Source organism: Embiotoca jacksoni, unplaced genomic scaffold (genome assembly GCF_022577435.1).
Source record: "Embiotoca jacksoni isolate LCO1_2020_lvr unplaced genomic scaffold, fEmbJac1.0.p SCAF_23, whole genome shotgun sequence".
NCBI classification, from domain to species: domain Eukaryota; kingdom Metazoa; phylum Chordata; class Actinopteri; family Embiotocidae; genus Embiotoca; species Embiotoca jacksoni.
In genome coordinates, this window is record NW_027185374.1 from 6,388,058 (window position 1) to 6,532,236 (window position 144,179).

General features: G+C 41.3%; 7 protein-coding genes across 11 annotated transcripts; 3 read left to right on the forward strand and 4 right to left on the reverse strand.

Moving 5' to 3' along the window:
• Window positions 1-17,174: 17,174 nt before the first annotated feature.
• On the forward strand, window positions 17,175-19,120 carry LOC138203547 (thyroxine 5-deiodinase-like). Its single transcript, XM_069158502.1, has one exon. The coding sequence runs from the start codon at window positions 17,609-17,611 to the stop codon at window positions 18,413-18,415; it is 807 nt and encodes a 268-aa protein (XP_069014603.1). The 5' UTR covers window positions 17,175-17,608; the 3' UTR covers window positions 18,416-19,120.
• Window positions 19,121-24,715: 5,595 nt separating this feature from the next.
• On the reverse strand, window positions 24,716-62,214 carry ppp2r5cb (protein phosphatase 2, regulatory subunit B', gamma b). Of its 3 annotated transcripts, none has more exons than XM_069158504.1 (16): window positions 62,126-62,214; window positions 61,489-61,548; window positions 58,601-58,763; window positions 46,852-47,051; window positions 43,386-43,496; window positions 43,134-43,226; window positions 42,875-43,005; window positions 42,703-42,762; window positions 42,429-42,537; window positions 42,280-42,333; window positions 41,537-41,707; window positions 41,258-41,385; window positions 41,044-41,145; window positions 40,736-40,808; window positions 40,185-40,301; window positions 24,716-26,711 (listed from the first exon to the last, which is right to left on the reverse strand). In XM_069158504.1, the coding sequence occupies exons 1-16, from the start codon at window positions 62,150-62,152 to the stop codon at window positions 26,703-26,705; spliced, it is 1,608 nt and encodes a 535-aa protein (XP_069014605.1). In that variant the 5' UTR covers window positions 62,153-62,214; the 3' UTR covers window positions 24,716-26,702. The 3 variants fall into 3 exon arrangements, with proteins under 3 accessions (XP_069014605.1, XP_069014604.1, XP_069014606.1); XM_069158503.1 differs by lacking the exon at window positions 24,716-26,711 and adding an exon at window positions 34,353-37,748; XM_069158505.1 differs by lacking the exons at window positions 24,716-26,711; window positions 58,601-58,763; window positions 61,489-61,548; window positions 62,126-62,214 and adding exons at window positions 34,353-37,748; window positions 52,281-52,486.
• Window positions 62,215-66,131: 3,917 nt separating this feature from the next.
• Window positions 66,132-72,134, reverse strand: hsp90aa1.2 (heat shock protein 90, alpha (cytosolic), class A member 1, tandem duplicate 2). Its single transcript, XM_069158506.1, has 11 exons — window positions 71,959-72,134; window positions 70,104-70,253; window positions 69,525-69,891; window positions 69,301-69,434; window positions 68,767-69,105; window positions 68,511-68,676; window positions 68,196-68,386; window positions 67,597-67,744; window positions 67,199-67,467; window positions 66,752-67,085; window positions 66,132-66,599 (listed from the first exon to the last, which is right to left on the reverse strand). Exons 2-11 carry the CDS (start codon window positions 70,251-70,253, stop codon window positions 66,487-66,489), a joined length of 2,211 nt encoding a protein of 736 aa, XP_069014607.1. The 5' UTR covers window positions 71,959-72,134; the 3' UTR covers window positions 66,132-66,486.
• Window positions 72,135-72,465: 331 nt separating this feature from the next.
• hsp90aa1.1 (heat shock protein 90, alpha (cytosolic), class A member 1, tandem duplicate 1) lies at window positions 72,466-76,950 on the reverse strand. Its single transcript, XM_069158507.1, has 11 exons — window positions 76,755-76,950; window positions 75,769-75,918; window positions 75,302-75,668; window positions 75,071-75,204; window positions 74,665-74,970; window positions 74,390-74,555; window positions 74,079-74,269; window positions 73,814-73,961; window positions 73,426-73,694; window positions 72,989-73,322; window positions 72,466-72,883 (listed from the first exon to the last, which is right to left on the reverse strand). Exons 2-11 carry the CDS (start codon window positions 75,916-75,918, stop codon window positions 72,774-72,776), a joined length of 2,175 nt encoding a protein of 724 aa, XP_069014608.1. The 5' UTR covers window positions 76,755-76,950; the 3' UTR covers window positions 72,466-72,773.
• A 1,362-nt stretch (window positions 76,951-78,312) lies between these two features.
• On the forward strand, window positions 78,313-84,890 carry wdr20b (WD repeat domain 20b). The gene is made up of 4 exons (XM_069158509.1): window positions 78,313-78,575; window positions 81,511-81,693; window positions 81,871-83,337; window positions 83,613-84,890. The coding sequence occupies exons 1-4, from the start codon at window positions 78,327-78,329 to the stop codon at window positions 83,667-83,669; spliced, it is 1,956 nt and encodes a 651-aa protein (XP_069014610.1). The 5' UTR covers window positions 78,313-78,326; the 3' UTR covers window positions 83,670-84,890.
• Window positions 84,891-87,456: 2,566 nt separating this feature from the next.
• mgat2 (alpha-1,6-mannosyl-glycoprotein 2-beta-N-acetylglucosaminyltransferase) lies at window positions 87,457-94,758 on the reverse strand. Of its 3 annotated transcripts, none has more exons than XM_069158511.1 (3): window positions 94,519-94,758; window positions 92,027-92,097; window positions 87,457-91,328 (listed from the first exon to the last, which is right to left on the reverse strand). In XM_069158511.1, exon 3 carries the CDS (start codon window positions 91,070-91,072, stop codon window positions 89,660-89,662), a length of 1,413 nt encoding a protein of 470 aa, XP_069014612.1. In that variant the 5' UTR covers window positions 91,073-91,328; window positions 92,027-92,097; window positions 94,519-94,758; the 3' UTR covers window positions 87,457-89,659. The 3 variants fall into 3 exon arrangements, with proteins under 3 accessions (XP_069014612.1, XP_069014611.1, XP_069014613.1); XM_069158510.1 differs by having other exon boundaries at window positions 92,027-92,100; XM_069158512.1 differs by lacking the exon at window positions 92,027-92,097.
• Window positions 94,759-96,401: 1,643 nt separating this feature from the next.
• rps29 (ribosomal protein S29) lies at window positions 96,402-97,280 on the forward strand. The gene is made up of 3 exons (XM_069158513.1): window positions 96,402-96,510; window positions 96,800-96,899; window positions 97,166-97,280. Exons 1-3 carry the CDS (start codon window positions 96,449-96,451, stop codon window positions 97,172-97,174), a joined length of 171 nt encoding a protein of 56 aa, XP_069014614.1. The 5' UTR covers window positions 96,402-96,448; the 3' UTR covers window positions 97,175-97,280.
• The last annotated feature ends 46,899 nt before the right edge of the window (window positions 97,281-144,179 follow it).

Here is a 144,179-nt window from a genome sequence, read left to right on the forward strand (position 1 = left end):
CTAGTGTCGTTGCTGACATTGCTCTGTTTAAGCACCGCACTGGACAATTGCTTTCAATTGCCTCATATCATTTAGTCAATGCCATTTCTAGTCATCTTCCCTCATAGCTCTAAGCTAACATAACACCAGTGTTGTGTAATGCCATGCGCTGTTGACCAAATGAATCTGTGCTCTGAAAAGTGTGCTGTGGGTCTATTTTTTTCTATGCTCACAAATAACCACGGACCAAGCATCATTCCCATTATAGTATGTGTGTGTGTGTGTAGTCCTTATGCTCCCAAGCACAGTAACACTCTCGAGGTGCATGAAATAGGTCACTGTAGTTGGCAGCATGGTTGGATCTTTCCCTCCGATAAGATCTTGGGTTTTAAGTCACGACTCTCTTTCTTCCTATCGGCAACACGGTGGGCCAATAACCTATTCTGTGACTCATGTTGTCTGGCCTGCTTTTAACCTCATTCGTGTTTTTTTTTGCCCTGTCACTCATCTTGTCTACGCTCCAGGGCTGCATCTTGTACTCTACCACTGTTCCTTAGAGATACTGCAGCCTCGTGTGACCCTGGTTCTTCTCTGCAGTTTCTCCATGCCTCGTCCCTCCCACTGCTTTACCCAAGTATCAGAGCGACTGCCTGCTGTTAGATAAAAAGGTTCTCTCCCTGTGACTCCACCTTTGGTTAACACATTTTCCTCTGCTGTGCAGCTAGGCTTTAACTCAGAGACTTTGTAAAGGAAACAAAGAGTGAGAATATTTATTTGGGGTTGTCCCTATTTCATCTTTCCTTTCGTGGATAATGTTACTGAAAAGGACACCGATCAATAAGTTATTCCATGAAACACAAATGAATGCTCTTTTTTCCTCATGGAATAGCTTAATAGCTTTGAAATGAGGCCTTCCCCTCGGCAGCCTTTTTGTGAAATGTGATAATGTGTGTTATATTATGTGTGAAAACACATGCTATCATACAGTAATATAGACCACCAGATTGATATAATGCTTTAGTGTGGCTGGGTGACCAATGTGTTTTGGAGAAAACAGCACAATGACTGGCTCCATTAACGTGAAGAAGATGATATAATCAAAGACGGTGGCCTTGCACATTTAAAAAGTGGAAAGATTGTATTGTCGCATGTATTGATGTCCTGTGCTGCAGCTTAAGTCGTTCATCTTGCATTCAGGTTAATTCTGTGCTCTGCTCTCAGAACTATGTGCTCTGCTCTCAGAACTATGTGCCTGCAGTCAAGTTATGTTTTTGCTTGCACAGATTTCCTGAACACTTTTCTTGACACTGAAGCTGCCTCTGTGCACCCTTAAAAAAAATCTGCTCTCAGATTTTTTTTTGCTCCCACTGTCATATTTCTGTATTCTTATTATGTTGCTATAACACTGCCGAAACTCCCAATTGAATAGAATGCAAAGTATTTTGTTGATATTACGACTGCCACCTTGAGAGCGGCTTTGCTTTACTTAGACCAGGTGTCTCCAACCTTTTTACTTCTGAGAAATACTTTGACAAAATGAAAGTGTCCAAGAGGTACTTATATTCAGTGACATTTATTCACATAGCTGAGCTCCGCCCAAACCAGCTGAATAAGCTTCTTTTATGTGAACAATAACACATTGTTACTCAACACACACATTTTGTTTCACAACAGCTTAAATTCCACTGCATGTGCATGTTTTCTTCATATACATTCTTTACATTTTCCATTCATGAAGTTCGCTCTTGGCGTAACCAAACTTGACAGCTGATTTATTGCTTTGCGTCACTATGGGGCGGAATGTCTGTGAATTTGATTGGATAGTAATTTAAACAGATTTACCAAGTGACTTTATGTTATCAAATTTATACACATATTGTTCGAACCTTCTGCAAGCTATACTTAGAAACGGGTTGTAAACATACAAGGTTTGACATTAAAGAATAATTCCCATAAATGTTTAAATAATAGCAACATTTGGTAAGCTTGGGCCTTGTGCACAGTGGCCTCCCGTCAATGTGCCAGAGAAGAAAAGAACAACACCTTCATGACATTGCTGATGCTCAGGAGGTCATTTCTAGTTATTGATTTTCATTTACCAGTCTACCATGATATTTGAAATATGATGCTCATTTTCGGGTTGCTTTTTTATATACAGGGACTCTACTAAAATAGCTTTGGATGACTCACAGTTTAAAAAAAAAATCTCCTTACTAACATAATGTCTCATTTTAGTTGAAAATGGGAACTTCTCTAATCCATCTGTAAATGTTTGAGGCCAAATCCGGTTCTGATATGAGAGTGGACAACTCTAACATCTGCAGCGACAAAGATAACAGTAGGAAGCCTCTGCTTGTAAATATCATGCTCAACACCTGTATTTTGTGTGACATAATGGTGGATTTAGTATTTAAGGGCGTATATAATTTGTTTTCTGTGCACGCCTTTAATATGGGCAAGTGTAGGAAATGGTTATGGTCGCAAGTATGAGGGTATTCTGCTGTCGCCAAACGATATGTGTTGGTATCTCCCGGCACCGCTGGTCTTAACTTTATGCTGTGCCTGGAGCAGATGACCATATATGGAAATCTGTGATGAGGTGATGTCAGCATGACGCAAACCAAGTGTTGAGCACTGAGCTCTTTTTTCAAAGGAATTACTTTTCCAAATGTTTGAAACTGGGGCCACGTTTCAAATGAAGATCTGACATGGTACCAAATATGTAACAAAATATATGGAAAAGAAAATCATGTTCCCTTTAATAAACTGAGGAATAAAACATCATACCATACATTTAGATTAAAATCCACAAGGTTATTTAGATCAGAAACAACTTTGAAGGCTACAAATACATTGTTAACAATCTCTCTCTCTCTCTAAGGGGTTGGAGCTCGCTGCTGTTTCATCCTCAGAAAGATGAATTTTAAACTCTATTACATAAGGTAGAGTGGAGAGGCATATCACCATAGTAACAGCAGTATAAACACCCTCCGGCTCGGCGTTGTGGTAACTGCATCTGTTTAGCATTCAGCCATCCTCCTCTCATTTCATAAAGGTGCTGAACCTCCAAAGATGCAGCAGTTTGTCAGGGATGCCCCACGAGGGTCACAAACACAGGATGATCATAAGAGACGCAGGCTAAAGTTCAGTCACAGATTTTATGATGAAAGGAATTGAAATCAAACCGAGAGGATGACACTGTTGTACGTAATTAAGTACCTTAAGCCACTCTCTCTGCTTCATCACAATGTGTGCCAATGTAGGTACAGTATGTTCCTTGAAGCACAATTCAGCAAACTGCTGAATAAATAAAGCAAAGAGGACTGTTTGAAGAAATTAAATATATATTTTTGCACTGCTGAAATCAATTCCAACTTCAAAAAGAAAAGAAACCCCAGGGAATGGGGAAAAAAACATGCCTTTAAAAATAGAAAACCATAGTGGACTCCTGTGTTTCACAGACCAGAAAATGAATACAAGAGGAGTGGGCTTCGAGTAATGAAAAAAGAGAGACAACACTACAACAGATTACCTCACAAATCCTAACTTTGCATCAAATGTAACGTCACTGTAAACCTTTTAGGAATCATCATAAGATGTTAATAAAAACGGTTTGGGAAAGTGTGTTCATATGGCCAGTTTGTAATTTTACACAGCTGAATTAATATATTGAAACATACGTAGAAAAAAAACAAAAGTTTACACTAAAGCCAGTCGACAGCACCGTCACCATGCTGGGAGGTGTTACAGAGGAGATGACGCGAGAGCAAAACAGGAAGTGGAGAGCCTTCTGAAAATAATAAATTTATGTCCATGAGGGATATTTGCTCTATTCATACGGGATACATGCGGTTCATTGTAATCTTCTAAAAAAAAAATGTGCATTAACAATTATATAATGTATAGAAGTACAAAGTGTGTTGTTTGCCACTGATGACGAGTTATCTGGACTGATGCTTACAGATTCTGTTTATGTACACAGAGTAACCTATTGTGAATCAGTTTAGTTTTGTTGTTGTTGTTGTTGTGTAGTACGATATTGAGTGGATGACATCCTGCCATATGTGCATTAAAACTAGCAATAACAGGGTATGGTGAGTATACTGAGATGTGTAAATGTGTCGCACAGTTTCATTTGACGTTGGTGTGCCACATGTGTCACATATAGGCTAATGTTGGGATTGATTGTAAGTGGTTTTGTTTGTTTTCTGTTGTTTTGTGTCAGTAGAAGAGTAATCACTTGTTTATGCACTCGTTTACACATTGTTTATGCACTTGCTTATTCATTGCCTTATGCATTTGCCTATACAGTAGTTTATTCACTTGTTCATGCAATAGCTCATGTATTTGTTTATGCACTTGTTTAGGGACAGAATTAATGCATTAACCTTATGCATCACATACAGAATTCGGTAGATGCTACTGTATGCTCAGCACCGTGTTTATGAAGGAGGTTGGTGCACTCTTTTGTTTTACTGGCTTGGATGTATTCAGGCACTTTTAGTTTAGTAATCCAAATCAATTTAACACTTCCGTCATAGATTGAGAGCAATCAAGTAATGAAGAGCTCTGATTTTTAGCTTTGTGTCCTGTGTTATTTAAAAATGCACCACGCCACAAATATATCAACATCTTAAAATAATTTTATTTTACACTCCACTAACCTTTTTATGTTCCCACAAATATGCCACTTTTGATTTCACTGCACATAGTGTATGAACAAGTAAAAACTTGACATCGTTGTGTCTTGAATGTACAGTGCAGTATATTCATTAACCTGAAATATTAGTATTCACAAGATTTAATGTCCAATACATTTGTATGTAAACGTCAGAACAAACTGAACATGATGACCTTTTTAGAGTCAACAGCTCTTCACCCAAACACTAAGCAGCAGATCAAGATTAAATGAACTGAACATGACCCCATTTGAGGGCAGTATTTTGAGGGCAGTATTATGCAAGATATAGATTTTCCAGAGTTCCTGAAGAGACAAATCAATCTAAAAAAAAACATAAACAAAACTACACCTCTAAAGTACTGTACTTTGACACTTAACAGAAGGTAGCCTACAATATGTAACCCAGGGCCGACAATCTAATTAAGCCCAGGCTTCAAAAGTCTGTAAATGGAAGATAAAACAATCATAGTTGCTTAAAGTAAGACCTTGTGTGATTTATTGGCTTTTTTTGTATTGTAAAGAACAAAATGTAACCCGCCAGAATTTCCTTAGACTGCCCAGCCTAAAGATTCTCCTCTACTGGGCTGCAGCACAGCAAGTATTTCCATGCTTCTTACTGTTGGCTGTGAAGGGCTCCCTCTCCTAGATTTTGATAGAGCAATAGTTTTAAAAATTTTACATCTGGCTTTTCTGTCATCTAGTCAACCAATTTTTTTTTTATGTTATGGTTTTGTTGGCAAATGTCTAGATTGTTTTTTCTCCTGGCATGTTTGTCTTCATTAGCAGCTACAGGGAAAAAAAGGACAGCTTTACTGAAGTGATTGTTGTCGAGTGGGAAGAGGATGAAATCCCTCAACTGGAAACTGGAAAATATTACATTTTGATAAATGGCAACTAAAATTTACTACAAACAAAGTCCATGGCATTCCATGACTTGGCCCAAAAACCTTTACATGACTTTTTAGAAGCCCCTGATATTCCAGAAATTCCATGACCAGTGGAAAACCTGCTACATGAAACCTGCTATGCGAAACCTGCTATGTGAAACCTGCTATATGAAACCTGCTATAGGTTCCCATATGTGAAGCATTCTAAACGAGTTACGAAATCAGGCGTGTATACAGAAATATTAACCTCTCACAGAGGCTCTGTCACTCCATGTCTAAAGCTGGTGTCATGTTGCATTCTTCCACTGAGACAAATGACTCCACATGTCCACACCTGTTCCACAGTTTCGCCATTTGACTCACTGTTGTCTTAAAGAGGGCTGGTGATTTTCTATTTATTTTGTTATCACACAAATCCTGTTTAAAGATCAAAACCAATAGTGCATTAGACAGTTTAATACTTTCAACATTCCCAACCTGTCTATGACTCTCAGCCCTGATCACATTTGTTCTTACTGATCATTTCAATCTTTATTAAATAACACTACAGTATTTTTTTGTAAATATTACTAAAAGAGAATCAGTGTGAGTTTTTTTCATCAACAGATTTTCGTGCTCTGCTGAGTGTTTGCAGCGACAGGATGGTACATGTGGGACTGACTGCAAATAACTACAAATAAACAGCCGTGCATGTTCACTGTGATTCAACAACAATGTGTTCTCTGAGACAATAATGAAAGTCTCTTGCACAGAGAAATAAAGCATCAGACTTTGGTGCCACAAACAATACATGTGTCTGAGCAATTCACTGTTGGTTTACGTTTTGTTTTTCCTCACTGGCAGTAACTGTAATGATACTTTTATCCCTTTTCACACTTTAACTTTATCTTTTGTCCTTAGTCATTCTCTCTTGCAGGGCTTCCATTATCATTTCCTGACACAGGTGGGAGGCAAGCATTAGCTTGGTCAAAGCCATCTCCATAATCAGTTCATCCTCTTTGGTGCTTTCTGTAAAGTCCCTTATAATTTTATCATTTTGATTTTATAGAACAACATCACTTAAGATAACTATTGTATTGAATTGGTCATAATCTCCTGGTAGGCTCTTTTAAATTGGTGGAAACCCCCTCGTTTTGGTGGCTTGATATTTAAGAGTATTTAAGATGGTGTTATTTGGGGGAAAGTCCCAAAGTGGTCTGGTTGTTTCCAGCCTAAAACAAGACCTAGACAAGTCTTAATAACAACAGTCTGTGAAAAAAGGTGGTGAGTCTGATTAGAGCGGTATACATTTCAGTTTAAAAATACATTTTATAACCAATATAGATGTTTAACAGCAATTGCAATTGTATCTTCAATTCTTTTTTTTTTTTTTTGGTGAAGGCACAATGTCGTTATTTAATGCCTTTAGTAAAAACTTTATATTCAGATAAGTGGGAGTGCAAAATGATTTATGTTATTTGGACTCATACAAGATGCGTGTATGTAGAACCCATGTGTCCACTCGCCCATGTGTGCTTTTGGTACTTCAACAAATATCACTACAGCCTGGTTGTGAGTCACTCGAGTGTCCAGTCTGCCCCTAAACCCATGGGCGACATCACTGTTAATTGCTGCTTGCTTCAGTCTCATACACTTTATATAAATGTAAATGTAGGTCTTAAAAATGAAGCCAATACCACCAGTACCAAAAGATACTGCAATACCACCGAGGGCCGCTAGGGGCTGGCTCCAAAGAGCCTCCAGCTCCTTAGACTTCCTTCTACTTCTCTCATGAAATAAGAATTCAGTTTTCCACAAGTTACTGTGTTGTTAGCTGAAGTCACTCCTTATTAGTTTTCTGGTGGTCCATCTGAAACTAATCCCATCATTAAATAGAAATTCGGGCTCAAAAAGCTGTGTTTTTAGGGGGGGGGGGGGGGGGGGTCGTGCCTATTTGATTGACAGGCCTGTGGTGCAGTCAGGTTTTTGCCCGGTGGGCGGGACGTAATGTCTTCACTTCAGATCCACGGCTCACTCTTCCGCTGCTCAACCAAATCGAGTCACTTCTGGCTCCAAACTAGCAAGATGGCGACAGCCGAGAAATCCAATTTGAGGCTTTGTAATGGCGGTTGACAAACCGATGGCAGACATCACTGTTGGTTACCACTTGGTCGCTACAGTGACTCACTATTGGCTGCAAAGGTGCAGGGGGGTATAACAAGTCATAGGACGGGCCAGGGCTTGCTGGTTAGCATGCTAATGTCTGTGTATAAGATAGATAGATAGATAGATCGATCGGTCGGTAGGTAGGTCGGTCGGTCGGATCGATCCATGGATGGATGGATGGATGGATGGATGGATGGATAGGTAGGTAGGTAGGTAGGTAGGTAGGTAGGTAGGTAGGTCGGTCGGTCGGTCGGTCGGTAGGTCGGTCGGTAGGATCGATCGATCCATGGATGGATGGATGGATGGATGGATGGATGGATGGATGGATGGATGGATGGATGGATGGATGGATGGATGGATGGATGGATAGATAGATAGATAGATAGATAGATAGATAGATAGATAGATAGATAGATAGATAGATAGATAGATAGATAGATAGATAGATAGATAGATAGATAGATAGATAGATAGATAGATAGATAGATTGATAGATAGATACTTTATTAATCCCTAAGGGGAAATTGTTTCACTACAGCAGCATTTATAGATACAGGAAAGAAATAAAATAACAGTAAAAGTATAAGTCGTAATACCATACATGTTTTTGATGCAATTTTAAATTGATTATTTCTGCTCATTGAATGTTTTAAACTCCAAATCCTACATATTGCACTTTTATATAATAGAGAAAAGAGGCACTTTTGAAACTGCTTCTGTTGTTGTGAACCTGAAAGCACAGAAACATTCCTGTGTGATAGACACAGTTGAGCAACTCAGCTCAAGTCTGTGTCAGTCTGAGAACCATCAGCTACATAAACCAGATAACAGGTCATGTGAGGTGAAAACAGCTCAAAAGGGAACCGGAAAGTAGCCACTGAATTATGTAAAACTTTGCTCAGCTCAAGTTCTTCAAATTCATATCAGCTCTTAAAGTGCAAAGGTTTTTGAGAGCACTATATGTTTATTGTGCCTAATTGACAGGTTGGGGTTTTCATGGTCTAATGCAGACATTGTAACTTACACCTGACAGATAACACTGCATACAGGTTTAGCTGGTTGGGCCTGTGCAAATACTTGTTCAGACATTGTAAGAGGTAGTGGTTCAAATTGAGAAAAGGAATGAAAAGTATAGATCAAAAACTACTTTTCAGAACATGTTCTTTTATCACAAATTGAGAGAAATACGCAGCCCAGGCAGATTCCCATCACATAAAGTCAGTAAATGTTGAAAGTTAAAGATTGTGTCAAAGTAAAGTCAGTGACACACTGTTGACACTCGGTCCTTTGCAGGAGTCTGGACTCACTGGGGACAGTAGTGAAGAGATGAATATGGAGCAAGGTACCGGCTACCACCTCTCCACGACATGCTGGCAGGTCAGAGGGCCAGTGGCAGCAATCAGCTCATCTCGCTCCACTGCAGGAGTGAAAGGTTTAGAAGATCTTTTTGTACCCACGGCCATCAGGCTTTACAACACCTCTGCCTGGGGCAGTGGCTCATGACCTGAACTGTTGCTCATCCCAGTGCTCCTCTATCTCTTTGTTGGACTGCGCATTAGTTGTTTCAGGGCTTCCAGGACTTTAAGGAAGTCTGTTTACATTGTACTTAGTGCAATAATAATCATTGTCATGTTCATCTAATTATCTATTTACTCATAGGTTGATTTTAGTAATCCCTCTTCTATCTAGTTATCTATCTATCTATCTAGCTACTTACCTACCTACCTACCCACCCACCAACCGACCGACCGATCGACTGACCTACCTACTTACCTACTTACCTGCCTACCTGTCTGAAAGCCAAAGCATGTTATATGGAATAAACAGTATGGTTGTAAAATCTAAACATCTAAATATCTAAAGACAAAAAAAAAAACACAGTTCCAACTTTGATATGGAATTCATAAAAAAAAAGGTTATTCTGCATATTCTGATAAAGTTACTAAAAGACATTATTTTATACAAACAGTACAATATTGCGAAAAACATTTCGCTCTGATTTCAAAATCAATCCTAAAAAGTCAGGAGAATCGAGAACATCTACAGTTCCTTTCATTTTCATATTTTTTTTACATTTTTTAAAAATATTTCTCTGGTAAATGTGTTGAATGTTTTTTCCAGGATTTTCAAGTATTTCCTGCTTTAATGTGAAACTGCACAGTGGCAGGCCTGTTTTTACTCTATCAAAGAAACTGTAAAAGTGAAATTAATTTTAATGCCAAGATGATGACACATTAATTTCACAGGCAGCAGAGAAATATAAGCTGCATTAGTTTCCCATTCTAGATATCCCCTGTTGGATAAATCCGGAACCTGAAGCTGGCAAACATCTTCACATATGAATTATATTATGCTCGTAACCCTCCAGTGAGTTCCTGAGGTAGTAAAAGTAATATGGACACGGCTATAAATCTGGCCACTTTACAATAAGGGGGGAAAAAAAATAAAGACAATACATATTTTTTCATTTCTAATAATGTGCAATTGACATTTTCTTCTTTTGAACCTATTATGTCAAAATAACCATACATTTATAATTGTTTGCACATTCTCAAAGGAATAGTTTGACATATTAGGAAATACATTTGTTCACCTTCCTGCCAATAGTTAGATAATACCACTTTCATGTCCATCTGAAGGTACAACCAGCAGCCACAAAGACCAGAGACACGGGGAAAAACAGCTAGTCTACCTCAGTCCAAAGGTATCACAACACACCTATCACATAGAAATCGGATTATCAGATTATCTGCGCGGTAATCCACTCACAAACAACAAATTCACAGGATGATAAAACTCCATGAAATAGTCTGGCACAGCCTACACCTCTGTGTTCACATGATATAAATTAAATGAGTAAGCTTTGGAGGTGCTGGTAGGCATATTTTGTTACTTTTGGACAGAGCAAGGCGAGCTGTTTGTCCCTGTCTCCAGTCTGCAAGTCAAGCTCAGCTAACCAGCAGCTGGTTACTGCTTAGCACACAGACACGAGAGTGCTACAAAGCTCTTAACAACAAAGTGGATAGATTTATTTTCTGAAATGTCCAACTATGCCTTAAAAATTATGTGCTTACTTTTTTTGGTGTAAAAAAATGTGCATAAACAAGTGGGCCATGGTAAATCTGTACTGTGAACCTAGTTTCAAGAGATTTACTTCACATGTTTGCCTTTATTAGACAGAGAGAGAATGAATGTAAAAAATGTCCCAAAACTCCAGGATGTCAACAATTAAAGCAGCGCCGTACTGTGTTTCTGCAGTTTATGTTGCGGGAGCCTGTGCTGAAGGCACACTCTATACACTATGCCAAAGATGTGAGCCTTCATGACACATGGGGGTTTGCTTTTTGATGAAACCTGTTGGTTGTCCAGCGTAAACATGTAAATTCTGTCATGGGAATTATTTTCTCTGTCATAGTTTTTATTCTCTAAGTGGGTCAAATAAATGCTCAATTCCAGGAAAAACTTACACCAAGAAATCATCTGCTATTGTGCCCTAATGACAAGCAATCCCTGAAAAACACAAAATACTGTCTTGGGAAATGGAGTGGAAATGAACAAAACATGAGTGAAATTCCTGTCCAAATCAAAATCACATTCGTAGCCTTGCTGGAAATCTTTTGACAATAATAAATCTGCGCTTTGACATTTGAAAAATTGTTTTTCATTTTCACAACAGTGTCATATCAAACTATAGCTGATGCACTTTGTTCCAGCCTTATCTGTTAAATGTTGGTGCCATTTCTGGCAAAACAGGCATGTTGCCTCTCATTTCAGAGCACACTGATAAACCTTAGCGAGGCATGCTGTATAAAACAGACCTATCTTCACAGGGCCGACTCTTTATCAACAGATTAGTCATTTTTCAGGGGGAAAATGTCCACAATGTGTGATACGATACAGAAGAAAAAAAACAGTCTCTCCAAAGATGTGCAGGAGGTTTATCAAAGGACACTGTGGACAAAGGACGCTGGTGATCCAAGGTGATGTATCAGTGTGCATCGAAGGCTCCATGCAGCCACAGTGGCCTAGACGGATTAGCCTGAGAGGGACTGCATGATGGTTGCTTAGTAACTACAAACCTACTCAAATGCTTGACGAACATAAGGGACACGGCTGCATTTTGACCATGAATAGTGAAAAGTGCTGTTTATTGCAACCTCACCTCACCTTGAACTACAAACAACACAACATGTGACACACACATGCTTATATGTCATAGCAATCACCTGACAGACATAAAACTTGCGTTGCAGAAAATTAGTGTACGCGTGTGCATCTTGCCTGAGACGTGTGTGTTCAATGACTCCCCAGCGGCCAGTGTACTAATAGTGGTTTCAGCTGGATCGCTGCCACTCTTAGTGCTTTGCTGCAGGCTCTGTCCGGGCTGTTTTTCCTATTCTGGGATGTCCTTGTATGACCCGTGTTCCCATGCCAAGATCCAGGCTGTGTATAATGAAAGTAGGGTTCCAGCAATTTATTTCAGAAAAAGAAAAAATAACAGAATCAGGGCTGAGGCCATCAGTGTTTCATCAAGTCAGTGGTTGAGAATGTGAAAAGTAGCAGTAGCTGTGGGATTGTGGTGGCAGACTACGAGGTATGAAAATAAAGATATTTTCACAACAGAAGGAGCTCTTTGTTGGTGTTTTTAGCACACAAAAAAAAGAGAATATATTTCCCTTTTTTACTAGTAAATAGCGAGTAAATATATGAAATGTAGCAGTGATCAGAAAAAAAAAACCATGAGCTACAAACAAATGCTGTCTTTTTATCTTTGTTTTTCTAGCATTATATATGGTTTATAAGACATGGTAAGAAAAAGTATTTTGATTTAAAAGTAAAAGACAATTTGAACCTTCATTCCACACACCGGTAAAAAAAATCTCCTCGATAAACTGATAGCTGGCTGACTCAATGGAGCTTCCCAGTAGGTGGAGGTGGTTTGTATGAAGGTGGAGGAAGAAGCACGTCACAGTGGCAGCGTAATCTAGGAAGTGAAAATAAATTAGTGTCCAATTCATCCTGTTGCATTTGGAATCATGTGCTTAGGGCATCCAGCGGTCAGAGTGTGTGCATTGTTTGTGTGTGTGAGGACAAGGCCCGTGATGTGAGCGACCCATGACTGTGTATTTGTATGTTGACAATCTTTGCCAAAGTTAATGAGCTTTAGGCAACTTGGTATTTTAGTGATGGCCTCCTGGGCCGACTGAGACACACGAGGCTAAACCCGAGCTGATATTAGAAGTCCTAATTATTCTAAGAAAATCAGATTCAGCCCAAGAAACCAACGCTGGCCAGGGGTTCACTGCAGGCCAACACACATGCTTTTTTTTTCTCCCTTCAGCCTGGGTGTAAACAACCGAAAGACGCCAATGGTCTAATCCAGATCACAGCAGCAATTTAACAGAGGGGCGTGGAGAAACCAAATTCACAGGAACTCCTGATTATAGAGCTTTGGCTGTTTAAAGCCTCTGTTATACAGACTGAGATCAGACACTCCTTGTACTTGATAGATGACGTTTCAAACCTTTATGGTAAACACCTTGTTTGGCAGCATTTTAAAAACGCCTTTAATACAAATTGCATCAGAAGTATGATATAACATCTGGCAAAAAACTGTTCTTGGAAAACGATGGCCTTGTCTTTTTCAGCTTTTTGCAAGTTCTTGTTTACAATCCACCTTGCATAATTTTGTAGAGAGCGTGCCCTTCAGTCTATTCAGCGGGGACGGCTCTTTATAAGACTGACACTCAGCTGAACAGCAATTAATTCATTGCCTATTCTCTCAAAAGCGTTGAAACTAATCAAGCTCTTTTTCATACGGCCGTCACACGCAAAGCTTCTGCACACACAATTGCTTCATCTTGTAAATCCAGGTTGTGTTAAGATCTGAAACGGAGTTTGAATGTCAAAGTGGACATTTGTAAGACAACAGTTAGCACAGCAGCAGCTGAGTCAGTTCCACTTCAATGGAAAATCTTCTGTGTTTTCTCTCATTGTGTAGATGGTCTTTTTAAATGGAAATTGTGAAAAAACTGGTCAGATGTTCAGGATATATATATATATATTATTTATTTTTATTTTTTTGCAAGCTCCAGCTAAGACGTCAGAAGTGTTTTTCCTCAATTCTGTCATAGGACAACCGTTAAACCACGTCAGCAGTGACTAATTCATGACATAGTGAAGTCACAACCTCATGTATTTCATTCACCAGAGTGCCCTCTTCTGAATGACATCAATTTACTGGATTACATTAATATTGTCTTATAGGTAAATCCAGTGGGGTGGTAAGATTCTTATTATGGTAAGCTATAAACTGATTTTATGTTCCAACATGTCACTTATTCTGTTAATTCTTATTCATCTACTAATATTTTTTTTTTAAATAATCAAACTCAAAAAACAAGTTTTTATGTATAATGAAACTTGGCCAAGATGTTGCGTAATGATATGCAAGCGTACAATTGTTTTTACAGGACGCTTTGGGTGGAAAAAGAACTTTGTCTCGGCTTTGAGTAAATGGTACCAGTTGATGACCCTGCATGGTGGATGGCGCCTGGCAATCCTTTCTACTGCTTTGTTGACAAAACAAACCCACCCCGCACTTGCAGATGTTCACATAAAAAAAAAAAAGTGTCAGACGTCAGATGTGCGGCTGATGCACATCTGGTTTGGTTACAGCCGTTTCTCACCATGTTGTCTGCTGTGCTCTTTAGAGTTCTGAAAAACACCATCGGAGGCCTCCAGTGCAACAGCTGCTAAACATTTCCAGGTGTCTCCTGTCAGTCTGAGCACCCTGGCTGTGATCGCAGGTGGAATCCACAGAGGAATCCATATTCAAGGAACATTTCAGCAACTTGAGTTGCTTATCTTGGGTTTGTTCATTGGCTTAATCAGTTAAGATTACAATGACCTTAATAACTGAGATGACAGTGACATCATAGCGTGATCTGTTTATCTGCAACAGTTTACAGTAAGTGTAATGTGAAAGCAGAACCTAGATATATCAAAATGAAAGTGAATCTGACTAAAAAAAATGTTTTTGTTAGTAAGTTAGGGTTAGGGTTAGTCAGGGTTATTGAGCTGTAGTCTCAAGAGGTGGATTTGCTTCAAGCAGAAGATAACAAGAGAATCTGCTATCCTGAATTCAGCTCATTCAAGAGCAGAGAAGAGCCTTGACCAAAATAAGCAACCTCAGGGTCCAGTGAGGGATGAAGAGGCTAAACATGGCGAGGCAGATGACTGCAGTGGTCGAGTCTGACCGTGACTTGGTGCAATTCTTTTCACTGCACTGTAGGCCAGCACCAGAGTATCGAACTAAGTGCAAGCGGCAACAGGTGAAGGAGAAGGGTGGTGTGGAGAAACTGGCAGCATTATTTTGGGTGAGCTGTAGAGCCCGAGATCGAGCAGTTGCAGCAGAGGAAGGAGATGACAAGTGTCTTGATGACCATCTAGGCAGCCTCTCTGCTGAGGATAGGGGCAAATCTTCCTCATGTTGTGGAGGGAAATGTAGACAGAAGAGGGTTTCTGTTCGAATGTTTGCTCAGGATGACAACGTCATCCAGTGTTAACCATGATGATGGATGGGGAGGTCTTGGTGAGGAACACAAGCTCAATCTTGTCCAGGAAGTCGAGCTGAGATGTGTGAGATGGATGCATGTCAGATGGACGGCGATGACAAGAAAAGCTGGGCGTCATCAGCGTAGCAGTAGGAAAAGCTGGGAGAAGAGAAGGGCCAAGTATGGAGTCTTGTGTAACCACCGCCTTCTATAAGAAGGGTACAAGGTGTGTTAGTACAGTACATTACACCTACTGCTTGAAGTTTGATGTGAGGAAAGTTTATTTAACACATAAAAAAGACACACATCTGTCATATGAAATAAAAACTCATGTTCTGGGGAGCCTTAATGTGGTGCACACTTGAAGAAATAAACTAACAATTTTTATAAAATAACTTAATTTGATGAGGTGTGTAAACAATTTAATTTAATATAACTAATATAACTATTTTACTGTCCAAAGGGGGAAAAAAAGAGAAAAAATGAGTTGAAATAGTTTCTTCTGTATTCTCCAACTACAGAACAAAAGCCAACAGAGCTGTCTTGCTTTGCAATGAATTACATAAACAGTAAAAATTCAAAGTTAAATGTTATTTAGGCTCACTGACATTTTTTGAAACAGGAGACTAGTTTTATTTGTTGTTAAAAAATTATATTCTTACATAACTTAGCCTCTTGTAATTGTATTTTATGCCAAATAATATTTCTTGCAGTTAGTTTCTGTGGTGCTTTATAGGGCGCAGATATTTGTTGTGCATAGGAGGACTACAGCACTTCATTCAGCAACTCTTACTGCCTCCTCTCGTCTCTCCCCCTTCTGCTTCTTCCAAGCCACTTTCTTCACTTTTATAAATCATCTCTACTCCTACTCCTGCTCTGTCTCTTCATTTTACTCTGCGAAAGAAACTTACAGAAATACTTACTATAGTCAGCATCACAGGGTGAACAGCGTCACCGCCGTTATTCTCTTTATGCCTTTGATGAAAGCATTTCTCGACTGTGAAAATAGTACTCGTTAAAAATTGAAATGGCTATCGTAACAAGACTGTTTCGGTGGACTTCAAATCATGTTATATTTCTGTGTGCCTGTTAGAGGAGTTGGAGGACACAAAGGACACAGGGAGACAAAGAAAGACATAAGAGGGAACCTGTATGACAACTTAAGAGATATGCACAAAGAGGGGACAGAGGTGGGGCTGGGAAACATGGTCAGACACATGCTGGTATTGATATCACCAAAAAGGATCCAAGCAGTGACGCACTGTACTGACAATGCCTGAGCCTGTGGAAATTTTCCACCTCGGTGGAGAATGTTGTCTGGGTTGGATGAACTTTGACATAAAAATGCAACAATTCAATATTCCATTTCAACTTTATTTACCAGAAAAATCCCACTAAGAAAAAGTGTCAAAGAGAAAACAATATAATGAAGTTATTATAGGATAACGACATAATTTAAAATTAAAAAAAACTCTTTAATACAATTCAGTATGCATTAAAACCTACATATGTTGGACAGCAGTACGAGTCTAATCATTTTTGTCTGGATTTTCTCAAAGGGATGGCAATAATTATAAAGAAAAGAATTAAAACTCAAACGTTTTAATATTCCATTATAAAAATGGTCATAAAAAAAAAAACTTGGACTCCAATATGCTGAACATCTTTCAGTTTTGAAACTGGTGGTGGCAGGTTTATACCGCCTTCTGCGCTGTGCTCTTCTGGAGGTGTTCAGGGGGCCCTGGAGCTGATCGGCAAATGACTCATCCTGCCTGCACAGTCTTGTGTGAGTCCAGCGCCGTCTAGTGGCCGCAGAGGCTCCGACTCTCATCACGAGGAGATCTGAGCCCACAGGCAGAATGAACTGAAGTCAAATGTTCTCCCGACTTTCAGGACCAACCGTGTGCGTACAGCCGACTCAAACTACTGCCGGTCTCTCGCAACCATGCGCAAAAACAGACGCGAACTGTCATGTTTTCTGTTGGCTCCGCAAAGGGACTGAAGACGCCGGCATTCAGGCTTATCTGGGCACCCCCTCATCTCCCCTCCCTCATCTTCCTCTTCCTCTTCCTCTTCCTCTCTCTCTCTCTCTCTCTCTCTCTCTCTCTCTCTCTCTGGATCTTTGAAGCCGAGAGTTGACGGGAGGTAATCCCCACCATGTGAGTGGGCGGTGCGGGGCGGTTCGGGTACCGGAGGCGTGTTGTTGTTATTTTTTTTTTTTTCCTCATTATTCAAATGCAGCTGTACCTATAAAAAAGAGTGCCTGCGTGCGTCAGATAGTTCCCTCCAATGGGTAAAGGTGACTAAAGACTAGTTGTCTCTTTCGCCGGCACAGTCTCGTCCTCGCGGCAGGTGAAGAGATGATGCACGACTCCTGTGGAGTCCAAATGGCGAGGGCGCTGAACCATGCAGCCCTGTGCCTGATGCTGCTGCCCCGCTTCCTCCTGGCCGCCGTCATGCTGTGGCTCCTGGATTTCTTGTGCATTAGGAAAAGAGTGCTGCTGAAAATGGGAGAGACGCAGGACAGTCCGGACGACCCGCCGGTGTGCGTCTCCGACTCTAACAAGATGTTCACCTTGGAGTCCCTGAGGGCCGTGTGGTATGGTCAGAAATTGGACTTTCTCAAATCTGCGCACCTGGGGCACGCGGCGCCCAACACCGAGGTGGTGCTGGTCCAGGAGCGGAGGCAGGTGCGAATCCTGGACTGTGTGAAAGGGAAGAGACCGCTCATTCTTAACTTTGGCAGCTGCTCCTGACCGCCATTCATGACGCGCCTGGCGGCGTTTCAGCGCGTCGTGAGTCAGTACGCAGACATTGCGGACTTTTTAGTTGTATATATCGAGGAGGCGCATCCTTTGGACGGCTGGGTGAGCTCGGACGCACCGTATCAGATCCCCAGGCACCGCTGCTTGGAGGACAGACTGAGCGCCGCTCAGCTGATGCTCACTGAGGTGCCCCTGAGCAACTTGGTGGTGGATAATATGGACAACACGTCCAACGCCGCGTACGGAGCCTACTTTGAGAGACTTTACATCGTGAGGGACGAGAGAGTGGTGTACCAGGGGGGCAGGGGACCAGAGGGATACCGGATTTCCGAGCTTAGAAACTGGCTGGAGCAATACAAGAGCGATCTGATGAATTCCCAAACAGCGGTGCTCCATGTGTAGTTGACGATGCTCTGCCTGCTGCTCTGCCCATTCTGCTTAAGTGTCCAACCCACAGTGCAAAATATTCAAATGCTGCTATCAAATGTTCACACATGGCACATGATATTGATTTTCTAAAGCATTCAGAACTCTTCGACAAATAGCCTAAAGTCATGTTGAAACCTACTGTGCTCGTCTTGACTTTAATTGATTGCTCATCGATTTGATTTCTCTTTTTTTTTTTTTTTTTGTATGGAAAAGTCTTGAATCAGATGAAACTGGATTCAATTGGTAATCACTCTATTTTTCTACAATACCGGTGTGCGAGTGAGTTTGAGTGAGAGAGCGAGTGTGCGTTCAGGCTAATATCTCACTCCGGTGTCTTCGTGAAGTTCGGTTTTTAAAAGGCGCATCCAGAGAACCGACACTGATGTTTCTGACACCGGCAGAGGGTCTGTATTAGCGGGATGCCTTCCTCGATGATCGATTGCCAAACGATTTAATGTTGAAACAATGTAATTGAACAAATGTTTTTTAATAAATGTCAGATCACACGTCAGAAGGTTTACTCTTCACTGTGTAAAAAAAAAAAAAAAAAAAAAAAAATAATAATAATAAATCACACTTAAAGTTCTTCTTTTGGTAATTTTGTGCAGTTTGTTTTTATGCTTGTTTGTGTTTGCCCCGAAGTCTGATGACGTCATACCTGCTTCTTCGGCATTTTTTTTGTGGCGGGGAGGAGGGGGGGTGGAGGAGGGGGTCATGATTCACAGCTGGATATGATTCTTCATATTGCCCTTATTTAGTAGCTTTTTTTTTTTTTTTTTTTTTTTTTTTTTTTTTTTACAGCTAATAATGTAATCTACAGCATAAGGGAACTTTTTGTGTGTGAGGGGGAAAAGGAGGAAATTTGAGTCAAGTCAGTCAGCTCAGAAGATGAGGGATGTTCCATCACAAAAGATAACGTGTGAAATGTATGTGATGATCAAGCAGAAGGCAAAGGCCAGAACATTTCAGCTATTCACATTTGGGAGGAAACCTATGTGAGAGTTTTAATTATTCTCTTTATTGCATTTAAATATTTCCCTTTTTTTTTTTTTTATTTTTTTTTTGGCAGCTGATTTGAGGATTTGAGTCAATCCATTGCAGATCCTTCCCTAGCCATATTTCGGAGTTGATTGACTTGTTTGACTTTGCTGTGTCACAGAGGAGATTAGATCTGGCTGACCAAACACTCCTGTGCCATGCAACATCCGAGGGACAGGTAATGTAATCAGACTACGGGTGCAAACACAGATGACACAGAGTTTTATCAGATCACGGTAGTACTTGCGTCAGACAGCATGGTCTTCCAGGGGATCTTATTTCCATATAGGACCAAGTGATGCTGTGACAGATAAGGACCTTTTTTTTTTTTCCAGTAAATACAAAAATCTTTAGCATGTGCATTAAGATATTTCCTGTATCCTTCAAAATCAGAGCATACTGGATGCAGGTCATTTCAATCTCTGTCAGAGTAATAATCTTATTCGAGTTCATTTTCAATCACTGTGCTGACAAACTATTGATGTCCCTTATTGTGATAAATACATGGAAGACTTAACAGCTCCTAAGATGAGGTCTGTCTAAGAGGAGGACAGTTTCTCTTGCGATAGGTTATCTAAGCAATGGTGCTCTGACTGTATTTCAACAGCAACTCATGAGTCACAAAATGTGACTGAAATGTTGTCTTCTCTCTGCATTTAGTTGGCTCCACTCTGTATTTAAGAAATATCATCCCGCCTTTGGCAAGTTGAACCGCCAACCACTGTAATGTCTTTTTGTGGCTTAACACTGTGAGAAATCATCACACTTTTGCCTATTAGTTTAAAAAAAAAAAAAAGTCACCTAAGTAGCCGTGTCTAATGTGCACTGCAATTTACAATGGCAATGTCCCTCTCTGTTGGCAAATATGTGTAAACATCACATTGCTTCAAATTAAGTGTAAAGTCATAATTGTTTTTGCTTAAATATTATTCAGGTTTTAAAATTACAGCACATTTGTATATCTCCCTTGAGGCAAAACAGTTTTATAGATATGAAACAAAATCAATCTTGACATTGTATTTGATGCAGCCTACAGGGCTAATTATATGTCACTAAAAACAGCAACTAAAACAGACCTTTTTTTCCCAGTCAAATAAAATAAAAGTCAAAGTTTAAAAATAAAAACAACAGACATTTTCTCATCTTACACCGAACTTAAAAGAGCAACAGGCATTAAAAATGGACAGTATGAGGTTATCTGTCAGTAATATTGTAATTTCTTTGTTTAGTGTAATTGTTTCTGTGGCACATTTTCTACATTTGTCAGACAAACAGACACCAAACAGAAGGAGTCAAAATCTTGCTGTGTATACATTTACTGTGTTATGAAATGTGATTTGATTTAAACCAATCAATTTCTTTGTTGTCTTGGCCGCCACATAAAAGATTTTGTAATCTCTGTGAAGCATTTCCCAATTAAATAAAGTTATTAACTGTTAAATAATGAACAAAACAGTCTCAACTCCTTATGCTGGGAAATTCCAAGGGTGGAAAAATGCCAGAGATAAGATCTGATGGTCATGCAGCTGTTCACTTGTTCAGTAAGACTGAGACTGTAGTATATTTTGATGCAAAATCCTATCGAATCATCTACCACATTTGTTGGTGTATTTTTTTTTTCTAAAATTGTCCACTTAAGGCCGCATTAATCAAGAGTTTTACATAAACAATGGATCAAATGGCGTTGTGTAAGGAAATTGAATTAAAACCCACCAAAGTTTCCTCAGCTGTATTATGCGTTTTTGTGTCTTTCAGTTCAGTGTTTTGGTTTTCTGGCCTGCAAATTTAACATCTTGGTTCAGTTTCACCCATCAATACTTCCTTAAAGTTGTGCAACCTTCATCACCCTAGTAACAGTAAACTGTCTTGAAGGAAGGAGGCGAACATCGGTCTTCCGCCCGACTCACGTCCACCCATCAAGGTAATACTCCCATTACGTAGACATCAACTGAAATACGTCACTTCTCTGAGACAACAGGGGCCGTATTCATAAAAATGCCTAGTATTAGAAGTTGCTCCTTGTGATGAAAATCTAAGAAGATTCCTAGAATTATGATGTTTTCTAAGAATTTCCCCTTAAAGTAGATGAAAGTAAAGTAGATTCTTGTAAAGATGAAAGTTGTACACAAAGCATGTCAGCCCTGAAGAGAGCTCTTAATATGAAAACGTTTAGGAGCAGAGAGGAGGACTTTTAAGGTTCTATGATTCTAAGATTAAGATTCTGAAAATGTTTGTGAATACAGCCCCAGATTGTCATTATTTATACGACCACTAGAGGCCGCTTAGCTTTAAGACATAACTTTGGGTCGTAATAAACTGCTCGCACAAAAGAGCTATGGGGTCGTTTTTTTGGAGGACGACAGTTTCCTTTAGTCAGCATAGTTTTTCAGCCACATTAGATTTCTGAAAAAATCCTGTAAAAAAAAATTAGCAACCAGCTGGTGAAATTATCAGGTGACAGAAACAATACTCCAGTTCAGTTGTAAAGTTGCTCCATGTTGATGGGCAACCATTTACTAACACTTTAACCTAATCAAATCAAGAAGGTGATCATCTGTCAATGTGTTGATAGCCTGTTTTGCTGCCAAGTGGCCAAAAAATACAAGTAATAATACAGCTATAATAAAGCAATACAGCTTCAAATCATCAACAACATTAATGTCATCCATCCAAAAAACAAAAACCGTTATCCATTAAAATGTATTTTTTTCATCCGCATATTCAATTACGTTTAACATTTAACGTAGACTTGTTGTCATGTATTTTTAGTCATTGCTTTCTATGGTTAGCTCTGGAGATTAAATATGTGCATGTTTATTATTTTTTTCCACCTGGCTCCACCTCCTACTGAGAGACCACAAGAGGCAAACCTTTGGGCTATAAGAGGTCAATTTTTGGTGCCAAAAAAACCAGCACCCCCTTCTGCTCTGCCTTAAGCACTGACTTATTATGCTGAAATACTCCCTGCTGGTAAATTAATGAAATAAAATTATCATTATTCAGACAAGGTAATGTCTGGCAGGACATCAAATGCCCTGTTGAAATGATATCGCTTCATCCAGCCAATCCCATGACTTCCCATTTAGTTGCGTGCTGTTGAAGTCATATGATGTAGAAAACAAGGTTTGCAACCATGGGACAGTGTAGCCATGTGGAAAGATATTCTATGACACACTTTAGACCTGACCTCAGCAGCCCTTTGGATAACTTTCATTACTTTAGCTTTTGGTTTGGTAGAAGAATAAAAGCAGGAATTTGACTGTTCATCAGGGACAGGTTCACCTTAATCTAAAAGTTCAATAAATATCAGTGGCGGCTTCGATAGCTTTAAGACTGATGCAGGACAACACACCTGAACTCAATAAGACAGAAAAATTGAAGTCTGAGGTTTGCGAAGCAGAGATATTAGTTACAAAGAGTGAAGTGTCATATGTTCTATAGAACTGTACAGACAATATAACTTGGGGAAAGAACATATACGAATAATAAACAGAATGGACTAGACGATAACCCAAGGGGGATTTACAGTCATATTCATATACTATGCACAGCACAGAATAAGCAATAATAATAAGATTAAAAGAATCACAGGAGCGGCGAGGAGTCATTTCCTGTGGGGAGGTGACCAGAGATGACATGATGCTGGTATTTCACTTTCATATGTTCCTATTATTGAAAAGTTGACACTGACACGAGCAGTTCTCCCCAAAAACACAGCCGTATAGGTGGTCTGTGCAAGCAGCTTAATACGACCTGGATTTGCAGTTATTGCGACCTCTAGTGGATGCAGTACTTATGACAGGCGCAAAGCAGGAAGTCAGGTGTAAAGAGTCAGATGTTGGATGGATAAAACACAGGAAGTGCACGCAGGAGACTGCCGTTCATGTCCTTTGTGAAAACAAAAGTCAACGTTGACTTATTTTAACTGAGGTACGTACGTTAACTTGCGCATCTTTATTCAATGTAACTTTTGAGATGTAACTCAACATATTTAATGTCATTCATGGAACAAAAACACTTATTTCAATGCAAACAATGATCTTCTCCTCAACCTGACCAAACTGCGACCATTTCACATGTTGTTGCCATGTCGACAAAGCTTCGCTACTGTCACTGGTACTCTCCAACAGTCAAATATGTCTAATTGGCAAATGACCGAATTTTGTTTAAGTATGTGGCAAGCGGCAACCAGCAGTGACGTCGCCCATTGGTTTGTGAATGGTTGTTGTGAAGCCTGGAGTTTGTAACGTGGTCGGTGCCATCTTGCTTGTTCGGAGCGTTTGGAGCCGGGAGTGACCATATTTGGGCGAGCTGCAGGGGAGAGGGGGTCCGACTCGATCTGATTGGAAACCTGCCGATACCACGTCCCGCCCAGCGATAGCTGTAACCTGACAGTTCATGATATTTAAGCCTGTCGTGAAATTATACTCATACAGTATGTCCAACTTAAAGAGGTCTTGGATACTGATATCACGCCTTCTCTGTTGACTAAAGAGACATCCTTATAAGTGCCATTTTAATAGATGATGCTGATGTTTTTAACAAATTAAATTTAATGTGCCTTTCTATCTACTACTGTTATGCAAATACTTTCGGTGAATCACATTGAAAAGATGGATAATGACGGTGTCATTAAGCCTTTGCAGAAGAAGGGATGATGTAGTTAAAGGAGTGCCAGCCAAATTTCAAATGATGGAAAACCATGTGGAAGAGTCAGTGTTTACCCCACTGGTCAACATACAAATTAAAACCAGTGGATAAAAATTATTTCAAATCAATTTTGCACTAGCAAGACAACCAACTCAACAAATGAGGATGGAGGATTTTAACCCAAACCCCAACTCTTTAAAGAGGGATCTCTTTGCCACCAGTACAGTGAACGATAGACACCACTTCTCTTTCAATGCTGTACATATGATGAGTAAAGATATATATAAAAAAAAAAAGGCAACCTGTCCTTAGACTAAAAATTGAATTTATGTAAGATTATGCAAATGTAGGATGAAGTTATATAATTCGGGCTAAATATGAAATACTGACATAAAAAAATTTAAGGAAATAGCACACGGAAACTTCCATAAACAAGACAAAATGTACAAAGGTTCAGCTGTAACCTTTTACAGTTAATAATAATAATAATAATGATGATGATGATGATGATGATGATAATAATAATATTAATAAAATACATCTCTTAGCAAAGACTAGGACCAGAAGGAATCTAGCCCATCATTTTTTTTATTTTACCTTCATTGTTGATTTCTTTAAATCTGATTTATTTACTTTGCTCAGTATTCCCAGGAGGAGTAAAGTCTCTGATTGGTGACTAATGACATTTCAAGATATTTACAGAGATTTTTTTTTCATAGGTGCTTCTGGAATGCACAAATTCACATTGACTCAGAAATGTGATGTACAATTTAATATTGAAACTAATAATTTAGTTAGGCTTGTATGGAGGATTAACAACTCAAAGCGCAAGAATACAATATTTCCAAATGCTTCTTGAAGCAAAGCTCAGCAACTTTTAAAAAACATCGCTGCTCCATAAAGCAGAGGGTGCATCAATCAGAGAGGAGGCTGCTTTGGAGAAATGGTTAAAAATAATTTGAGTAAGAACAATAGGCAGGAAATCGTAGGAGGCCAATGATGCAGACGATAATTTAGGGATGGAAACTAGATGAATCATTCAGTTAAATTTTTTTTTTTTCTTATGGAAAAAAATGTCAGTCTGGCAGCCAGTCACTCTGCATATCACCTCAGCGTGGCATCTGTATCCTGGTTGCCATGGGAATGTGGTTGCTATGAGATCAATTTATCTAGGGATCTGGCAGTTGCAGATGTCACTGGGTGCTGCTCTCAATAACAAAGCCTTGGTCATATTACAGTTAAGGCTCACAGTCATTTCTTATTCTTACACTGCGACCGACTGAAAAGACTTTAATAAGTGCAGAAAACATCAGTCAAGTAGTCAAGACAATTTTGTGTACTTTGCTGTTGCCGAGAGGCTTCAGCTCTCTTTCAATCGATCTAAAAGAGATATCAAGATGCACTCTCGAGTTGTCGGCGTATCAGATGAACATCCGAAGATGCTCCAGCCTCACTCTTCTCTCCCACCCTGTTCCGCTTCACAGCCTCCTGCACGGCACATGTGTGTCTGCACCGCCGACGTTCAGAATACCACCCACTCGCCCTCCAGTCGTTAATATGCCTGAGTGGCGCGTGAGAATCGATTCATCGCCCAGCTGTCATCTGTGTTTATCACAAGCTATTAAGAGGAGTGAATCCTCACAGGGATAGTAGCTATGGCAGTGGCTCAGGCTGAGCACATCAGGTGCAGGTGTGTCCCATTAGTGCTGACGAGCCTCTTAACGCGGTCCACCTGTTGTCAGTGAGCAGCAGCTGAGCTCCATTACAGTGGAAAAAGGTGGGAAAAAAGCACTGACGGAGTGCAGCCTAATTTACTGATGCAAAAACTATACTTGTTTTTTTTTGTTTTCTTTTTTTTTTCTTTGATAGACAACTATGCAACCGCCATCTGAAATAACCGTTGGCAAACGTAATAATAGTCATAACTAAACTTAAATTGCCATTATTATAACGACCAGTTATAGTGCTCGACTATTGTGGGTAAAATGTGGGTCAAACACTGTTTTATGACTTTCACGTGTTACAATTTTAAAACCAGTATGCGATATGAATCAATTGTTTTGTTTGGTTTTTGTAAAGTGTTGTCTTGCAGTGTTAATCTGAATTCTTGTCAGAATGTTGGCCAGCAAGCGTTTACGAACAAATAACTTGCACAACAATTTGCTCAACCTTGGCCACGCTACCTGGAATTGTCTTCACATTACAATGCAGCGGTTTCTTTTCATACGCTCGGGAAATTAGGAAAATATTGTTTTATTTGTGCCACGTGACCAGTTGATCCATCTCATTTCTGTAGTTTGGTTCGTCACGTTTGCAGATGAGACACACTGTTTGTCAGAGCAGCAGACTGAGCATGCATCATGGTGGTGCTAAAACTGCAGAGTGAGATCTTGGCCCTGGTAAATATGCGTTCACTTGTGTCTTCTGATTAAGCTTGCAACTGCACAACGTCTTCATTTTGCTTCACACCGGGTCCGAACGTTCCTCTCGACTCTTAACAGTAGTACTTTGTGTTTTTGCGCCGCTGTTCCTCTGGGTAGCAGTTTAGTTAAGTTTTTTTAATTTATTTTGATCAGGGACCCTGTAAAAAATACAAAAAAAAAAGATGCTTTATTCCAGGTTGTGGTGACAGGAAATAATAAAACACAGAAAATAAACTGCTATATTTGCTATAAATGGACCAACAGTGTGCAGGCGTACAGACACACACACACACACTCGCGCAACTAGGAATAAACACAAAACAGACAACTTGCTCACTTTCTAACAGATACTGTCAATGGCTAGATTTAACCCAGTCATCGACACCAAGTGTACAAAGAGCAAGTAAAAGCACAGAAGCCAAAAGTGAGAGACTAAAATCACAAATTGTTCAAAAACTACAGTAAATGTAAACAGTAAAAGACAATGCTACTTCTTTACTAACACGACAGAGATAGCACCACATTTTTTTAAGTTTATCAGCCACGCACGAGTGTAAATGGTGTGGGCCACCGGACACTTAAGCCTCATCTTAAAGTCAGATATATTTATCATATTGTGTAAAGTAAGTTAGCCATGTTGCTGTACCCTTTCCGGAAAAGTTTGGCCGGAGATTACCGAACAGCCGATGACCATTTCACTGACAGCATCTCAGAATATTTGTCTCTTCTGTTGTGGAGGTTTGGTGGTTTTTTTTCTCACAAATATAATAAATATTTTCAGTTTTATAGGCTTTACTCCCTGGAGGTATGGGGTTAACACATTCGATTGAAATATTCTTGAGCCAGATTCTCGTACAAGAGTTGTGTTTTTGTCTTACTCTTAATATGGCTTTTGGTTCAGTGATTACAGATTACAGGCTTTCTGGCTGGTACAAAAAAAAAAAAAACTCAATCGTAGAAGCCATTTGGGATTATTTATTCTCAACTGTTGAATGATATCTGTTTACAGATGTTGAAACGGATGACCTATTTACGTAGACAGTGTATAATGAAAGGCTGAGATTGTCTTTGTTTTTATGTTGACATCGGACGTAATCATATCACATAATAACAAAATGGTTCAGCAGGGCCAGTGTGTGGAAAGACTGAAGTGGAACTGACAGTGTCAAAGAGTGAGGTTTAATCTGATCAATGGATGTACTGTTACTGTTACTGTGCATGCAAACATGCAAACATGCGCACTGTCTATTTACTAAATACCAATCATGTATTCCTCTTCCAGTGTTTCACTTGATTTAGGAATTTAAACAACATCAACAGAATCGTCCAAAATCTTTTTTTTTTTTTTTTTTTTAGACCGTAGCACGTAAACAGATTTTATCACCAACTAAATTTACAAGAGTTCGTACTCTTCTCGATTTGTGTTTCAGTCATTTTTCCTCTGGGAGCTCATTGAAAATTGATTTATCTTGCCCGTTTAACAGTGCTCCCATTGAACTAACCATGTTACTCAAAGGAACACAAACACACATAATCTCACCTGCTGCCCACAGTACATTCACCATGTGAGAAATATCTACATACAGCCCGGTATCACACCAAAGTATGCGATACACCCATCAGTCCACTAGAGGTTACCGTGTCGGTGTCACGTTTTGCCTCGCCTATGCGTGAAAAGGACACGCACAATACGACAAGGGTCAAAGAAAGAGGTCATGTGATGGAGTAGAAAGAGTCAAGCCCAGTGAAGTCGGTAGATCGGTTTCTTATAGGTTCCTTATATAATGCAACATATTTAACTCATGTAGTTAATGCACGTTTAGTAACTTATATGACAGGATGTTTAAGGTCAGCAGCAGACTCTGAACAAACAGTAACAAGTGCGTAAGGAAAAAGACAACCGAACTTTGTTCGGCCATGATCTCAAGATTATCTGAATCCAGCAGGGTTTTTTTTTTCCATGTTGTGTTTACTTGGTGAAAAATCTATATGTTTTGCAGAGTATGTTTAGGTGCGAGTCAGTGATTATTGAGCTTTAATCTGCTGCCTGGTGGACAACCTTCTTATTCCTACAGGTACACACACAAACAGCATGGCAATCTGTGAACAATGCCATTGCAACTGCTTGCTTATGCAAACTCAATAGTAAACAGCAAGTGTATCCTGAGTCTTGCGAGGTCACTACAAAAAAAAAATGATCTGTTTATGAAATTTCTCTTCAGATCTCAGAGGCACTTTGAAATCTTGACCACAAATATCCCAAAATGGATTGTTGCACGACCGCCGGCCTGCACGGCCTCGCGTAACTCCTGCAGCTCTTCACACAAGATTCCCAGGGTTGCCTAAGGGAACATGTTCTCAGAAGTGCTTTCCAAGTCTACACAACATGTGCAGACAGTGCTCGCAAACAACCGTGACCTATGAATTAACTGGAGAACTAAGAAAACTGGTGCAAGCAGCAACTAGGACAGGACGCTTATCCTTCTTCCTGAGGGTCGACATCCAGCAGCTTATCCTCCCTCCTCCGCCACACACAGCAAAAATCAATAAAGACAGATTTTTCTGTGTTTGTGTGGGACACTCCAGAGACTGTGGCTCCCCTAAATCAGCTTGACCTCACTTGGCGGCCAGCACCTGGAGACACGTGCTCTATTAGCAGAGTAAAAGATCAAAAGTAGCTGCACCACTTTCATGGAAAGGATCACGAGTTCAGGATTATATTCAGTGTAATCATATTACAGTTTGTGTGCTTGTTCATATTTATGAGTAGTTTCTATTTACAAGAAACTGTAACAAATTGAGCTGATAGCATTTCTTTGAAAGTCTGTTTTTACATGCATCTCAAGTTAATAAAAAGTCCTTGAGATGAGCTTACAATTGTCTCCATGTGCTCCCTAAGTGCAACTATAAAGGGTGAAGGGTGAGGTGAAATCCCCATGTTGTACAAATTATTGTAATCCGTGTGCTCGAGTTTATGAAAAACAGGCTAAGAGACAATTGACCCGTGGCACGTACCTCTTTCCACACAAGAAATGCAGAACACCCACAGCACACAAATGAAACCTTGCACATGCTGAGAAAAAAAAAATAAAAAAATCATTCACCAGTGCCGTCTAGATAAAGTCTCTTATCTGAACATCTCCTTCTGCAAAAGGTTGCCTTCTTCACTTTCTGCATATCCATCTATCGCTCAGCCAAGTGGAGAGAAAAAAAAAAAAAAAAAAAGAGAGCAAAAGGGTGTGAAAGACCTCTGTGTGTGTGTGTGTGTGTGTGTGTGTGTGTGTGTGTGTGTGTGTGTGTGCGTGTGTGTGTGTGTGTGTCGTCTGTTCACCTCCCTCCCTCCATATATCTCCCCGTGTCCTTTCTATTTGCGAATACAACGCTGTGGCTCGCAGTGTTTTTCTGCCCCTCGCATCCCTCAGGTATGATATATCTGACCTTGTGTGACGAGAGCACCGAGGCTCCAGACAGTCAGGTGAGGCTGCACTGTTCTGGTTCATCCGCCCCACATATAGCCAGACGGTTACCTGCGTCGAGCCTTTATGTATCTGCGCTGGCTTCAGCAGACAATGGGGTTGTCCCCAGGTGCCCCAGATACTGCAAGATAATAAAGGTTGTTTTTTTGTGTGTGTGTGTGTGTGTGTGTGTGTGTGTGTGTGTGTGTGTAATCTAGACAGTCACAGAGGAAGACCGTCCTGCTGCTGTGCCCAGACTGACAGGCAGCAGGATTACTGCCGGAGAGGTTACCACATTTTTTTTTTTTTTTTTATCTCCTGAAGTGCGCACACACGTGCACGCACATGCACGTGGAGCATGCAAACAAAACAAAACAAACAAACAAAACAAACAAAAATCACGTTTTTTTTTCTTTGCTTCCACAGCTTTAAATGTTGAATATTTCTAATCAGACAGAAGTGGGGCTGGTTGACAAATGGTTTTCTTATTTATCTGAGACCAGATCTTCAGGCCTCGTGAGCATCGGGATCCTGGTTGGATGTGGACCTGAATGGGATTCTGGATTTGGGAGTTTTATCCAACTGGCTCTTCTATTTAACCCTTTAAACTCATTTTCAGGGTAATTTCACTTTTAAGCTCATATTTTGGTCATTGTTGGGGTTAACCATTCATACTATATCTTTTTTTTGTTTTGTTTTTTTAAGGGTAGTCTAGGCTATCCAAATTTTTCATCATTTAATTTGATAATACATATTTTTTTATATTAGCCTGTATATCAAGGGAACAAAATGATTCTGGTTTATGAAACTGTTGTGTTTTTACATGTATCTCACCAGAAACTATTGTCAGTGGATATATCGTTTTGTAGTTGTGCCGAGGAGACGGTCTAGAATCTGTATATGTGCTGTATGCTGTGAGTAAATATGTGTAATATGTGGTTAGTGCATATCAAAACAATTATGTCCTCACATTTGTGTGATTTATTTATAAGTATTTTCAATGTCGACTGGGCAACTGAATATTTTATCTTTTTATCCATTGATTGATTTTTTTTTTTTTCTTTTTCTTGTCTTGTTTTGTCCAGCCATCAGTCAAAAATCAAGATTTTATTTGCCATAACTGATTTCTAAGAAAACCAGGACAAATTCATATTTAACAAAGACGCAATTTGTTTAAGATAAAAAAATTAATTATAATAATAATTTTTTTTAAAAGAATTATAAGGTGAAAACTGTTTTACTCAAGTTAGCAACTGTCTTTCCTTTGAATGAAAGAAGGACTAGTTGGTTCGTTGTTGCTCGGGTCATTCAAGAATTCAGATTCTGGGGACTTGATTTTTACTGACTGAGGTGAAAAGTGTTTCTGTGTGCTGAGTCATGGTTTCTTTATGGGATGTCAAATAATGAATGGACTTCAGCCCGTGAGCGACTCTGAAGAGGTTTTAGTCTTACATGATACGGGCGAGGAATACTTCTGAAGTTTGATGTTTCGCCGCTGCAGAGACAAGAAGACCTATTTCACCAAACTTTGTGTTGTCCTGTCCCCTCGAAGGAAGTTATTAGCCTTGTTAAAGCCGGATGAAACTAAAGGGAAGACGGCTCTATGTGTGCGTGTGTGTGCGTGTGTGTGTGTGTGTGTGTGTGTGTGTGTGTGTGTGTGTGTGTGTGTGTGTGTGTGTAAGGCAGGATGCCGGTCTGCTGCTGGGCCTGATCCCAAGTCCTCGGCTTTGATGCTGAGGACTTTGAAGTCAAGGTGTCAAGCATCAAAGAATCTAGGACTGGGCTGCACCCCAACCCTCCGTCCTCGGGGGAGGAGGGAGGTGTGGGTGTGGTGGGGGGGGGGGGGGGGGCAAGACGACGACTGTTGAAGAGCAAGGTGCCATTCGCCGCTTAGCTCAAGTGGCTTCAGGTGTTACAGGAACGATGAAGACGTGGATACAGGACCGTAGCGCTAAGTTGGATCTCAGACCCCCCCCCCCCCGTGTGGTGTGATGAGTCACTTTCTGGCTCCTCACAAACACCGCGCACACACACACACGCACGCACGCACACGCACGCACGCAGGTACACACAGACGCACCCACACCAGACTTCCGACTACAGTAATGCAGCGCTGTAAAGCTTTTCCCAAAATCTGATTGGATGCAGTCACAATGGGGGTCGATGCTTCAAAACTTTTGAGGACTGTTTCCATGGCGATAGGTGCTGACATCTCCTGTCGTGACGAGATGTTTTTTTTTGTGGTTGCAAGGACTTGGGGGAGGGAGGGAGGGAGGGAGGGGGAGAGAGATTACGCAGCAAGATTTGAGCGCTGACAGTCAATGGAGGCTCGTCAGAACATCCTGATCAAAAACAGAAAAGAGAAAAGGGAACACACCATATTTCAAGTGAAGAACTACGAGACGACGACGGCTGCAGGCGAAAACAGTGAACTCATGTGACCTCATCCGAGAGGAGAGGGAGCGATACACAGAGGCTTTTAACCACCCACCAAAAAAAAAAAAAAAAAAAACAGACGTATTTTGATTTTTTTAATGACGCATCCAGCCCAGAGGAATATTTCCTCTTAGATAATTGGCGTACAATGTGTTGATAATGACGCAAATTCTTTTTTTTTTTTTGTGACAGACAATTTGCATCCTCATTAGGGGAGGCATTTCGAAACAAGGGCTACGCTGCCACAGTATTACATATCACAAAGTTTGTTTGCAGTAAATTACAAAAGGATTTTTGATCCTGGGGAAAAAAAAAAAAAAAAAAGGCTTCTGTCGAGCGCAGTGGAAGCGTGAATCCATCAAATTAAATACACGGTAATGAATGTATTTGCAGGATTAAAAGCCCAAATCCATGAAGGAGTCTTTTTCTCACCGTGTCGTCAGTGTTCTCGAGGCGGAAAATGCGCGAGTCTATTGGTTTCATAAATGCGCACGGGTTCATTTGGGTTCAGCTCGGAGTCCCAGCAGGGGTGCCAGACACAAGAGGGTGAGTGGGTGCCAAACCAACGCTGTTGTCTTCAAATGAATAGAGGAACTTAAGCGACCTCAGATGAGCCAATTTAGAGAGCGTTCGGGCAATTATGAATGGCTGATGGCAGCACCTAGCAACATCTATAAAAAATAATAGTAATAATCAAAAAAAAAAAGAAGTAAGCAGTGTCCTTCAAACGGTAACTGCAACGCCTCTGATGATAAGCAGAACATGATGACAGTTTTGTCCGGAGCGCATGAACTCATTGATGAAATACAGAATTTTAAAAGAAATGAGTTCAACCATTCAGAAAAAAAAATATGCAACAAGGCTTATTCTTAATATTGGATGTAATATAGTTCTATGGTCAAACAATGAAGACTGGATTTTAGGCTTGTTCGTTTAATCTCACGTAGTTAATGGACACATTTATATCGCCTAATAGGAAAGGACATTTCATTTGGAAAGTCAGCTTTGTTGCAAATTAAAAGCTGAAAATACCAAAGGTAATAAGACAATACTCTACACTCAAACAATAATATCTTGAATGAACGCAGTTTTAATCATGCCATAAATTTTCATCCAACTAAATCAAGTATTTTTTTTTAGTCTGTCTTGTTTATGTTAAATTAATAAATGACACACATTTACAAAACATGATACATTAATATTATGCCAACACATTCCTATTTAGCAAGCCAAACTTGCGGCTATTGATTTGTGTGTGTGTGTGTGTGTGTGTGTGTGTGTGTGTGTGTGTGTGTGCGTGCGTGCGTGTGCGCGCGCAGTGTTTGTCTTCAGACATCCAAGTTGTAGATGTTGTTCCAACAGCATTTGAATGCTGAGAGAAAGAACACTGTGGAAAATGCATGAAGATCCATGACGTGTAGATTTAATCTGTTCAGCACTGCGGTATGGTAAAGTGTCGTTAAATGATTAGAATAGGCTTTTTAAAAGGAGATGAATGTCGGGCTTTCAAAAGGAGTTTCCAAATTTAAATGCATCCTAGTTTTGTCCAGCAGATGGCAGCAAAAGACCGTTTTCATTTCAATTTGTAAACTTGGATCAGGATGTTTGGTCTCTTAGTTTTTCATGTTTTTTTAGTGGTTCATTAAAAATGAGTGGGATGTTTAAAACCAAGTATGAAAATATTTGTGAGTGCTTTGACAGAGTTTTAAGGGACTAATGTTACTTGCTGTATATTCATTCTGCTATATTCTTCTTTAAAGTGCAGATTTTTTTAACTTCTTGAGAAACAATTGAATTTAACAAATTCTGAAGATTTGGGTCACGTAATCTGAGCTCATGATTTTGTTTAAGGCTTGATTTGGGCTTTGATATGTATGATTTCCAACTTGAAAGTTTCCATTTCCAAAATGACAGTTTAAGACATTTAATTGGATTAAAAATAAATAACAAAAACAGGCTTTTAAACAGGGATTTCTAGACTCAAACTTACAAATAAACACTAAAGACACAGACTTGAGTTTAATTTGAAATCCACAAAAGAAAATTTTACTTCCATTCATCTTTTATCTACACCCACTTTATCCTAGAGGCTCATGGGGTGGTCCAACTCCACAGAGGAAGGTCCCAAAGCCAGAAACTTCTTCACTGTCGAACGAACAGCAAAAAGACTCTGGGTTTGAACAAATTTGACATAGAACTGATTATCTTTTCAAACACATAACCAACAGAGCATCGTTGTCCGTTTTAGCTTGTTGCCAAGACAGAGTGAATGTGACCAATAATGACTCGCAGAACAGTTTCTTTTTTTTTTTTTTTTTAGGATGAAAATATAAAACTCACATGTTCTCTTTATTTGCTGTATATAGATAAGATGTACACCACTGGAAATTTGGATAAAAGCACACATAAAAAGCTTATTTTTGTAGGATAAACACATGTTTGGAGGTGAAAAAACAAAAACGGGAAAAGATGTCCGATTACAAAGATAAAAAACTATCCGGCTTTCTAAATGTAAATAGTTACACGTGTTGAACTCTGTTCCACAAACCGACTGTCGCTAATAACCTCTGTATTCTGTACACGGGGTACTTTGTACAAAATATGAACTCTACCATTTAATAATAGATATAACATAAAAGTACATTATATGTACAATATTAGATGAAGCCATTTAGTATGACACGTATACTAAAGGACACTTGCAATAAAAAGATCTCTTAAAAGAAGAAGAAAACAAAGCTTATTTAAAATGAAGAGAGCTCCGGAGAAGCCAGCATGAAAATCATTTTGGAGAAGAACAGCAGTCACCGGTGGGACGCCAACACTGGGCTCTGGCAGCACGACGTGACGACAACAGGTGGAAGATTATTTGTAGGGGTGGAGTCCCTTTCCTTACATCAAATCCACTGGAGAAGTCAGGGGGCAGAGAGGGGTGGTGGGGTTTTGGTAAAAAAGAAAAAAAAAAAAAAAGCCTTTGCTGACTGTTGTTCTTCAAGTACAAGACGGAGAGAATTATTTATATTTTGCACATTCAGTTGAAACACTGACGAGAAGTTCTGCAGGCAAAGGAAGAAGAAAACCGCAACAAAAAAGGAGGTCGCAAGCATCCAGAAGCAGATCAAAACAGATGTCCGAAGAACAAGAGGTCCGGGGGAGATTTGTTATTTATTTATTTATTTGTTTTACTGATGGGGAGGGGGGTGTGTGCAGGTCTGAGCAGAAAGGGGTCGGAGAATGGTACAAAATCAAAAAAGGGGAACGGGAGAGCGGAAAAGTTACAATGGGAGGCAAACGTCCTCTCCTGCGGAGGCTAGCTCTTCACGACAGGCATCGCTGAGGGAGGGGACCCCACACACCCACAAGACAGCATCGCGGATTTCAATTCTTTACTCGTTTTGCGTTTTCAGTTGTGTTTCTGTTTTTCTTTCAAGTTTTATCAGGAAGTGCTTCACTGTGGGGGGGGGGAGCGGGGGCGACTACGCTGCCTCTGCTCTCTACGCTTTGAACTACAAAAATCAACTTGCGTAGCTTCAACAAGGCATGCGGTGGAGTCCGAGCGGCTGCAGGTGTTCCGAGTACGGACTTGAAGAACGATGTCGCAATATTTCTTTTGATTGAATGATCTGCCATTTTAGCTCACGCTCCTACCCGATTCTCAGCTGAGCAAATATCTACCCCCCCCCCCCCTCGACGACAAAAGGCACTGTGAAAAGGAAGGCTTGTGTTTGACCTCTTCAAACCAGACGTAACCTTCTCTACGAAGCAATCTAATTTCCGTCTCATAAATAAAAGGATCTTGCTCGAGAAGAGTAGAAAAATGGATCCCCATCAGCACAGCTTCAGCCCCCGTTTGACTTCTCTCGACACAGTCGTACTGTGGAAACCCCCCAGACGAGCAACTGCATCTCTCCAAACCTCTCATAAGCCTCACGTGAATGACAGTGACTTGTACTGAATGCCAGTAACCATGTTGAACACACTCCTACGGTGGCTGGATGTGAACGGGCGACTAAAAATAAATCCCCACAATCCCCTCTCATGTGACCGCCGCAGCAAACCTGGCTCGGCCTGGGCCGATCCCAGGGACCAATCAAACGGATCCGAACATGTAATGAAACTACCTGAGCCACAGAGGAGCTCCGCGACTTGTGCAGACTTATAGCCAACACAATTAAAAAAAAAAAAAGAAAGGAACCGCAATAATGAGAGACGTTGGCACCAAACTAGGCTTCGACACAGGAACAAAAAGACGTGTTAGAAGAGAAACCTGGAACCCGGACCTCCGTCAGGCCGGTCCTGTTTGATGAACAGAACTGTACTGTAATCCCGAGTCGCCCCGTTCTGACGAACAGAACAATCTGTTAATCTTCACAGCTACTGGACAATGAAATGATAGCAAGCAACAGAACAGTTACAGAGACAGGAAGTGTTTTTAAATCTGAGCTGAGCTCCTTAATATACTATATAGGGAAAAATATAAACGGCTGTCTCAATATTAGGAGAAAAATAGCTAATATTAAATATATAGAAACAACTGACATTGTCTCACCAATGGATGCTTTTTTTTTTTTTTTTTTTTTTTTTTTGGACGGGGGGGAGGAGGGGGGGGGGGTAAATTAATCCAAAGAAGTCCTCCGTGTGGAGGTTACAGTTGGGGGCTCATTTAAATTGTACAAGCACCTGACATCTATAAAGAAGAGCGAAGACAGCTCACACTCACACACTGAACAGAACACCTGAGAAAAATGATCAGCAGGGGGCAGCACTGGACCCCAAAACACAAGCTGAGAGGACAGGAGAGAAAAAGGAGATAAAGACACGACAGTATCTCAGGGGAAACGGTGCATGTCGTGGTCATGCAGGACCGTCCAGCACACCACAGACGTCTCTGCTGGACGACAACCGGGTGGGGAGAAAGGGACGGGGAGGGGAGGGGAGGGGGAGATCAGTAAGGACCGAGCACCGGCTTGTCCTGAAAAGCCAAAACCAGGCTTATATGTGTGGCTTTTATACATTTTGTGTGTCAGGTGGTGCTGGGACTGTTCGTGTCCGTGTCGTGCCGGGCCGGGCCGAGATACCAGAGTTCTGTTGTTGTGCTGGCCCCACTGTGGGGGCCTGTGGTTCCTCTGTGGATGGCTGCTGCTGGTTCATGGTGGGTCTGGGGTGGTCTCTTCAGTGGCCGTCGTGCGTCAACATTTCCTCGGCTCTTCGGTGCAGCTCCAAGGCTGTGACAGTGGAGATGTCTTTGGGGAGCTCTGATTTCCTCCGCACCAGTGGGCGTTCTCTGCGCTGATCTTTTTGGATCTGGACACAGAGACAGAGGGATCACAGGGTTTTCCCTACGTTTCTGGAGGGCTCCGGGGTCACATTATTTTTGAACTATTATCCTTTCAATATTTATTGTTAAAAAAAAAAATTAAAAAAAAGCCACTTAAAATAAATGTTTGGAAGATTTATTGAAGCGTTAATAATAAACATTATAACGTCATGAACTAAAGCGGAACTCGGCAGCCAGACATGTCTCTGTTCTCGGTTTGGGAGTGGCTGAGATTGTCACTACAAATGACAATCGCTCGTCCACCTTAACAGTCGGTCCACCTTATGATTGGGTGAACGCCATGTCGCCAACACCTTTCACTTTAAAAAGCAGGGAGGGGGGAGGGCGGGGGCTCGGCTCAGGTTTTAAGGAGTTGTAGCATTTATTGACGGACAAGCAGCTCAAACTAGACACACACAATGCTCTGCTCCGGTGTCCGGCCGTCAACCTACGCACTCTCTGCATAGTTTTTTTTTTCTTTCCATTTGGCTCAGGTGCTATAAAAAAAACAAAAAAACAAAACAGTCGGGCGCTGTGCCCAAGTGTTATAACAGTAGGGGAAACCCTGGACCAGTGACATCAGCGCCACGCACACTGCAGCCAAACTTCCCAGTCACTGAGCTTATCAACAGAAGGCTCTTTGACACACTGAGCACAGTGACATTTATTTTATCCTGTGACATCCTATTTCAGGCACCATTAACACACACGGGACAGTAAATGTCTTCAGTGTGATACAGCCTGATCTGTTGTCACACTATAGGTTAACGCCCAATGCAAAATTATCACCAGCATGGATAAGCCTTATTCTGCAACTTAAAACCTTAACGTGCAAGAAGTATGAAAATGAGCACAGTTCCATGCAAAGGCAAACAAATGAGCTCAAGGCAAATAATGTGGCTCATGAATTCCCCTGGTTTGTCCCCTCCCCGGGTGCACTTTGGGTTTAGAAGGCAGCTGGGATGATCATTTGTGATTCATGTGACCCCTGTCTGTTTGAATAGTTGGAATAATCATCTTGACAGAGGAAATTATTTATGGGACAAAGTGAGGGAGACTGGTTTTCCACCTGCTGTGTAATATTTCCTGAAATAGCCTCAAAAGTCTGAGCTGTGTGAGCTACAGAAGGATTTCAGTCTGGTGCCCAGTGACATTTAAAGAGCTGGAGAGCTTCACGTATGTTTACTCAGACATGCAATTGTATTTGAGCATACTAAAACATATTAAAATAATTTGCAAACTACAAATTAAAACATGAAAACAGCTTCATTTTAATCAAATTTGACACGCGCACACACACACACACACACACACACACACACACAGTTTGCCAGTGTTTGGTGGCAGATGACCCGTGTGCTGCAGCGGGTCTCCTGGATGCAGTCTGGGCATTCAGCGCGTTTGCCGTAACGGCACCAGAACCAGGACATGTGATGCGTTCAAGTCCGCTGCACGCTGATCGGAGCAGCTTACCATAGGCCGTGTGCCTCAGCTGGCATACACGATGTGGAGTTGTGCGTCATTTAACATCATTTTAATTGAAGGCAGTCCACCACAAAAAGAGGCAACGGCTTCATATGAAATAATATAAAAATAGACTCTTTGAGCTTAACGGGGTTTTGTTTCACAAGGAGATCTTTCTCAACAATGCAAGCTTCCAGATGAAGCAAGATTTATGGCCTACAATACCTTTGATCATCGTACGCGCGCGATCATTTGTTTGCTCTGGCATTGCATGATGTATAATATAAACATCTTATATTTCAAAACAATATTTATCGAACCTTGTAGAAATACTTATGAAAATATTTCCCGTGTCATGCTTCTTTTTTTTCTTCCACATAAAATTGTCAGGCAAGGAAAACACTATTTTCCGACTCCATAACTTTTCCAGGATTTCCATGCCTGGTACATCTTCTGAAAACAAATATGTATCCATATTTACTGATACACTGCGTTAAGCCAGACCCAAATTGACTTAATGAATAGAAAGCTTTACCCTGCCAGCAATGTTCCACTCAGGATTGTTTCCAGTGGTTGGATCCCAGTGGGCAGAAACCTCTGGTTCATTCTGAAACTACTAGAGCACCATATGATATATAATGTGCACCAAAACTGACCAAGCTGTAAACAACAGAATGTGAGCAGACTTTTTTTATTTTTAAAATTTTTTTTATTTAAATGTTCTTTCTCCGGCTTCAATTCCTCGATATTTGTTAGCGTTACCGTTTACGTCGCCGCCACTGTTGGAAACACATTTAGAAGCAAATGCTTGAGTTCCAACGTCATCGCACGGAGGCACTAGTCACTAACTGGTAGCAGTGCGAACCTTCGCGCGAACAAAGTTTCCAAACGGTAGTCACTGCCAGGTCTGAAGCTTTTAGCAACAAGTGGGCGGAGCCTGGCTAACACTGCACACTGACCTGTATGGCCTCTTCCTGTACTGCTTTCTTTAACATGTTGACATCGTCTAGCAGCGGCCCATCTGTCTCCATGTCCATCGGACCGTCTGATCCTATCGAGTCAACGTACATCAGAAACTGCACACAAGGAAGACAAGAGAAGAAAAAAAAAAAAAAAAAAAGATATGAAGAACTGAATTATTGACTGCTTTTGCTGTCAGACTGACAGGAAAAGTACAAACTGAAGAAGAACGTTTCTGGTGCGCGTGCTGAATCATTACAGCTTTTCACTTTAAATCTATTTAGTTTTCACGTTTACACTTGCTTCGCACAATCAATGCTCTCCCGTCTTGTGCCTCCATGCACAGAAGTGGGAACTCGCCAATTTAAAACGCAACTTATTTTTGTGATATTAACACGTAGTACAAATGCAACTAGAGCATACATCGCACCGCGGATAGATGTTCATCACAGACACAAATCTGTGTTGCAAGATAAGCAACACAATACAGCTTCAGCCAGTGTGAAGTCTGCAGCACTACTAGCATTGCTGGGTTACGATCTCTGCTCACCTGTGGGTTTGACTTTGCCAGATTCTCAATCTTCAGCCAGGCTTCTTCTCTCTCTTTCCATTTGGCTTTCTCTCTGACAAATCAGACCAAACAGACAAACTCGTGAGAGACAGAAAGATTTACTCAAAGACAATCATGAGAAATCGGTTAAGTGTGAGTTTGTGCTTCAGTTTACTTACCTGACTAGCCGTGATGACGGGTGCTTGAGTGTTTTTTTTTTTTTAATGATGTTTGTAATGTTGTAATAAGACCGAGGCAACCGTAGCTGCACTGGAAATATGGATGTAACGTCTCACTTGCTGACTTACTTGCTTTTCTCTGCCCTGAACTGCTGGGTGCAGTCATCGAACAGCTTCTGGTTCATCTCCATGAACAGTTTCAGAGCATTGTAGATCAGCCCGTGGATCGTCCTGCACACGCACAAGCACTTTGTTTATGTACCTAATATCATCATAACCCAGCATCTCACACACACACACACACACACATATAGAAAGGGCAGAAGTGTGTGTAGAGACTCACTTGTTCCAGTGGGTCTTGGAGTTGCGGTAAAGAGCTGGAAACATGATGGGTAGGATCTTAGCAGCGTTGTCACTGATCAGGCTCATGATGTACTCGTTGTTCCAGTAGTACAGCGCTCGCTCTGCCACCTGACAGCATGGTTTGTGAAGGTTTACATATGTACACAAAAACAACAAAACGGTAGAAAAAATATACACACACACACACACACACACACCTGTGCACACTTGTAAAGCAAACGAAAACACACATGGAGTATACTGGAATGACAAAACAGACCTGAAAGTGTGGGCTTGACACACACTTGGTCAGCTGTCTGAAGAGGGGCTCCATGACTTTGACAAACTCAGAAGGCTCGATGACGTCCAGTATCTCCTCCAGTTCGTTGAGGAACATCACCTCTTTTGGACTGTGGGTCTTTGGCCAATACTTTAACAACGCCATTACCGTCTGCACACACACAAACACACACATAGACAAACAGGCTTATTAAAGAAGAACAAGAATGTTTGCCCGCTGATCACAAGTCGCATTACAAAACAGCATCAGTGACAAACAACAGTAGACATCATATTCGGAAACACACAGAACATAAACGGTGTAGTCGATCTTAGCTGTGTTTTCTATCAAGTTTACATCACACCATTCCTTTGTCCTTCATTTCAACCCACTAAAATCAGCATACAGCACTGACAGTCTCAGCAAGCACATGTCCTGCTTCTTGTTTTGTCTCTTTCACTAAAACGTTTGACAAGCATTTCCTCTGTTCTTTACTGAGACTGTAAAATATTACATACTGCTTCATAAAAACACATAATAAAATAGTTATTAACATCTTTCGGATGACCAACCACATGGTCTGTTCAAGGGTACTTGAAAACCACAATGCAGCTTACTAATCAAATACCAAAACACTCCTTGGGTTTAAATTGGAATTAACTCATCTGGAGCAGACAGGATATTGAAGGGCAATTCAATTAACACTGTAAATGACAAAACCATATGAATAGATTAAATCTTACCGGTTCTGTGAGCGTGCTATCCTTCTCTAAAAACTGTACCACACAGTAGGCCAGCTAAGGAAACAAAACAACACATTCATTAACCCTGATATTATAATGTCTTGCTTATAGCAGGGTAAAGCTTAAAATAACAACGACAAAGTAGCTACCTGTGGGTGATATACACTAAGAGACTTGACTTTGTGTAAAGGCAGCAGGACTTTCAGCAGGAATATCTTGTGCTCTTCTTTCAATGGTAATGCAAATCCATTGATTATGCTGTAAGAAGAAAGGGAAGGAAAAATTTGCTCCAGTGTAAAAGAAATCTGTGTTGTAACTTCTAACTTGTAAAAACTGTTCCCGGAAAGGAATCGAAGGCAAAACGACTTTCTGAACAATAAACAGCAGCAACTTTGATGAGTGAGCGTCCCAAAAATATCTTACCTGCCTAGTATTTCCAGTAATTCTGCTATTCCATTATGATGTTCAGTCTCATAAATGAAGCTGAAAAAGGAGCGAGCACAAATAGCAGTTTGTCGTAGCGGCCCATTTAACAAGATGGAAGTTACAGGAAATAAAACCCCAAAACATAAATCAAACTAAAATAAACACTCACCTATAAAATATGTTATTAATATGTTTCCTAATGTACGCTCGCAGGCCCAGGAACTTGCCATAGATGCGATGCAGAGTGGTCTTTAAAAAATCTCTTTCCCTGGGGTCTTCACTGTCAAACAGATCTAAGAGCTGAGAACAAAAAAAAAGAAGGTCACTGAGACACAAATGCAGAAACCATGAAAGGGAAAGAAGCTGTCCTCTAACATCATGATGAAAATGCATCCAATGCACAACTTTATAACCATGCACATGCTCACCTGCATTACAAACCTCTGGTCAATATACTTTTTGGCTATGTTTGGTTGAAAGTCCGGAGACTCCAAGAAACGTAGGATGAATTCATAAACGAGCTGTGGGAGAAGAGCAGAGATTAAAAGACATGAAGGTAACTGTTGGAATTGATTTACTCTCATCAGCTTGCAGTGAATAAGGAACACTTTTTACTGTCTGTGTCAGTGTGTGTGTGTGTGTGTGTGTGTGTGTGTGTGTGTGTGTGTGTGTGCGTGTACCTGTAGATGTGGCCATGCAGCCTCTAGCGTGGGCTCATCTTCTTCTGGGTCAAACTCTGCACCAGTGGGGTTGGATGATGGCGGCAACGTCCTAAACATATTTACAGAAAACTGGGAAACAGAAAGCGAACAGAGAGACCGTTAAGCTATTTGCAAACATTTCCAGGGATTCTCACTTAATTATACTATGTTTTAACTACCCACAAAGTTAGTATTTTCAATCTGTTCGAGCTACAAAATAAAATATCAATGCTGTGATAATATATCAAAGCATTGAAATGGAATCACTGAACACCAAGAAAAGTTGTTATATAGTTGGTGGCTCACAGCCTGGTCAACATTAGGCTGTAAAGTTGGTCTCCTCTACCTGCAGCCTTGAAGATTGAATGTTAGCTTCTAAAACAATACATTTGACAGAAGAATCACTGAATCTATCAGCCACAGTATTTGAGAAGCAGAAAGGGTTGCTTCACTTATACTTCATTTTTACAATTAACGACCAACCAGCTGTGGAGGAAACTGAGTGCAAAATGAGGAAGTGGTAGGTAGGTAGGTATTTACTTTATTGTGAAGTGAAGCCTCTTTACAACTTTTCCGTGAGAAAATAAACTGGAACAGTGAGATTTAGTGGCCATTTTACTGCACAGATCACATTCAAAACGATATATGTCGAAACACCGTCTGAGAACAGTTGTCAGTGCTGCCTTTTGATTAAAATGTTTTATGGCCCTCATTTAGCTTATTTGATCATTTAATTTATTGTATTCATGCTTTAAAATATTAAATTTCCCCTCATCTACATTACTTGTCATCGTATTTTCTGCATTTCATCTTTATATTAATGTTCAGTGTTGTACAGCCTCTACAAACTGACTCATTAGCAGATTTTATGTTGCCTTGGAGGGAAATGCTTGGCTGTCTACCGAGAAATTAGCTCTCACAAAAAAGAAAATGATATCCAGTGCATCACGCATCGCCCAAAACTGCTTCAACGGACAGGTCATTAGAAACAAATCTGCCTTCAAACTGTAAAATGTTTTCTTTAGGAAAGAGAATGAATGAAAATGGACTGGGTGGTTGAATATTCCCTCTCGTGTTAGTCTGAGATAACCGCTTGTTTCGGTGACGACACAATTCCCCCAAACTTGGGACCATCCATCTATTTTCTCTCCGAGTCTATTCTCACTTCCTAGACGGTGCATTTAGAAAGTCCCTCGAGAGTGCGGTCGACCAGAGGTCACGGCACACTCACTCACCATCATGTTTATATTCTCAGCAGAAACCATTTCTCACTTTCCCCCCCAGAAAACGGGACTAATGGAACAACTACTGACGTGCCGTGCACACGTGGGCTCAAGATACCGTTCCAGAGCTGGAGGTGTCGCACATCCTCCGGATGAACGAGGGTTTATGAGGGAAAATAAAGTGTTAACATAAGAATACACTCTTTATTGCCATAACGGAGTCTGTCGTGTCAGTCTCTATTCTTTGATGATGAAAGCAATCAGTGGACTTCAAAGAGTCCTTGTCTTTAAGGGGACAGGGGAAACGGGCTGCCAGGAATAAGAATATATTTTAATGCTGATTTGGCAGCGCGGTTGCATGTTCGGCCGCATTGATCAAATAAAGCCTCGACGAGGAGGACGGGAGGAAATTTGCACCTTGATCATCTGCAGTTTACCGTGTGGCATTGAGGCAGGGCTTTAACTGACATCAAAGGCTTTGTTAATTTGGCTTGGGTAAGAGAGTCTGGCAGCGTGAACACATCGAGACCACAACCACAAAAACATTTCCAGTAAATATACAGTAGGAGCTCAGTGACAGCCACGCTGACAGCAGCCCGACAGATTGAACAGGTTCAGGCTAACAAAGGTAGCTTCTGTCACCTCGTGAACGGTAAGAATCTTTAAACAAACACTGCCAAGTGATGACTTGAGAGGGAAACTGAAATCACTTAATGGCTTACCAGCGATTTATTTGATTTATTTAACCATTTTAAAAAGATGAGTTTGGTTTATGAGACAGATTTCGGTGTTTAAAGTGAAGTCAGTGATGCTCATGTGGTGTGGGGGGAGACTCACCAGAAGCCCCATGACACGATATTATCACCATACTTAAGTCCCAATACAATATTAATGTGATGTGTTAGAATTTTCTGAACATACTGTGCATTGCAATTTATTGCCTTTTTTTCAACAGCAAATTAAGTCCCCAAAGGAAAACTTTGAGAACATCCGTTTTATTTATCAAAATAAAGTTTTCGGTCTGTTTGACAGACTAAACCACACCGACATAAAATATCAATACTTGACGCCTCTATCAATACAATATTGCCAGGCAAAATATCACAATGCTTCGCCTATCAATTTTCCTCAACTCCTACTCATGTCAGTTTCCTATGACTCAACGAGGAAACGTTACCAAAAAAAAAACCAGCCCACATGAAAAAGAATAATCTACCTTCACAACAAATAGATCATTACACGTAGGTTAATGGGATAAAAAGCAACAGTGAGGTGGCTCTTTAAGGTCAGAGGCGTCAGCAGAACCTTTTTCACAGGTACAGCTCGTAGAACTTTACAGACGATAAGAGAAAATCGCGTTTCACCTCAGTGACACTTGACAACTCACGAGCATGTAACCGAGCGATGCATTAAATTGACCGTTCTTTAAAACGAAATGACCTCCATGGCGACATTTATCTGAGCCAAGACAGACGGCAGAAAGGCACGATGTGGTTTCGGGAATGTAATGGGCGTCATGAACAATAGGCAGAATAATATCGCGAGGTAGGGTAAAGTCTTACATCACTCATCACTGGTGATTATGACTGGCAATGTACTCGTACAAATTAGGAAAGGCCTTAATCTGAGGGGAGGCTGTGATGATGTGATAAATGTTCATAATGAAACCCTTCAGATAAAAGCAATCCGTGTTTTGTGAGCATTATGATACTAATGCTACTCAAAATGAGTTGTATGGAAACTTTAAGATCATTGTGACACATTAATCAATATTTTTGACTGTACAATTGTTGTGAAATATATGTTTTCATTTCTTACTATGAGCACGCGGACATAAGTCAGATCACTAAATATGAAAGCAAGTTTTTGCGATAATTTGGAGTTCACGGTTCAAAAGACAAACCAAGGAAGGCTCCTCTTTACAAGAATAAGGCTGTTTGTTTGTAATGTGACTGCAAAGTCGAGCTCCACAGTAAGACAACAAATTCCAGAATAGTGTGCATAAAAGATTCTTGACCTCAAACATGAGCAACTGCACTGCTTTACATACAAGGACCATGAGCCTCCTCTGGAGTTTAATGACTCAGTAATCAGATAGCTAATGGGAGTATCCTTAAACTATACAAGAATCCCATTCTCTGGTAGGGAACGTTTGGTAACCGATATGAATGTTGACGTGGACGACAAACCAAAGTTGCTGATTTACTGAGTTTCAAACTCACCATGTGGACCACCTCTGGGTAGATGGGTTCGGTGATGACGTTCCTGTTGTGGGTGATGTACTCCACCATCTCGCTCAGTGCTGCCCGCTTCACCTCCTTCCATTTCAGGTCACTCAGTGGGTCGGAGAGAAAATCGAAGAGAACGCAGCACTGACGCAACTTCTGGATGAACAGCTTCTCCTGCTCCGCGGGGGGAACGTCTGCAGAACCGAAACGGATGAGAGGGTAGAATTAATTAAGGCCTGCCTTTTGGGGTGAAGATTTTACTTCTCTCTGAAAAAAAACAGGAAGAAATTCTCTTTGAAGGACAGAACATTAATGTATTTAACGTCAGGTATACCAGTGATGACAATGTATCAGAGGAACTGTCCCTCACTCTCATGGAGACGTCACACACGGACATCTTATTCTCAAATGGTTCGTTGCTCTGATCAACTAATACATTTTATCCTGCTTTAATACAGTGTGTGTGTGTGTGTGTGTGTGTGTGTGTGTGTGCGTGCGTGCGTGCGTGCGTGCGTGCGTGTGTGTGTGTGTGTGTGCGTGTGCGTATATCTCGGAGTGATCTTAAAGGTATTAAAGGAAAACGGGCAACATCTGCTCACAACTCATCAATTGATCATCTGATCTAATAAAATGTTGCGTAATGTGAAAAATTACATTATCATTTGACAGACCCCAAAGCATGTCTTTAAATGACTTGTCCAAAATATTACAATATTCAATTGACAATCATATGACAAAGAAAAGACCAAAAATCCCCACATCTGACAGTTTGAAAGTTCAGTTGAATTGATTATTAATTCAATTGATCATCAAAGTTGCCGATACATTTTCTTTTCAACTAATAGTCAACTAATTTACTAGTTTTTTGTTTTTTTTTCATCCGTGTTGCACTTGAGGAGGTGATGACTAGCATATTTCAGTTTTACTTGGTGCCATAACAATCATTACCAAAAATCTAATGGAATTGCGCAATCAATAATTTAGCCTTTCACAGACAGCGCTACCACTACATCAATAATGCAGAGGCTTTAAATCATCCTGCGGGAAGATGGAGCCCCACCTGTCTGTGCATCATCATTAACTTGCAATTTAAAAAAAAATAAATTAAAAAAAAAAATCATTACGTGCTTTTGCAGCTGCTGCACAACGAGCTCATCTCAGCTGAACGGAATGTTACATTACAGCCTCAAACCAACATTAGCATAAAGGTGACAGACATTATTCCTCAACACAATATGAATTCCATTTAATCAACTGCATTTATTGTGAAATACGTGTTTAAGTAATGATATAATATCCACTCAAAATGTACAACGATTTTCATCAACTCTCGGGTGTTTCACTCGGACGTCCTTCGCTGCCCGGGATCCTGAAGGGCTTTCTCGACTCGTACATCAAAACTTTTGCAAACACGCAGGATATAAAACCAGGTCAGACTTTATAAAACGACTAAAATAAGACAGGTAAACTATTGTAGGCGTTTTAAAATAGCCATAATGTGTGCTTTCCCTGCAGCTCTCGTCAGTACTCAGGAAGCAGAGCTCTGCATAAAGTGTAATTGACTTGCCGCTTTTTGGGGAAGACCGGCTACGACACCATTACCATAAACAGTCTATCTCACACGGAGTAACCAGTAACATTATACACTCTGTTGTGCTTTAGGTTATGCACTGGGACACACGTCTTCCACCTAGGGAGGATATATTTTGCTTTCAAATGACCAAAATTGCAGTAGGAGCCAGTAAGAAGTGACACGAGTCAGAAAAACAGCTTCTCCTGCAAATTAGCCTGAGTTGGTCCGATTCCCGAGCTTCAAAAAGACACCCTGAAACCAAAACAAATGGGCGGGTGCTTCATCCAACACGGGGATTAGTGACTTAAAACAAAATGTCACCTTCCAAAAACCTACCTACTGGGCAGCATTAATCTGTTCGTCACAGTCTGTGAGTCATCAGTCAGTCTCGTCTCGTTACTAACAATCTGCAAGTGTACCATACGTCACCATGGTGACAGCACGTAGAGAGACGGGGACTTTGGACCGGAGGGGTCGACCCTTGCTAGATCACGGATGCATGTAGGCGTGCGTGCTGCTCTTACGCTGGAATCATATGCTGCCGATATGCTGATCCCATCAGAGAGATGCGTCAGCCAACTTGACCTTGTAAAACATGAATAATACCGACTGGGAGTAAAGGGGAAACCCAGCAGACTCACTTTCTACAGAACGTAATGAAAGGGTAGAAATACACAGGTGGCGCTGAAAAGAAGTCCTTCATCATGTTCATAAAAATGAAACGGTAAAGACTTCAGAGGAGTTGTAATTTGGTCAAGTACGCAACAGGTGGAGCAAAACAGCACTTTAAATGCCAAACAGACGATCCAAGATTTTCCTACAAAACACACCTTAAATATCAGAAAACAAACACCTGAAGCTCAAAATAAAAAAAGTATAATTAAAAAGAAAACCTACTTAAGCACTTAGCCTTCGTATTGACCATAAACAAACCGAATGTGCATGTGAAAGAGTCTCAGCGTACACTTGTATACGTTGACTAAGTATGAAATACAGTTTGAACGCTTTGAAATGTGTACCGACATTTATTCTAACCTCAAATCACATGCAGAGCACACGGTAGCAACGCAGATAATAAAGCCCAGTGTATGACACAAGAAAGCCTTTATTCACGTCACATTTCATGCCGACATAAAGTAGGTTATGTTAACTCGAAGTGTGCATCGCACAACCCGAAGAAACAACAACTCGCGCCAAGACCCATGGTGTACGCGTACGTTTACCAGCAACACAGGAAAACAAACCAACCACACTGATTCTATGAACCTGCAAAGAAATGACCACGTTTCTTCAGGTATTTTCTCCAAACAGGAAAACGATACGTAATTGACACATTCATGTAAAAGTCACACACTCATATGACTTGTATGAGAACGGTCTCTCTAAGCAGTCTTAGTTTTGCTGCTGGCATCTTCAATTTACTGGCATTTTGTATCCATCGTTCATATATTCCTTAATGACACAACTGTAATAAATATTTTTGTGAGGCTTTGTTACTTCAAAGACATATTAGGAAACGTCCAGGTGATATGCAAACGTATTGAATAGCTTTTGCAATAAGGAAACAAGCAGCGCCGTGATCCGTTTCATATAAATTCTTTGCACAGCCATGTTTTGAATGTTGCCTCACTAAGGGCCTGCTGCCGCAGTTGATCCTGTTCAAAATATTATTACTCGGCATTGGTGAAATAAGTCAGAGCAAAGAGATCCAGTACGGTCGGTTTGCACAAACACGGACTACAACCTGAACCTGGAACTGAACCTCTGGCAGACTTTCCCTCCACCTCGGTCACAGTGGCAGCATCGCCAGCATTCAACACAGCGTGAAACGCAGCTGCCTTCTAAACGCTACACCGCATCTTCAGGAACATAGTTATTGATTTCTTGACTCAAAAACACTTTTGTTTCACAATTCTCTGAAACAGATTTCTCGAGAAAGTATTTACAACTTGGGTTTCCTGAAGTGGTGAAGACATCGATTTATTCTTTGAATGTATTTCAGCCATTAGGGGTTGGTTGAAAAGTACAATAACTTGGAACAACAAGCCAGCAGATTTCAAAACTATATTCTGACAGTGTAATTTACTGACAAGTCTCTCTGGGTTTTCAGAGTCATCGTATTTCACTTCCTTCATCCAAACTATAAGCCACAAACAAGATCTAATTGACCACATTAAAAGAGTGAAACAGCTGGCAGTCTGCCTCCCTCCTGAGCTGTGGCCACCACATCCGTGGATAACAGTAATGGTGATCTGTTTTATGTTTCTGCACTATGTTTATGTAAAGCACAGTGAAAGTATATAAATGTATTCTGTATTCCTTTCTAACAAGCTGCAGTTTTCAACTGTGACGCGAAGCCATATTTTTCTAGCTCTCCTTTTGTTCAGCGTGCTCCTTTCAAAAGAGTGTCTTTAAAGCGTTTTCCTGTTCATCGTCAAAACGGGACTAAATACTTTTTAGAGTCTAAATGAAAAACAAAGCTCTCCAAATGCATGCAAGTGAATGACTATAAATCCCTGTGACTGCAGAGGTATTCCTCCTGTTTTCCTATGAAGCCCCTAAACCCCCAATAAATAAACGTATTTCAAAAGACTTTCCTGAGTGTATTCAGTTAAATGAAGACCTTCTGTGCAAAATGTGCAAAGTTGAGTTCAGTGTCTGGATGGTTCGTGCCTATTACTAACGAGACAAAATATTAGCCGCCCAATGAGCACCTCGTCTCATCAACCTCGGACTGCCAAGAGGTCGAGCAGCTCCCGTTACACAACAGCACTAGGGTTTCTGAGCAGGCCTAAAATATTAAGAGACATGCTGTGCAACAGCAGACTTCACACACAGGCATCTCTGCATGGATGGGCAAATAACCTTTACTCTTCTGAAGGCTCCAGCTTGCAAACAGGAAGCCAGCCATGAGGAAAAAAAAAATCTTGAATCCAACATTGTCTACTACTAAATATGTCATAAACAGATATAATAAAGTGCTGCCAATGGAAAATACTTTGTTGTCGGTGCAGACAGAAGCTTTCCGATGCAAATCAGGACATGTGACTTCCTGCTACCACTTGGCTGGAAGTATTCGTATTTAAATGTCAAGTGGTCCTTTTAACTCCTGAGCCACAACATGAAAGTCAAATCAGTGGCAGCAGTAACTATGTGTTACAGTAGGCTCCATGTTAAAATGTTCAGTGCCATCTGCGTCCGTTTGTTTTAAAGAGATGGATTGCAAAGAAAATAATATCTGAACAAACAAGCCTCAAGCTTGTACCACTTGCAGTGGGAGGAACTCTTGTTTCTGTTTTCCAGGCTCAATCCAACACACTTGCAGGTCTGAGTAAACAATAACTCGGACGTCCGCTGGAGATACAGCAACAAAAAAAACGGAGCATTTGAACTTAGGTGTGTGTCGAATTAAACCAGATACCCATATACCTTACAATACACACACAAACTAACAACTAGCTTTGACCTCACTTCCTATGACATCAGTAGTCTTGATGGGGGAGGGGAGACTCAAAACGAACACTCTTTCTCACTCTCTCGCCCTCCCTCCCTGACTGAGGCTAAGCTATGCAATGTCTTTGCAAAACCCTTCCTCGTTGACACACAAGCACAATCACCCGCTTCCTTTTCCCCGAACACTCATCCCAACAACATTAAGAGGTAAAAGTCTCACAGTCCCCTGCATTACTCTCAGGAAAGTCCCCCGATATATATATATATATATATATTTTACGGTCTAAAAATCGAAATTAACAGCTGCAGCTGCTCAATAGCAACAACATTGTAGCCCATCTCCCCTTGAAACACACAAATACACAGCATCAGAAGAGACAAAATTTCCTCTTCTCACCTCTAAAATGCATGAGGGCCACAGGCTGGAAAGGCCCATTGGAGCTCGGTGCATCCAGAACCATCCCACTGGCAGGTCTAGTACATGCCAACATCAGTGAGCTGAGGCAGCAGACAGGGGAGAAGAGGGCAGCGCAGGCTAAGGCGAGGAGCCAGCCTCCATTTTAGCACGAACACTCGGAGCAGAAAATGAAGCTCCCCTGCTGCTGGAGGGAACCAGCTAGTTAGTGATGTCATCCCCCACAGTAGCCACCCGGTTGGCTGGCTGCAATCACATGGGCGGTTCTGTCAGAATAAATAAACACGAGGGAAGGGATTGGCTGGTGGGCTGCGGGGTGGGGGAGGGAGGGGGGGGGAAGGGGTGGGACAGTCGCTGTGATTGGGGCAAGAGCAGCTACATCTGTGAAAGAGTTTTTAAAGCAGGGACAACAGTTCTGAAGTCAGTTTAGCCTGTTTGGATATGCATAGAATCAGAATAACAATACCAGGAAAAACACATTCCTATACAACAAGCAGGCTGCATGCAAGAACCACAGGGGGGGGGGGGGGGGGGGTGTAACACTCCTACCACACTACTCCTTTCTCATTCACAGACCAACTCCCAACAACAAAATAAAATGCAAAACTCGCATCTAATGCGAGCAGTTCAATACATTAAAAACAAGACCACCACAGACATTAAGAATGCAAGTCACATGGCGAGTTCGGACCTCGTGATTTTTGCTAAATCCAAAACGAGCCAAGCCACGTACTGTAACACTTGCTTGTCAGATCTGTATTTGCATTACAGATGGCTCTCCAGGAGCACAGCCTGAGCCCAGGTGTATGTGACACAGAAACAGGAAGGGCAGGAAGTCTCAACGCGAGCAACACAGGATGTGCGTATGCAGTTAGCTGCACTCTGCCTCAGTAGCGCTGGGGACAAAACCCCGCGCTGTACCGCTGTGCGGGAAAAGGCCGAGTCTACAATGATGCAGACAGTTCAGTGCAATACAAAGCATGCTGACAAACTCAACTCAAAAATGCAGTGACCGCTGCACCGCTTACTGGGCAGCAGGTTTGAATCCCTGTGCATCCACACTGTGACACATACTATCTCCAATATGTGTCATAAGGCTGCAGGGACAGCAGGGACATATACAAACACACACACAGATAAGGTCTAGTTGCAGGGAAGCAGCTAAACTCTCTGATGCACCAAGCAAAACCACACAAATGCAATGCAGGGGGCGTCACAGTAAAGGCCAAAATTAGCAACTTGCTAATGTTTGCTGCATAAAGAAACCACACAGGTAAGAGCTGTGCCAAGTAAACAGACTTCCATTGGTCCCAAGTTTCTGGTATCACTGATGTTGTTTATGCTACACGGCCTTGAGCTGTGAATCAGCCACCCAGGTTGGTCAGCAACTTGGAAAACTTGAAAGCCCTAAACTAAGCTACGCGGCCCAAAAATGGGAATGACGACATCCCCAACGTGATGATTTACTCTCAAAGAAGAACTCTTGCTGTTCCTAATACATATGATAAAGAAGTATTTCAGCAGCACGGCCGAGTCCGAGCATACAAAGGGCTCTTTCTTTCTATTCTGTTCCCCAGTGAAGGGGCAACCTCCCATCTGAAGATCTGTTGTTCTGATGAAGACAAGACGACACCAAACATGCCCACATGTTACAAACTCTCCCAGCAGCTCCTTTGGCACATGCATGCATGCATTCATTCATTTGCTGTGTCCGTGCTATTTGTGGCAGTGGAAAGAGAGTGTACTTGTGAGGCATCATGAGTCTGTCCAGGAGAGCGTGTTTCCTTGTGTCATAGCAGAGCTTGCTCTAAACTCATCATTCATAGCGGCAGGAGAGCCAACGACACACAACTGAGTGGTTCATTTACAGGTCTGGTGATCTTCAAATGTCACGGCTCTCTACAAGCGCTCGGGGCTCGGATCTATTATGAGACCAATAAACACAGCGGAGCACACAGCCTCTTTTAACAGTAGCTGAACCTAATTTTCCCCTTAAGCAGCTTCCACTGACGGATTCACAGTTGGATCAAGATTCGAGATCACCTCCCCTTTATCTGCTTATTCCGACATAAATCGCAAAACGATTTGTTCAAATTAAGGAAGTCCGTTCATTACGGGTTGCTCTGTACTATTTTCCCATAAAGGGTGTGAATATGAAGCAACTTCCTGCTCAGACACTCTGCTGAAATTACAATGGGAGTATTATTTTGGCAGTCAAAAATGTTGCACATGCTACGTGGGAAGCTGAGCACACTTCGTAGAAAACACCATCAATAGTGCCACTAAAACGGCAACATTTCATCATAATTATGTCTTAAAATTGACAATTTGATTTTGTTGCGTGCAGTTAATAATGAATAGCAATTTACTATATTGCGGACTGTTGGTGGTAACAGACTACCTAGTCTAGACTATAGTGAGAACTACCGTTTACAGAACCATTGCCTAAAAAAGACCACTTTAAATATGACATTAAAATTGTAGAATCTAATGTAATCTAAAATTCTGTAATATCAGATTAGGTGTGATGTTCTTGATCTGTTTGATGAAATATTACATCAGCATTTACTTTCTTTGACTGCTTTGTATTACACAACGCTGTCGGTTAAAATACTTTCTATAACAACGGTCATGCCAAATCATTGCAAGAAATGTAGAGATTAAACAACATGATCAATGCTCGTGAGTTATGCGGTTTCTTTTGTATTTCTGTGTGAACTGTCCAAGGAAGTCTCTCTCATGAGGTGTAGCAGCCTTTTCCTCCCACCTGCACAAATGGAAGAGGAAATCCTTCCCTGAAACCGGCCTTGCCCTGTTGTATCCTGCAGCAACTATAGTATCTGCCGACCATGATAAAAAAAAATTTAAAATTTTTTAAAAAAGGATCCACATGACCCCTTTGAGCTCTGAAGCGTTGGTATCCTACCAGACACTACATGAATCTGGCTTTAAAAAATAAAAAATAAAAATAAAATTTTTTTTTTTTTTTAAAAATCAAGAAAAGGACAAACCAAAACTCTGCTTAAGAGTAGCCTCCATGTTTTAGTCTTCCACATGTTAAGCAAACACTGTAGTAGACTCGCTGTCTTAAGCAAACAATGTTACAGACATTCTGTTCCATAGTGACACAACTCGTGTAGTAACTGCTGCAACCCAGACTGATTCCTGAAATCTTAAAATTAAAGCTACACTTCTGTTATATTCTCTTTCACACATTCAAGGCGTATTTTAAGCCACCCAACCCCTTAGTACGCTACCTTTCCTGTTACAAAGTTGAAGTAGTCATAAAAGAAATGGTGTCTTCACATCTACGCTGTTGGTGTCTCTCTCTGTCTCTTTGTGGGCTGCTAACATTTCCCACGTTGGTGTGCACTGTTGATAATCAACTTTCATCTGTGAGTAGTCAAAATGCTTTAGGTCATTGGTGTTTTTATATTTTCCTTTCCTTCTCTTATTTTAGGACATTTTTTTTATTTTGATTTTCTTTCTCTAATCTTGTGCAATGTTTTGATATTGTTTCAAAATAAAATAAAATCATTGGAACTGTTGAATTCAGAATGCATAGCAAAAGTCCTACTTAATTCAACAACTTATCTGTAACCTGTGCCGTCATGACAGAATTTCTGATTTAAAAAAAAAATAAATAAAAAAAATAATAATTAAAAAAAAAAAAATCACACTAAACCAAGATTTTACTTCCCATCTTCTTTTTTTTTTCCTGCCACAATGCAAGACTTGGGTTTGAATATATTTCCGTCTTAACACAAACATTTTTTATTTCAGTCGGCCAACACTAACTCACAAATTTGAATCTCCTAACCAGCAGGTGGAGACAAACCCTGTGAGACAGCCGCTCAGAGCAGGACAGCTCTGCTTTAGAGGAGAACACATACAGAGGCAACAACTGTTGTTGTTGTTCTGGGCTTTTTGGCATGAGCACGAACACTTGAGACGAGGCAGCACAGAAACGTGCACGTGTAGAGCGTTTATCTCCCGTTTACTCGCTGCAGTCAGACAGAGCTCTAGCGAACATTTATACAAAGCACAAAAGTCTTGATTTGTGTATTTTGTTAAAACCCTGTAAAACCTACACACAGAAACAGCAGCTCACCACACACGGTCTCCAAGAGAAAGCAATTCAATTGTTGCCCGACCAAATGCAAAAGCGGAGACAGTTTATTTGTGCTCTGCAGTCACAAAAAGCACACATGGATTCGGGGTGAGTTCATGGGAAAGGCCTCCTTCTGGTCAGGGTTTTTAGTCTCGCCTCAACTTTGTGGCTGTGCAGGACAGCCACACGGCCATGTGTTTCCATCAGCAGGTGGTGGACATGCCTGGAATGAAAACAGGCCAAGCGAGGAGCCTGTTTGGACAGGACTAAGTGATAACATATTCTAGGCCACTGTGGGATAATGTTTTGCTGAATGTTATCAGAGCTGTCACTGGGGTGTGGGAAGTGAGCCGGCTTTATCATGAACTAAGTTATTATATTGGTTTCTTGACAGAGTACAATAGTAATGGCTAACTTCTTTTTTTTATGACTGAGGCAACTCCTTTGTTCATCCATTCACTCCAATCTCACCAAAAATACTGGATGGAGAACAACTGTTGTACAGTAACACAACAACTGCGGCCGCCTTAGGTCACAGATAGACACTTAACTTTGTTCTATTCGCCGAGACTTCCACAGAGAGCAATGACATTTCCTGAGTGGCTGCAAAGTGCTCACTGCAAGATACATATTTCTAAAACTAAATAAACTAAACCATTGTTGGACCGATATTTTAGTGGCTAACACCAAAGAGAGAGAAAAGTCAGCTGTGAATGGTGGTATGTTTTATAACTTGGAACTCACAGGACAAGCTTCCTGTTTTTAATGGTGTGTCTTGAGTTCTATTGTTCCCACTTCACCTCCAGTAACGCCGGTAGACTGCACAACGTTAAGGTTGAACTTTGCAGACAGACTTGTGTGCAAGTGTGGTTTTTACCTTATGTACCAGCGCGATAACGATCACCACAATTCAAGTTATTCAGGTCATAGTGTTGTATCAACTGTAAAATATTTAAAACCTCCACTGTATAAAACTTTGTTTTGCTTATTTAAATAATATATATATATATATATATATATAATAATAATAATAATAATAATATTAATGATTATTATTTTTTTCTCCAATGAGGACACTGTCTACAATTGTTTTATCTTTTCTCCATATTTTCTAAGTTTCAACATTTCTAGTGTATTAAAACTTTATATTTTGAACCAATAACACACCTTTAATTGCAAATCACAGGATAACTAATTATTGCTGTCAATCTTATTGCTACTATTGGCTGTAAAAAAAATATATATATATTTTTTCTTATTTAAATGTATATTTGCACATTTACCTAATAGCCAAGAATGTCAATATAGCCGTTTGTTTTCAGTGCCATCAACTCAGATAATTATTTTGCACACACTGGGAAAAGGCATCAGCTGGAATTGTTGTGCGTATTCATGCATGCATACACACAGGCGTAAAACAGCAATGTCCACTCCTTGCTTTTCCCTCTGATGCTACGCTGGCACTCAGTTCAAACATTAAAGAAAATATCAATATGCATCTGTAAAGTTTGGGATGAAAAGAAAATGAGAAGGAATAGTAGTAAAGCTGATAGACATTTCCTATCTGGTCACTGGCAACATTCGGAAACACAAGGACCATGGAATTAAAGCTTTATCTCAGGATTACCACTAAATATAGACACTTGGGTTAAATCCAGAGCAAAATCCATGCCATGTACGTCCTCTGTTTGTTTCCCCGTATTGCGTAATGTCATACTCAGCTCGGTATTAAAATGAGGGTGATGCAGCAAGGGATGTTCACGGACATTTCGGTGGGGAAAGACTTTGTAAATAACAGGCTTTGTGTATGCATGTTTGTGAGGCCTGCACTTAACTGTGTCAAGATTACAGGGATTTCTCCCATTTTAAACACAAACAGGAACCGGAAGCCTGTGTATTTTTTCTCACCTGCCTACAAGAAAACTATTTAAAATATTTAACTTTTGGTTGATTTCAATCCTGAATTCAGAATTCTATGTATTGTAAATCCTCATTTTTGCAAACAAAAGGGACACTGGTGCAAAGTTCCTCAACTCATGTGCAAAACCCTCCAGCATGGAAACATTAGCTCACTCGATACTGTATGTAGTACATAATGCATGTAAATGCAACAGCTCCCAAATCTAGAGCACTGGGTAGTTAGTTCATTATGTAATTAGGTTAAAGGCTTTTGGCTTGTTCAGGTAAATACCTTTAAAAGCTGGCAGTTTCTGCAGCTCCCTGTTGTTGCTCAGACTGAAGCGAGAGGAACTCTGTCTCTTGTCCTTTTTGACAGGTGTCTGGGAACCCGTCTGCTTTCCCTTTAGCAGCTGAGTGGTGGGAGGGACACTATTGCTAGCCTTCCTGTTCGAGCTCTGTTGAAACAAGAGAAAAACACACATTAGTTGCACCGAGGTAAGAGTGAGCACGTGCAGCACAAAGGTGCACAGAGTGTGAAAGAGAGTGCAAGACCCTTTTCAGGAATCTGGTAAAACGTTGTGCATGTAGCCATGAGCCCAAGCCGTTTGCCTGGCGTGCGCTAGATGGGTACATTTAATTATATGCAGCATGTTACCATTCACTCAATAAGGTGGAGTATTGTATTATGTAACCGAGGTCATAAACCACTGTTTACCCCATGAACAGATATGGGTTACAACACTGTATTACGGCATGGAAGTTCACAAGGTCAAAACAAACTTCTGCTTTTCATGTCCACTCGTCAAGTTGACCAGCTGTGTGACCAACAACGTCAAAACACGGAGAGGGACATTTGTGGGGTCGCGTCTAACCCTGATGTGGTATCACCTGAATGTAACAAGTTTCTCAGTTGGTTTGTCTGCCTCGTCAACATCCACCTGATGGCGCAGAGCTTACTTCACCAGATGCAGCTGTGGAGTCGTGTCAGTCTGACTCACAAGGGATTTATCAAATTCATTTAAGACCCAGCTAAAGTTGGCCACAGTCTGTGCACCACTACCAGACAGGAGCTTAGGCTGTGCCACTAGAAAGCTGTCAAGTAAATGCTGAGCTCGCCTCTGTTGATAACTAAATTACATATTAATGGACTACAAAGATTAGAATTAACTGAACTTGTAAATGTATTAAGCCAAAGTAGAAACATCTGCCATTTATTTTTTTCTCATTCAATGCTTTAAAAATGACCTCTTCAGTTATGTTTGCTACAAACACAGCAAATGAAGCCTTCTTATATCTTATATACGTACGTGTTCCTGTGAAGCACTTCTTGGTTAACAAAGCGTATGAAGCAAAAGGACCGGTGGGGGGATGGTACCCGCAGTTTGCAGCCCGGCATTTTTAATTTGACACAACGTTGGTGCATTAGTAGATCTGCTTAATGGCTGCTGACACTCAACATGCAGGATTATTACTCAGCAAGAAGCTGGGAGGAGGCTGAGACCACCAGCCGAGGATGTCAGATAACGTCTTTAAGCCATATAACAGACAAGTGTACATTTCTATAAGACAATAAACCGGACTGGTGTATAATATAGGCCAACAAAATATACACCTGTGGTAAGCAGCACTTAGAATATTAATATTATGATCTAGTAAAGAGGACTACCTTTTGTTTTCAAGGAGGTGTCAGCTGTCAAACCAGACCTAAAATGAGTGCATCAAGATGTTTCACTTCTTGTTAAAAAAAAAAAAAAGAAGCCTCCAGTTCTTTGAAGACTGCAGGAAGATGCGTTCTTCAGATTCTTAGATGTGGCAATTGTGAAGATCGCGGAAGAGGTTTGTCTTAATTCTGACGTTACTAAATTTGTTAACGGGCGTATTTTATCTTGGAATAAAGGTATACGAGGGAATACTGTTTGAACCATACTGTGCACTGGGTACCACTGAATGCCCTCATTTTATTTTGTAAACACAGCATATAACCATGCAGCACCATAATGTGACGTAAGGATTCGCACCAGATGCCTGTGCAACAGCAGGTCGAACACAATGTTTAACACACGTGGGCCAAAGGTGCCCTTTCCCAGATGTGACCCAATCCAGATGTAAGCAAACAAATCCAGACGAGTCACAACATATCACTGTTTTTAATTGTTTTACTGTTCAACCTGGCAGGTTACAGATTGGTGCATTAGCTTTTGCCACAGCAATCTTATACTAACTTCAATTCCAATCAGTGTCAACAATGCAACCGCTTATGACAACATTTTTGAAAATATACATGGCAGCAGTATTGTTAAGGATTTTGAAACTCTACTAAATGTAGTGTTTTGAATTAAATGTTGTTGTTTTATAGCATCGTATGAACTCGACAATCTTCAGAATGCCGTGATCTAGGTGCAAACCGATTTGTAAATGTACTTGAACGCTTCACTCACCAGCACACGGTGTTTGTTTTTTTATTACCCCGATGGCTCCTCAACCAATCAAACAAGTACATCAACTGGCGAAACCCGCGATTTCGCTTTCACAGCAAGATTAGGGTTATAAAGCCTCATGAGTAGGGCACACTAAAATATCTGACTGTGGTCTGTATCTGGCTCGCATTCAGTGTTAGTATGTGAGCAAGGCGTGGCAACTGTTATCTGACAAAAGTTGAAAAACGCTGTAGTTACAGTATCAAAATCCCTCGCACTCAACAAAACCTGGTTGCAGGGGACAATTCTGATGTCACAAATACATTCAAAGAACACTGAGGTCTTAAATCAAGTAGGCTTTTGTCGCTTTATGCCAGAGGTGGCTTCCTACACCCCTGCCATGAGTACCTGCTCCACCACGTGACAAGCGTACAACTTGTCCAAAAGTACACAATACTATATATAGGCGCTGTACAGTGGGGGCTATTGTGGTGTTTTGCATTGTTTGGTATTCCACTTATTGCAGCCTCAGCCCACACGTTATAGATTGTGATTTATAGGGAATGAATAACACAATATTAGAAAAGCCTACCAGTCATGGAACATAATGTAGTTACAGACTCTCATCTGAGGACCATCACGTATATTCCTTTCTGTTGCAAGTTACTTTGCCGATATTGCAGACAATTTTGACATAGTGACAATGCAATATCAGTGTCATTTGAACTTCGGCGAGTGTTTAAAGTAAAGTAAGTGATCCCACCTCATGCTCTGTGTTCTCCTGTCCTCCACTTTTTCCCACTTTGCCCGACTTTGAAGATTCCTGCAAGAGGGAGAAGAAAAGAAAAAAAAAAAAAAAAAAAAAAAGTTTATTCACTTTAAGTCGACTTGAAATTGGTGAGGGGGGGGGAAGTAGGGTGTCGACAGCAGTTAACAGTCAATCAATGAATGCCGCCCTGCACAAATCCGTGCTAAATATAGCACGCCTGCCCACCCAGTCTAGCACTCCTATTTGAACACACTGGGAAACCTGCCGTTAGCTAGCTGTCGTTACTTCACAGTCAACACGACCCTGGGTTTCAGCTTTAAAAAAAAAAAAAAAAGTCCTTCAATTTTACACCTGAATAAGCACATGCTTTCAAAACATGCTCAGTTAAAAGGCGTTGTATTTTTAAAAAAGCCAGCACAACGTAACCACCTTGCCTAACATGTTGGCAGGGCGAGCGGCTAGCTGGTAATGACTGCTGGGTTTTTTTTGCTAACGTTTTAATGGGGATGGGACGCCGCTAAAACGTCTTTTGTTTTGTCCCCGGGTTTATCAATAAATACACGAAAGAAACAACGTCACGTGAAGTTTATTCACGACCGACAGAAAGTCTCGGAAAATTCTCAAAACTCACCTTATCCTTTTTCGTTTTATTCGGCATCGTACAACCGTAACCGCCCTTGATCCCCTTTCGAATAGTCCACAACCAGAGCCTTGACGACTCTGAGGGCACCACACTGCGAGGCGGCGCAACCTGTCCTCGCCCTCTGATTGGCTACTGTCTTGTCAGCTGACCCCAGCGGCTTAAATTGACAGGCTGAGGCCGTGTAAAGGCAAACGGGCGCCTCCTGCCGGTGACAGAGCGGTTATTACAACACAATGAGACAGACTGCATGAATGGACTGGCGATATTTTCTCAGTTTTGCCTTTTTTTTTTTTTTTTTTCAATTTTACTCACGTTGACACCTGTTATAATTATAACTCCCAATAAAAAAAAAATTTTAAAAAAATCAATTGGAAGATTTTATAGCTGTCTTATTAGGGCCCGATGCGAACGCCCTTTTGTTATCCGAGGAATTATTATTCTCGTTCCTTATTTTTCTCCGCAAAGAACTGCATTTTTCTTTTGGCGGCTTTATCATATTTAAAAACTCATGAAAGTTGGTACGCACGTGTCTCCCGGCAAAAAATGTCTTATTCTAGCGGAGTCGCGAGTGGGCGTGGCCAAATGGCTCGATAGCGCCCCCTGGAGAGATGCCCCGGCAGCTACATTTACCGACATGCGCAAAATTCGGTGGACATGTGTATCACAGTACAAAAAAGTTACATTGCACCATTATGTCAGCTCAACAGAAAGTCCGCCATTTTGAATTTAGTCGCCATTTTTGGCAATTCACAGATGTTGTAGTTTAACGAATTCCTCCTAAGGATTTTGTCGGACCGACCTGAATTTTTTTCCGTATACTCTGAAAATGTTTGGGATTAAAAGTTGTTAAAAGAATTTGTTTTTGCAGATGGGTGTGCCCGTGGCGTGGCGGCCATTTTGGGCGTCTCGCCATGAAACTACAAATGGCTGTTATTCTTATGTACATGGACCGACCTTCTCCAAACATTACATGTATGATGATTTTTTTTTTTTTAAAACAGTCATGACATAGGGGAGATTTGAACCCCCAACCTTCTAACTGAGAGGTAACAGTGCTAACCACTGCTCCACCAATCTTCCCAAGGGTTATCCAGCATTGTGAGAAATCTTTGGCTCACTGCAACTTATAACGCCACCGTCCACAAATATTCATTCAAATGGGATCAAAAGTGCCGCAGACATTCTTTAGATAGTAGATGTATGTGTTTTCAAGGGGGTCTGCAGTGATATTAAATATATTCCTGTCATGTGTAGTGTATGCAAAACTTATTCAATTTCTCCAAACGTTTCAACTTCACTAAAAGTTGAATCACCATCAACAGGTGGAATTTGAACCATTAATAGCAACCTTGGTGAATTTAGTTGCCATTTTTGGGGATTCACACATGTTGTACTTTAACAAACTCCTCCTACAGATTTTGTCGGACCGACTTGAAATTTAGTCTGTGCACTCTGAACATGTTTGGAATTAAAAGTTATCAAAATAATTTGTTTTCGTCGATCGCTGTGCCAGTGGCGTCGTGGACAAAAAGTGACCCAAAAGTCATGCTTTGGCATGTTGTTAAAAAAATGACTGGCATTTTCAAATTCAAAAATGACTTATGATTTTTTTCAAATCATGACAAAGGGGGGACTCAAACTCCCAACCTTCTTACTGAGAGGCAACAATGCTAACCACTGCACCACCAATCTTCCCAGAAGCGAGACAGCATTATGACAAAATCTTTGGCTCACTGCAAACTATAACTATACTATAAATATCTTCCTGTCATGTGTAGTGTATACAAAACTTATTCAATTTCTCCAAACGTTTCAACTTCACTAAAAGGTGAATCATGATCAACAGGCCAAGGTGGAATTTGAACCATTAATAGAAACCTTGGTGAAGTAGAATCGTTTACCTGTTGAGTTAACCAGATTGTCGATTGAGTCGCTGGAAAGCTCTGAGTGAACTCCGTGAAACACTACTCCTGCTGCGATCTGCCCTCCGGCACCGAAGATAGTCCAGCGGTCTACGACACTGATGCTGAGCTGGGAACAACCTCATGAAGACACAGGTTTGAGCCCCGCCCCAAGGTAACACACGTGGTTAATGGTTTATAGAGGGTGAGTCCACTTAATAAGCCACAGTTCACAGAGTGCAAATCCCTGCAAGGGTAAGAAGCCACATGGTTCATGGAGGGCTCCTAAGGTGAGTTGTGTATGGAAACACATGTACTGTACATGGACTCATACTAATACCAAACCAAAGGTCAATAACAATACAAAACAAAAAGTCCTGAAGACACTTTTTTTTTTTTATTGTGCACTGGTTAGAGCAGTTGCCTCACAGTGAGAAGTAATTGCATGTCAGTTCAGAAAAAGGTCATACTCTAAAAAGTGATAGAAAAGTCATTCAAAATATTCAAAGAAAAGTCATACAATGTTGTCCAAACTATGATAAAAAAAAAAAACATTTTTAAATCATACGATAGTATGTCATCCAAAAAGTGAACCAAAATAAATTTTTGTATATAGTATAGCCAGGGCGATGGGGCTAAGTTTGATATTTAATGTCAAACAATGCTCCAAACCTCACAAAACTTTGCACATGCACCAACTTTCATAAGTTTTTGAAGATGTTAAAGCTGCCAAAAAAAAGCCAATTTTTTTTTAAGAAGAATAAGGAACGAGATCGAGAAAAAAATTAAAACTGCAAGCGGGAATATGCGGACCCTCGCATGCTGCACGTTGGGGAGCCGGCGGCCCCGACCCGATGGATCCCCGACGTGCAGCGTGCGAGGGCCCGCATATCACTGCTTGCAGTTTTAATTATTTTATATGATTCAAAACTGAACACGTTTAGATTTTTGTCAGGTGGTTACATTTGGAAATTGTTTTCAGATTTTTATTGATCAGATAATCTGTTGAGTTATTCAGAAAATAATTTGCTAAAAATACAAAATTTATTACAACCATTTTCAAAATATTCAACAAGTTGCAAGTATGCCCCTTGGAAAATGGAGCTTCTGTAATTATATAATTGTATGAGGCAAAACACAGAAATATGGTTAGGTTCAAATAATCCTGAATGAATATTATAATTGTTTTGTGTCCTTTTCTGTATCATTATTTTTTGGGGCATATTGTGACTTTCACATTAAATGGATCTCCAGGGCATGATTAACAAATCTAGTCATTAGTTATGTGGTTTGGCCTATGTTTTATATTCCTCCTGCTCCTTAACACCCCTTGCCAGGCTAGTTTCTTGGAGAATAATTCTTGCAATCCATTTTTAATGTGATCTCAGCTCCTTAATTGGTTCATTATTTTTGTACAGAACAGTCAGTGTGAGGGAACATTATGAAAAGAAACAGTTCCTACTCTTACTTTAATTCAGTTAAAATGTAATTGCAATGGAAGGTGAACATCACTGTGGATAGTCTGTAACACAAACCAATATTGTAGTTTTATTAAACAATCATGTCTTTCCTACTTTGCCATCTGTAGAGTCCAGCCTGAGGTCACCTAAAAATGCAAAATTAACTATTTCAAAAGTTTAGTCCACAGAAAGTCACCTTAAGCTGCGGTTTAAGAGTCCTCGTCCTTTTCTTTGTCTTCTACCAATACTTTTGACACCTGATATTCATATATGATGTGAATTCTAGTTTTGCCACAAAAAGTCTCTCCCACTTCAGTTTTGGCTACTTCATATGTAAACTATCATGTTAATACACACAATACTATTTTCACTCCACTTTAAATGACTTCACAAAATGTATACTTATTTCAGCAAAACAGTTCAAACTTGACTCCCTCTACCCCCCAAATATAGCAAGGATGTAAATTACCTGCAACTACAAATTAAGACTGAAATGCAATTCACATTATCTATTGTCTTGGAGCAATTAACAACTTAAACAATATACCTGTTGCAAACTTATCAGAAATAATGTATTATAATCAACATACAAGATCAATGTCTTCAGTCCTCCATAAAAGTGAACTAAACATGACTCGTTAACATGGTAAATCTTTATTTATGGGTCTCACCGTTTCAAAGAACAGTATCAATATTGATATATTTACAGTTAACGTACGAACACACAAACTTTGGAATGTCAATAAATACAAAAACAAAAACAAAAAGCATTAATAAAACCCAAGATACAAAAAGTAACAAGTTAAAAAATGAAATTCTAAAAGGAGTGAATCTGAACTGTATGGTCGATGATAATGGAAATAAAGTGAACTCGGTCAAAAAGGTGTCAGAGGGGGAAAGAGGGAGATATTCCAGGCTCATTTACAACATTTAACTTGAAATCGTATATAACACTACTTCTGAACACTAGCAGGGAACAGACACAGGCCTAGTCCACCTCTTCCATCCTGGATGTGTCGTCATCGTCCCCTTCAAGAGGGGGCATGTCCTCAGTGGGAGCGGAGGTGACTTCCTCTGGTGTCAGATCATCTTCATCAATACCTAGAGGAGGAATGAAGCAGATGATGAAGCCAGGCAATTATGTCAAAACAATCACCACACTGTATGTCAGTGCAATAATCTGTAGCTTACAATTTTGAAAGAGGAACAAGACATAAAAGCTTTATATTGTGTAAGTGAACACAGGCACTAACCGAGACCCAGCTTGATCATTCTGTAGATGCGGTTGGAGTGAGTCTGGGGATCATCCAAGGTGAATCCTGAGGAGAGCAGGGCAGTCTCAAACAGGAGGATGACCAGATCCTTCACAGACTTGTCGTTCTTGTCTGTCTCAGCCTTCTTCCTCAGAGTCTCCACAATGGGATGGTCGGGGTTAATCTCCAGGTGTTTCTTAGCAGCCATATATCCCATAGTGGAGTTGTCCCTCAGTGCCTGTGCCTTCATGATCCTCTCCATGTTGGCCGTCCAGCCATAGGTGCTGGTGACGATGCAGCAGGGGGAGGAGACTAGGCGGTTGGAGACCGTGACCTGATGAGAGAAACGAGGATTAACATCGTTTTCTGGCAATGATTTACACATTATGAAGGTGTGCAACACACAATGGGTTGTTTTAATGCTTTTTAAGTTCTTCATCTGCTCACCTTTTCCACCTTCTTCTCCAAGATGTCCTTCATGATCTTGCAGAGGTTCTCAAACTGAGCCTTCTTCTCCTCCTGCTTCTTCTTCTCATCCTCATCCTCGGGCAGCTCCAGGCCTTCCTTGGTCACTGAAACCAGGTTCTTGCCCTCAAACTCCTTCAGCTGCTGGACACAGTACTCGTCAATGGGCTCGATCATGTAAATGACCTCGAGGCCGGCTTTGCGAAGGCGCTCCACAAAGGCAGAGTTGGCCACCTGGTCTTTGGTCTCACCTGATACACAGACATGGCAATGCAGTCAGACATTCATGTGCCATTTAACCAGCACATTAAATAACTCAGCTCACATGATTTATAAAGCTTCTCGGTTTACATCAGCTTCAAAATGAAAAAGATCCTCACCAGTGATGTAGTAGATGTGCTTCTGGCTGTCCTTCATTCGTGTGACATAGTCCTTCAGGGAAACCATCTCGTCTCCAGAGGCTGAGGTGTAGTAGCGCAGCAGCTCAGACAGCCTCTTCCTGTTCTGGGAGTCCTCATGGATGCCAAGCTGAAAAAATTAAAAAAAAAAAAAAATAACATTCAAACTTCCAGTAACATTTAGCTACAAAGGAGACACCTTTTCAGATGGCATTTTAAATCTGGTTTAATACGGGCCCTGTCAGGTGTATCACAGCCAGAGTGGCTGTATTTACATCAAGATGGCAGGTAGGAGCTCAATACAAGATTTAAAGCTGCTTTACATAGAGGCAATATGGCCATAGGATCAGACAGATGGCTACCGAGTAAGAGGTTAGAGGAACAAAGGTGATCACTAACAAAAATTCAATGGTTCTTGTTCAACTTTTCACTTTAATCTAATTTGTCCACTCCAACCTGCAGGGTTTCAGAACCCATGTGGATTGCATGAGGGCTCAACAGAAGACTGGTTGCCAAACGTTTCAATGAGACAAGATTAGGAAAACTTGCAGCTGGCACAGTGCGAGGTTGTGGACGCTGACCTTGATGTTCTTGGAGAACTGCTCGTAGTACTTCTTGTAGTTGTCCTTGTCCTCGGACAGTTCTGTGAACAGTTCCAGGCACTTCTTGACCAGGTTCTTGCGGATGACCTTCAGGATCTTGCTCTGCTGCAGCATCTCTCTGGAGATGTTCAGGGGCAGATCCTCAGAGTCCACAACACCCTTGATGAAGTCTGGTAGGAAGGATGAGGACAACTTGATCAACGATATATCTACATTTTTAAGATGATATATCCATGTGTAATTTTAATCACGAGTTAATTATCGGAGTAATTCCACACTTCGATTAATACTCACTGAGATACTCGGGGATGAGCTCATCACAGTTGTCCATGATGAAGACCCTGCGCACGTAAAGCTTGATGTTGTTCTTCTTCTTCTTGTTCTCAAAAAGGTCAAAGGGAGCTCGACGAGGCACAAAGAGCAGGGCACGGAATTCCAACTGGCCCTCTACTGAAAAGTGCTGTGGCAAAATAGGTTGAAGCAGTCATTTAAAATTCCCAACCGTGACAACATACACAATCCCAAGTGTTAAAAAAAAATAGAGACTAACCTTGACAGCCAGGTGGTCCTCCCAGTCGTTGGTGAGACTCTTGTAGAACTCTCCGTACTCCTCATTGGTGATGTCGTCTGGGTTACGGGTCCACAAGGGCTTGGTCTTGTTCAGCTCCTCCTGATCGATGTACTTCTCCTTGATCTTCTTCTTCTTCTTCTTCTTTTCTGAGGACTTGTCGTGGTCGTGGTCGTGGTCGTGCTCATCATCCGACCCAACATCCTCGATCTCGGGTTTGTCCTCATCCTTCTCCTCCTCCTCGTCTTTGTCTTTCTCCTTCTCCTCCTCCTCCTCCTCCGCCTCGTCGTCACTCACCTCCTTGTCCCGCTCTTTCTCCACCTGAAGGAAAAAACAAAAACAAAACATGAGTCACAGGCCTAAAAATAAATTTACCACAACTTTTGTCAAAATAAAAAAATACATTGTTGCTGAAACAACAAATTTGTGAAATCAGTGTTTTCAGATTTTTGCATTAAGTGATTTTAACTAATTTATAAGTCTACTTGGCATTTTAAAGCCTATGTTAGTACTTACATAGAGTGTGATGGGGTAGCCAATGAACTGTGAGTGCTTCTTCACAATCTCTTTGACCCTTCGCTCCTCAAGGTATTCTGTCTGGTCGTCTTTTAGGTGCAGGATTACCTTGGTTCCACGCCACACTGAATCAGCTGTACGGGGTAAATATAGGTCAGTGCGTGATACAATAACTATATTAAATAACCACCAAGTTATTTTATTTGTACGTTTACATGACTTACAGATGTCCACTCTAACCGTGAATGAGCCTCCAGCAGAAGATTCCCACACGTACTGCTCGTCATCGTTGTGCTTGGTGATGACCTTCACCTTGTCAGCCACCAGGTAAGCGGAGTAGAAACCCACACCGAACTGACCGATCATGGAGATGTCGGCTCCGGCCTGCAGAGCCTCCATGAAGGCCTTGGTGCCGGACTTGGCGATTGTGCCCAGGTTGTTGATCAGGTCAGCCTTGGTCATGCCGATACCCGTGTCAATCAGGGTCAGGGTGCGTTCCTCTTTGTTGGGAATGATTTCAATTTTGAGGTCCTTGCCGTTGTCCAGCTTGGAGGGATCAGTGAGACTCTCATAGCGGATTTTGTCCAGAGCCTGACAGAAAAAAAAAATATCCATTAATAAAATGTTTTACAAAAAGTTAAATGACTTTTAATTTATTAACTATTTGTCAGTTCCAATTCCTTGATTATCAGCATATTAGTACGTATTATAGCCACCTCATATAACATGAATTGCCTTAAAACAAGCTCAATAAACACCTTTAACACAAGGTGAGATTAAGACTAATACTTTGACAAACTTACATCTGAGGAGTTGGAGATAAGCTCCCTGAGGAAGATCTCTTTGTTAGAGTAGAAGGTGTTAATGATCAAGGACATCAGCTGAGCAATCTCAGCCTGGAATGCAAAGGTCTCCGCCTCCTCCTCCATTGGTTGGTCGTGTGATTCAGGCATCTAAGTGGAGAGGACACACAAGTACTGTATCTTAGAACAAGAATGCATCATAGATTAACATGTACATACACAAAATATATCCCTAATGCACAGCGTACACTGGCTTTGCACAGCTGTTTGGCAAAGATTAGAGAAGTGACTCCTCCACCACAAGAAAGAATGCTGCACACTTTCACCGAAATTTTGACATAACTTGTTTACTTGTTCTAATGTCATTTTTACAGTCATGCAGACGTCTTACTGACTTGTGTCTGAGGATCAGTTGCAGCACAATAATGCACTACACTAGCAGCAAGCACTGCCAATCCCCCTCTGGTTATGTATTAAAGTGACACCTCATCCTCATTAAGGATCCTCATATCATATTATGGAATTAACACCACCACAAATGAATAGTCTCAAGAACTCCCTTACATTTAAATCAATTCCTCTGGTAGTCTACATATTTATTACATTTCATTACACAGTACATGCAAAACCTTTAATATTGTCCATTATTTGTATGTTCCATTGTCAAAATACCAATTAAATAATCAGCTGACATGAGGTTATTTTAAGGTGCAGCAGGGTATCTGCATCAGTATGATTAGATGTGGGCACGTTATATTTGTTAAGGCAGGTGGTGTGACAGACTGTCTCAGCTTTGCTAACTGCTCCACCTCTCTATAATCCATCTCTGGCAGATGAGACTAATCCACCTGCTTCTGTCTACAACAAGTTACCTTTTCCAGAGAGCAGTAAACACAATCAAATGTATGCATGGTTTGTGTAGAGTGATCGTTTCCTTTATGTTTTTGGAATTTTGTTTGTTTGTTTGTTTGTTTGTTTAAAATGTATATTTAGGTTCCACTACTAGATTCCACTTCACTTCCAGGCGCTGTTATCCTGTCCTACTTGGTTATTGGCTGGTCAGAGAGGAGCACATGGCTTTGAATTGCACAGCATCAGCAGGAATGACCCCACCTACCGGTCTCTCGGATAAATTACACGTTTCTAGAAGGTACCAAGAGGCGAACCGAGCTCTCTAGCAGTTTCCATAGGAATGGAAAGCTCCTCCTCTCCAACCATCTGAAGCGGTTCTGTGAATGGACGCCCTGTACCCCACAGATCTCACACTGAATTGCTGTGGGACAGCAGAGGACGGCGTAAACTGGAAATCTCAGAATAAATCTCTCTCCTCGCGCAATGTGATTAGGTTCATTAAGCTGTGTGCTCTAATAAGACATAATTCCTCACTGACAAGTGCACCACCAAATGCATCATGGCCATGTGGCTCCCAGGTTTGAGCAAGGTAATGTGGCCGGGATAGTTGCCAAGAAAATGTTGCAAAAAAAAAAAAAAAAAAAAAAAAAAAAAAGTTCTGAAATATGCAAATAAGGCCGAGTACCATCAATCATTATATACCTCGATATAAAAATCATAAGCCTGGTTATCGTGTTTTAATCGCGAATTTATTACACCGGGTTACATTAACTACAATGAATGCTGGTATTCACAGAAGTCGTCACTATTCCTATTAAGGCATGTCAAAAATATTTGAACATTATCGTCATTGTATAAAATACCATCTTCGGTAGGCTATAATCTATGTGGCAACTGAGCTATCATCAGCGGACCATTAAACATGAATGTCAAAGTGTGTAACATTACATTCGTTCAGCTGGCGTCTCCGTCGCAAATGCTGGATAAAATGTCATTCGTTTACCTTGGTCTTCAGTGAACGGGTATCTCCGGAGTGAGATGTGCGGAGGTCGTTTTTCTAAATCTCCCGATGCGCCGACTGGTGCGGTTCCGCCGGGATCCAGTGAAGATCGCTGTGCAGTATTTGTACCCTTTCCGAGCGTTCGAGAAATCCTGACCTGAGCTTCCAGAACCGTCTGGAATCCTCTTCGCTCAACAGCTCTGTATCGGCCGCTGATTGGCCCGCTGGACTGTCAATCACACCGAGCGTTCACGCCTTTATGCCCTTGTTTGACAGGAGTAGGCGGGATTAAAGGACGGGAGGGCGTTCCAAGTGAAAAAAAAAAAAAGACGTGGAAGTAGAAACTGAAAATTCCAGAACAGTGACTAAAAGAATGACTAAAATAATGAGCTGTTGTTGATGAAATTCAACTGCTATACATATATTATTATGTCTTTCTCCTCTTCTCCAACCATTATTTATTCATAAGAAAAAGAAAATGCATGCACGTGTCAAAAGAATAATTGCAGGCATTTCTAAATATATTTTATTACAAATTTGAATGTTTTTCATAAAAAAATTAACAGTTACAAAAAGAGACAAAAGTCAAATCCCCAGTGACTTTATATTACTCTTAATGGTTGCCAGTAGTATTATATAAGTAGCTGATATAATGTAGACTAAAGCCACACTATGGCCTGCCTTAATTCCATCAACTTCTATATTGACTTATTAATACTGTTTATGAACAGGATTTGTGTTCAAATGAAATATGTTTGAAAATGCAATATAACTTACAAAAATAAAAATTAGGAAAGACAGAAAAAGTCTTGAGTATTTTAGTCGACTTCCTCCATTCTTGATGTGTCATCATCTCCTTCCAAGACTGGCATATCTTCTTCAGCAGGCTGAATGAGGTCCTCAACTGCAGACTCATCATCATCAATTCCTGTGAATAAGAGTGTATTCATTAACAACCAAAGCCCCCTTATCAAAGTATAATAAGAAAACAAGTTCCTGTAACGTTTGCAGAGGTATGGAGAATAAAACATACCAAGACCAAGTTTGATCATTCTGTAGATGCGGTTGGCGTGTGTCTGTGGATCCTCCAGTGTGAATCCTGAGGACATCAGGGCAGTCTCGAAGAGCAGGATGACCAGGTCCTTCACGGCCTTATCGTTCTTGTCAGCCTCTGCCTTCACCCTCAAGGTCTCAATGATTGGATGCAGCGGGTTGATCTCAAGGTGCTTCTTGGCTGTCATGTAGCCCATAGTGGAGTTGTCTCTCAGGGCCTGAGACTTCATGATCCTCTCCATGTTGGCCGTCCAGCCGTAGGCACTGGTGACGATGCAGCAGGGGGAGGAGACCAAGCGGTTGGAAACTACAACCTGTCCACAAGCAAATTCACTATTATTATCATGATCAAACAAAGTCCATCCAGCGTTATCAGTGTATTAGCAGTGACTTCATTTCGAGAAGGAGAGAGGTTACCTTTTCAATCTTCTTGTCGAGGATGTCCTTCATGATCTTGCAGAGGTTCTCAAACTTATTTTTAAGCTCCTCCTGCTTCTTCTTATCATCCTCATCCTCGGGCAGCTCCAGGCCTTCCTTGGTCACTGAAACCAGGTTCTTGCCATCAAACTCCTTCAGCTGCTGGACACAGTACTCGTCAATGGGCTCGATCATGTAAATGACCTCGAGGCCGGCTTTGCGAAGGCGCTCCACAAAGGCAGAGTTGGCCACCTGGTCTTTGGTCTCACCTGTAAAAGTTGATTTTAATTAATTTAATCGCTCTGCAGTTAAATAAATTGATATTAAGCAAACTCTCAAGCAAAGTTTGGGGGAAAAAAAGAGTGGAAACTAAGTTTGAACAACTCACCGGTGATGTAGTAGATGTGTTTCTGGTTGTCCTTCATGCGAGCAACATAGTCCTTCAGGGAAACCATCTCGTCTCCAGAGGCTGAGGTGAAGTAGCGCAGCATCTCAGACAGCTTCTTCCTGTTCTGGGAGTCCTCATGGATGCCAAGCTGTAACATGAAGAAACGTGCTACTGTGTGCAATTGAAATCAAACCAAGATATGACATTTCGATATTTCATCTGAAAGTTTAATGTTTTAGAAATTAATTCGGATGGATCAACCTACCTTGATGTTCTTGGAGAACTGCTCGTAGCACTTCTTGTAGTTGTCCTTGTCCTCGGACAGTTCTGTGAACAGTTCCAGGCACTTCTTGACCAGGTTCTTGCGGATGACCTTCAGGATCTTGCTCTGCTGCAGCATCTCTCTGGAGATGTTCAGGGGCAGATCCTCAGAGTCCACAACACCCTTGATGAAGTCTAAGTAGAGAAGATAAAACCTGCTCAGCTATCCAAAGCCAGTTTTAAGGTTATTGATATCTCAGCAAGACCAGACTAAGGATAGGTATGTCAATGACTAGTAGTATAAGTATTACTTACTGAGATACTCTGGAATCAGCTCATCACAGTTGTCCATGATGAAGACCCTGCGTACATAAAGCTTGATGTTGTTTTTCTTTTTCTTGTTTTCAAAGAGGTCGAATGCAGCCCTTCTGGGAACGAAAAGCAAGGCACGGAACTCCAGCTGACCTTCCACTGAGAAATGCTGCGGCGACAAGATAAAGGTACGTATTGGTTAGCTTAAAAGTACGTCGTTGGTTGACACTACAGGCTGCAATATTTTAGGGCATTTATCACCAGTAGATGTAGCTCACCTTGACAGCCAGGTGGTCCTCCCAGTCGTTGGTGAGACTCTTGTAGAACTCTCCGTACTCCTCATTGGTGATGTCGTCTGGGTTACGGGTCCAGATGGGCTTGGTCTTGTTCAGCTCCTGAGCATCAATGTACTTTTCCTTGACCTTCTTCATCCTCTTGTTCTTTCCATCCTTTGTGTCTTCATCCTCGTCGGAGCCAACGTCCTCAATCTTTGGTTTGTCCTTGTTCTCAGCAGCATCTTTCTCAACTTCTTCTTCCTTTTCTCCCTCATCAAGGTCCACCTCCTTCTCTCTTGTCTTCTCCACCTTGAACATACGAAACGGTTAATTAATTTTTGTATTACTGTGTACATTGAATATAATCAATATGGAAAATACCTATTCTTATTGCTTAAAAATAACTTACATAGAGTGTAATAGGATAGCCAATGAACTGTGAGTGCTTCTTGACAACTTCCTTAATGCGTTTCTCCTCACAGTACTCTGTCTGATCCTCTTTGAGGTGAAGAATCACTCTTGTGCCTCTGCCAATGGACTCTCCTAAAAGTATCAATCAAATAAACAGTCAGGGTAAGGTCCGAAAATGGATCAAACTGTTGATTAAAGTAATATATAAATGAGGAGAATAAAAACATACCAGTGTCAACCTTGACCGTGAATGAGCCTCCAGCTGCAGATTCCCACATGTACTGCTCGTCATCGTTGTGCTTGGTGATGACCGTCACCTTGTCAGCCACCAAGTAAGCGGAGTAGAAACCCACACCGAACTGACCGATCATGGAGATGTCGGCTCCAGCCTGCAGAGCCTCCATGAAGGCCTTGGTGCCGGACTTGGCGATTGTGCCCAGGTTGTTAATCAGGTCAGCCTTGGTCATGCCGATACCCGTGTCAATCAGGGTCAGGGTGCGAGCGTGCAGGTCGGGCTTGACTTCAATCTTCATGTCCTTGCAGGACTCGAGTCTGCTGGGGTCGGTCAAGCTTTCATATCTGATTTTATCCAAGGCCTGTCCAGAAGGGATAACCGCATTAAAATAGTGATGCTTGTATAAATGGAAAGGCTGCTATTTTTTTTTTTTAAGTGAACAAAATGTTGATTTTACTTACATCTGAGGAGTTGGAGATGAGCTCTCTAAGGAAGATCTCTTTGTTTGAGTAGAAAGTGTTGATAATAAGGGACATAAGCTGAGCAATCTCAGCCTGGAAGGCAAAGGTCTCAGCCTCCTCCTCCATAACGTGTCCAGCGTTCTCAGGCATCTAAAGGAAACCACATAATACATTATGCTTTATGAAATTGTTTTCTTGAATAATAATAATGTTACTCATATTTAAACATACTATTTTGTATTAATATTAAAATTGATTTACTATGTAGTTTAGATTTTTTTTTTCTCCCTGTTATTATATCTGAAATGTTCTTCTTGTTAAGACACCCACAGCCACATGGCTAAAGCTGGGTTGCAGTTGCTGATGGTGGGTGAACACATGTTCCTTCTGTCAATCAAAGACTTGGCATTTGGAAAATGGGTGGAGTTTTGATGGGTTCCCAACCCCCCCACAGGGGCTTCAGCATGTGTCATTCAACACCTTTTTGTTAAAGGAAGGAAAAGCTGCTTGCAATTCAAAAATGAAAGAAAAACTAACTTTAGTTTTTTAACCATAGAGCAGGAAAATCTCTCCTCTATTGTCATGTGGAGCACTAAAGAGTTCAGCCTTGTAATCATATTTCCTCAGTTAAGCATTCATGACAGATACAACAAAAGTTTTGATCTACGTTCAAACACTGCCTTATCATTATATATTTTTTTTACTTATATTCTAAAATATGAATATGCTGCATCTAAATTTTTACCAAATGGTTTTCCTGCTCATCGGCCATTGCTCACACCGAGGGTCACCCTGCTTGCCATGTGCTTCTTGCAAATCACAGTGATTCTGGTAAAGAGGCTAGTCTGTCGGTCTAATAAAAACAAAATCCTACTACCTTTTCTGCCTGTACCATTAAAACACCTAATGTACTTTTTCATTACCTTTTTTTTTTTTTTCATTTGAAATGCAACAGGAAAATTTAGCTGTATTTGCTTCAGTCTTACCTTGAATATAATCTTTGTCTTCTGTTCCTTCTTGTAGATAGTCGTCGAATGAATCACTGAACTTGCCTTCTCTTTTTGAAGGGCTCCAAATGAGTACCTCGCTGATGCTCCTGTGGGCAGTAAGCCTCTCTTGGGTTTGTTTGAGTGAGTACCTTTTTATTCTGTGCAGACCTCATGACAGGCCGGTGTCTTTTTATACTTAAGGGGGTGGTTTCTCGAAGCTCCCATTCAGAAGCTTCCAGAAGATACTACAGTAAGAGGAAGGGCGGGGGGTGTTAAGGAAAGGCCGAGAAGGGGGTAGCGAGTGAGACACCAGAGCCCTAAAGTTTATGTGCCCTTATAGGGCTGCAGAGTCACAAGAAGTGCCTGTCACTCACAGTGAGAGCTTTCCTGATAGCTTGTCTGGCTACTAGGCCTCATACCCCCTGTAAGCGTCACAGCTGTGCACCGCCGTCGCTATCAGCTGCTGTCGTGTTGCCTCATTGGATCCACACGCACTCCATAGGGCAACAGGCCTGTGTCTTTTTTTGGCGTTCAAGATTGGGATGAATCTCAAGGTTTCACATATTTTAAGCAGTTGGGGCAACGATTGCAACACAGATTCACTTTGTCTGTTAGAGATTATAAAGTACATTCAAACACAACTTTATTATAGCACTTTAACAGTGTTCCTGGACATGTACTATGGGCTAATCCCACATAATGTTCTCTCTTTAAATAAAATGGGATATTTACCTTTCCCCAGTGGACACAGACAACATGAGGGACAATATGGATTTAAAGGTTCACAACATGACCATACTCTGGGTCCGAGACCATTATAATGAAGCTAAAACAGTATGAGCTGGAAACAGTTCACACTGAAACATCTTGCACAACCTGAATCTGCATTTCAGTAATGTAAGTTGGAAGATAAGAGCATTTATCGCTGTCTCAGTGCAATGGAAAGCAGGATACATCTTTTGACAATTTGCCTGAGGTAAATTAAATGTGACTGGACGGGTTTTGTGCTGTCACTACTTATTCAGAAATTAGCTTAACAGAAATCCTGGTACACAGGTGTGACATGGCTAGATAGGAAACAGGTAATGCTGTCATACACATCAACCCGTGTATGTTAAAGTATACATAGCTCATGAGGGTCTCGAGAGATGCTCCATACACTCAATCAACCAGCGTAAAACTTGCAACATGTCATACCACTCACACAAGGCATTTTCTTTTATATTTTATATTATTATTTTCATTTATAATTATTAAAGTGACTAATTGGTTGTATTTTCTATAAAAAGTGTGACTTTGTATAGGTAATTGATTGTTTCATGAATTATAATTATAATTGACACAACATTTTTAATAAATGGTTACTTCAGTAGCAAAAACATTATTGCACTGGACATGTGTAGCCTTGAGGTGTTTAAAACGTTATTCGTTACCTGAAACCGGTTTGAATGCTCACTTTGTTTACGGTTCTAGTTTCATCTTTATAATTTCGCTGGACTTCAACAGTCCCGACGCATGCGCTGACGGTAACATCCGGGGCTGGCACAAGGATGAACGCCAATTTCCAAGATGGCGGCGGAGGGAGGAGGGAAGGAGATGAACGAAATTAAAACTCAATTCACCACACGAGAAGGCGTCTACAAACTCCTCACTCACTCCGAATACAGCCGCCCGAACAGGGTGCCTTTCAACTCGCAGGGCTCCAACCCCGTCAAGGTCTCCTTCGTCAACGTAAACGACCAGTCCGGCAACGGCGACAGGATCTGTTTCAATGTGGGCCGGGAACTGTACTTTTATATCTACAAAGGCGTGAGGAAGGTAAACAATACTGAGTGCGTTGACGAGGCCGCCGCTGTCCGGGAGGCGACACCCGCCGATTCGGCGTCTTTAAACGTGTCGCACAACCTCCCGGCTTGTCAACTCCGTTAGCTCCCGTCATTGAAGTGCGCAGGTTGTCGAGGCCGGGCCGTGTAGCAGACCTCGCTAAGTTGGGTACTAATTAGCATTGTGAGCTAACATCGCCACAGTTGTTTTTTTGTTGTTGTTGTTGTTTTTTTTTGTGTGTGTGTGTGTGCCTCCGTAAGACTCGTGCGCTCCTCGCAGTCCGCCAGTTTTCCCGAGTTTTTAAGCCAGTGACAGGCCGCGACACGACATCCCCCCCCCCCCTCCACCACCACCACCACCACCACCCCAGTCCGTTTGGTTTGATGCGTGTAAAGGCTTGTCACGTCACGTCGGATGATGATGATGATGTGTTTTTGTTTACCCTCGTTCTTCACACGGTAGCTGAACCTTTTACACCGGACGGAGCGGCCGAGTTGTTGGAGACCGCGGTGTGTCTCTCCTCCTCTCCCCCCCTCCTCTGTTACAGAAGCCGCTAAAAGTGTTCGCGTTGATCGGACTGGAAGTGACGAGTTGGTCGGCCCTCGTGATGTAATGATGTGTTCACTCTCCCGTCAGGGTTTGGATGGGATGCAATGTGATTCACGGTGATGACGTCATTGCAGCAAGCCCACGTTTGGTGGTGTTAAACAGGGGGGATGGTGAATGTGACGGCGGTGATCATGATGCTGCTGTTGTTGTTGTCGTCGTCGTCCCTGAAGCAGCGTCTGAAAGCAAAGTCTCAGTAGCAAACAAGCTTCCCAATAAGAACTCTGTTGTTGTTGTTTTTTATTTTTTTTCCCCCACCGCAAACAACTGACAGGAGGAGAAACCGTGAAAGGAACCTGGTTATGTTCAGTCCAAATCAAGAGTCTTTTGCCATCAGAGTCCGATCTTTTCGATTAACCTCGTCTGTGTGTCTGGGTGGCAATGGTTGCTACGGTGATGGCATTGCTCCTAAAAAATAAAAGCAGTTCACTTAAACAAACCGTAATGGAATAGGCTCATTTACCACATCGCAAACATGGCGGTCACAGCCATGACATTTTTAGTTGACAATTGTCATACATATTAATGATTTGTTTATTTCTGCCACCACTCTAGTTCAAGCCTAATCATCGTTCAATGACATACATGCACCTTATTAATAGGGAGGGATATTTATTGGCTGCGGGGTTTTGCTTCGCAGCTAAATGCATGATGTCAACGTCAATCAATAGGTGCTCATCGAAATGCAGTCGGTCGAACACGGCGACAGGCCGGCGCACGGCAAATGAATCCCTGAGCTTCTTTTCTTGAAGACGTGGAAACATGACCACACATGGCGATGTCATTAAAATAACGATACGATGTCAGAGACTTTATTTCGTGCAGCTGTCACTGTCTAGGGAGGAGTGTGGTCCAGACTGAACAGCTGTGACCGTCTCCCTCTGCCATCAACTTACCATGAAACTGCACATGTGGACTTTACGGCGAATCAAAAGTGCCAGATGTAAACAAACACAAAAAAATCAGATCAGAACAGTCGGACCTTGCAAAAATGCATATTTGAGTCATATTTCCAACCAATGTGGTTTGGAAGAGGTTTGTAACAGTCGAATGTGATTTTGATTTTTGGCCGTTCACACTTTGCTGCATATGATCGGATCCCAGTTGGATGTGCAGGTAAATTAGATTTTGACCGATAGTCAGAACAAAGCCTGTGTTCACTCAAATGAGCCACAGACTGTAATCAGAGGATTTGATTTGATTTGAAAGGTAACATGCACCAGTATACCAGTATATGTATGCATATCATCTTTAAAGCGCGCTATAGTTTTAAAGCCGGTCTGTTATTTCGATGGACCTTTAATCACCTGTTGAGCAGCCCTGCAGGGACATTGGTTGAAAAAAAAAAAAAGTCCTGTGCGTTTTGCAAATGGGTTTCATTTGGATGTTGCAGTGTAGTGATGGGATATATTCATACCACACTCATGCCAATAATTAGAAAACAGAGTAAGTTCTGATATGATCAAACTAGTACGAGAGCAAAATAGTTTCCTGCTGACTTTGACCCTGACGTGCCGATTTTCTATGACACTTCCTTCCTTGGACAATTTGATTAAAAAGCTAGTAAAAATGTCCACGTCAAGGCAAATAATAAGTTGCCACTGTATCTCGGCTTTACAGCACGTGGGTTGAATGGGAGTCGAAAGGGAGGCGGTTATCTGTTGCACGGAAGTCAATGCAGAACCACAGAAGTACAGGAAGTCATGCTGCCTGATTGTTGATGTGGATTCTTGTAGAAGCTGCGGACCCCCCTCAGAGCTACACAATTAAAACGTGACCTCGATTGATACCTCTATATCGTCTCATTTCGTCTCAAATGACAGCGATTCTGCTGCATTGTTATTCAGGACATCATCCAAACAAGCGCTCCTACTTTTTCCCCTCTGATGACCACATGGCTTTACACCACGTGAAACAGAACTGCCAGTAAAAAAAAAATAAAAAAATCAGACGTACGTTGGTAGCATTGTTGTTGTTCTCGAAATGTCACACTCGGCCCTTATTTAATTTACAGCAGTCTCTCTGACAACTCTGAGAACGTTATAGTCACAACCCCCAAGTTTGTAATTCTGGCTCCTTTAATGCACCAAAATAGACCACAAGAAAAGTTGTAGTAATGAAGTATGAAGCTGTCCCACATATCTTAATTTGTGCTGGCTAGGCTTTTGTTGATCCTCCTCTCTATTTTTGGATGATGACTTTCCTACATGTCGCAACATGGTGTTTCAGCGTAACGGTGTCAGCGACACAATCTGTCCCAACTAAAAGAAAATATTTTTTTTTCTCCTTTTTAATTGCAATCGTGTGTTTGTTGTGGTTCCAGGCTGCTGACCTCAGTAAGCCCATAGACAAGAGGATATACAAAGGAACGCAGCCGACGTGTCACGACTTCAACCCCCTCACAGCTACAGCAGAGAGCGTCTCCCTGCTGGTGGGCTTCTCGGCAGGCCAAGTGCAACTCATAGACCCGATAAAGAAGGAAACCAGCAAACTCTTCAATGAGGAGGTGGGTTACAGTCGACACCGTTTTGAAGGACACGGTTTTTAAAGGCGGTTTACTTCTTCAGAATTGGACGAAATACTTGCATTCTATTTTGGTTAGTCGACTGAATGAAGTAACTGGCTGACCAGACTCCATGTTTTTTTTTCTCTTTGTTCCCCCCCCCCCCCCCTCCTCCCCCAGAGACTTATAGACAAATCGAGAGTGACGTGCGTACGATGGGTTCCTGGTTCAGAGAGCCTGTTCCTGGTGGCTCACTCCAGCGGCAGCATGTACTTGTACAACGTGGAAAACACCTGCGGCACCACAGCGCCTCACTACCAGCTACTCAAGCAGGGCGAAAACTATGCTGTGCATACCTGCAAGAGCAAGTCCGCTCGTAACCCGTTGCTGCGCTGGACAGTGGGCGAAGGGGCACTCAATGAGTTTGCTTTCTCCCCGGACGGCAAGTTCCTGGCTTGCGCGAGCCAGGACGGCTTCCTGCGGGTGTTCGGCTTCGACGCCGCCGAGCTCCACGGAACAATGAAGAGCTACTTCGGTGGCCTGCTGTGCGTGTGCTGGAGCCCGGACGGACGGTACATCGTGGCGGGCGGGGAGGACGACCTGGTGACGGTGTGGTCCTTTTTGGACTGCAAGGTCATCGCGCGGGGGCACGGCCACAAGTCGTGGGTGAGCGTGGTGGCGTTCGACCACTGTACCACCAGCGTTGAGGACGGCGACCCCCCCGCTGAGTTCAGTGGCAGCGATGAGGACTTCCATGAGCAGATACACTTCGGCGCCGGCCGGGACAGAGCGAACAGCTCCCATTCTCGGCTCTCTAAGAGGAACTCTACCGACAGTCGGCCCGTTAGCGTCACCTACAGATTTGGCTCAGTGGGTCAGGATACCCAGCTGTGTTTGTGGGACCTTACGGAGGACATTCTCTTTCCTCACCTTCCGTTGTCGCGCACTCGGACTCACACTAATGTAATGAGTGCCACGAGCCCTCCAGCCACTGGACAAACCACTACTTCTACTACTACTACTTCTACTACTACTACTACTACTACTTCTACTACTAGTACTTCTACTACTACTACTACTACTACTGTATCCACCACCACCAATTCCAGTGGCACCAATGGTAAAGACAATGTGAGCAATAGTAGCACCAGTGGCAACCCGGCGAACTCCCTCCCCAGCACCCTGCCCCGGTCCAACAGCCTGCCCCACTCCTCCAACCCGGCGGGGGGCAGCACCCCGAACAGTCACACGGGCAGCAACAGCAGCGGCAGCACCAAGGGCAACAGCATCATCGACAGCGCTTTCATCGCCACCAGCGTCAGCAAGTTCGCGACGCTGTCGCTGCACGACTCGCGCAAGGAGCGCCACGAGAAGGACCACAAGCGCAACCACAGCATGGGCCACATCAGCAGCAAGAGCAGCGACAAGCTCAACCAGCTCAGCTCGTCGCGGACGGCCAAGGCCGACGCCGCAAAGACTCTGGGCACGACGCTGTGCCCACGCATGGAGGAGGTGCCACTCCTCGAGCCGCTGGTGTGCAAGAAGATCGCTCACGAAAGACTCACTGTGTTAATCTTCCTTGAGGACTGTCTGGTAACAGCCTGTCAGGAGGGTTTCGTTTGCACATGGGCTAGGCCCGGGAAAGTGGTGAGTGACAGGCCTCTTGAGGATACTGTCATGTGACACCTCTAAACTCGCGTTGTTTAGGTATTTTTCGCGCATCCGGAGGCCATTAGTGCCCCACCCCTCACCCCCTCTCCCCGCGTGCAGCCAGATTTACACTAAACCCACAGCGTTTGTCGATGCTTAACAGGACACCTTCTCTGACAGTACACCTCATGGCCTCACTATTCTGCCTCTTGCATTGCATTGAAGTAAACACTGTTGTTTGTTATCAATGTGTGTTATCTGTCTCTCCACAGGGATTGCTATCATCTCAAAACAACCCAGCCAACTCCCCCAGTGGAACAGTAGTATAGCCCCAGTGCTGGTGCTGCTAATGACAGCGCCATGCAACAGAGACGGGTTGTGGGGGGGGGCGACCAAGGCCAAGGCCCCGCAGCGCTTCTTCACACACTGTCACACACACACCACATGAACCTCCAGTGTCACCTTCATTCTCATCACTAGAACCACCCCGACGCTCTCTTTGTGTTACTGCATAACCGATGTTGGCCAAGCCAGGGTTTGAAACTCGACCCCCCTCCCCCCCCCCCCTCTTCTTTTTTTTTTTTTTTTTTTTTTCTTTGTTTGAGGGGTTAAAAGGATGCTATTGGAAGTAAGAGGGCAAGCTTTAAATCATCCAGGAGGTTGATGGGAAGGTTGGACTGGCTCGTTGTTGCACCTACGGTCATATCAAGTCGTGTCTAGTCTGAAAATAACTAAAACCCAATCTTTTGTGCCTGTAGATCCTCAAAGACTAGACGCGGCGCGAGCATTGTAACGATGCCTCAACCGAACCCTTTGTGTGGGTTTAATTCAATCCCTTGTTCATGTAATATGTCCACAGATAAAGGGAATACGATGAGGGAGCAGCTGCATATCCCCCAAAGCTAGGTCTCTTTCGTTATTGTTTTCTTTCCACCTCCTGGGTGCAGCCACAGTCCTCAAACACCCGCTCAAAGAGAGGCCGCTTTTGATTTCCTTTATAAACATTTGAATCCGAGGTGTCACACTTTTGAGTGTATGTTTTGCACAGAGTTTCTTTTCATCCTGCCCCCCCCCCTCCATTACTTTTGAATTCATTTCGACGGCAGAAAACAAGTGGCATATTTGGACGACAGCTTCGGAAGCACTTGTGGGGGGGAGTGTGTGTGGGGGGGGGGGTGGCGGCTTGTTATTGCTCTCTGTCTCAACGCTGGATGCTGCAATCATAGTTTTTTATATGGAAAACAAATTGTTTGCACTTAATAGTTTGTTAGAGGAGAATGGCTTTACATTTTTGGAGTGTGTAAGGACTCCTTGACAAGGTTGATATATATAAATAGAATTAAAAACAAAAAACTTTGTATCTATTGAACATTTATTTTAATATTGTTTCAGATTAAATGGGCTCTGTAATATATGTAAATATTGTACTTCAATGATTTATGGGTGAGATGATCGTTATTACATTAGTTTAAAGATCCCTCATTTCAGAAAATAGTGATATTTCTAATACAGAAAATCTATACCTAATATTAAAATGAATCTTGAATATGCAGGTGAACACGTTTCTTTTCTGTTGTACATAAAGAGAATTCAGGTGTATTTTTTATTAATGAAACGTTTGGTATAGGAAACGTCTATGAAAAAAAAAAATCCTCTCGTCTAACAGGTAGTGCTGAATGCTAGCCGTTCTGTCGCCGCAGATTCCTTTTACGACGTAGACAGGCAGGCGCAGACGCAGTGGTCTGATTCAGCCATCACTCCGAGCTCAGGTAAACCACAGGAAGACTAACGCCGGCATAGCCCCCCCCCCCCCCCCCCTTCCCCGTACAGGCACCAGTCCCATCCATCAAACACGCTTGTGAATTCACTTTAATAATCAAGACTGACAACCATGTTGTGCAGACAGGGCTGAAATCTGTGACTCCTCTTATTGTGAGTAATAATTACTGAACTGATGCTGAACTTGTGAACAAACTTTTGACACTGTGTTGAATACCAACTGACAAACGTCAGCACTCGATGCAGGTGTAGGTGCTTGAGTTGAGGGTGTTTTTTTTTTTTTTTTTTTTTGCTCCAAGCACCCGCATACAGTAGGACTGAGGATTTTAACAGAGGGAGCCTTTTCCTTCATGTGACGCCTATTAAAACAGCTTTGACAGACTAAGTGTGCCATTTGTGTTTACTGCGCATTCGCCACAAGAAACCACTTCTTCACTGAACCCAGTGAGGGAACAGAAGAGGCCTTCGCAGCTCCCTCTGCAGGGGGGCCAGAGGTCAGTCAGGCTCAACACACGGCATGAATTTTCTAACACCCGACTCGTCTCCGGTGTATGCTGCATTACTCTTGTCTGACCTTAAATCTTTTCACAGAAGGAAGTAAAATCCCAACAGGCCGGACACTGATCATCCAGGCTAATTAAATATGCGCTAACATACGAGAGAGAGAGAGCATCTAAATGCACCACGGGAAGTATTTATGTAAGTATGCATCTATAAAGCAGTAAAACATTGAACAAAATAAGTGGTAGAAAAATATCTTTCACTTCCAAGTCAGCCTTTGCTTACACTGGAAGCAGACCTTTTTTCATGGCAAAAGCAGCCGTCGTAACTTTCACGATGGCTCGGTTCCACCATTGTTCAAACTAGTTTCTATTTCCTCTGAATTTTATTTCCTTGAATTGTGCGGGGTTATACAACTATCAGTCTTCCGTCGTCCTATAAGAGGAGCTCTCACCGGGCTCATGGCAGACCCCAACGAGCGTCTCCTCTACCCGTGGGCACGTAGGGATTCAAAAGCTAATGGAGATGACAATCTTGCGTCACTTTTATTAAATATTTATTTACATTTATGCATGAAAATTATAGTCCGACTTAAGTAACATCCCAAGAGAGCACGGAGCCTAATTTCATCATTGAAGCTTCAAAGACAAAAAACGAACGTACAACAAAATTTGGGGCTTTTCATTTTGACGTGAAAAAAAAAAGAAGCAACAATGACTCCGTTCCATCTAAATGTCCCAATAGTACGAGTACCCGCGTGGCGGCGAGCCAGCACGATCAATGCTGTGGAGAAGAAGTTTACGCAAAAGAATTCAGCCACTAAAAGTGAGCAGGGGCAGCCAGTTATTCTGGACTGGACCTTTTTCAGTTTTCCAGTCTTTCCTGCTCGTTAGCGGCATGTTGGTGTTACAGCTGACCAGCAGGCAGCACTATTGTTCAGACAAACCGGAGCTTTGGAATTCTCCCATCACCATCCATCATTTAAACAGACAGGGGAAATACTGTCTGATTATGTATACCTTCTTACCTTTCTTTCTCTCTCTCTCTTGACAAATGTATTACTTCAGCCTACTACCTCATATATATTTTATGTTCCAAGAGCAGAATAAAACTGCCCCCTCCATAATGTATGAGTCGCTTTTAGAGGAAGCACAAGCACTCGTAGCCATTAAAGCAGCTGCTTAGCTGTGGCGGCATCGGTGCGAGAGGTGTAGGTGCACACTGACTCCATAATGCTGTCAGGGTGTCACGAAAAAGCTCAGACTGACTGACTGATCTCTCTGAGGCTGCTCACATCGATGCCGAGCCAGGCATCAATCAGGATTGGCGCCTCACTGAGAAGCGGAGCTCCCATCACACCCGACTATAAAGCATGCGCTCCCATGTCGTTTTCTGTCCCTTCACCACGTTTATTTATTCATTACATAACAAACCCAGCCTCTAATCCTACTGCCCATTTGAATAGGAATCAAACCGGCGTGCAGGATAGAGCGAGAGCTCGCTAAACATCCGTCTTGCACCTTCAGGGAAATGGGTCGCACTTGAGAGGAATTCAATAGGCTTGAGAGAGAATCCCACTCTAAGGTCCCGCTTAAATCAATTCCCCTTGTCTGAATATATTGATCCAGAGTTTTGTTTACCTAGCAATGTGTGCAGCAGCTATAAATGACTTAATATAGTCTCTCCGCACTATAGGAGCCTAAAGAAGGAGTGGCGGTGTTTGCTGCAGAAACGTGATAGTTTAAGATAATGGTCAGAATAGAAATTGGTGCATTGATTTGCTTTAGCTATGTTTGATACGTTTCCTTTGGACAAAACATTGGACAAACACTCATCTTTTACATATTCCTCAGGGAAGTTTATTTCATGCTTCATTGGGTAATAGGTTCAGAGGTTAAGGAATGATTTGGGTTAGATAAAGTATATTGACAACAAGGTGATCAATTAAATGGAACGCCGGAATCTAAGCTCCTTCTTCAATCGGCTTTTAGCTGACTGGGAGGCTTTGGATTCTGGGCAAGTTTCGATCAGCGCGTTGTCAATAGATAAACCAACGGTGTAACTGGGAGTTTAGGAACAGGACAAAACAAGTGTAATGGGTCAAATATCTGGATCTGGAATGCCTGTGTCTGCTGACCTTCAAGAGGTGCAAATAAACAAAAAAAAAAACATTGGACACTTGGCTTTAAACACTGTTCGCTTTGTCTTTTTGGTGACACACTTGCCAAGTGGAACATGAAATCATGTTTCTGGCCACCTAGAACTGTATATTGAAGTCCATAACATTAATTTGGGAACCCACTAACTCCTGAACACAGCATCCTACTGTTTAGCTGCTAAATGCTGCACTGCTTTCTATCAGTGTCATTTGGTGCTGCCCAGGTCAGCTCGGACTTCTTTCCAAGTGTTGAGCTGTTAAAAGGGTTACGATGACGTTGGACACGTCCTCTGCTTTTCACAATGCTCAATGCAAAGGAGGGATTGGCTCCGTGGCTACCTCCGGGCTTCCAAACGAAGCGCAGGACGTTAACGGTTTGTGAGGCTGCAGCATTAATGCTCCATCAAGTCTCTGAGAAACCAGAGCGAAGTGCCGCTTCCTCTATTCTCAATTCTATTCTGAGCCGTTTCCCTTGGGGTACGGGCCCAATTACGGGGGCCTCCGCCGTGGGAGCAGCTGCACGCGCTCGCCGGTCACGTGACCTCAAGCGCAGCAGCACCAGAACGGCACGTCTTCGCGCTGCATTTGAGCTCGCGCGTCGAAAATGAACTGGGACTTTGTACCCCGCAGATTTTGTGTGGCCTGTCACAGAAGTGCCTCTGTGAGGCTTCATCCATTTCTTTCAACTGAGGACATAAGCGTTACATTAGGCGTCTCATGTTTTATTCATGCCAAGTTTCGGAATTCTATGTTGAGAGCTGCATTTCTGAAAGGCCATCAGCAGTCTGCCCTGGGATGTGTTTAATGCGAGCTGTAGGGAGGGTCCAGTCAGCCATAACTTATTCTAGATTTTGGAACAGTGTGCAGAACCGATTGTTAAAACATTGCCCGAGGGATGGGTTGGCGGTGGAGGTGGGTGGGGGCGGGGTAGGGAGGGGTGGGGGGGAATCAATGCAGCCTCAGAGAAGCCACCGAGCCCGGGCCTCGGCGGAAACCATCAATACCGAGCTGTGGTCTGAGCACTTAAAATGTAAATGCGTCTTCAATAGCAACAACAGAGAGGAGAAAGTCGCGTATCGGTGCCTCGGGATCTCTCCAGGTGCATTCATTCCACTGTGAAAACCTCACACCGTAGCTCGAGCTTCCACGTTCCGCCGTGAAAGTGTTAAAACTCGACAAGCGATGCGTCGCAACAAAACAGAAGCACAAAATCCCTGCACGGTTTGATCTAGTTGCAGTGCATCGCTCAAGACACGACTTGGCGAAAACGGCTGTCGTTTCTGGATGTGCTGCATCATGTACCTGCTACTTTACTAATGCTGCGCACCGTCAGCCGCACTCTCTCTCTCTGCGGCCTCGGTAGCAACGAGACGCCTTGGTCTGCTCTAGAAACCTGTTGGAGATGAGAAGGAGATTATTTAAATGGAACAAGGTGTCTCAAAGGATCTCCTTTGATCTCAGCAAATTTGTGCGATATAAATATCTTCAAATTAATTATGCGCGCGCAGGGGGATTGCCAAGTCCACAGATTCACCAGACTTATGACCACTCGCCAATTTGCCACCTATGTCAGAGATGTTCTACATTTTTTTTTTTTTAGTAACCAGACACGTTTTAATCTGAAAGCTTTGTTATAGAAAACACAACAACATATGGTTTAGTATGTCACCGATACAAAACGATGCAGGAATCACTTCAATAAGTCAACGTAAAGTCACATTTGTGTTAAAGAAGCCCAAAATCCAACATTCGTCTTTATTTGGAACAATCCGAGAAAACAGTCCAATAAAACAGGCAATATGAAGAATAGTCCATAAAGATTTACTTTTTCTTTATATAGGATGCAAAAGAGACAATAATATATAATAGTAGCAATTAAGGTCACTGTAATCGAACATAACTCTTGCAGAGTTCGTGGTCCCTGATGTCTCCCCAGCCCCCGTTTTTCACGTGAGGGGCCACCCCTCCGGCCCCGTTGGCTGGCAGTCTCTTTGTTATCAGGAGGTTTTTAGGGAACAGCTGGTTCCCGCTGGTCTGCAGGATGTTTTCGATCTTGGTTTTCTGGCTGACGGGCATGCAAGAAGCCTTCTTGTGGTGCATGCCGCAGTCTCCGGCGTGGAAAATCCGCGGGGCCTCGGTCACCATGACCTTCCAGTAGGAGGGCAGGCAGGACACGGTCAGGTGTTGCAAGGACCAGTCCCAGTTGTAGTCGTCGTACGTGCAGAACGTGTCGGTGCACTGGATGAGTTTCTGATATGTCTCTCTGCTCAGAGCCATCCCCATGTTGTGCTCCGTGGACTTCCAGGCTTTTACCTCCACCTTGTTTGCTTTGCTGGAGTAGCCGATGTGGCTGTAGCTCCCCAGTGAGAGGATGTCGCAGTCGGGGCACTGCTCCTTTTTCAGAGCCGTCATCAGCTTTAAGAGGTGGATGAAGTCCGGAGACAAGTAGTGATCTTCCTCAATCAACAGAACCAGACCCTTATGCTCGTTGAGAGCTCGGACTCTGTCCCATACAAAATGGAGCTTCCACCACCAGTGGTGCTTGGTCTGGGAGAACTTGGCCTCCCGGTAGTGGCCGAATGAGTCGGGGTACTCCGCGTTGATGCATCCCAGCTTTAAGGCGTCTTTTTTGGGAATGTCTCTGGGGCAGTCCCTGGGGTCGTGTCCGGGGAACTCCTGGGGGTACAGCTGGATGCTGAAGGGGAAGAAAATCTGGAGGACTTGGCAGAAGTCAATAGAGGCCACCAATTTATTTACGTCGGGGGACCAGTAATCATGGCTGAATATCAGCAGTATGCCCTCCACACCTCTGGCCTTCCGCAAACTCTCCACTAGTAGCTTTAGGTAGTCCAGCCTGTTATGGACCTGAACCACCACAACCAGGTCATCCTTCTGTCGCGGCGTCTTAAACTTCTCTTCGTTTCTTATTGTCTGGTCAAAGTTCAGCTGGAAGACAATGCCACGGTAGACTAAAGTGGTGTTATCTACCTCTGGCTTGGGGATTTTGGCTTTATCCTTTGCTTTTTCCTGGTGCGTGTCATTTGCTTGTACGGCAGGAGGAACGGGCGCCCGGCTGACCGCAGGTGTCGCTTGCGCCTGGATGTGATTGTTGACGCTGCTGCTGCTGCTGCTGCTGCTAGCGCTGCTGCTGCTCCTCCTCACCGGCTCCACTTCCTTGGGGATCGAGCCGCCTTCGTTCTTTTTCTGCCTCCCGCTGCTCCAGAAAGCGAGTCCGCAGATGACAACCACCAGAGTCAGTATCACCACCTTCCTCTTGTAGATTCGGAATCTCATGATAGAGGGTCGGCCTCTTGCGGCGGGAGAGAAGTCGATTGTAGGGGAGCGAGACGCAGTCGTGGTAGCGCGCCCGTGCTTTGCGCAGGGAGCAGAACGAGCCCGATTAAAAAGAAGCTGCTGTGAGGCTAATTGTTGGCAAAATGAACTGTTGCTGTAAACATGGATCCCGCTGCAATGTCACTGGTGGCGAATGAACACTCCATAAGGCATGACGGTTGCTGGGAGGCAGCGGGTAGCAGTGAGCATGAACCACCTGAATGAAAAATAAACCAGGAGATAAAGTGAGTGCATCGTGAGAGCTGAGGCTCAGCAATACAGTTCAAACCATTGTTGTAATATTAATAGGGATATTTTTCCTGACGGACAAGACATCGCAATATTCGAAATGTGTGTAAAATCAAATATAAAGTAGTCGAAGTAGTGTTTAATCACGTTCTACTGCTGCAAATTACAGAAGTCCAGACTATGTGTGCAGGACACGTACTGAGCATTAGTCTGACAGAAGTCAGAAATCATTACTCAAGGTCCACTTATTAGCTTTTGGCATCCCATTCACATACTGTAATGTAGGTCACGTGTTAACAACTGAACCACTTGCATAATAACCGAGCAAACTCTGTTTGGCGACGACCGTATGATACGCTTTGAATCTGTAGACAGCAAATAGTTTGACTTAACGTTACGATATCAAACCATTTCAAAAGGTCAGGTTTTACTCTCGCGCTGAACCCTTTTCAGAAAATGTTCCCTTCAGTACTTTGCAAAAGTTTGAGGCACTTTTGATGTTTACATTTGAATTCATCAAGCAGTACCATCCGGGGAGGGGAATCCGATTGGTCCCAAATTCATTTTGCAGCGTGGAACGACCAACCGGCACGTAAATCCTGAGTTACAAAAAAAAACAAAAAAAAAACAATATCTCCGGCAACAAGAAGAAGGGGGAGTACGTACAACAGATGGCTTCCTCCTCCAGAGCCCCCGCGGCTACGTTCGCAAAGAATCTTATCTTGCCACCAGAAGTCCTGCTAAACGGCAAGAAAAGGTACGGAGTAAGACTTTCCCTTTAAGCTTCCGAGAGAAACTTTTAATCAGGAACAAAGAAAAGAAGAAACTTAATTATATCGTATTCACTTGTTAAGTATTATATCAGCATTGATTGACTGATAAATCACACTTTAATACAGTAGTTTGATATAGTGCACCAATTTCCCTGGAAATGCAGCAATGGCCCTCGAACCCTCTTTTTCAGGTAAACGAGGTTGTGGAGAATTGATTTTAGTTTGATTAATAATTCTGACAGACGGGTGACGTGCTGAATTTAGTTGTGCAAATGATCGTATCTTAACACACCAATGTTGAAATGTTGTTTTTGAAAATGTATTAATGCTTCTTTTTTTTTTTCTTTTTCCAAAAGATAATTTACCAGCAGAAATACACTCATAGTGAGAAGCTCTTGGCGACTTTGGAGTCTACCTCTCTGCCACTTTTAGCATTAAAATGCTTTGTGAAAAACTGGCAGGCCAAAAACGCACGAGTTCTAAAGTTAGGAGTGACGCACCCCTTGTTTTATGGCGTTTTCCTGCCTCAGCCGGTTCAGAGCAAGCTTTAGCCTGAGGAGGTTTTGCGACTGCGGCCTCTGACCTCAACTAAAGTGAGTTAGTAGGATCACGAGAAGCAATAAAAGCTGAAACAAAGAACATCTAAATCCACAGAAGAGCTCTTGCACGTTCTCCAAAAAACAAAAAAACGACCTGACAAGTTAAGTTGAAAAACTGTGTAACTGCTGCAGTCATGAACACAGAATGGTGGCAACACCAAAATATCGATTTGATTAAATCACGCCTATTCACTTTACTGTTCTTTGTGTAAATATAATATTCCCCAGCGTACTATTAGAGCCTAAAACTTCTGCACAGCACTGTTATAATAAGCAAGAAAGTGAAATACCGAATTTCCCCGCTGTGAGATGAATAAAGTCAAATCTAACCTAAATTTGTAGGATGATGACATGATGAACGTATATAATAATGGATTAAGCGTCAGTATATACCGATAGTACACTTCGCAATCGTTTCATTTTACACAACGGGCCGCTTTGTCTCTCCACGAGGAATCACTAAAACCACAAGTATGAGTAAATCCATGCCTCGCCCTGAACAGCAAACGTATTCCTCTGTCCTTCCTCACAATATCCACAGCTTCGCTTATATGATCGGTTGAGTAAAGATCAGGGCTTCTTTTATTTTCTCCGGCATTGGTTTCTGCGCTTAACTGCATTATCAGTATATCAGTATCAATTGGCCCGTTCTGCTCAGATCTGCAGCACAAACCTCCATATTTTAGTTGTTATTAAATTAGTGGTCTCTCAGCCTTCCTGCCCTGACCCCTTTAATCTGCCTCCTGGAGTATATAAACCGAAAAGTCGCATCCCTACCAGACCGAACGTCATTGCAGTGGGTCGCTTACGGTGCCCGGGATACATATTTCATCGCCGGTAGAGTCTGTCAGACATTCCTGGTTGCTGCTATATATATATATATATATATATATTTAACAAAGTAAGACATCATGCAAGTAAGGGCTGCGAGAGATTTACCAGAAAATCCAACGTCACGATATTTGAGCACCGAATGCCTCCACATTGACAATGCTCCGATATCGCAGGGATCGACTACTGTCGTTTCCACAAAGCACATATACACCACGAGAGTTTTTGCAAAAATAATCGTCAGTAATGTATGCAAGTAGGCAAACGGCAGAACAGCCCGGTGAGTTCAGAAAATGACATCGGTGTCGTGTGGTGAAGCCCGCAAAACTATGAAAAGACATATATGCCATATATTACTATTTCCAAAAACTAAGACGGTATCATATCATATTAACATAATACCAATATGCTGCCCAGCCTTAATTTAAAGTGAACCTAAACGTGTAAATAATATTTACGCAAATCAGTACGCGGCTGATACGATCCCAAAGGTGTCCAATTTTTATATATATATATATATATATAGTTGCAATACGCATGTCCGTATTTGGCTTTTGCGTGTTGAATGATGACATCCACTCGTCAAATCCAGCTGGAAATATCTGTTCTGCAGCTCGAAGTATTCTCGCTTTTTTTTTTTTTTGGTCAACTATTTATCTTCCCACCATAAACTATCCCGGTTAAATGGCATCACTGTGCGCGTCGACCGTGTCTCCGCGCGAAGCCTCCAAACCCCCCCCCCCCCCCCCCCACCCCGTCGGTGGTCCATTTCACCGTGCGATGTTTATTACGTTATATCATATCAAAAAAAAAACAAAAAACGCTCGCGTAGCAAACAGGGGGGGGGGGGGGACAACAACAACAACAACAATAATCGTGTCGGTTTTGGCTTTTTTTTTTTTTTTTTTTATGACAGCGAGCATCCTGGAGATGCTAGCTCCGGCTAGCAACTTACCGAAGCAGCCCGTTCCGGACCGAACGGCGTCTCCGCGGCGAAGCGCGACGACCGGCGTTCAACGACGAGTTCGACCTAAAACCGGAGCGGCCCGCGCGGTCCTTTCACCGAGAGGCATCAGCACGGCGGCGCGTCCCGTGCTCCTTCCATACCTTCCAAGCGAGCTGCACGGAAACGCGAACTGACGGCGAGCTGCAAATTTACAAAAAAAAAAAAAAAAAAAAAAAAAAACAACAACCCCCAAATACGGAACCTACCACCGACTGCCGCTGTCCCACAATGCACTGGTCCAGCTGGGGGGGGGGGGGGGGAGGAGGAGGAGGTGTGGTCTTCTTCTGGTCCGCACGAGACCTGCAACAATCAGTCGATTCATCAATTACTTGATGGGTAGAACATTAATGGGAAAGCTGCTTTGATGTTTGATGAAGCGTTTCGTCTTTTATTTTTGTTTTAAGTGAAAAAAAAAAAAGAAAAAATACCCCCCAAAACAATTATAATATTCCAGCTTCTTAAATGGGAATATTTTCTTTTTTTTTTACTTTTGTCTTTCATGATAATAAACCAAATATGTTTTTGTACTGCGCTGCTTGTCAAAACAAACCAATTTAGTCTGCACCTTTTCACTATTTTGGTTTGTTTGTATATATAATATATATATATATATATATATAGATATATATAGATATATAATGTACTGTATATACTGTGCATTTTATATTTTATATTTTTTACTGCTATTTACTGCTATTTTATTGCTTTTCTATTATTCTATTCTATTCTATTCTATTCTATTATTTTATTCGATTATTTCTATTATTATCTTATTGCTTCTGTATGCTGCTGTAGCGAAAAAAATTTCCCCTCTGGGATTAATAAAGTAAATACCTACCTACCTACCTACCTATTTTCTGACATTTGGATAATGAAGAAAATCATCCGCAAATGATTTGATAATGAAGATAATCCTTATTTGCATCCCTATTCAATACATGACTATGACTTTAACTTTGAAACCATATATAATGTCATATTTCATCTAAAGTCGTATAGTGTAGTGCTTATGCTGCGATTGAGAAAATATATCCTTGTTAAATCACCACGAGCCCCGTCACAGTGACTCAAAGTTGTTGTGTTTCCCACAGTTGTGTGGTGGAAATCCTTAATAAAAACAATATATAAAGAAAATACTCGTTATTAGAATATGAATGAATGACAAATGAAGCTTTTTAAATAAATATTTGTATTCTACTTCAGGGAACATGTACTTACACTTTAAAATGACTTTTCATTGTTGACAAAACGATTTTTGGTAAATCCCGGTAACTGTAAAAATATGTCCTCATTTTTTTGTCCCCCCGAAGAATAACTTACTTACATAAATGTGCAAAGATAGGGCTTACAATGTAATATGTAGATCATTTAAATAAAAAAAACAAAACAAAGAAAACATATTTTACTTCCTGCTTCACATTTGAATGAATTCATCATAAAATTTAATGTATTCTCATTTTCAATCCATCAGCGAAAAAAAAAAAAGCAGTTGACAAATGTGCACAATTGTAACTTTTAAACAAAATATTGTTGAGTCACAAGTTGGTGAAACACAGGTCAGTCATGTGTGTCCAAATCAGGCCTACTGAATATTTGAAAATAAACTTTAAAATGTATTTTTTTAATTAAAGATAAACAATATCGATGTATCTCACCACTTTCAGGGTTTAACCTCAGGATTTACTGCATATAAAAATGAAGTAAGTGATTCTGGATACCGCCTCCTGTGCTCTGTCCCCGCTTCACGTTGCAGTTCTCCTTTTGCCTCTAGAGGGCGCGACTCATCAACTCCGCAGCCGGAAGCAGATCCACAGAAAGCCTATTTGCGCAGGCGCGGCCTTCGTTCTTCCTTTCCGACGCTCGAGTGAAAAGAGACAAGATGGGCCATCAGCAGCTCTATTGGAGTCACCCTAGAAAATTCGGACAGGGTTCCCGGTCCTGGTCAGTGTCACCTCTATTTTGTATATTATCGACGAATGAGCTGCAGCGAGCGCGTTTTAGGGTGTTTGTGTGCGTCTCGTACTGATAAAAATGTCATCAAAAGTGCACCGCATGGGCGCCGACCCCGAGCTAATATGGCGCTGGAAGCTGCTCCGTGTTAGCGTCACAGCTTTGTGCTCGGGCGGCCTTGTTAGTGCTCCTGACACTTAACTTTCTTGTTGACGGCCTTTAATTGAGATCAAATTTATGCGATAATCCCTCTTTTTCCATTTTTTTTTTTTTATTCCAGCCGAGTGTGCTCGAACAGACACGGATTGATCCGTAAATACGGGCTGAACATGTGCCGCCAGTGCTTCAGGCAATACGCGAAAGACATCGGCTTCGTCAAGGTAAGTTGTTTTACCCAAATATAAATTATTCTTCACCGTCATGCCGTAACTAGTATCTACGTAAAGTGTGCAGATTCTCGGGTAAAGCCAGTGAACACAATTAAAGGAAGACGCGGTGTATTCAAACACACTGCCTTTATTTATTTCTTTATTTTTTTGTTTGTTTTGTCTTTCACCTAAAAGAAAAGCACATCATGTTGTTTTGTTGCTCATCTGGAAACAGCAATGCACTGATTGAGACTAATGCCTGTTTTGTTTCCACACAGCTGGACTAAACGTCTCTGCTGACAAGTCCTCTGATGGGTCGGATCGATCATCTGGAGGCTGGCCAGGATGGGATAATTCAGCATTGCAAATAAATGTTCTTTTTTTCTTGTCCAACTTGATTTGCATTGTGTGGTTATTTAATGGTCATTTTCCAGAACAGAAAAAAATATATATTTTCTTGGGAGTCTACAAGGAAAATGAGAGATTATCACGAAAGTGTGCAGATTAGTCTTTTCATGAGTTGCACTATATCCCTCGTCTCCTATGTTGTTGTACTCGTGCCAACGTGTTGTTTTCAGTTTGTAATTAGTTTTTTTTTTCGGTCCCTATGAATGCAACGTTGAACGTTTTGTTTGGCGTAAGGATTGATGGACACTCCCCTCCCCTCACAACAAAAACAACAACTTGCATCCAATGTAATGGTTTTAAAAACTATTTGAATAGGATTTCTGTCGGTATTGTTTGACATTGCTCAGTTGCCTGAGTCAAGTCATTCTTGCTTGGGTTTTGACTTGTAGTTCAAATGCACACACTATTAATGATGCACAGAGACAATATACAGACTCGAAATGAACTTTCAAATGAAGGCTTTAATTGCACGTTCATTGGGTTGCAGTGGACCTCGAAGCTCTTTTCCCTCAGTTACTCGGCTTGTTGGTTCCAGCTATATTTAGGTGAAATGTGTGCATTCACTTTATTTGGAAATAACACCAGGGAACTGATGCATGTAGACAAATTCATTTAATCGTGTGTGCTGGTTCACTGATGTGAAGATAAAACTAAATGAGTGGAATATCTGCAACATGTCAAGGTAAAGCTTTCAGACGGGTCAACTATGCCTGTCGGGTAAAAACAAACCAATTGGAAGCTCAATTTTAAGGTTGCGTTGTGATTAAGTGGTCACATCTTTGGTAATAACCCTTCGTGATATTTGCGAAGCTATTTTGAGTGAAGTAAGTGCAGCTGTATATTATAACAAAGGGCTCTGAAGTTAAGAGCAACGGATTCATTTAAAATCATCATGCCCACACGTGAGACTGCCTTCCCCCTCACATCCAAGGACTGATAACAAGGAAATATTGGGTTTGGTCAAAGTTAATGATGTCTGATGGGTCTCCTGTAATGTGGCTAATTGCTGAATGCATTGTGATTAAGGCTACCTAAATTTAAATATTAAATAGGCAGGCAGGTGGGATTCTATGAAGTTCCATTCACCGATCTTGGCTAATATTTATTAAAGCAATTCATTTTATATTTCTCCCGTCTTTAAAACAGGAGGTTAAGTGTGAGGCACTAGATGGCAGCAACACTGCACAATCACAAGCAGTGCATAACCAAACTTAATCTTTCATGTCATGTAACCAGCCCTTTACCTCCTCATCAAGCAATTGTAGACGCACAATTTAGTCTGAAGTTTAAAGACAGTTAAAGTGAGGTTTGAGGCAGGTTCAAGAAAAAGGACCCGAGAGGTTAAAAGCGCTGAAAGCATTTTACTCGGGCAGATATGCTGTTTCTTTGATTTTTAGAGATTGATGTCAAAGGTTCATTTTTATTCACGCTTTGCTTTGATGATTTACCAGCCAGAAATTTGAGATTTTAATCTATGTAATCCAGGGCAACAAATAAATTATGTCTGGCAAAATCCTGTCCATCACAAATAACAGATCTCTTCATGCTCAGCAGGGTTGAAATGAAACTTTAATGGGGCCACTGGGGGAAATTAAAATGTCTAAAAAACTTATATTAAGATCAAGGCAGAGAGAAGGTTCTATGAAAGTACAAATTTTAGCACCAGCTCAGGCTCTATAGAAGCAGTAAGATGTAAGAAGAGGAATGGAAATACACAATATTGGAGCAGCACTCTTCATAACGATGCCCTGGAAATCCAATATATGTACAAAATGAACAAGTGTCAGAAGAAAAGAAACATATACTCTGATGATGTAACAGGAAAAAAATGCACAAGACATGCAATATGTTACTACCTGAAACCTACAGTATGAAGTGAGGAGTCAAATATGGGTGTCATTAACCCTGGAAATCAACACGTGGAGGCACATGTGTGCAGAAGTCTGTAAGACTCAAGTGTGACGTCAGCATCGGGGGAAAGTAACTAAGTATGTTTACTCAAGTACTTTACTTAAGGGCCATTTTTAATTGAATATTTCAATTGGACGCTGCTTCATACTTGCACTCCACTGCATTTCAGAGGGAAATACTGGACTTTCTACTCCATCTGAAAGTTAGTTCAGATATATATATGTATAGTTCCTTTATAGATGAAGATTTTTAGAATGAATGGATAATATAACAGGTTTCAAAACAGCACTTTGTTTAAGATTAAACAAGTGATAACCTTTTTGGTTTCAAACAACAGTGCATAGTCGGGGTCACATTTCAGATGTCTATATGTTTCCAGCTCCACAAAATAGTGATTTTCCCTCTAAACTTCTCACATAGTTTCATGTCAAAAATTTTTTTTAATGGTCCAACATCTCACAAACATTCACAGATTAGAGAAAAAGTCAGAAAGTCTGAAAACAGATTTGTGGATCAGATGTTTTACAACCCCTCAGATTTATCAATCCCTGTATAAATTAGCTGGATATAAAGTTAGTTACAAACCAGCTCTACATGTAGCAGCTACAACAGTAACATGCTGCTGACACAGTGATGCTCTGGTATTAATAGTTTTATGATGTAATATTATAATATATCAGTCAGAGGGACTTTAATACTTTGACTATATTTTGATGAATCATGTACGTTCACTTAGGTAAGATTTTTTTTATGCAGGACCTTTACTTGAATTGGAGTATTTTTACTTTGCTGTATTGGTACTTGTGCTTAAATAATCTGAGTGCTCTCTGTGTGGAGGAATCTTGCTTTAAAATGAGCCTGGCAGAGGCCCGGGCTGTTTTTGGATAGAGGGAGCTGAACACACAAGTGCTGCATGTTGCATCACTTCACGATGGAGGTGGGTGGGTGGGTGGAAGGTGTTGTCTTTGATATTCAGTTCAGTTGCATTTTTTTTTTTTTTTTCCCACCAGTGCATTAATGCTCTTGTTGCTGCCTCCTCAGTACACCACTGCCAAGACAACCGAATGATAGGACATGCTGGAAAGTCCTTTTAATCCAAGCCTAAGAAGAGTCTTTCATGTTCAGTGTCGTTGTGTGGTCAGAGCAGTTTGCTGGTGAAATGTAGTTGCAGTCTTATATCATGCTATCATAATGTAGATACCGAGGTGCGTCTCTGCGGCTGTGGTGGAAAAAAAGATTTGTCTCTTCCTCTTGTTTGCAATGTGGCTCCAGAAAGTCTCTTCTGTTTTCTCTCTTATTTGCAAGTGATTCCTTTTTGTTTTACTTTCCGCATCTAATTGACGACTCCCCTGTGTCCTTATCTGTGACCTGCAACCAACTCAGTATTACCATACGAAAGCAGATACAAAGGAATTGGGGGTGACTGTCAACTGTTTGTCACACTGTATAAAAGCTGCCCTACGGAGGAGATCTGGGAGCACTGCTGGACACCTCTCTTTGAGGGTGCATGTAGTTGCTCCTTCTTGCAAGAATAAATGTCCGATATGTTTGATTTTGAACCAAGCCTCTGAGTAATTTTTCTAACAGGCTGCCATGTTGCAGTAAGTTGGTTAAAACAGTAGAAAAATGACTTTTGTGCAAAACCAAACAAGACGGAATAACAATCTTACAATATTTTGCTTTTCTGAATATGGTTAATGATATATCACTTAGTAATCCCTCTCTTAAGCTAACATAAAGTGATATCCGTATTCATATATAGGCTATACAGTAGGAGCTAAGTCACTCTCTGGAAAGCTACGATAACTATTATGTGAAGAAAAAAATGGTTCACATTTTTGTTAAAGTAAAAAGCTGAAAATGATGTCGCTCAGTCAGCTATGTCACTGTGTGTGTTATTGTTTTAAAAGGTGGTTGCTGCAGGGTTATTAGAAGAGAACTAGTGAAAATGTAAATGTTAAAATGAATTTGCAGCTTTACATTGTCTCTAGGCTATACATGTACAAGCAGGGGCACATGTTTTTTACACCTTTCTTCGAGGTTACTGCTAAATTTGTATTGTTCCATCTCTCTTGCAGAAATATTTTTCTATTTCTGCTTATTTGTGTTCTTCAGCAAGATTACGGAAAAACTACCGGCCCAGTTTTCCTGAAACTTGGTAGAAGGGTTTAGCATAGGCCAAGGAAGAAACCATCAAATATTGGATGGGCTCAAGTCACGGAACAGATCCACCAGTTATTTTTCACTTTCATTAACATTGCGAGGGTATTTGACCTACTAAATCCCAGACATCTTAAAATTCAGTAGATGGCAGTAAAGTTCAATAGTGACAATACTTCGGCCATCCAATAACTTTATTCTGGACCGCAATCCACATTCACAGTTATCTGTAATCCTCTGAGACACACATGTACAATGCTGAAAGCAGTTGTTATGAAGCACCAGAGGTGTACTGACAAAGACATTTTGCCAAGGATTTATCCGTTGGGACCGCCTGCAGTGCGCTGTCATCCGCGCCCTGAATGACAGGCACACAGAAACGGCCAGTAAAAACTATAGATTTTTTGACGGTCTGCTGACCCACCGATGTGGTGGCCCACTGGGATTTGTCCCACATGCGTGATGGCTAGTACACCAGTGTGGATCAGTCGGGGTCATTGGTTTCACAGAGGAGATCTGGAACCAGTACAATTGTAACATGGCCACAATTATATACCCAGATGGATAAAGTGGTTGCAGTTACAGATTGACATATCAAAGAAGAGTGGACTATTGGCATTGGTGGCGGTCTACGCTACCTGAGAGTGCCTCTCGTATCTAAATAATGTTACTTTAAATGTAGATGAGCAAAATATTTAATCAGAACTGTAGTCAAAAATGTCATCTTTGAACTTCAGTGTAATGGTGCCTTTTTATTAATTAGGTATTTAGTCAGTTCCGTTTTAAAATTATATGTATATATATAACATATATATATATATATTTTTTTTTTTATTATTAATTTTTTTTTAAAACTCAACTATACAATGGAAGTTAATTTTATTTAGTCAAAAATATACTTATCAGTGGTATAGTAAGTACATGTGAAATTACCATCTAAAATATAAATATTGTAAACCCAGATTTTTAATTTGACCAAGTATCCTGTATCATTAATAGGCCTATGTAGTATATCTGCATTTGTAACTAACCAATAAATTCAACAGGTTGTGATTGTTTTAATCACACTATGCACTCTCATTGGGACATATAGCTTCTCCAGTAATTTAGTGTTGCATTTCCATAAAGACAGCCAAGAGGCAGATTAATAATTGCTGGGTAGACTCAAAGCTTTAGATGTTGAGATTTTCAGATTTTTGATGGGTTAAACTCTACAAATGCAGACGTTCCCATGATGCATCTTAATAGGCTCTTTCATAAGACCTTCCCTATCTCCTAAATGCCCTCATCTTTCAAACCAAAGTCCTCCATTTTGTAACAAAGGCTTCCAATGAAACATTTTATTTCTCAAATATGTAAAATGTGGACCATACATCCAAAACAAATAACTAAAAGAGGTTTAAAAACTCATTATAACCCATTTCCAAATCATATATCATCTTTCGATCCAATTGTAGTTTTAATATATTCAAATACAGATGAGGGTTAAGGGTCAGGAAAAGGTGACTAACATTGTTCATTCCTCTTCACTGACGGGAAGAGGCCACCACATCTCTGCAAACAGTGAATGCTCGTGTGTTACCGTGCTCTGTGAGATTGTGTGCCGCCACTGTGAAAGCAGACAGTTTGGTGGAAGCAGCACGGAGACATGTGCAGTCCCGTTTTATTATCTCCAAGTGACAAATATGGTGCACCGGTGATGTAAGTGTGGAGGTAAAAAAAAAAAAAAATTGTTTGTGGCTCTGAAAGACTCTACGAGCACCCGTGAGTGTACGTCACACTTTTACATGCATGTAAATATATTACCGTGTGCACACTTTGTGGTTACAGTCACATCTTAGCATTGAAAGCAAAACTTCAATCAAACAGCAGTCCGAGCAAATCAGGAGGGAGCTGTTGTGTGCTGGCCTGGGATCCAAAGTCTCAGTGCTGCTCTGACTGACTGCCAGGTACATTGCAGAGGTCTCCCATCCATCTCCTGGATCATAGCGAAAATAAGCTAATTGAAAATGTTACAGCACACTGTTGGCATGGAAACATTCCTCTGGGTTTACCTGCTTTCGATTGTTAGACTAAGAGGCACTTTTCGCTGTAAGGTTCCTCAAAAGGGCTGCGAGCAAACAACACGGCTCATTCATGTTCTCCCTCATTTTCAACTGAGTGGGATCGGTGTTGACTGAAGGTTGGCAAATAAAAGAAAAAAAGAAGAAAAGAAAAGAAAAAGGAGCAGTAGCCAAAGACAGAAAGAACAAATAGAAAGATTAATTGAAAAAAAAAAAAAAAAAAAAAAAGGAGCCAGAGTAAAGGCAGGAACAGTTCATTCTCTCTTTTTGCAGCGACGAAGAGGCTCGAGAGGAAGCAGTTCTAAGTATTGATAATTGCCGGATGTTTTATTCATGATACTCTCATTTTCTTCAGGCAATAGTAACTGGAGAGGTTCAGAAAAATATTCAATAATCCATTTATTCCTTTTCCTAGAACACAGTGATATCTGTATCCACAAACATCCCCCGACTAAAGTGTTTTCTCTTGGATATTTTCCTGTTTCAGTGTATTCCCTTGAGAAGTAAACTGTGCTCTACACTGAGCTTTATTACAGTCCAGTATGGAGCACCTGGCTGACTCAATTGCTCCAGTCTCTCCAGCCACCACGGAATAAGCAATCTCCTGCTGCAAAGCTTCAATTTAGGCCTAGATGACTTCAGCAAATACTAATTTCTCTACAGATTTCAGAGGAGATTATAGAAACCGAGGATTGCATTAACAGTAATACAGATTTTATTTACTTGCAGTCAACAGTGTGGTCAATATCACACTACAGTGATATGGGAAGTAGGCTATTTCATCTTCAGGGTAATGAAACATAAAATGACAGAGTAACATCAGAAAGTCATGAGAGCCTCAGAGAAAAAAGAGGAAAAGCATTTACCTTGTTCTTGGTTGACATGTCACGGCAGGAAAATCACAGGTGAAATTACTATCACTAATGGTGGCTGCTTTCCATTTAGATGAGATAGTTTCAGGGTCCTGCTGCATTTTGACTCACTGATACGGCTTACTGGGACATTTAAATGAACAGAGCGGTCTTTAGTGTCATTAGTTCCGTCTGCTGTGAAAAAAGACCAATTACGGTGTGTTTTCTAGTCCAGAGGAGCTTGATGTCCGTTCACTTTGTCTTTATTGTGACTCTGCAGGTGCACAAGAACCACATGATGCCACATTAAAAAGCCTAAGCCTTTGAAATGGTGTTTTAGCCCTTTTTTCGTTTCTCAAATTTGGACAAAAGAATTTCCTCATTAGAAGTTAGTGAGCGCTGCCCGCTCTCCTGACAACATCCCTGCTTTTCACTCTGTCTAACTTACTAGAATAGGACTGCAATCGTTGATGGTATTAGTAACACCTCTGCTTTTCCGATAGCAACTCAAACGTGTGATGTTGAAAAGGCCTGTCGGATCCTGCTTGTGTCCTTTTAACAAGATAATGTCTGGCAGTAACCAATGAGAGGGTAATTAAAAAGAAGAGAAGTCCATGAAACACATCAACAAATATATGGATTTGCTCAAATTTGTAAAATATTCCCAATTCTTCCAAAACGTCTGAAAAAAACTGTTATCCTTATTTCCAAACTGTGCAGTGAAACTTCCTCTCATTGTAAATTGGCAAATTCACTTTTGAACATTTCACGATGGTACAAATGAACAACACGGTCTCTCGCCAGTAGGTAATACAACCGTCTGTCCCCTAGATGATGCTGTGGCAGCATAACATTTTGCTTTGTCCAGGCGAGAAAATTAAGGGACCTTAGAGTTAAGCACCAAAACTACTGGGTTTGGAAAATATCATTGTTTGGGTTAAAATAAGTAATACTACGTAAGAAACATTACAAACATCATGCAAATGACTTAACTTATTAACACCTATTAAAAGAAATGCAAGTTAACTTTTGCTTTCTCACAAATTTGAATACCAGTGTCCGAGGTGAAAGTCCTGTGTTTCTTCTATTCAACCACCCCTGACCTTTCCACTGCACCGAATTTACCACTTTTCATATTTTATCACATGACCTCCTTCTTTGACGGTCATACATGTGTGTAATTTTCACGGTTAGGGAAGGCAAAACGGGACACTTGTCACTTGAAATTCCATTGATTAGGCATTTCTCTCTCTGAGACTGCTCTGATTTTCCTGCATCAGTTTGGTAAAGGATCCCTATGAGGGCATCCTGACATTATGAATGCACTGTCCATGGCCAGTAGCACAAGGTATTATTTAGACTCTGGTGCAGTTTCGCAAACACCCCAAGGACATCTTATTCTTCCTTATCTGGAAGAATGTAAACTTATATGACAGGAACTATGTGAAAGTCTGTGCAGAGAGGCTTAAAAACTGGGCGCAACCACATGCTGTGATCTCTCTCTTCAATCGAGTGATGTCAGTAAACGTCACTGCGTTGTCACCCAAGACTGTCTCCTTTGACTTCTTCATGACAATTCCAAGATTTTCATCATAAATTGTCAGGAACCCAACACAACAAACACTGGTAAGTGCAAAGAATCTTTTATTCTGTCTTGCCATGTTTTGCTATGTGCCAGCTGTTTGTGTTGACACAGACACGGCCTCTAGTGGACTGACAGGTGCAACTACACAACTTTGGTGAGATAATGTGGTGAAATGTAATGATAACATGCAGAACAATAACATTTCCAGTGACAATGTGATGATTTCTTGAAGTAAAAAGGCAGAGACAGATAAGATATAGAGCAAACATGATATTTTATGTGACTAATATCACTATTAACTTTTAACGGGTAACTCCACCAATTTTGCACATCAAGGCCTGTTAATAGGGAAGAGAAGTGGAACTGGAAAAGGTGAAACATGTGTATAAAGCCAGACAGAGCAGTGTGAAATCTGATAAATTGCTTCAGGTGATGTTTCTGGAGTCCACATCGACTGGGGCTGGAGGCTACACATTTGAAACCAAAAAAAAAAAAGGTCTAGAGGTGTGGAGTTTGAAAGAAGTGGGTTTACCGGACCTCTGTAGCCTGCTGCTAGTCTCTGCTTGGGGCCACTTCAGGCGTTACACACTGGGATCTCTGACTCGAGCTGCATTTGTGATAATAAAGGCGTCATGTTGTGACAAGAATGTCGATATTTCTGGTTCCTGTGCATCAACATTGGATTCCTTCCTCAAAGTGTCCACCGGGGCCGACAGTGTTATAAAAGTGCAATTTTTGATTTGTAAAGTTTCAGGATAATCATAGGCAAATAACTAGATGCATTTGAATAATGCAGTTGTACTCTAAGTTATAGAAAACTTTCAATAAGAGGGGCTGTGCATCGCAATTACCTCCCACTGTATGTGTACCTTTTAAAGCTAACAGACCAGCGAGCAGAGTATTGACCCCTAAAGCTCAAACGGCTGTATTGTGTAAGCATACAATTGGCACGCTGAATATTAACTGCCAGGGGCTGCTGGATCCTCCGGAAATAGGGACAAAAGTTATATTTACAACCACTAAAAGCATTCAGGTAACCGAACTAACTGTCTAGAGGAAAGAGAAATTCAAGCGTCAACGTAAACGTAGTGATTTGAGTGCAGCGCCGTCACGTGTGGATGACCACAGCAGAAACAGACACATCATTGAGATTATTAGTGGAGAAAACATTTTCAGAAATTGGTGTGTAATGAGCGATTTATCACACTCTGACTTTTTTTTTTTACTATTATTTTAGTTTACCCTATTTCACAGAAAATCAACCTGTGACAACAAAAATGGACAATGTTTTAATTCCCCCTAAATGTCTCAATAGGCCCTCAGGGGATCTCATGTCCTCTTTGGGGAGCTGAGCCAGAAGTGGAAAATGTGTTGCTTACCAAATATGACAAACACAAAAAGTGGCCTGCTAAATACTTGTTAGTATTCAGCATGCACTGTGTTGGTTGGCACAATGCTGAATTTAATGAATTACACGGTGCCAGGCCGATCCACTATGAAGGTCCCGGGAGGATCTGTTTGTTTCAGACTATGAAACGTACCTTTTTACCTGCCAAAACATAGAGTGAGTTTGTGTTTCATTGAAAAATACCTATGCAGCACTTGACCTTCAGTTATTACGAAAATATTCCTTCCAGCCGCACCATGGTTTTTCTGCACTGTGTAGAAAACAATGCCTAAATCTGATGAGATTTAATACTGTACACACATTATGTATGACACCAACTGCCACCAGCCAAATTGTGCGGTCAATAAATCCCTGTCTGCTCTCCAGCATGCGGTGAAAAGATACTACAGGACTCAGACCTACCTGTGGGGGCAGTGTTGCACCACAGCTGAAAGTGGAAGTGACAGAGAGAGGCGGCATGGAGCGGTGGTAGGGGAGGTGAAAGGAGGTGTTGTGCTGCTCTTTGGGGAAAAGCTCTCCAGTCACAGAATAAAAAAAATAAAAAAAGAGAGAGAAATGCAGAATGTTTAGAGGCAACCTTGATCAGGCTGTCAGCTCGGGCTCTATCTAATTGAATACGCCATGCCATTTGAAGTGGAGGTTACGGCTGGCGCAGAGTAGGGCAGGCACAGCGGGAGAGCAGCTTTCACCAAACACAAAGACAAATCAAAGAGTGAACACATAAGATGTTCGAACAGCGAGCCCCGATCTGTGCTCTGTTTCTGACATCTCCCACTGTCTCCGTGTGTGTGCTGTTAGTGGCGGCGTAGGCGTCTGTCACAGGAAGAGAGGCTGTAGATCTGTCACCCAACGATGTTTGACGGATACGTGAAGGCAGAATAATGAAGAAAAGAGTGCTATATTGTCCCTAAAACCCTCATCTTGAGCCCGATTTAAAAATACACAGTGAGGAAAATTGATTTAGGCAGGTTTACTTTTGCAACATTGGTCAAAATACCCATAATAACCTCTTAGCATATTGTAATTTAAGTGGTCTAAGGCAACACAAGACTTCTGCACCTCCTAATGGCAGAGTATTCAGGCAGTGACAGAGGCTTTTGGCCAATCACGGGCCACTGCAGAGAAGGCACACATAGAAATACACGTGCACGTTCCGTCAGAAATTAAGCCTCATTCATTGGCGGAAAACCCTGGAGGTAAAGTCGCTATTCAGGCACTGGGAAAGCCCAGCAGACACTGAAACCCCCAGTTCAACTCTCCTACCTCAAAGAGCACACCTTGACATCATGTCCATGGTGCCCCACTTAGGTGGAGGAAGCCATGGGGAGAGTGGTTGAGGTAGAAGGGTCGAGGCCCCCCCCTTGCTCACCCTGAGGAGGCGAAGTAAGCCAATATAAAAGTGGACGTAGCACCAGGGTCTAAAAAATGCAATACCACCGAGGGCCGTTAGAAGTTGGCGCCAAAATGACTCTAGCTCCGCAGACTCCCATTTAACTTCTTTCATGAAATACAAAGTCAATAAATTGTTTCCACAAGTTATTATGGTTGTGAGCTAGTTTTCTGGCAATCCATCTGAAAATAATCTCATTACTAAATAAAAGTTTTGGAGGCGCGTCTCTTTGATTGACAGGCCTGTGGTACAGTCAGGGTTCCGCTATCGGTGGGCGGGGGCATAGTGTCCTCGGGTTTCCAATCAGATCAAGTCAGATGCACCACTCGCTCCTCCCCAGCTTGCCCATATATGGTTACTTCTGGCTCAAAACCGCTCCGAACTAGCAAAGATGACGAACTCGAGGCTCCATAACGGTGGTTTAAAGACCATGGGGTGACGTCATTATTGGTTGCCACTTGCTGACAACACATCGACACTTCCGCTGCCGAAAGCAGAGCACGAGAGACCCTGACTATCTGGAGCCAAAGCAGAGGCAGGCAACCTTTGACTTGCACGTGCATATGCCTGTGCTCATCTGGTGGGAGGAGCTTGTAGGACTAGGTGAGGAGGGAGATGTGCAAGAGGTGGGCTATAATTTAACTCTGGTGGGGTTTTTTTTGTGTTGCTTTTCCAGTAAACTGCACACGGCAGCTTTAAAGCCTGGTTTAACAACTTAAAACTCTGCTTTGGAGATTCACAAGAAACATAACACGACGGTGGAGGTCAGTGGCTGTTTTAGGGTCTCACCAGTCTGCCACATGTACCTTACCGCAGTGCTTTGGGGCAGCAGGAGAAAATATTACTCATAAATGGAAAAGATCAAATAATGGCATTTAACACTCTGCAGAGAAATGGTGTCACAGAGGACCTCGTCTTTCAGCTCTCCTCAGGCTAAAAGAATATGACGTTCTGTCAGAATTGTAAATTATTTCTCACACAGTTCATGCTGTTGAGGCAACATACACTCTATTTTACTGTGTGGTGTCCTGCTGTAATCCCCCATTACAGTCATGCACATGTATATCCACCAGTATGAATATAGGTTTATTTCCGCCTCTAAGAGACTAGACATACACCATACACCTTCATGCAGTATGGAAATACACACCCATAACCATGTCTGTCAATCTCTTTTTTACACTGGTTCGGATATTAACCTTTGAATTCACAATGCCTGGCCTGAATATGACCCATGCTGACATTTTTAATTATCCACATTTATGAATCTCTGAGACAGCCTGCGTGGAATTGAATATGTAAGTGGATTTGCATGAACATCCTACTGAAGTGCATATTAAAGTAGCAGGATATCTTCAGTGTGCACTTGATGCATACTGAGGGGAAGGCAGGAGGAGGTGAAGCAGGCAGGATGGATCGATATGTGATTTATATTTTTGGCGATAGCATCATGTAAACATTTGTTATGCGCACCTGCAGAATTGCTTCCTCTGAATTATTGTGAATTCCTGAATTGCTAGATATGATAAACAGATGTTCACGATGATGAGTGAACAGCTGCCACCCACTGATCTTATTAGTAGTTGCTAATTCTCTCCACTGAGCCTCCAGTTGTGAAACGTCTGTGTCTTTGCCATCCAATTGTCACACTTTGCTGCCGCTCGGCCTCGCCGTCTCTCGCACGTCAGCGCTAGCACTTCTAATCCAGGGGAGAAAATGAACTGTCACGCATGTTTGATTGTTAAAAGTGGCTCCTGGTTTCCGTGACAACATCTCTACCAGCTGGGTTTGGAGTAATGGGCAGGCGACACTTTTTTTTCTTTTTTCTTTTAAACCTTTTTTTCCCCCCTCTCTCCATTTTTAAATATTTGAAGGCGGTAATGCAGATGGAGGATGATTTTTCACAAGGTGACAATGAGACAGATGCAGCTTTATTTTTCAAGACGAATGTAAGAAATGACGCAGCCCGCAAGGATCAGAGGGAGCACTATAAAAGCCAGCAACTCAGATGGAGGCACGGAGAGCAGATTTTCGCTGCTCACTCCACCTCCAGCCATTATTACTTATTTTTTTATTAACCCCACTCCTACCATAACCATTACGCCAGTGGCTTTTACACACAAGATCCCTGCAGACCGACCAACATGTCAGAAAATGACTAGCATTAAATATGACACATAGTCCTTATGCCATCATTGCAGAGAGGGCCATTTTCCCCTTGAGTGAAAAGGAGGATGGTGCAGAGCGGATGTTTTTTGACAAACAGGGCTAATGCAGCGTTTGAGTCATAGAACTTGTGCCGTCTCCCAACAGCACTGCTTTCAGAAAGCCACAACACATTGCCGCCTCCCAGAATGCTGACATACAGGAAGATGAGCACTGTTATGAGTTTGATTACCTTCATCCTGCAGGTTTTTTTTTTGTGTGTTTTTTTTTTACTTGCACAGCTCCTCACTCAAAGCTGCATTAGAAATGCAGATCAACAAGCGTTTGTTGTGAGATGTCGCCTGCCTTGTACTGTCTCTGCAAGAACGGGCATTTTGTTCTTTAAGCACTCACTGCTGATTATGTTTTTCTTTTAAATAAAGCCTCCTTTTATGGACACCTTTGCTAAGAAAATGTCTTTCCAGCAGTCAGCCTGACAGAAAGGATTCCTTAAGGCTTTGTAATTTTTATATTAATGTCATGTTCTTGTGGAGAACAATGCATCAGATGTGAGGTCAGGTAAACTGTAATTATATGAAGTATGTACGTAAGTTCAATAAGGAAGATCTCTAACCTCGCATCATGGTTTAATTCCACCTCCATGAATTAATCCTGCTGTCCTATCTTCTGTGTCACTTCTACTTTCCCACACTGTCAAATCACTCATTCATAATCTTGTTGTCACCATTTTTGCCCAATTATCTCTCTGCCTGCGCTTTTAAGTCAATCAGTTTTTCATCCCCGTTCTTTAAATGTCATCGTAATTCTGTCATTCTGCCTTTCAGACCTCCTGATGCACAAACTTCCTCCTCCCCAACATCACCTGATACATCTGGTTTTCCTGGGAATCAAAGTTCCAACCAGTCATCTCCGATCTCCCTCTCCCCAACCGGTCGAGGCAGATGACCGTTTACCTCTGACTCTGGTTCTGCTGGAGGTTTTTCTTCTTTGTTCAAAGGGCCATTTTCCTTTCCACTGTAGGAGGTTTTTCCAAAGGGAATTTTGTTCCTCCCAGCTGTCACTCATTTGGGATTTGTTGGGTTCCTTAAGTACCCTGAGATGCCTTATGTTAATATGTGGTGCTACATTAACACATGTTCTCTCACCTCTCATCGTCAGAGTCTAACCGCCAAAACGTATAAGTCAAACTGTCATTACTTCAGTTATTTCCACTCCTAATGATCTCGCCTTGTTGAAATTGTATTCCTCATCCTCGTCGAGTGAATATTTTCCACAAATTCAGGGATTTTACTTGGCTACATATCATACAAGTACACTGCAATGACTAGCAGAGGATTAAGAAGTGACACAGAAAAGGAGAGTATAGTGCATTGTTGTTTGGTGATTAGATAAGTCTCTCCCTGAAGATTTGCTGTCTGTTCCCTTGCAGCAGCATGACCTGCCCCCCTCTCCGCTGTGTGCTGCTGCTGCACTTGGGATCCTCTCCGGAGTTATCGATTCCAGCCTGTCCACCCACCAGAGGATCCGATACCAGTTAACATGATGCAGAGTCCACATATTTCGGGGCCAGGGGGCATCAGTCGACCAAACTTTGATCCAAGTAATTGAGAGTGATAGGGATCGGTTAGAGCCAGGTTACAATTGATTAGGTGCGTGTGTATAAACAGACGGAGATCAATCGAGACAGGTCAATAGAAATAATAAGCATTTGAACGAATACCAGTGAGTGACACCAGGAGTTAGGAGGCGTTCTGGATTAATGCCAAGCCTTTACTTTAAACTTTGTGAATAAGCAAAACAGCTAGTGCTGCTTCATGTACACATATATTTCATTTGTGCATCAGGAATTCTGAAGTTGTTTAAAATGGCAGCTCATTACAGAACAGTCATTCTGCTGATGTGTGACATCTGTAGAGTTTTTGTTTAAACTGAGACTAACTATGGTCAGAACCAATTATCAAAATAGACAAAAACTTGAACTTTAAAATGAAGATTTACACAAAGTGAATCAAATCATGTCATTGATCTTTCTTACTTAATGAGGAGCAGCTAACAGAAAGTTCACCAAGTCATCATAGCAGGGGCAAGCGAATGCTTTACACCTCATTTTCCATTAGGAAGAATGGGACGGTACCAAGTGGCAACTTACTATGATGTCACCCACTGGTCTGTTAACTGCTGTTTTGAAGACTTGGGTCTGGCTTGTTGGCTGTCACCATATTGATTGATTGATTTTTTTTGAGACAGAAGTGACTATATATCAATGAGAGGGTGGACATGGGAAGGAGCGAGGGGTGAATCTGATGGCTTTCACTGGGAATGATAGGGTTAAGTATTCAAGGAAATACCACGCACAAGTCACAAACCTTGAACAACAACAGGTTCACGGTTGTAACGAAAATTAAAAAAAGAACAGAATACTGGAAGTCACAGAAAAAGACTGTCGGTAAAAATACACACAATAAATTGGAATATATTGATCTGTAAGTGCCGATATTGTATTTTTTTTTAAATGAGGGTTTAACCAGCTTAAAGCTATGTTGTGTGCTTTGGAGGCAATATACTCGCTCTAGTGTAGTTTCTATTGCATCAACTTCCTGACACAAGTTTTACTTCTCTTACTTTTGTTTCCACAGTCACTGCATGACCAGTTATCTTAACCATACTGCTACGACTATCTTTTAAAGAACATCTGCGTGTACGTCACTTCTACCACCTCTTCTTGCAAAGGAATATTTCACAGTTGTTAACATCGATATGCATCTGATTTAATTATTACAGCCTACACAACAGATATTTTTATTGGCTAATTTACATTTAACTGGTGTCATTTTGGCATCTCATCATTCATTTTCCCTTTCTATGATAGCCTGCTCTACATCATTACACTTGAATTTGGAGTGGTACTCAATCAAGCCTCGGGATGTTAATAAAATAAGCTGGAGCAATCGCAGGAGTCAAGTATAATTTCCAGCCCCAGCAGGTCGAGCGCGCGCGGCCTACGTCACGCTCAGGGAGGGCTCACACGGCGGCGCCTGCCTATCAGGGTGGCTGCGTGGTGGTTGTGATGGTGGCGATGTGGGGAAGGCTTGGCGTGGTGCACGGCACGATAAGGTTTCTGCACCGCTGTGGACAGCACTGGGGGATTGTGGGAGAGTGCTTATCAGTCTGTGTCAGGGTCTATCAGCATCTGTCATGTTTACTCCTCAGGTGTGCTGGCTGCTGGCTGACTTCTCTGCCAAGGCTCCTTCATATCAGCCAGCTGAGAGCTAACCGGGAGCACAAACAGAAACCCAGCCACCCCCTTCTGCTCCTAACCAAAACCTTCTCCATTACTGCTTCTCCCTCTCTCTATATAAACCTCTTTTTTCACCAAGTTTAATCGTTACACTCCCTGACTCATCCTTCCACAGCTTCCCTTTCACTGTGTGACCCCTCCACCTCTCTCTATTCACCTGTCTTGGAGTGGATATGGAGTGAATCATCCCTTTAATAGGATATCAACAGACGAGGCTAGAAAAGAAGAGCTTGATTTACCCTGGCTTTTTTTTTTTATTTTACATTTTTTTTTTTTTTTTTTTACAGTTAAGTGATAGAGCGGAGAACAAATTGTGCTGTTCACACTTGCTTCTCCTCTCTTACAGAAGCTTAAAAAATGTGGTTTGCAAAGAGGGCAAGATCCACCACAGGGAGAAAGTAAGTAAGTAAGCGATAGAGTCGGACACAGAAAAGGACTGAACTGAATGTAAAATTTTATTTAACATTTTTGCAGACAAGTGGTGTGTGTGTGTGCAAGAGAGAAGAAGCGACCCGCACACAGATTGAGAAAGGTGAAAGAAGAAGTTCAAACAAGCGAGAACGAGAGATTTGAGAGAGATTGTCAAAATGTCGCGGGTGTAAATGCCAGTGCTGAAGTTGAGAGGAGTCAAACTGAGCAAGAGCAGGAGGTTGAAACCATAATTAGTGTCTGCGAGTCACTGCGAGTGTCCCTGCGTGATGTCACCGGCTCCCTGTCCTCTGTATCCACCGCTGAGGACAAGCGTGGGTACCAGCACGTCCTGACCTCTGCCCTTTCCGAGGAACATGCTGTTCTCGCTGCTGTTTTACTGCTGCACAGCCTCCCGTCTCCAGGTTCTAGCCGAAGCTGTGTCGGCTGTAATGACCTCATCGCTATTTGCGGGGTCACACTCATGCCTGCTGTGACTGTCGATGTGTGTGTGAGAGAGAAAGAGCCCTCGTTTTCCCAATGTGCATCTCGCTTATCTCTGTTGGAGCACGAGTGGCTGCTGCATGACTGACAGTGGAATCAAACCGCTGTAGCAAATACCATCTGCCTGACCATCTTGCTGGCAAATCAATGTAACATTGGAGCAAATCAGAGCAACATATGAGAAGTGGCCTCTGTACATTCCTGTTCTGTAGGAGTCAGGCGACCGTGGCCTGTGTCATGCTGTTTTCTCCTCACTGTGGTATCACAGGGAGACAGGCGGCCAACCACTGTGAAGGAGTGTGCTTGGGAATGACAAACACCCACTTGATCTCATGAACCTGCATAACAAATGGTTCTCAGAGCCACGGACATGGACGGTGCCATAAGAGATAGGAAGGTTGAGGAATTCAGACAGTCCACAAACAAAACAGAGCCGAAGCCCCAAACCTTATCAAGTTATTTAGAATAATCCAGACCTTTCAAGCACACAGTGATTTGCATTTAAAAAAAAAAAAACAATAAGTGGGAAAACCAATATGAATATGATCTTGTTTTCAGTGCAATAACCACTGCAGTTCCTAAAAGCTCTAAATATAAGTACAGACCTCATTCCAGTGGACAGGGATATAAACATACGGCTAAACTGCCACGTAGCGTGTGAGACCAAATGACAAAAGTCATGTCAGCTAATAGGCAGTTAATTCATGAGTCTTATTAGCCTGAAGAGCAAAGTAATGGGATATTATTAACAAGTATGACCTGTCACATGATTTAAACTGGGAAAATCAACATTTTAAAAAGCAACACAGTGTCGTAAAGCATAAAATGTTTTAGCAATATTATTGGTCTAAATTGCGTTAAACCACATAAATATTGGTAGCGAAACTAGAATTAGCGCCTCATGGCTGTATGCATACGCCAATCAATCAAGTTGCAGTTTCCATCCATCTTTCCTGATTTATCTTATGTAGTGAAGACTTTAAAGGAATTTGGCCGATAAAGCCGATTCTGATAGAGCACAAAGTTATGAAAATGGCAGTAGACGATACTTCCAGTATGAATGTTACTACAAAAAAAAAATCTGCAAATTCTAAAACGTGAATACTTCACACACATCTTCAGTCCGACAACACAGATTGGGGTTACCAATTCAGAATCTGACTAAAATGTGAAATGTTGTCACAATCTCTCCTTATGTTCTTGGGTTATAGCTTCACGTTCACAAGTTTGGAACACATATGGGATCACTGTGACCTTGAACTGTGACCTTTGACTCCCAAAATTGAATGAGTTTATCCTCGGAAACATTTGTGCCAAATTTGAGCAATTTCTCCAGCTGCTGTCGATCTGACCACAACTCTCGTTCAGGTGGCCTTTTCCTCGTCCCGTCTGTCTCCTCTTCTAATCCAGATCTCAAGGATCTTTCTGCTGCCTCTGATGTTCTTGACACGCCAAGATGGCTCAAGGCTTTATAGAGTGATTGCCCCACAAATCCTCTGCATCCAACCTCGATGCGCATGCAACCGCCCTTCCAGCCCTGCTTCTTGCAGTTGACGACCACTTCTTCACATTTGGCCCTCTTCCTCTCTGCGATCCTCCCACAGCACCGTCAGTCGTAGGAGGACGGTGTTCTCGGGGGCCTCAGGGTAGTTGTGACAGTGTGCTGTGGGAACTTCAGCTGGTTCTATAGATCTAAAAGTTGTCTGCAGACCTGTAGAATATATTGTTTAGCCCACTAAAATAGTTATAATTTGAAATGATGTCATGGCTTGTGTTGCTGTTTGTCGATGCAGATCAGATGCATCAGACTGTATGGCGCAGTAGATTTGCAATCAATTTACACGTCACATAAAAATGCAGTGCCGAACTTTTGTCTCCACGTTCTGCCAGTGAGAGTAATTACAAAAACACTGTCCTCACGTGTTTACGCTGTTCTGCCGTAGCCTGGTCCGTCGCTTCTGTTACAGCTGTGAAACGATGGGTAAATTGTGGATAAGTGAAATAAAAGGCGCCACAACCCCCTTCAGAATTAGATACAGTCAGTCCAATAATATTTTTGGAAAGTCTAGAAGAGCTGAACGATTGACTTATTTTATCCCCATTCAAGTTAGCATATAGGGCTGAACCGGAAGTTAGCCCACAGGGTGCGACCAGCGTGCAAATGTTTCACCTGTCAACAGATGTTAAAACTGTATACTTTGAAATAAAGAGAGATTTATCTTGCAGGTTTAGTCATCATTGTGTGAATGTTCATTTGCATGCAAAAGTCCTGCAGTATTCGGTTAAAAGTACGTATTTCGTCTGTTGTAATGGTGCAATACCAGAGCATTAAATAGACAAGTTCACGACAACCTGAGAGGTCTGGAAGATTTGTAACTCAAAAGCAGATCAGACATGAGTTACGCTCCTACAGGAGTAATACAACTTCTAAATGAATTCTGTAACAGCAGTGAAATGAAAGAAAATGTGGTTTTAGTAGTGGTTCCTGTGGCAGCTCTTTCACCCGTGTTTGGCACACACCGTGCTGGGATGTGCTGATTGTGTTCATAATGCGGCATGTTAAACAGATGGGACAAAATGGAGGGAATGACACGGTGCTTGTGTGTCTGACCTAGCGATCCATTTCAACAGAAAAGAAGCAGTCAGGGAGACGGAGCAAAAATACCACCCAACTGCTGCTGAAAATAAGCAGGCTCTCCTGCCTGTCTGGTGCAATTCTCACAGTGTTCAGCCTCTCATGAAATTATTAAGTCCAAAAATCCTGTGGGGATTTCTCTGCCTTGCCACCAAGTCTTTCTCCTGATCAGTCTTGCAAAACATGATGTATGTAGATGGTCTCTCGGAGCTCATCTGTCATTTAAAGAAGACACTGTCTGATTCCACCTGGCTGCGAAAGCGCACACACTGTTCTGCATTCATCTCTACCGCGCCCTGCCCTGTGGACACCCACCCAAACACACACACACACACACACACACGCACGCACACACACACACACACACACACACACACACACACACACACACACACACACACACACACACACACACATGCCAACACAAACAAATGGACAAAGCTTACTTTGTGCTTTAAATGAATGTTGCACTAGAGCACGGCTGTCATAGCAAATCACAGTAACACTCAGCATGCTTCTATGCCTCTGCTAAAAGAACAGCAAGAGCTCCCTCCGATTATCCATACACTCTCTCAAAGTGCAGGAAAAATAGGGCATTTTGACTTCACAGTTGTATGGTTTTTATTATGTATCTCGTACATGCAATTTAGAGGCCTCATTTAGACCAGAACATGTTATATTGCCGTGTAAGTGTGTGTGTGTGCATATGTCAATGAGAAAGAGCAAACCAAGGGAGATTATGTGTGTCTTCCCCACTGAGTACATGCGAGCACATGTGCACGTGTGTGTTGCAGTTGGAGGAGGGCTTAATGGGTGAATACACAAATGCTCTCTGGACAAACCTACAAATAGATAGGCTGACATTCTGCCATCTTTTTAATAATTCATAAATGTCAGGAAGGATCACTCTGGGCCAATGACAAAAGGTTCAGGGAATTTAAATTTCTGTTTTATTTATAAAAGCTATTTAAGGGGGGAGCAGGACCCGTTTCACTTCTCCACTTCACATCTCTTTGATCAGCTGAGTTTGTCCTCACCTTTCCTGCTACTTCAGTCTTTTCATATCTATCACTGTTTTATACACACTTCATCAAAGCTGCTTCGGAGCAAACTAGCAACACAAAACCTCTTCAGCAGCCGGGGGTTTGATTTCTGACATGGATCCTAACCAAATGGGAGAGTCTTGTTTTCCTGCTTGAAACAATCTGCATTAATCCTACTCCCACAGAGAGATACAGCTGAGGTGAGGAGTTTTGTTCCACTCACTGACCAAATGCTATTGTAGAAAATGGAAAGGTGCCAGCTGCAGACTTGTTTATGTGTGTGTACTGTGTGCATCTGGTTGCCTTCAAGTTGCCCTCAAGTGCAGAATAAACACTGCAGCTTTATTATATGCCCACAAACCAACTGGACTTTTGTGTTGAAATAACAATTGGTCACTGTTTTTTATATCAGTCAGATGGAGTCAGTTTGATTAGAAATATGCACCATATAAGCGCAACATAATCTACAATAGTTTAGGATTCAAAACTAGATTTGAGCACTGTACCTAAATAAAAGGCTACAATGGAAGCAGATTTTTCCTTTACATACAGTATATGCATTTTTTTTAAATTTCTCATTTTGTCTCTTCTAGGAAGGCTATAAGAAATGTCTGCAAGTGTATCCACCTGTTCATTGCACCACCTTTTTAGATCATAAGTGTCAGACACTGTAGCTGTACTGAACTAGGATGACAGGCCATGTTAACTAATTAAAAATGCATTTGAAATGTAAAAAATGTCAATATTTTGGTCTTTCTGCCTGTTTGTTCCCTGTGTCACTCCTTCCACCCACCAGATGTCCACAATCTCTCTCTCTATGCCCCGCCCCCTTCCTGCCACACCCACCACACCTGTTCCCAGTGACCCAATCTGCACCACCTGCAGCCAGTCTGCAATCAACCCATTCAGTGTATCTACTCCCAGTCTGCCTCTGCTAGTTTGACAAACCATACATTTTGGTTGTTCCGAGTTTTCCCGGAGTTCAGTTTGTCAGTTAAGTTTCTGCTTTTTACCCTGTCTGGACTTTGGACTTTGCTATTCCCTTTTATACTGTGTTCACCTGCTGGTCTTCAGTAATTTCAACAAATCTTTTAGGTAAAGTTCTCTGCTTTACAACTTACTTCAGAGTCATGCATTTGTGTCATTTTCCTTGCTAAACTGTTAGGTTAAAAAAAAAAAAAAAATGCATCTTTTATTCTCCATTTATTCAAGAGGTCCCTACAGCATGTTTAGTTTTGGGAATAACAAAAAACCCATTTGTCTCTGGCCAGCCGCAATGTATTATCCATTTGTAATGTTTTACTGACAAGACATGCCGTCATGTCTGTGCCAAGCTAATGTCACTTAACTAGCTGCATCCCCTGTTGCAGTTGAAAACGATGTTCACGATGAAATTAAATGAAAAAGAACTGCACTGAAGAAAAAAAAAAAAAAGTTAAAATTAAGCTTTCAACAGGAATACCTTTAGGAATCAGAGTATAATAAATTAATTACTCAACAATTTAAGGAAAAACACCACGCATATTTGCACCATGGTAACTCATTTATTGGGTTTTGTGGGTTAAGGCTGTTGAATAGTAGGGCCTGAGGGGAAGGCAGTCCTTAAAACGCTGCCAGTTCACAATTGGTCCTGCTGCTGCCCTGACCTCATGCCACCTTTGGTTCACAGTGTTTTGGTTTGATAGTCATGCTGTTTGCTTTGTGTGTTCATTATGGGTGAATTCCAACCCCTGCTGGGTGTGCACTTCATCGCTGTAATCCAGCTGTTGAGTTGGTGTAACCCAAGAGCTAGCAAACTGGCTCCAGGATAGCTGGTCAGCCACAGACGCGGGGAGTAGAAGTTTCTCCACTGCTCGGCTTTATTCCTACTTACAAATGAGCATACAACGCCAGGTCCCCCACGGCGATACATGCGTTAGTCATACGTGAACAGTAAAACACATCAACCTGTGCTGACGCCAGCTCGCCAGAAAGAAAAAGCGCGACACTGTCGGGGCTGCAGAGCAAAAGTGTCTCGTGCATAACTCTAAACTCCAGCCTGATGCGACGATAAGGGAGGAAGAGTGACACCTGCTCGTGTCTGTCTGCATTGCAGAAGAGCGACACAAAACATACTGGATGTTAAAAATGTACTGGTCAGGGGCAAATCCAGACAAATTTCAAGTGCCTGATCAAAATGAATCATGTGCAGTCTTCAAGTTGCTGCTTGATCTCGGATACCAAAGTTCATCCACCTGAATATCGATTCAGACAAGAACGAATGAACTGCTAGATGAATGAAGGACTTGCAGCTTCTATAAGTGGGACAGTTCTAAACTTGCATGCACTGTAAATAACTAATTCATGCTGTAAAAAGAAACAAAATATTCATGTGATTAGTATGTTGTTTCCCCTTGACAACATCTCTGACTTTTCTCTTTTTTTTTTCAGAACAGGACTACTACTTCTGCTAAAGCCTGTCTGGACACGTCCCAAAAGTCAAAGTGTTTCATCCAGGGTAAGTGTTGACATTACACATGGAAGATAACATTAAATTTCTTTTAAATACCTCTATTAGTAAAATATGAATAATTCAGCAGCTCTGGACCTAAGGGTGTACTAATCAAGATTACATGGAGTTTATGATTAATGAGTGTTGGGGTCATGGGGGGGGGAGGTTCACTGTCGCCTATACTCAAATGTAACGACTTAACTTGTGCTTGTGACAAACATTAAACATGAACCGGTGGCCTCTTTGGCCAGCCTCATTTTAAGGGAGGTCTCGGCGTCATTACGCTGCCCAAGATCAGTGCGAGAGCCCACTCAAACAAGCTAAGGCCAATTATTTAGATTAATTCGATGTCCCCTTCCCAGCCTCATCCTGCTCGGAGCATCTGCTTAGGCTCTAGGAAATGATGATGTACGAGTCGTAATTTAGCCTTGAGAGAGTGAGAGAGAGAGACATCACCATGGCTGATTATGGCCAAATGGAATTCAGATGAACTGAGCTTATTAAGAGGTAAGGGTGATGGAAATGTACAGGTAAGAGGTTTATCAGTGATAATAAATGCAACGGTCATCTCCTGTGCGAGCGTTACCAGACAGGAGCCGGGGGGGGCTGATTACCAGTCCTCCAAATGGACTACACATCGTCTCTGCCTGCAAATTATTGTAGATATTACACCTGCACATTTCTGGGAGTTGGTGTGGTGTGTTTCTCAGCGCTAAACAAGGCCCAGTACATGCTGTACGGGACGTCCTCGTACAGTGCCAGTTGTTATGCCGAATTAACGGCGATGCTCGACGAGGGATCCCCCCCTGTTGAGTTTGGGCCACCGGAAAGCCGCAGAAATTTGGATGAGGCACAAAGCTGTGCGGCGACAGCGGTTCAAATGTCATTATTACTTATGAATTACACCAAAGCACATTTTAGCAGCAATGAAATCTTGAATGGGGTTATGAGAACATCATCACCACTGTGTAACGCTGGGCTTTATAAAGTAATGGATTTAAATGGAAACTTGCTGCTAGCCTTAATGAAGCATGAAAAGTATTCCCAGTTTACAGAGAAATAGGGAGTGTGGGAAGTAGGAGGGGTTGAACGATAAGGGGGAAGCGACGTCTGTTTTCGTAGGTTTTCATGCGTCTGTGCAATGAAGGGTCATAGAGGGAAAATGTTTTCCCATTTTACCTGAATGTACATCAGTGGGGTCATTAGGGCTGGCTTAGGTGAGTCTGACAGAGTGCAGACAGCTCCATGTTGAAAGCTTTCTATAAATTATATAAGATGTACTTATTCATTTTTTTCCCCCCTCTAACACCGTTTTTGTTACCTAGCCCGTGGATTTTTGTGATCATAACAAAGAACCTTGCCGTTTCTTTTCATGCCTTTCACATCCCCGAGTGTCTGTGTTTTCGCCGACATCCCATCAGCCGTGACCCTGTACATTCATATTGTTCCGTCCCTGCATGACAGATCTGTACCTATTCATAAGCGTTTCTTTGTTACACGCATGGACACGGTTCTTTTGTCGTTAAGTGTTTCTGTTGGTGGAGAGCGAGGTGGAGGCGAGTCAGGCAGCACACCTCAGGATGTGTGACCTTGTTTAGCACAGAAATCTTTCCTCCTATAAAGTAAATGCACACCCCGTTGTTTCCCATTTCCAAAGAGTTTTAACGGCGTTTTACAAACTTTTACAATCAACCCTTTCATGTTTAAATTAGATGAGGTTTATAGACTACATCTGGAGTTAAGTTAGATTGAGGTTGGTAAACACACAGCTGCTGATGGAATCAACCGTCGTCCCAGGATGATCGCCGCCTTTTTAAAGCCTTTATTTAAATAGAAGCCTGTGTTTGTGCCTGTGTTTCTGCATGGCTATATCTGCGTGCAGCGGAGTCCACTCCGAGCTATAGATTCATGTCTTTGTGGGCTCCAGGATGCAGCCATGTGTTCTGCTTGCTAATGAAGCCCACAGATGAGAAGAAAAGAAACCTTGTTTACTCAATGGAGATAACAACAGCTCAATCATCTACCTGACCTGAATTGTTAATTGGGATCATTATTAAACGGGGGACAACTAAAGGGAGATAAGTTTCCAATTTGCATAGCAGAGCGGAGATGATACATGTCAGCTGTAGACAAGGAACTTCAGTCACAGTATAGATTTATTGTTCGTTTACTTCCTGACAGTCAACAAAAGGCATTTAATCAGATTAGTTCTCTGTAAATAGACAAACACATGCATGGGTATTACCCATACTCGGTATAATAAAGCATCTTTTACAATATGTTATAAACGGTGCACAATCCAGCAGCTGGATCACTTTGATGTGGATCCTTAGACCAGGTAAACCCCGGGTGAAGCTGCTGCAGTGGACACCAGCTGATCTGAACTGATCCATTTATCAGAACACAGCCGAATCTGTCATATTGCTCTGTGTTGAGCAGTGTGACAGGTGGCATCTGATATGCATGCAGGCATTAGCCGGCCACACGCACGGCGGTGAGCTTAAATGACATGTCACTTTTTTTTCTTTTTTCTATTTTTATTACATTGCGCCTGATTGCATGCGCCTCTGAATGACACCGACCCAGCTGGAAGTCACCGGAGGCTTTCTCCGGGTATAGATATTAATTTCACTCAGATGTGTCCATAGTTGGCCCCGGTGCATGAGTGGATGAGCGCACACAGTCATACGCGGCTGCAGAACCTCTGTTGGAGCCTTTTGCTCCAGATTTCATTATTGCTACGACTGTATTGCCATTACAGCTCGATTGGCAGCCAATTTGGGAATGAAATGGCACTTTCCCCTTGTTATATGCATGGTGATCACATCATGTGCATGCATGATTCTCTGTCTGGACATTATATTCATACCGTTGTATGCTGCTCTTTCCAGGGGACTTGATGGAGATAGAAATAAATATGTGAAATATGACAGGCAGCCCATTTTACACCAGCTCTGTTGATTAGACATATCCATTTCATGGACTGTGTGTCTATGTAGAAATGACACTTCTCTGGATATAACTGTAAATGTGATTCATGAGCCAACCTGTTGTCAACATTGTATAATGTCCCTCAGAGTTTAGCAAACAATCCAACACTAATAGACAACTGGGATAAAGGTCACTCAGGAAGGAAACAACAGCCTCAATTGCATTGTTGTATTTTTACTGCAAAACTGGTACGAATAAAAATATTTAATGTATTTTCATGATGTTAAAGGAATACTTTGGCATTTTTTGCTTAGTTAGATAAGACCATTCTCTTATCTGTACAGTAAATATAAAACTTGTTGCGTTTTTACACTTTTCTTGTTTTGTCTTTTTATTTGCACACAGTGGGACTGTGAGAAACGGTTATTCGATATGTTTGTATGTCGTATGGTGTATTGACATTAAAGAAGTTGAAAACTATGACAGTGCAGTTTAGCTTATGAAGACAGAAGCGGAATTTAGAGATCACTCATCAACCCATTATCTCAATTAATGAACTTCAGAGGTGTTGCTGGATGAAATTTGAAATACACTCCATTTTTATGCCCCTGCAAAAATGTTTACTTGAATTCAAGGATGAACAGATTTGATTTGGAGGTCAAAGGTGACTGTGACCTTGCAAAACACAATTTTAGCCTACAGGGAAGAATTCATGCACTATGACAGAATTTCACACAAATGTCAAACATGATGAAGTGATGACATTTTATATCCAAAAGGTTAAAGGTCAGCTTTCCTGTGACATAATGTTCTGCAAAAACACTTATCTGGCCATTGTGCAACACCATAACTCAGGAACAGAAGAGCAGATTGTGACCATATTTTAAATCTGGTCAGATACTGAATAGGTGACACTAATCTCGCGTGTTCACCTTGATACTGTGCTACATGTTTAGATCTGTTCTGTTGTCGTGTTGAAGACGCGTGTGCAGCATCCATGTTCTCGAAGTTATCGCTTCTTTGCAGCAACATCCATATTTGAAATATTGTCTCATTAGATGAATTTTCTAGTCTGGACAGACATGGATGTAAACTGCAACTTGACATTTTTGCGGAGGCATAAAACTGCAAGGTGGTAATTCTAGTTTCACCTCGTTTGCAGTCTCGATGCCAAGCTCAGCTAAGCTGCTGCCAGCTATAGCTTCATATTTACCTTCAGACCTGCAAGTCATTCTTCTCATCCAGCTCTCAACGAGAAAGCCAAAAGGAAATGGATGACAAAATATGGATATTACAAAATTAACATCCCTTGTTGCAATTAAGAGGGCTACAGTTTCTGTCGTGATTGCAAACTGCAGAAAAGCAGTAAAATGACTCTCTGTTCTCACATCGTAGGATGGAAACGGCACATATATTTTTATTTCTTCATTCATATGCAGGTGTTTTTAAAGCACCCACTCAGCAGTATCGGTTGCAACCGGAGAAAGCCATGTAACAGCCATAAATTGGTCCAGATGTGAGTATCTTTGTGAACTTCGATTCATCAGGGGGGCAGGACAGGAGGGCTGAGGGGGCAGATCCTAGGTTTTCTTATTGATGTGCTCATTACCGTCAGCTCTACCAGCCGGAGACGGTTCCAGCCGAACAAGCTCACTCCAACATCTCCAAATTGGCATGTATGAAACAAGAAAATAGATTTTATCCATTACCTTGCCTCCGCATTTTGCATGTCATTACCTCGTGCCTATGTATCAGGCATCAGAAACCATTACAGCAGGGGAGTGGGAGGATAACTATACTCTCAAACTCTATCTTTTCTATAAAGTAATTTGTCGCAAAGGTGTTTCAGTCAGGCCTCTGACAGTGGCTTGGAATATTAAAGTGTTTGTGTCATTCTTAAGTTGTGTGTGTGTGTCTGTCTGTCTGTCTGTCTGTCTGTCTGTCTGTCTGTCTGTCTGAGTCTGACTGAATACAGGTGGTCTATTATGGATATAAAGAGCACTGAATGGCAGCACTTGCCATTGCTGCTGCAGCAGCCAACAGAGGAACATTTACTGCCACACTGAAGGTGTCTGGATGTGAACAAAAGGCCTCTTCCAAGAAGTTTTTAAAGTATCCAGTGTATTGTTAGCAAGCTGGATCCCAGTGCTTAGCGAGGTCAAAAAATGGATTGATCATTTCACCCAGAGCTCCTCCGCTTAAAGTCCTTGCATGATGACTAATTGGTTGGCAAGCGCTTGGAATGCAGACTGTGGCAGTTGCTATCGAGCCTGTTCACCAGGGTGCATAATTATTTAACAGCATTAACTTAAATACACTGCTGTTGTCGTCTTCAAAAAGAGAACACTTCAATCATGCTGCAATCGCCCCTTATTAGTGTTAAGTATGAGTTGTTGGCCGTTCGTCGCAGCAAGAAAGTGCAGTTAGCGGTCCAGTAAACAAACTGTCTGTTATAAAAACTCTGGGAGTATTTGCCTGTGTCAAGGTTAGATATTCTTGGGGGCAACAGGGGGAAACTGCCCAAATTCATAAATGCCTCCAAGCTCATAAATGCCGCTAAAATGAGCTCAGAGATCTATCTGGTTGGAACATTTATGAGAAAACAATACGAGGAAAGATTATGGGATCATTAGGGCATGCTTTGTTTCCCCTGCAGCATTACATTATTGGTGTCACCATTAAAGTTCCTGCTCAAACAACGGCAGCATAATTTATTAAACAGCATATCCCAATGAGGTAAAGCTTCTGATGTACTGGGAAAATCCTGACTGTGTAGCAATTAGTGGTACCAATATATTTTGAATAATATCATTGCATTTAGAAATATGCACCATCAAACATGATCAATAATGTAAAGATGTCCTGCATTATAGTCTATAAAGGGGCCCATGTGACAAAAAAAAGTTTTATTCTTTTAGTTCCCTTTTAACAGATTTGTGTTGATTTAATTGCAAGTTTTGGAGCAGCAGCATGGAGGCAATTATTATTATTATTATTTTTTTTAAACCTGCAATTAATGTTAAAGATCGTACTCCGTATTGGACTCATAGCTGATTCAAATCTGAGCTGACAGACATGACAGACATATTTTTAGATTCGGTGTAACTTGCACTCCCCGAGGTAATCGTCATCTTCTCCAGTGGTCATTATCAATAAGCATCAATAAGCATCTATAAATCCACTCAGAAGTGCAAGAGAGAAATATGTTATAACTCTGGAACTTGCCTGACTATCATCAAAGTTTTCCTCAGTATCAAAGTCATCCAGTGATAGTCGGAGATCAGGAACAGGAACTGCTCAAGGCTACTTCAGAATACCTTTAATGGTGCCAATTTGCACAACTCATATTTTGGCCCAGGGTTCCTGTGGTAAATGGTGATCTGAAAAATGTTTTTGTTTTTTTATGATGCCAGGATGAGCTCCACTGTCATGGAGAGAGAAGAGATGCAATAATCATTTAAATATGGGGAGAATGGGGCATATTTTGGACCCAACTTATTTTTTGTACTTGTGTAGAATTTCCTTTTATTTGGTTTTCTTCTACAAATTTAGTTTTATACCTGAACTTAACTCTGCTATTCAGCAAATTTCATAGTAGTGGCACTAAATATATACCCTGTACTACCAGCATGTCTCTAAAGGTTCTTTTCTTATCAGCAGAGACCAAAATGAAGAGATTAGTATGCAGCAACGTAAAACGAGAGTACAGTAAGGACAGCAAATTGCAAAATCAAATCAAGACCAAAACCCGACCCCTGCACTGGGTTCCCAAAGGCAGGTTTTTACTCAATATCAATTCTGTTTAAATGAAATCCCAAACTAGACGATATTATTAGTAAAGTGAGAATGGATGTGTTTGATTCTGGATTCCAATAGAATATAATTGCAACTGGATTTGTTGGAAGAAATGAGCAACTAGGGAAGAAAATGCTCTGCTGCTTGCAGTTTTTTTTTTTTCTTGATTCAGCAAGCTAACGGCATCCTGCAACTGGAGGACATGTCAGAGTATGAAGGATGAAGAGGCTGAATCATATTGGGAGGAAGGGGGGTTGGGGGAGGTTACTTTTTAAGCACTTTCAAATCCAATCTGCCTTCAGCCTGGAGATGGAAGGGATGTGGAAACAGGTGTAATTTGGTCAAAACATCAAATAAATGTCTTATCAGTGTGTAATGTTGGAGCAGAAGCATTTTTTTTTTTTTTTTTAATAAATTTTGCATTTTGGAGAGTTGTATGAAGTGGCGAGCTAGAAAACAACTTTACAATGACAGTATTATGGGAAGAAGTTTTTCAAAAATAAAGGTTTACGATTACAGTGAAAGGGATGCTGATATGTGGCCACATTGTATATAATCATAACAAGAAAAATACACCTACATCATTACACAAGACAAATTAGGCAAAGGCAAGAATATAAATCTGAAAATAAGGTGCAATATTTACAATAAACTGCAACAAGGCTGAGCGATCCAAATAATTCAACAGAGAATAGAAAAAGATTTACTGAGTCAACTGTTTTAACAAAATCTGGTAACCTGCCGCAAAGGATCCTTGCAAGTAAGCACTTTGTGCCCTTTTTGGATGCGAGTCTGGTTTACTAAGGAGGCCCGACCTGGTGACCGTAGACTTTGGAACAGCAGAGCAATACATTCTGGGGTTTTACCCTGCAATACTTTATTGGCAATTTAAAGAATTTTAAAGTTGAAACTGTTTTAATTCTCTTGTGCATATATTTTTTTCAACTGTTGTTTTTGTCATGAATACTTTTACACAGAATGTGAATGTTATGTGTTCTGTGTGACTTATTTTGTTTTTGGAAGGAGGTTGATTTAAAAAAAAAATAAAAATGGATGTATGAGGAGCATTGTTAAACAACTAGTATGCCAGGGCAGTGAGCAGTTTATGTATTTGCTTTTGGATGTACTAGAGTTGGTAAGCAGGGATCAGTGTCACAGCAGCTACTGTACCACTGCTGTATGGAGCAGCACAAGATCTTCATCCCCGGATAATATTGTAACAATAATTTTTCTGAAAAATTATCTGATGTGAATCTATTCAAACTTTCTTTTGAACAAGCATCAGAAATTTGTATTCCTGCTGATTATAAATAGTTTCAATGTGAAATATTTTCCGGCAAGTACTTTGCATTTTCATTAGTTTATTCATCACATCCCCGGAGTCTAAAGGCCTTTAACCATAACAGACACCTTAACAGATGAGATGATGTGCTTTGTGTCGTTTCCTCTTCCTCACTTTCCTTTTTCTCTCTTTGAAAGAGGGCGATTTTAGTTTCTGTAGAAGTTTGTTCCTCAGCGCTACCTGTGTCTTTATGTTTGCTTGTGCTAACTGCAGCTGTGTTTGAGGCTCACCAGGGGTTTGCATCTTATGGGGAATCCTTTGAGGTTTAGCTCAGGAAGTCTTCTCTTGAACGCAGACAAGCAAAAATGTACACCTACATCCTGGAGAGCAGTCTCGGCTTTGTGTGCAGTAATTTCGTCACCATGCGATAGGTTTTCTTGTGCTCTGTAGTTTTCCAGTTTCCACCTGCTTTTACCAATCTGTTGATTCAGGTAAACCAACTACCACTGATATGTCTCGAATAGATTTCTGCCTTTTTTTTTTTGTAAGCCTTGTAATCTTCTTCACTTGGACGGTCAGCTCTTTGCGTTACTCATATTGACAGACAACTCCACCTCAATCTAATAGCAATCCTTGACTTAGTAATTAACTCACTGTTGAAATGACACATCTGCTCAAGTCACAGTCAGTCTCCAATTACTTTTGTGCCTTTGCAGTTTGTGTCATCGTGTTAAAATGGCTATATCTCTGACACGGTTCACTATATTGACGTAAACCCAATGAAATTAAAGGGGAGACTTGGCACTTATGTAATATCCATTATTTTATTTTAAATTAAATGCACTGAAGCAGAGAGTCGGAAGAACAAAAAATTGCTTAACTGACTGGGTGGATTTTGTGTGGAGGTCACTTGTGGAAGGCTTTCTTAAGACTTTGTTAGAGATGTTGAGCCCATCTCCCAGTTACTTCTAAAGTCATTAGTACACAAGAGCTGCGTCTTGGACCTGCACAGTTAATCTCTCCACCATCGTGCTCTGTTAGGTTAAGTAACAATAGTAAGTCTTCATTTACGTTCTCTTGCAGTTCACCTCCCTCATAAATAAACTAATTATCTTGGTCCGGTCAGTGCTCTCTCTCTCTCTCGCTCTCTCTCTGTGTGTGTGTGTGTGTGAGGCAAACAGCCCCACACAATTATTCACAGTGATGTTCTCACCTGGATGTGCACATGTACTCGGAGATATATATCCCAAACACACATGCGCTTGCGTATTCTTGCCCGCTCACTCTTCCCTTCCCTTCACACGGTCACATTGTTTGGGGATCCGGATGAATACAAATCAGCCCTCTGCTGTCTGTCAGGGTTTAAGGGATTGCAGCTCAGTAAATAAGCAGAAGCAATGTGTGGGCAAATAGAAGAAGAGATATCGCAAAAGACCAACAGATACGAGGATGAACTGTTGGGCAGCTCTCTCATGACACCATTAGTCATTGGTAGGAAGATGATGTGCTAGAAATCTTAGACAACTACATATGTAGTTATTGCTATGTACCCTCTCATAACTACATATCCAGCAGGACCCTCGTAGGCCAGAGCTAATTAAGAAAAAACATTTAAATAGAAGATGTAGATAAACAGTTCATAGTACAGAAATTGCTTGCTTTTGCGGGGTTGCTGCTGCCTTGTCTCAGTACATTTAAATAAATTGTCATGAAATTTTAAACAGACATTCATGATCCCCAGAGTATATATATCCAAGACTTTGATGATATACTGACGTTTTTTCTGTCCAGTCAAAGTTTTCTCTTTTACTGAAATTTCTTGACATCTGATACATGAATCAGTGACATTTTGTACAGAGATTCAGACTTAGCAGTGCTTTGTCTTCACTACTGATGAAATCTGTGGTGACGTATGCTGACACGCTAAAGTGCATGGAACATATTACTTTTGTTAGCACGATAGCATTGTCTTTGTGAGCATGTCAGCTCGCTAAAAGCACCACTGTGCAGCCTTAAAGAGCCATTATGTTGCTGTGGACTCCCAGAATTGTTAAAAAGGTCACATTTTTAATAAGGCACCCATTATAAAGGTGCATAACCTCTCTGGCTTATAAATGGTTATATTGTTTACAGCTTCATATATCAGTACCAATAACTTTAGCTCTTTAATTCTGCAGCTGAATTCATTTAATGTCTTCTCACTTTCTGGGAAAGAGCTCCAGGACATGTGCAACAAAAACAACAAAAATGTTTATTCAGTTTATTAATAAATCATTCAATGATGCAGCTATTTTCCAAAGGGTCAGGGATCTGCTGGAGCAAAGCAACAAAGCAAGTGTCACTCAGGAGGAGGATGAACAGCAGCCAGAGGGAAGAAGTTGTCTTAATGTCTTATGAAACGTTTGTTAAAAATTAATTAACAATTAACCAAGCCACGGGCTTCAAGTTGTTAATCGTTTATTATGTAAAAAGTGGTGCCAGTCACGTGCACTTAAACATCAGCATTTCTTTTTGAAATCCTCAGTTTGCTTGTTTGCTTTATTGTGAACTAAACTGTCTACCTGATAATCACTTCTTCCTCATTACTGTGTATCTCATGTCAGAATGCGGCGGCAGTAAAAAGTCACTGATTGAGTCTACCATATGGATGGCAGATAATGACTGCAATACTCTATATTCCCTTCTGGTACCATTTCCACCTCCTCAGCAAAACGCTTCTTTCAAATCTACCAAAGGTTCCAAAACAACCTCTTCTACTCTTCCGGGAAACAGATATTATACAAAAAGCCAATCTACTGTATTGCAAAAGCCCTGACAGAAATCTTATACATTATTTTTAGGGAGTGCAGAGGAGAAGTGAGAATGGGGGGAAAAGGTAATCCATTTTAATGGAGCTGTCTCTGTATTATTGGCAACTTTCCCTCCGTGCACCTCTTTTCAGTTTCATATAAGACACTACATGCAGTCGGGGAGTGTGTGTCAGCACAATACTGTGAATAATAAAAGAGCCACAGTAGTGATAGGAAACTGCAAGTCTTGAAATAGCTTTGAGGGGAGAGAATATTTATTCACTTTAATGATCAAACCCTTTATTGACTTTTTGGAAAATCCAATATTCAACCTGCAAGGCAGTGAGAATCTTTCTCATCGCACTCTCATTTCATGATGGTCTCTGGTACAACAAGCATTTATAACCTTCAAACAGGTCTCACACATCTCCACGGACATATATGCGCAGACAATGACGTACGCGCACTGGATTTACTCTGTCATGGGTGTACATCTTTAAAATATCTGTCCTCAGTAACTGATTACTTTGTGCCATCACGTTTTCAGGGGAATAGAGACAAGCACAAATGCAAGATGTTTTTATATATGCACATATATTGTAGCCTACATGTGGCTGTATGAAAACATACATATGGAAACACAAACCTTCTGTCACATTTGTCTCTGGTCACACCTGGCTTTCTCTCTCTTGTTCCCAATGTCATGCGCTGTTGGCCCTCATCACACTGCAGTAGCCAAGGATGAGACAAAACATGATTTTGTCTGGCAGCCAGTTTTTGGCACTCCATTGATACATGGTAATCCAGCTGACAGAGAGGAGCAACAGACAGACAGAAACAAAGACAGAGGGATGGAGAAAGTGAAAGGAATAAGTTGAGTTATAGGCAGCACACATGATATAAGTGGCTTGCAGTTTTGCAAATATAACAGCTTGTTGAGCACTATCATTGAATCCACTGCAGAATTAACTGTGTCAAAATAAGGTTTATTTACATTAACATTTAGCCAGAAAAAAAGAGAAGTACCTTAAAAGGTCTGCTATAGGGCAGATAGGGACAAATGGATTGAGTTTTTGTGCAGACTTTTTGTATTTTTTTTTCTTGAGGAAAAGCTAATTTATCTCTAACGATTGTGATAATTATGTTCTCTTTTGGTCCCGACTCTCTGAAAGAAGAAAGTGTAAAAGAGCTGTAAGTGTATCCATTTGACAACAAGTCTTTAATCCCTATTGTTTGCCCAGTTAAATGTTTATCTTTTTTATTTTTTATTTTAAAGCTTAGCGTTAGAATTTTTCCTGTAATCCCATCATTTTGTGTCCAAGTGATTCAGGGGAGCAACAATCTTTGAAATCAGGGCAGTACTGAGCGAGAGCGCTTCACTGCGAAACGGGCTGCAATGTCATACGTTGGCTCAATTGCAACCCACCAACATACAACCATTAAAAATGCTTATTTTTGCCATTGAAAATCTCAATTTCAAACTTTTAATGTCTGACAACATTATTGAAGGGATCCCTAAACCTAAACAGAAATATCGGTCGAAATTTGTTTCGATGTGCAAACAGCGAACTGTTTCCTAAGAAGTTCACTGGCAACTAGCCAAAAGTCGCTCGTAATGTTGTCTTCAACTAGACAAGCTAACATGCAGATCATGTGTTTATATCAATCCATTTGCTGTCCACATACTTATAGCTAACACTTCATTAGGACATAAAGCCACTGACATTAATTGTTGCTCTTCACTGAAGATCAGACATTTAAAAGCCCGCTTCCCTGCTTGAACCCAAAACTTATCAGCTCAGCTGGCAACACAAATTCATCAACAACAGCCAGTAATGTATCTGTTTGTAGATAAATATGACATTTTATTAATGTTAGTGGAATATCTTCAATTCTGAACCAGCTGTGGTTAAACAATATCAATCACCCAGCAGCATATACATGCCTCAAATCATTGTGTAATGATAGTAAGAGAAAGTACCAGGAGACAAGCTGTCTGTATTGATGAAATATATCCAGCCCCAGTATTGACTTTCTATTGGTTCTGTAGTTTTCAATTAAGATTTTTCAGCAAATACATACATGCTGTTAGGACCCACTTATTTTCTTTTAGACTCACAACCCAACCACAAAAAGCAATTATTTGGTTAAGATAACATATAACCAGAATGTTTTCTGGCATTTGTCTGTTTATTATTGATAATTCTGGTCTTTGCATTTACGTTCCTCCTTCAAACCAATTACATTGACAGCGGAAAATGGGCAAAGCACATGTTTAATTGTATAATGTAGTTTACAGGCAATTGTAATACACATTATGTGAATTGATGATCCCTAGAGGCCCTGTACTCAATTTGGACGTCAATTCATTATTGGATTTGCTAAATTGCCCATATGTCATTGTTAAAGCCTGTAAACGTTTCCTTTAGAGCTGCGGTTTTAACTTCTAAAATCTCAATTCATGACTTAATTGTTGTGTATCTGGAGTCCTCATTAGATGCAAATTTCTTCCATTTTAACATGACACGTTATTGTATATTTCGCTTTTCCATGAAAACCATTTAGCTCCAAAAAAACAGTAAATCTAGTGTGACCACCATTTGCTTTGTGCATCTCCTTCACATAGAGTTGATTAGGTTGTTGACTGTTGTCTCTGTTCGTTAGGGTAGTTGGATGTACCACCAAATTCTTCAGGAACAACGTAAGAGACGGCTTATGGGAGTGAAATGAACATTAAATTCACGGAAAACAGCCCTGATGGACATTCCTATAGTCAGGTTGCCAACTGCACATGATAAAACTGCACATTTTGTAGTGCCTTTCATTATGACCAGTCCAAGACACACTTATGCAATAATAATGCTGTTTAATGGGCATCTCGATGTGTGACACCAGGTAGAGGAATTATCTTGACAAAAGTGAAGTGCTTACTAGCACTGACTGAGGGAAATCAAACTTTAAGTCTTGGATTGTTTACTTCAACTGTAAAAGAAAACAAACGTGTTGCTTCTATATTTTTGTTGAGTGTACTTGACCTGATGGGTACAGGACATCTGTACACCTTGAGGCCCAGTTGATGATGTGGGATGTTGGTGTTATTTTTGGTTATTCTGACATTCAGGTTCCTTGCAGCCTAATTGCTCTATAAATTATTAAGACAACATTTGAATCTCAATATAATGATATAAAAATAATTGACACATGAAAAACAACACTTCATTCTGGTTCTTGAATCAAAACAAAAAGGACCAAAGTCATCGCTCTCTGTTACTGTATTCATGAAAAACTTGGACAAATCAGTGGCACAGCTTGTTTTTCACGTTATTCATTTATAAACACAAAAGTGGAGCTCTGAAGCGAAATCCTGTCGATGTATTGCACGTTGTTAGATGCTTTTTCAGGCTGCACTTGCCATGTTTACTCTAAGGATGAAACTCTGTCTGCATGACATGGCTGTACAGATTTTGAAAGTTTTCTGTTTACTCTGTGATTTCTTTCAGTAGTGGCAGAGCGCAGTTGGCATACACAAATAGCAGTATACTTAACTCCCTGTGGATACATATTGAGCAGTACCGAAAAAACGTGTTGGTGAAAGTCTGAGCCGGCACCAAACAAACAAGAGCAGCTGCATGTGCGGCATATTGAACAGGCTGCCAGTTTGTGTGCACACTGCTTTAATTAATAATGTCCTGCTTAAAAACAACCATGACAGCTAATATTTTGATCGCTGTAAAGCATCATCCCATAGACAATATAATTGCATGTCCAGAATTACAGTGGCAGCTTGTGCTATGAACAGTAGTGTAGTGCAGCCCTGAGGATGGCACTGTGGAGACGTGGACGGAAACAGACAAGCCCGGCTTTAAAAGAAGGATACAGTTCAGCAGCATAGTTGATCAGGCTGAAGCTCTCGTCTAATAGGGGCCAAGGGATTGACTTATTATGCATGTTGATAACTTCCTCTCACTCAAGGGAAAGCAAAATGAACATTGTACTTGGGCAATAAATACGCACAGAGAGATATTATTTTTACAGAGACAATGTTTGTGAAAATTATATGGATTGCCCACATTAATTACTGCCATGAACATATGCTGTCTGTCTAATTATTTTTTTTTAATTATGGTGGAAAAGGAGGAATTGAAGCTCATAAGGCCACCTCAATTCAGCTGGTAAAAAACTCATTTAGTTTTCTATTTTCAATGACGTTTTGGATGGTGGTCTAATAATATAGTGTGTATTATTATGTGGGTATCTTTATGAGGACTAGTTTTAGACATTTTTGGAAAGTGAGGAGACCACTCTCTACTTATTCTGACACCTTCAGGGTGTGTTTGAAGGTTAATATTTGTTTTTAGAGTGAAGGTAAGACGCTGTCAAAGATCAGAAAATAAATCAATATCAAGCACGGTAGATGAAGAGAGAAGGTAGTCATTTCTAAATGTGTACATATCATGAACCCAGATTCTTCAAAAACATTGACTGCCCATTTTCATTATACATTTTCCACTGACAGATCAGTTCTGTAATATAACTGATAAACTCTGATAAAACTGATTTTTTTTTTCACCCTAAATTGTTACCCTGTTACAAAACTTTCCTTAGTCTGTGTTTCATATGAGGGTAATCATGTGGATATTTCTAATTACATTCAGGACGTTGACAGAAAGGATTTCCATGGATTTTAATTAGAAAGGAAGGAAAGCAGAGTGCGTTAATAGCAGGTAAAAAACGATTTGAGCCATGACCAGTGTGTGTGTGTGTGTGTGTGTGTCAGATGCTGAATGGATGGACAACTAATCAATAGACAGAGTGCAGAGCAGATGAGGAGAGCAGATTCTCATTTCTGAAGTAAATAGCCCCGTGCTTATTGTGTCCAATTGAGTGTGTCATTGATTAATTATTAAGCATACTCCGAGGAGAGGAGAGGCAGTGAGCAAGAGCAACCATGAGACTGTATTGTTGGTGTCCTTGGATCAGAGGTAATGTTTCTCATAATGGTAGAAAATGAATATTTTCGACTGTATTTATTTATATTCTGGAGCTCACAGTTGTTTAAGCCTTTGGTAACAGACAAACCTCTTAAAATACTTTGCTTACATTCATGCAGGATAAAAAGTCTACATGCTTCCATGTTCTACACCGTCAAGGAAGTTAAATGTTTTTATATTAACCGAAAGTGACTACCACATATATGATTCTCATCTAAATCTGCAGGCCCCCGGAGCCCCTGAGCTCTGCCATTTCATTGTTTCGGTTTTATGGTGCACAATTCACCGTCAGCGTGGAAAGAGCAGACCGTTATTTTTAGAGGTGAATGTTCAAAAATAAATGACTGCACACAACTTGCTCCTCACTAAACAGCAGGCAGACAAAGTTTGCTACGAGCTGTTGAGCATAGTGGAGCATTTAGCTGCTAAAGAGCCAGACGTTTCCCTCTGGAATTGGAGGAGACAAAAAAAGAGCTAAAAAGAAGAGTGAATGTGGGTTGGCAGAAATGTGACTTCAAATGAATGCTAAAAGCTGCTCCAAGTCAGTTCAGTAGGAAAATAGGTTGTTTGCTTTAAGACATTTTCCATATCAGTAGATCAGTGCTTACAGCTTGTTTCCACTGCCCCCAAGTGGCCAGAAATTGATTCATGCAGGTTACATTTTTTATCTCAGATGGCTGCATATGAGGGATTACACAACTTCTTATTCTGACCATAATATTATTTCATTTAGATGGTTCTCTGTTGAAAGATGTTGAAATGGAGCTAAAAGTCAAACAGTAAAGGACTTTTTTGTGAATCTGTCAAACCTTTGAACTCGACGTGTTGCTCACATAATAATATGACTGAGTTGAAAGTAAGTTAACAATATACGACAAATTTACACAATTTCTTATAAATAGCTTCTTTAACCATTTTCATATTTAGAGGATTTTTTTCACATGGTTTGCTAGCCAGTAGAGACTCATATAACACGGCCTTATAGGTCGTCTGTGTGCAGCATGAAAGCAAAATTTAGCACTCAGCTAATTTAATGTGCGTAACGTAATTAACTTGTCACATACATAACGTAACTTATGTCAAAATTGTGACATTACATAATATCAAAGCAACACATTCAAAAATGTCAGCTAATGGACATCCTAGCTTTATTTTGTGCCATTCAGCGCAGTGAATGAGGCATCTTTCCTATTACTAAGTGCACAGAGGAAAGTTCTTTATATATTAGACCTCAGTGAATCACGAACATTGCAGCAACTTTATCAGCAGAAATGCTTTTGAAGAAATACATTTCATAAATTTCATACTGAAAGAGGAGTTCAAATTGGTGTTTAACTTGACCCTGAGGGCTTTAAAATAGGTCAGTGTATACCTTCCCTTTCAATTCTAAAGGCAGTCTTCTTTTTTGAAAGTCGTGGCGGAACCTGAGGACATGAAAGCTACTCATTAAAGAAACAGATTTTCCATTGGATTCATGGTATCTTTCAGGTTCAGTATCTAATTAGGTGGCTTTCTAGGGAAGTGCTGCAGGAATGTCTGTGATAAAGATAGTGTTACTGTCAAAATGTTAAGGAATACTTTAGATGAAACAGATGGATGAATGTTTCTGATTTTGAGTTAGAAAAGGATCATTTTGAACAAGAAACAATGACAATCTGTGCTTCTTGCTTGACAGAAACTGTCCTGGTTGGCCTCGGTATTCAGCCTTATTGTTAGAACAAAATGAACAGTTTTTCTTTCGAGCATTTGATGTGCACAATCCTCAAAGGGGATCTGTCATTTTTCATCCAGATATGAACCCTGCATGATAACTAGATTACTCTCTCAGTACTGCAGTTTATATCAATGTGATGTTCACACTGACAGAAAACAACACAATTAGACAGAGATGTGAGAGCAGATAACGCTCACACAGGTGTGTATGCTGCACATGCAGCTGTAGACAGATTTATGCGTGTATTTGACACACATGCCAGATGTTTTAAGGCAGCGTCTTTTGTTTTTGTGTAAAAGCTGGCAAAATCGCCGGAGGATTTGGAATCAGAGCTGCACCTACAATTGATTCTGATGTTTGTCCACTCTGCATGTAAATGAAGACAGGGAATGTGTGCAAACACTGACAATACAACCATGATGAGCTCAGCGCAGGTCCTTCTAGCATGAATTTATCAGATCATACACCATATAGGACCCCACATTATTGCTGCATGTCCGTTTCAGTGTTTGTTTTACAATGCAAATCAGTGCTTCAGGTCCAAAGACATGGTTCAGGATGTGCATGACAGTTGCTTCTGCCAGCCTTGTTTTGTGTCTCTCTTAGGGATTCTGTTCACTCGACTGCTGGCTCATGCCTCCAACATGAAGGACACTGTTCACTCTGACACTGTAAAGTACTATTTTACCTTACATGCCCAGTGAAATAGAAAATTACACTTCATTTTGAATAGTGCACCAGGAGTTCAAGAACATGTGGATTAAAAAAAGGCCCAAAATTGACAAAACCTTTGCCTGCAGGGAGTTTGAGCTCAAAATGTTGTTATTTAAACAGTCTGTAAAAGCTAACACACCCACCCTTTACATGGGTGTGTGACATTTTGATTGACATCCCTTTGCAAGCTATGTTGGGGGTTTGTTTCCAAAGTATTCGATGCTTTAATTCTTCAGTTTTTTTGTCTTCTGTCACTTTTTCCTTCACCTTCCCCCGCAGAGTTTCCGTAATCACCAGAAGAAATGATACTGTTGAACCATTAAAGCAAAGGAATGAAACCGTGTTTTCCAAAGTACAAAAAGAAAATGCCCAAAATGTCCCCAGTACAAGATGAACATTTCAGAAAAGCTACAAAATGATAACACGGTTCTGCGTTGGCGTTGCAGTTGGGTACATTTTCATTACAGCAGGGGGAAAATTGCAACTGCCAACGGCCCTTTCATTTAAAGATATAAACCATTGGGGATCTAACAAATGTCAAATTTTTGACAGGGAACTCTGAGCTTCTGTTGAACATCCCATCATCTGCAAAACAATGGAAAAAGAACAGATTTGGCACAGTCCCCGCACGGGTATCTCACAGTTTTACATTTAACCAGCTACATTCAATGTCAGACGTGATCATCAAGTCCTTCTGTATAATGAACTTCTTCCTATCAGAAAATCAGACACACAAGATTGCTTGCATTGATGAGGAGCTGCTTTTCATGCATATTTATATACATGTCAGGTTCTGATTATGAATGTTCAGTTTCCACGCGTCTCTTTGTCTTTACCTGCTTGTCAGCTGTAAGTCCTCATGATTGCACCTGCTAATTGCATCTATAAGTGAGGTGAATGTGGTATCGCCCCCTGTGGACCACTATATGATAATAACATATTTTTACATTTTGAAGATGCTGCACTCAAACACATGCATCATATTTCCACTCGTACGGAACCGAACAGAGCATTTCAGCCAAGTGACGCCCGTGCCAGAATGCGTTTTGATTTCCCATTCTCAGCAGGTGATTTGTGCGCCGACCCACACTGTATATAATGCCGTTTATGCTCTGCTTGTGAGCAGAGGCAGGATGTGATAGTGCACTGCCCTCAACTGAGCTGTAATGACACTATGGTCAACTGACTGGTTCAAGTGTGTGTGACCCTACGGGCGACAGGAAGGGGGGAGAGTCGGTGACATTTAAAAGACTCACTTTGTCGAGCGTTCAGTGGCGATGTGGCTCGTCTGTAACATCAGAGCGGATGTTGTTTTGTGGGCCGGGTTTTCTTTCCTGCATTTCTGTTTCATTCACTTCACAGATAGCGGTTGAGGATTTTTTTCTTACTGCTGTAATGACTTCCTTGCAATGTTAATCTCAACACTTCCTGTTGCTGTTTAGCAGCGAATGCCTTCCGGCAATGCGGCATACAGCTTGGCTCAGCACGGGAATCCAAACCGGAGGATTTTTTTTTTTTTTTTTTTTTTTTTTTTCATGTAGGTTAGTGCATCTCATGTCTCAGTGTGTTCCACTGGAGACTATTGTTGCTTCTTTGTAATCCTCATTAGCTTGTTCATGTTTTGAATCATTTTAAAAACACTTTTTCCTTAACATGTTCTGTCAGGATTGTTGGGTGCATATGTTTTATAATCTTCATTTGGCACTTTATTCATATTCATCTTTCTTTGATGTACTCCCATGTTTGCTTCGGTACCGAGGACTCCTATTTATTGCATCACATCATGTCTGAAATAATAAGCATAAATAGTCAAAGATATGTACCGTGAGTAGTTCTGTCTGACATGCATTGAGTTTGAAAATTCAGGGAAATGCTACATATTCATAAGATTAAAAATGTAAGGAAATGTAAGACACAGATGCAAATGCAGCGCTCAGTATACTGCAGACATAATTTTCTGATTCCTGTACCAGTGATAATGCACAGGTAGGTATACTGTATAGCTTGCCATCAAATTGATTGACTTGAATTTGTCTCTAAGTTTTACACTAAACATGTATTTTTGTGGATGCTGTGCAACTGTATTTTTTTTTTTTTTATCAAACTTAATGCCAGACTTCTAGTCACTCATCTATCCCCAACCACTTCTTCATATCGTACAAATTGTTCAGAACATACACCTTGAATAAACCCCTCTTGTAAAATGATATATAATCACCACACACAATTGCCAGCCAGTATCTGGACCTATTCTGGAGACACAGATGATTTTTCAGAGAGAACTATAAGAAACTGCAAGCAATGCTCATTGGCCAATAACGAGCAGTATTTGTGTGATGCCTTCACTTATGATACTTGCAGATGCTATTTTCTGCCCAATTCTCAAAATAAGTGCTCACAGCTACCTGTTTATGAATCAATGTGCATTATCTCAGCAACCAGAGCAGGCGGTTGACCATGCCGTCGATACGATAATAAGAAAACTTGTGAACAGTACCCAGCCCTATTGATAGATCTATACTGACTCGGCATGGAGTTGACCTTAATGTAGACTTGGTTTGAGGCATATGGGAATATTTTTCTTTTATTGCAGCCAGTTGTGATCTCCAGACTTGTGATTTGTTTTGGTGGTTGTGCTTTGAAGTCAAAACATTACAATCTTAATTAAAGTTAAAATAAAAAACCTTCTATTCATCTTGGGCAGTATTCAGTTTTGAGTACTGTTGCGTGTTTACACGGCCCAGTTTACATTTATTTTTAGGACTTTTATTGCCCAGTTTAAAACATTTCTCAGAAAAGTAATCAAAAACAAATCAAATGTCATAAGTTACATTACATGAAGTATTTCAAATAGCCACATTATTTACTACATTTTAACAGAGTAACAAATAATCTGTAACCGATTAAATTTCAAAAGTAACCTTTGAGTACTGGTTGTATCAGCTCATGACACATATTAAGCTGTTCACCAAACAACAACAAAACAATATAAGAGGAGAAAAGAGGTCAACCCAGTATACCCTGTTGTTGGTCTGTGTATGAAAATCAGGATGGCTTTTATTTTGAAAGGAAGGTTTGGAATTTGAAAAGCATCCGGGTTATGGCATTTGGCCGACTGACTTGGTCAGTAAATCATAAAGTTACACCATTGGACGTCCAATGGTGTAACTTTATGGTTCACTCAGTGAAAGACATTTGTGTATTTCTAGCTGGCCATGCTGTTGCAGTCCAGCCAAACAAAACGTAAAGGTGACGTCTATAACTGTAATTTAAAACAAAGAGTGGAAAGTTTACCTTGTCAGTTAAGTGACACCAACGGTGGCGTTGGTTCATTTTTCAGCAGTGAAAGTAAGCGATGGAATTTTTGACCACTTTGCCCTGTCTTGCCTTTCTGCTAATAACCCCGCCGTAGATGTGCACACAATTATGTGGTTGAAGTTTGCGTTGGTTAAATGTATTCTAGTGGATAACAAGCTGTTGTGTGCACAGACACAATTAAATTAGCATTTATTGATTGTTATGTCACCTATGATGTTATTTGTGGATGCGTGTAGCCTTTGCAGAAGGTCTGGTAGATGTTTTGGTAGATGTCCATGTTTTTTTTTTTTTTCCCGTGAGTGATTAGCTTTAATAGACTGTTGTTGGCCTTTTCAGGGATTAGTGCATATCTTTTATACATGCAGTAATAATTTTTTTTATGAGAATATAACCATTTCAGTCTGTAGGAGAGCATTTTATGGCTTTATAGTATTTAACAGTGATCTGTGCATGTGTTCGAAAGAAGAATTAGAGGCTCATTATGTGATTCATCTCTGGTTCGAGAAGTGTTTCTCGTTGACTAAATGTATATCTAAATGTCATTCAGCATTAAATGTTACATTAAAGGTCTACAACTAATGTTAGTTTATATTATCAGTGAATCTGTGGATGATTTATTCTCAACCAACCAACTAACTGTTTTGTTTATAAAAGCTGCCAATTACACTCCATCAGAGCATCAGGTGGAATCTCAAGTTTTGTCTGCTTGTTTTATCTGACTAACAGTTCAAACCCCAAAGACATTCAATTTCAGTATCATGCAGAACACCAAAAAGTTTATTACCGTCACCTCCAACCAGTGAATTTTCAAGGCAAATTACTGAACTGATTTATCAATAATTAAGACTGATACCAAAGAATTTACTGCTTATTGAAAAATGGCCCAATTATTTCAAATCGTTCCGACTTGGATTTATCAAATTGTTTCCCTTGAAAACACCATGAAAAGAAAATGTACTTTCAGGGTTAATATAATTTGCTTTTTGCCTTTTGTTTCAGGTGAGCCACAATGCACTCTCTAAATGTAAAATTCAATTTTCTTCCCTTTATTATGAAATTTTCAAACTAATCTGTCCCATTTGTACAATGATGAGATCTACATAACCCCAAACGGTTCCTGTTTTATTTGAAAACGTCCGAGGAGTTTACGAGTCATGAAGATTTGCAGTGTGCAGTCATCTGCTGTGTTGTTGTTGTTGTCCCTGTTGTGAACATCTGATCATTCCAAAAAACTTCTTATCGGTCTGCAGCACCTGCTTTGAATGACATAATTTGACATTTCTAATGTTCCATAAAATTAATGAGAATAACCTTTGGGTCTTTATACATCCATTTATTAATGGGAATATAATTTATTACGCCATGAAAGTTATAGCCCACCAAAATTGCCTTTAATCTTCTAATTCAAGAGGCAAGGACCGCAATTTGTAAAGAAAA

What these genes read in the sequence shown, in the direction of transcription:
- hsp90aa1.1 (XM_069158507.1), bottom strand. Translation starts at nt 75,918, where the DNA reads ATGCCTGAGAACGCTGGACACGTTATGGAGGAGGAGGCTGAGACCTTT. An exon ending in TCATCTCCAACTCCTCAGAT is followed by an intron (nt 75,669 to 75,768) that starts GTAAGTAAAATC and finishes CCTTCTGGACAG; the next exon opens with GCCTTGGATAAAATCAGATA. An exon ending in GCTATCCTATTACACTCTAT is followed by an intron (nt 74,971 to 75,070) that starts GTAAGTTATTTT and finishes CGTATGTTCAAG; the next exon opens with GTGGAGAAGACAAGAGAGAA.
- rps29 (XM_069158513.1), top strand. Translation starts at nt 96,449, where the DNA reads ATGGGCCATCAGCAGCTCTATTGGAGTCACCCTAGAAAATTCGGACAG. An exon ending in GGACAGGGTTCCCGGTCCTG is followed by an intron (nt 96,511 to 96,799) that starts GTCAGTGTCACC and finishes TTTTTATTCCAG; the next exon opens with CCGAGTGTGCTCGAACAGAC.
- wdr20b (XM_069158509.1), top strand. Translation starts at nt 78,327, where the DNA reads ATGGCGGCGGAGGGAGGAGGGAAGGAGATGAACGAAATTAAAACTCAA. An exon ending in TCTACAAAGGCGTGAGGAAG is followed by an intron (nt 78,576 to 81,510) that starts GTAAACAATACT and finishes TTGTGGTTCCAG; the next exon opens with GCTGCTGACCTCAGTAAGCC. An exon ending in GCAAACTCTTCAATGAGGAG is followed by an intron (nt 81,694 to 81,870) that starts GTGGGTTACAGT and finishes CTCCTCCCCCAG; the next exon opens with AGACTTATAGACAAATCGAG.
- mgat2 (XM_069158512.1), bottom strand. Translation starts at nt 91,072, where the DNA reads ATGAGATTCCGAATCTACAAGAGGAAGGTGGTGATACTGACTCTGGTG.
- ppp2r5cb (XM_069158503.1), bottom strand. Translation starts at nt 62,152, where the DNA reads ATGCCGAATAAAACGAAAAAGGATAAG. An exon ending in TCCAAGACCCACTGGAACAA is followed by an intron (nt 41,146 to 41,257) that starts GTGAGTCTCTAC and finishes GTGCGTGTGCAG; the next exon opens with GACGATCCACGGGCTGATCT. An exon ending in TTCAGGGCAGAGAAAAGCAA is followed by an intron (nt 40,809 to 41,043) that starts GTAAGTCAGCAA and finishes CTGATTTGTCAG; the next exon opens with AGAGAAAGCCAAATGGAAAG.
- hsp90aa1.2 (XM_069158506.1), bottom strand. Translation starts at nt 70,253, where the DNA reads ATGCCTGAATCACACGACCAACCAATGGAGGAGGAGGCGGAGACCTTT. An exon ending in TTATCTCCAACTCCTCAGAT is followed by an intron (nt 69,892 to 70,103) that starts GTAAGTTTGTCA and finishes TTTTTCTGTCAG; the next exon opens with GCTCTGGACAAAATCCGCTA. An exon ending in TGGAGAAGAAGGTGGAAAAG is followed by an intron (nt 67,086 to 67,198) that starts GTGAGCAGATGA and finishes TTCTCTCATCAG; the next exon opens with GTCACGGTCTCCAACCGCCT.